Consider the following 144179-nt stretch of genomic DNA (forward strand, 5'->3'; position numbering starts at 1 on the left):
TTAAGAAAAACAGGAAAGCAATGGGCTATTCACTGGACGATATAACGGGGATTAGTCCCGATATTTGTATGCACAGGATAGAGCTGGAGGAGGATCACAAACCTTGCAGACAGGGTCAGCGCCGGCTGAACCAGAAAATGCAGGATGTCGTGATGGCTGAGGTAATGAAGCTGCTGGATGCAGGTATTATTTATTCTGTCGGTAATTCTAAATGGGTGAGTCCAGTACAGGTAGTCCCGAAGAAGGAAGGGACAACTGTAGTTAAGAATGAGAAGAATGAATTAATACCCACCCGAGTAGTGACTGGTTGGCGGATGTGCATAGATTACAGACAGCTGAATGCCGCCACTAAGAAAGACCACTTTCCCCTTCCTTTTATTGATCAAATGGTAGAAAGGTTAGCTTCTCATAAATTTTTCTGCTATTTAGACGGGTATTCAGGGTTCTTTCAGATCCCTATCCACCCAGACGATCAGGCTAAGACTACATTTACTGTCCTAAGGGCATTTTTGCATATCGCGAGAATGCCTTTTGGTTTGTGCAATGCCCCCTGCCACCTTCCAAAGGTGTATGATGGGGATATTTTAAGAGTATATTGAGTCTATCATGGAAGTTTTTATGGACGATTTTAGTGTATATGGAAGTGATTTTTCTAATTGTCTGTCTGACCTTGAGAAAGTGTTGCGCACATTTGTATTGAGGTTAATCTTGTCTTTGAATCGGGAGAAGTGCCACTTTATGGTCAACGAGGGAGTTGTCTTAGGGCACTTAGTTTCGATAGGGGAATAGAAGTTGATAAAGCAAAAGTGGAAGTGATTCAGCAATTACCACCTTCGTTAATGTTAAGGGGTGAGGAGCTTCCTTGGTCACGCCGGCTTTTATCGCCGGTTTATCAAGGATTTCTCCAAAATTGCTAAACCACTTACACGATTCTTTGCTTAAGGATGCCCCTTTTGTGTTTATCGATGCTTGTCTTTTCGCTTTTAACAGGTTAAAGCAGGCCTTAGTCTCTGCGCCGATCATACACCCTCCCGACTGGGACTTGCCGTTTGAGATCATGTGTGATGCGAGTGACTATGCACTAGGAGCGGTGTTAGGCCAAAGGAAAGACAAAGCCTTGAATGCTATCTACTATGCGAGCCGAACTCTGGATGAGGCTCAAGTGAAGTACACTACCACTGAGAAGGAGTTGTTAGCTGTAGTTTATGCCTTAGAGAAGTTTCGTACTTATTTAGTAGAAGGGGGAAGTCACTGTTTTTACCGACCATGCAGCTTTGAGGCATCTCCTTGCTAAGAAGGAGGCCAAACCACGGCTACTGAGATGGATACTCCTCCTTCAAGAGTTTGATTTGCAGATTAAGGATAAGAAAGGAGCTGAGAACGTTGTAGCTAATCACTTGTCGCGACTGATGCGACAAGAAGGGGAAGATTCTCTACCCATTGATGATTCTTTTCGACGATACTTTAATTCTTTGTTATATCATCTATTGTTAACCAAGAACCTTGGTATGCATATATAGCTAACTTCATTGTCGGTGGCAAGGCGCCTTTGACCTTTCTTATCAAGAAAAGAAGCGTTTTACGTATAATGCTAAGCAAAGATTTCCAGGATGATCCTTACTTGTTTAAGGAATGTGCAGACGGTCTCTACAGACGGTGTATTCCGCAGTGGGAGACCAAAATAGTCCTGGAAGGCTGTCACTCCTCTTCATATGGTGGTCACCACGGTCCATCGCGCACCGTGGCTAAGGTACTTCAGTGTGGCTTTTTTGGCCTTCTTTGTTTGGCCGACGCTAAGTCTTTTGTTTCACTTGTGATGCTTGCCAACGATCGGGGAACATTTCAAAGAGACATGAGATGCCACAAAACGGCATCCTAGAGGTTGAGGTTTTCGATGTCTGGGGCATTGATTTCCAAGGACCGTTCCCATCCAGTAAAGGTAACAGGTACATCTTAGTAGATGTAGACTATGTGTCCAAGTGGGTTGAGGCAATTGCTTCACCTCATTGTGATGCTAAGACCGTGATAAAGATGTTCAAAAAGATCATATTCCCCCGTTTTGGTGTCCCTAGGGTCGTCATTAGTGATGGGGGGATGCATTTCAAGGAAAAGAAACTAACTTCCATATCTTTGTCTAGAGTTGGTGTCCAACACGGCGTGGTTTGGGGTATCATCCCCAAACTAGTGGTCAGGTAGAGGTCTCTAATCGCGAGTTGAAAGAGATCTTGTCTAAGGTAGTTTCTAAATCACGGAAAGACTGGAGTCTTAAGCTTGATGACACATTATGGGCTTATAGAACTGCCTTTAAGACGCCAATTGGTGCATCACCTTATAGGCTAGTTTATGGGAAATCGTGTCACTTACTTGTTGAATTGGAATGTAAGGCTTGGTGGGCAATTCGTGAACTTAACTATGATCCTAAGTTGTGTGGTCAGAATCGTCTTTTGCAGCTAGATGAATTGGAAGAGTTTAGGCTTAATGCCTATGACAGCTCGCGCATTTACAAAGAAAAGACGAAGAGATGGCATGACAAGAGAATCTTACCTCGTGAGTTTCATGTTGGGCAAAAGGTGCTGCTGTTCAATGCCCGGCTGAGATTATTTCCTGGCAAGCTGAAGTCCAGGTGGAGTGGTCCTTATACGGTAACAGCTGTTACTAAATTTGGATCCGTGGAGCTTGAGGATTCCGAGGGTCATAGATTCAAGGTGAACGGCCAATATGTGAAGCATTACCACGAGGCGAATGAGGCAGACAATCGTGTTGAAGTCTTGCGCTTCGACGAGCTTGACGCGCCAGTTAATTGATGCTAGAAGGGTCGTGCGGGACCTCTTAAACCAGCGCTCTCCGGGAGGCAGCCCGGACTGTTTTATTGTACTTTTGTTGAACTATTTATTTTTCTTTAGCTTTACGTTGAACTTTAGACGCTGTTTTATGAACTTCCTATGCATTTTCCTTGCTTTATATGCGTGTTTTGCAGGTCACAGTACTCGATCGAATGGTTTTATGCTCGATCGAGCACTTTTTGAGGTGGATTTCACTCGATCGAGTGACAATAGTCCTCGATCGACCAAAACCGAAACCATGCTTACTCGATCGAGTGGTTTTCTGCTCGATCGAGTCCTTCCATGCAGCAGTTCATTCGATCGAGCTGTTCCAAGTGCTCGATCGAATGGTTATGACCTCCAGCCGCTGTTTTACGTCTATAGAGCCACTGCTTGACTTTTCTTGACCTCCCATGTTCATGGTCGGTTTGGGGAGGTCCCTCCTTATGACGCTTTGTATGTTTTCCGACTCCATTCATCCTTGTCTCTTCAGTTTGCATTTCCTTCCCTATTTTTGGTACAATGAGGGCATTGTACGGTTTGGTTTGGGGAGGTATGCATCCATATCTGTGTCTGCATGTTTTCTTGCATTTTCGCTTGTACGTTCATTTATTTCCGCATGCATTGTTGTTTTAATTAATTCCAAAAATCATAAAAATCAAAAAAAATTTCAAAAATTTCATGTTTAAATTGAGTCGGAACGTTTGAACATTGACGCTACTTTGAACCCTTACTTGAGCCTGGCATATTCTTGACACTTAGTTGGCGTGATTATGTGCATAATCTACGAGTTTTTGTTTCTCTCTTATCTGAACGAATAGACTTGATTCATTTTGTCGGCAAGCTACATTACATTCTGAGGTTAGAGCTTTTAAAACTGGTGATATTCATGACCGGTTTCATTTAGGATGTGAGTAGTACTCTCTTTAAGACATGTAACATCAATTTGCATAAGCATGAGTCTAGTCTTCTTAATACCTGTATGCATTCGGTCTGTGGATGGTGACACATGTTAGGAGAGGCAGTCCCCTTTATTTCATTCTACCCATGAGCCTCATATAACCAAATTGCCTTTTTGTCCTATCAACTACTTTCTATAATACTTCCTACCCTAGCTGAGCTAGTAACGAGTAGTTCTTGGAATGTTTTATTGCAATATGGTTGTTTCATCTGATTTCAGAAGATGGTAGAAGAATTGAAGGGAAAGAAAAAAAAATGTTGAATTGAAAAAAAAAAGAAAAAACGAAAGAAAAAAAATTGCGAAAAGAAAAGAAGAAGAAAGAAAGAAAAATCACATATGAAAAAGAATGAGAATTGTATAATGATTCACACTCCCATGTCTTATCTATATTTTATGGGGAGTTGACGATTTCTGGTGTTTTGTGAGTTTAGTGCATAATTTTTGCATCGTTTCATCTTGCTGTTATGAGTACGAAGTTGGGATGCAGTTTATATTTGGATCCGTTGTTGCTAGCCTGGCTATTAACCCCACATATCTAAATTCATTTTAGCCCCTTCTTACCCATTACCTCACTTACCCAAATGTAAGTCCTCGGCATGTGTCTTGGTCACTAGTATGGTTGGAATGCATATGTATGGTTGTAGAGACTTTATTCATATTAACTGCATGCATGTTCTTATAGGTCGAGTTAGGTGAGTGTCTTACTTCCTCCTATCTTTTACATATATACTCACCTTGTTCCTGATATTGAGTGATGAGCGACCCGTGAGAGTCCGATATCTTTTGAGTCTTGCAAGGTCGACGGTTCAGTAAGTTTGAAACATTGATTTAACTCATTTTCACTTCTCATTTGTCACTTGTCATTTTGTTGCATTAAATTGGTTTTAGTGGGTGATTTGTAGCTGATGCGTTGGTCCTGTTCCACTGTTTACCCTTAGTTGTATTCATATTTGCTTGGGGACAAGCAAAGGTTTGGTTTGGGGAGATTTGATGCGTGTCTTTTATATAAGGTTTATACCTCATTTTTACACGCATTTCTGTACTCTTTATGTAGCATCTGGCTACAAATACCCCCGAATATTCTACTTTGGTTCGTTTCATGTAATTTGCAGGAATTAACCGAAGAGGAGCTAAATCGAGCCTAATTTGTCCCAATTGTACGCATTCATGGAGAATAAGGAGCCGGAGCTTGGAAATCTAATACTTGGAAGACGCGTGAGCTGGATTCGGGAAGCATTTCAAGTTTAACGTGCCTATATAGCTCGATCGAGTGGTTTTCTACTCGATCGAATGCGTTATCTACTCAAGACTGGTCGATCGACCAGTTTAAGGAGCCAATCGAGGAGTTTTTGCAAGAGGTGCTCGATCGAGTGGTTTGTTTCCACTCGATCGAGTGGTTTGGTGATGAGGTGCTCGATCGAGTAGATTGTTTCTACTCGATCGACTGGTTTCTTGCGCTTTAGTTAATTTCCGCCTAATTATCTTATGGGCCTTTGTAATTAGTCCATAGATTAGGTTTTAGGATGGATTTTAGTATAAGACTGAGGAGGGGACTACGTTGCTCACTCTCTCACGTACGTTTTACTCTAGTTCTTGCTACTGTTCTTTGGATTTTGCCCTTCTTTTACTCTTTGCTACTCGGATTTGGAACACGATCGGTATTATCATTCTACGTTTATTCCTAATTTATTTATTGCTTTAATCCCTTCTTCTCTTTAATTGCTATCGTAGTTGTTTTGTTTGAATCTTTATTAGTTTCATCACCATGTCTAGCTTTAATTATCAATTTGTCATTATCGTTAATTCATTGGTTATGAGTAGCTAATTTCCTCATGCTAAGACTATAGGGGATCCGTAATATGAAGGGAGAGTAATCGATTTATTAGGTTAATGTTGGTACTGTCTTTGTTGGTTAAATGCTACAATTAATTGTAACTGCCTAATTGAGTCGACGCAATTAGACCTTTAATTTTTAGTGACCCTTGACCTGGACCGAAAGGTTGGAAAAGGTAGACTAGTAGCGAACAATGGAGTATTGCAGTGAGGGCGAAAGTTAAGCTGTTCACACTTTAGGGTGAATTAAGGACCGAAAGGTGACGTTCGCTACCCCTTAGACCATATTAGCATTGACTTGAGACCTAGATTACTTGACCGGATGATTGATACGTGCATTTTATATAGTCTTTTTAGCCTAATTTATGCGCGTATCTTTATGCTTTTATCGTGGTTTTATGCTACGAAATGCCCCGAATATGCTACTTTGGGTTATTTTGTCTTATTTACAGGAATGGAACCAAAAGGAGTGAATTCAAGCCTTTTACTGTCCTTTTAGCATGCATTTGGAGAAGGAGTGAATTTGGAGCGGTAATGTAGCTATTTTGAGATGCGCAAAGAAGAAAGATAGCTAGGCGAGCAAAGGAAGAACTTCAAATTGCTAGTGCCTACTTTGGAGAGCCATATCTCGAGTTCTACAAAAGATATTCAGTTGATTCCAATTGGAGATGAAAGTTTGTCCTCTTAGCTTTACAACGCCACCGGAATCGCCCTATTTGCCCAAGTAACGAAGAATTGGCAGCCGTTTGAAGTTCAGTGCGCAAAGTAGGAAAAGTACTCGATCGAGTAGATATATGGTCGATCGAGTACTAGCTACAGCGAGGATAATAGTGTCGAGTATAATTAGATTATATCTTATGTTTATCTTATATTTAGTTAATAAGAATGATACTACTTAGTATAAATAAGAGTAGTTTAGACCTAATGGCACAATCATTCATTCCCTGGAGTCAGTAGAGGGGACGGACGACGCTTCTTCTTTTCTCTCTATTTTCGGATTAATTGTAATTTTCCCTTCCCTTATTTCTCATTCATAATTAGTTTGCTCTTAATCTCTCTTATAATCTTATTTAATTTATGCATCTTAGATTAATTCTCTCTCTTATAATGCCTCTTTCAATTAATTGCTTATTTATCTTTATTTGTTTCATCAATATGAGTAGCTAATCCCCCTCCGCTAAGACTACAGGGGATCCATAATTATGAAGGGAGAGTAATCGATTTATTGGGTTAATGCTGGTATTGTCTTTGTTGGTTAAATCTTTGCGAGTTAATTGTATCTGTCTGATTGAGTCGACGCAATTAGGCATTTATTTCTTAGTGATCCTTGACCTGGACCGAAAGGTTGGAAGAGGCGAGACTAGTAGCGAACAATAGAGTATTGCAGTGAGGGCGAAAGTTAAGCTGTTTACGCTTTAGGGTGAATTAAGGACCGAAAGGTGACGTTCGTTACCCCTTAGACCGTATTTGCATTGCCTGAGACCTAGATTACTTGACCGGATGATTATGGTGAACCGTTTGTCTTAGCTGTTTTTCTCTATTTGTTTAATCCCTTTCTCTTATTCTCTTAATAGTTTTAGTAAATCATTTCAAACCCCCACATTGTGACCCGTTACTCATAGACTAAAATTAGACAGATAAATCTCAGTTTTGCCTCCCTGTGGAGATTGACCCTACTTGCCGCTGACTTCTGTTAGTTGTAACTTAGGTATTTATTTTTGGTACCTGACGACGGTATCAAATTTTGGCGCCGTTGCCGGGGAGGCAGCGTAGTTTTATTTGTTTTTATTTAGTTTATTTCTTGTCTCAAGGAGCTTCGGTTGCTTGAGACCGTTATTATGTCTTTCGTTCTTCTCTTTCCACAGGAAGAGAACAAAATTTTTGGTACTTATTTAGCCAGGTTTTTGGAGTGGCTCGAGCCCAGACGAGATGCATTTTCTGAACTCCAATTGTGCTGGACTATCTTCCGGGGTATGAATGACCCTACGCGAGCATACCTAGAATCTATTGGTAAGTGGGATTTGGAAGGAATCCCCGTAAATGAGGTATTATAATTCTTTAATTGGTTTCTTCTTTGAATCTCTTAAACCCAACTTTTCTCTTCATGTTGACTCAAATGAGGGGGTGGGTGAGACCTTAGAAACCAATCTAGGAAATGCTGACGGAGACATAGAGGAGACCACTAGCGTGGTTGACAATCCTTTTTATGAGGATAGTTTAGAACCCCTTTATGATTCTTGCACTGATAGTGAAGGTGATTTGAAGGCTCTCTTTGAGAATCTCCATCTTGACGAGTCTAGCAATAAGGAGAGTGAGGAGGTAGATTTAGACAGTCTTGAGGTCAAATGGGATACTTACGATGATATAGTAGATGAACCTATTATAGAGGACCCAATTGACCCAATTGACTTTACCGTCCCTTGCATTTGGGATGAATACCCACCTTCTCCTTTAGCGGACGATTCCTCCACCTCACGTTTTTCACCCGTCCGATCATCCAAATTCTATTCGCGTTGTTTTTGAGTCCAATGCTCCTAAGCTGCTTTATTTTCCACCTGCGGTTAATTTGAGTTTTTATATTCCGCCCTTAGCTGGAGGGAGGAATAATTTTGTGGATATTTTTAGGAGCTGTCATAGGAAATTTGTTAGACTTAAATGTTATTACATTTTAATTTCCTATGCTATCTTTGTTTTATGGTGCTACTTACGTTTTGTGTAGCACATGCGCAGCCTATTTGACAAAGTTCTTTGCGAGCCTTGAGTTGCTTTGATTGGGTTCAATTAGAGTAGTTGGCTGAAAAAGAAGGTCGAGTTTGGGACTGTCTGCGAAGCTAGCGCTACCCGGGAGGCAACCCGGAGATTTTATTTGGCATTTTTATTTTATTTGGTTGTAATAAATGGTTTTTATACCATAAACTATCTCGGTATGCTTGTCTTGTTAGTTTGCGGCTTTGTTTTATTTGTGTTTTGCGGGAATTACATTGAGGATCACTCGATCGAGTAGTTTTTCTACTCGATCGAGTACTTTGTTGATGGATTCACTCGATCGAGTGAAATTTTTACTCGATCGACCACTCGCAAATAGAGAACCACTCGATCGACTGTTTTTCCCTTCGATCGAGCAGTTTTGAGCGCCCATTCTACTCGATTGACTACTGTTCGACTGCTATCGAGTGCTTTTGACTTGGATTAGCTTCCTGAGACGGTTTTCCGGGCCTTTAGCAACCTCCCATGTTCATGGTCGGTTTGGGGAGGTCCCTTTATTCGCGCTATCTTGTGAGTTTTCCGCATTTACTCTCTTTCTCTTTCAGTTTGCATTTCCGTTCCATGTTTTGGTACAATGGGGGCATAGTACGGGTTGGTTTGGGGAGGTTATGCATCCATATTTGTGTCTGCATATTGTTTTTATTGGATTTCAGTTATCACATTTAATTTTTGTTTGCAATGTTGTTTATTTTCGTTAAAATTCAAAAAAAATCCATAAAAATTGTAAAATTGATAAAATTCAAAAATTTGCACGTTTATTTTAGCATATAGGTTGAGTCGGAACGGTAGATTTCAATGATGAAATGTCTTTTTGCTTAAGCCTTGCATGAACTAATTATCTTATTAGCATTGTCTTATTGCATATCTACGAGTTAATGTTGAATTTAGCTGAACATATAGACTTGACCTGAAATTTTGGCAACCTACTTATAATTTCTAAGATTTAGAGCCTTATAAACTGGTGTCATTTGTGACCAGTTTCATGTAGGATTGTGAGTAGTTACTCCTTGCATATCATGTATCATTAATTTGCACGTATATGAAATTCAATTGCTTTTTGCCTTCATACATTCGGGTTAGTGGTTGGTGTCACATGCAGGGAGGTGCTTACAATTTCCCTTTCTTTCATTTTTCCCCATTTAAACTCCACATTAGCCAAATTTGCCAGTTGACCTTTAGCTACATTCCAAATTTAGCCTGCCTTGTCAAGCTAGTTTAGTGTATGTTTTGCGGTATATATTTCATTGTATCAAATTTTGGCTTGTATCTGTTGACTTGGAGTTGGTAATTTATGAAGGAAAGGAGGATGATGAAAAAAGACGTGAAAAAAAAAGAAAAAAATTCGAAGAAAAAGAAGAAGAAACCGAAAAAAAAATAATAAAGAAAGAAAAGAGAAAAAATTCGAAAAAAAAATGTTGTTTGGTTGACGGTTTCTGCTCCTATGATCTATCTTACATTATTTGAGGAGTATGTTTGGTTTGGTTTGGTGAGATCTTATGCCAAATGAAGAGCATGTGCGTAATTCATAATTGAGTTGGAAATGGATATGTTTCATATGGTTTTGTTTAGGTACTAGCTTAATCACCTATACCTCCACATTCCCATAAATGTTTTGCCTTTTCTTACCCATTGCCTCACTTTACTATATTTTTGTAAGCCCTCGGCTGTGACAGGACCTCATTTGGTTGGAATATGTGTACGGTAGCTAGAATTGTCTATCATATTAGCTGCATGCATGTTTATGTGGGTCGTAGTTTGGGTGAGCGACTATTTTTCTTTCTCTCTTACATATATATGTTCACCCTTTGCTTCATGAGAGAAGAGTGACCCGTGAGAGTCCATTGTTAAAGGTCTTGCAAGGTCGACGGTTCAGCTTTATTATAAACATCTTACAACTCGTTTGCATTTGACTGTCCTGCTATAAGTGTTTAGTTTGCTTGCATTAAATTGGCTTAAGTGGGCATTTGTAGCTAGCTCTGAGTTATCTTTTCCGTTCCATTAGTTGCATTTTAGTTTACTCGAGGACGAGTAAAGGTTTGGTTTGGGGAGGTTTGATACGTGCATTTTATATAGTCTTTTTAGCCTAATTTATGCGCGTATCTTTATGCTTTTATCGTGGTTTTATGCTACGAAATGCCCCGAATATGCTACTTTGGGTTATTTTGTCTTATTTACAGGAATGGAACCAAAAGGAGTGAATTCAAGCCTTTTACTGTCCTTTTAGCATGCATTTGGAGAAAGAGTGAATTTGGAGCGGTAATGTAGCTATTTTGAGATGCGCAAAGAAGAAAGATAGCTAGGCGAGAAAAGGAAGAACTTCAAATTGCTAGTGCCTACTTTGGAGAGCCATATCTCGAGTTATACAGCATATATTCAGGTGATTCCAATTGGAGATGAAAGTTTGTCCTCTTACCTTTCTAACGCCACCGGAATCGCCCTATTTGCCCAAGTAACGAAGAATTGGCAGCCGTTTGAAGTTCAGTGCGCAAAGCAGGAAAAGTACTCGATCGAGTAGATATATGGTCGATCGAGTACTAGCTACAGCGAGGATAATAGTGTCGAGTATAATTAGATTATATCTTATGTTTATCTTATATTTAGTTAATAATAATGATACTACTTAGTATAAATAAGAGTAGTTTAGACCTAATGGCACAATCATTCATTCCCTGGAGTCAGTAGAGGGGACGGACGACGCTTCTTCTTTTCTCTCTATTTTCGGATTAATTGTAATTTTCTCTTCCCTTATTTCTCATTCATAATTAGTTTGCTCTTAATCTCTCTTATACTCTTATTTAATTTATGCATCTTAGATTAATTCTCTCTCTTATAATGCCTCTTTCAATTAATTGCTTATTTATCTTTATTTGTTTCATCAATATGAGTAGCTAATCCCCCTCCGCTAAGACTACAGGGGATCCATAATTATGAATGGAGAGTAATCGATTTATTGGGTTAATGCTGGTATTGTCTTTGTTGGTTAAATACTGCAGTTAATTGTATCTGTCTGATTGAGTCGACGCAATTAGGCATTTATTTCTTAGTGATCATTGACCTGGACCGAAAGGTTGGAAGAGGCGAGACTAGTAGCGAACAATAGAGTATTGCAGTGAGGGCGAAAGTTAAGCTGTTTACGCTTTAGGGTGAATTAAGGACCGAAAGGTGACGTTCGTTACCCCTTAGACCATATTTGCATTGACCTGAGACCTAGATTACTTGACCGGATGATTATGGTGAACCGTTTGTCTTAGCTGTTTTTCTCTATCTGTTTAATCCCTTTCTCTTATTCTCTTAATAGTTTTAGTAAATCATTTCAAACCCCCACATTGTGACCCGTTACTCATAGACTAAAATTAGACAGATAAATCTCAATTTTGCCTCCCTGTGGAGATCGACCCTACTTGCCGCTGACTTCTGTTAGTTGTAACTTAGGTATTTATTTTTGGTACCTGACGACGGTATCAATGATTATGGTGAACCGTTGTCTTAGCTGTTCTTCTCTATCTGTTATTCCCTCCCTTTTATTCTCTTTTCCTTATTCCTGTTAGTTTAGACAATCGCATTTTATAAACCCCCAATTTGGTTACCTTGGCGAACTTAGATTTAGCTGACAAATTCCCACCTCTCTGTGGATTCGACCCGACTTCCCTAGCTATATTAGTTAGAGCCAGTTGGTTATTTTTGACAGGTACGCGACAGACGTGTCAACGGTAACCAAATTGGGGGGTTTTAATTGTATTGTTCTAAACTAATGATAAGGAAAGAGAAGAAGGGCAAGAGAATAAAGATTAACCAAGTAGAGAAAGCAGCTAAGACAGACGGTTCACCATAATCATTCGGTCAAGTAATCTAGGTCTCAGGTCAATGCAAGTACGGTCTGAGGAGCAGTGAATATCTCCTTTCGGTCTCAATTCGCCCTAAAGCACAAATAGCTTAGCTTTCGCCCTAAATATAATGCCCTATTGTTCGCTACTAGTCTCACCTCTTCCAACCTTTCGGTCCAGGTCAAGGGTCATTATGATATAAATGTAATACTACGGTTTTATGAGCCTTTGGGTACTCTATCGAGTAGGCCTTACTCTGTCGAGTAAGGGTGTGTTGCGTTTTAAAATAGTTTTTGACCTGTTGGGTACTCGATCGAGTAACGTGGGTACTCGATCGAGTAAGGGGGCACTCGATCGAGTACCTTAGCTACACGATCGAGTAGCCGGTTTACGGGGAGTTATTTCTCGGGTTTTGTTAATTATGCGATTAAGGTATATATTACTTCCGTCATTGTTCTTAAACACTTTTTCAAAACCTAATTACTGTCAAGAGAGAAAACAAAGTACGTTCTTCGCTTTAATCGCATTGTTAGCAAATCCCGGAGTTTGGAAGGTCGGATTTCACCTTTCGTTATACCGTTGAGATCCTTGCGTCGAGGGTAAGATCTATGTACCGTTTTTATAGTTTTTCCTTTAAGTTGGTTAAACCCTAATATGGGGATTTGGGGGTTTTGTTGTAGATTATGATTGGTAGTGATTATGTGTTTGTATGTTAGGAGGAGGATTTGTAGAAGAGGCATTTTGATACAAATTTGTTGAGACCGTCGATAGTTGTGCTTTCCAGGTAGGGTTTCCCTACTCAGTATTAGTCCCATATTGGTTGATTGATGTGTTGTGATTATTGATTAATATCGTAATTGTGTTGTGACGGTTGTTGATTGTGATTGTGTGTCTCTGGTTCTCGAGATGCGTTCTCGGCTGAGTGGAGTCACTTGCGGGAGTGGCTTAACGCCCTAGTTTCGCCCTTCGTGGAACCCGCAACGGAAGGGGATGTGCACATTAATGAACATGGAAATCGCTCAATATGAGGAGCGGGGATTTGGTGGGTTGTGCGGTTCCCCATGGCGTGGCAGGGGTCCGGTGGATGATCGGTGATTGAGAATAATGGGACTGGTGTGATTGTGTTCGTGACGGTGTGAGCTGTCTGTTTATCGTATTGTTGATGTACATAAATTGTGTGATTAGTACTGACCCTGTTTAAATGTTTTAAAAATTGTGGTGATCCATTCGGGGGTGGTGAGCAGTTATTGAGCAGGTATGATATGACGCGTATGGGATAGCTGGGATGAGTCATCACGTTGCAGTTAGAAGTCTTCCGTTGTGTCAGACGATGTCTAGTAGCTTGATAGTTTTAGTAGTAGACCGTCTGAGAATCTTGTATTTCTTTTTATCAGTTTTGGAGTTGGTTTGTAATCACTTTAAACATTTTTTACTTTTAAGTATGTTTCGTTATTGTCTTATGATTATCATTGCCTCGGGAAACCGAGATGGTAGCACTTCCATGCCTTAAGTGGTCCTGGTAAGGCACTTGGAGTATGGGGGTGTTACAAATGGTATCAGAGCGACGATCCTGAAACCTGTAACCAATGAATCTAATGAACCTAGAGAGTCTAATTAAAATGAACCCGGGGTAGGAGTTGTAGGAGCTAACGCAAAGACTTGGGAGACGTCCTAAAGTCGCGAACTCGCCCTACAATTTCGAACCGGTCACTATGGGATATGAGTCGGGATCGCTATGTGTTTACCTTGTGCATTGTGTACCTATGCAGTGATGTGTGGCATGAATCAGTGGATGTATGTATGTGGAGAATGGGGAATGTGAAGAAAGGATGGTGATGATGTGATTTCGTAAGTTATTGATTGAAAGCATGATAGTTGTTTTACGATATGGCATTATAGAAATACGGAAAGAAAATTTGTTTGATTTGAGTTATACATAGAGTTATGTATACCTATATGTTGTTGGTAATGTTGCACGAGTTTATATAGCTGAAAGTTTGAGTAAGAGCATGAATAATTGGTGGGAAAAGATGATAATTGTTGCATGATAATATGATATTTTTTTAGCATGTTGTATGATGGAAGAGATTTTATAAGGTTGTTATACTAGTAACATGTGAATATGATACTTGATGTCATATAATTGTGATTTTGTTTACGTAAAGTTATATAATAAAAACATGTGGGTAATATGTGATTGGTAAGTTGAATGATATATGTGCATCGAGTTATTTGTTGCTTGGCTTTTGAAGTTAGTAACATGTGGTTAGGGATATTGGTTTTATGAGCATCGAATTGTTTTTGTTTACCCTGTTGTCGTTTAAGTTGTTTGGAAGTAAAATCAAGTACATGTGTTTTTCGATTATAAGGAGGTTGTCTTTAAACTGTTATAACTTGAGATGCATAAATGATGTTAATGTGATTCCAATTGGAGGTGATAGCTTGTTCTTTTACGATTCTAACGATAGGTCACACGCCCAAAACGACCAAGAAATGAGTGAGTTATGGCTGTTTTTAAAACTGGACAGTCTTTGAGAAATGCGTGGGTACTCGATCGAGTAGCCTTGGTACTCGATCGAGTAGGCGGCACTCGATCGAGTACGTTAGTTACTCGATCGAGTAGCCCTGGTGATTTATTTTACGTGCTTCTGAACTTCACCTACTCGATCGAGTAAGTCCCTTACTCGATCGAGTGGCCTGTACTCGATCTAGTGACCCCTATTTTGGGTCATATGCTTATCTTTTGACTTCGTTGCATATTATGTTTAATTCAAAGGTGTTATTTTTGCTTCTTTATGCATTGTTTTACATGTATGTTAATCCTGATGCGTAAGTTACCCAATCATGTGATGTAAGGAGTGGCACCTGAGGTGAGTATGAGTAGCTAATTTCCTCATGCTAAGACTATATGGGATCCGTAATATGAAGGGAGAGTAATCGATTTATTAGGGTAATGCTGGTACTGTCTTTGTTGGTTAAATGCTACAATTAATTGTAACTGCCTAATTGAGTCGACGCAATTAGACCTTTAATTCTTAGTGACCCTTGACCTGGACCGAAAGGTTGGAAAAGGTAGACTAGTAGCGAACAATGGAGTATTGCAGTGAGGGCGAAAGTTAAGCTGTTCACACTTTAGGGTGAATTAAGGACTGAAAGGTGACGTTCGCTACCCCTTAGACCATATTAGCATTGACTTGAGACCTAGATTACTAGACTGGATGATTATGGTGAACCGTTGTCTTAGCTGTTCTTCTCTATCTGTTATTCCCTCCCTTTTATTCTCTTTTCCTTATTCCTGTTAGTTTAGACAATCGCATTTTATAAACCCCCAATTTGGTTACCTTGGCGAACTTAGATTTAGCTGACAAATTCCTACCTCTCTGTGGATTCGACCCGACTTCCCTAGCTATATTAGTTAGAGCCAGTTGGTTATTTTTGACAGGTACGCGACAGACGTGTCAAATTTTGGCGCCGTTGCCGGGGAGGTGGCGCAATTTTGTTGCTTTAATTGAGTTTGTCCTTCGTCTCAAGGAATTTATTCCTTGAGGCTGATCTTATTTTTGCAAAGTTTTGATTAATTTTGCAGGTTGGTTGTTGCTTGAAAGTTCATTTGCCAAGATGCCTACGATTACAGAGCATACAGAGCCATGTGGTAGATGTGGCATGGAGGGGCACGATCCTATCTTGTGCATGGAAAGTATAGAGCGCGTTCTCGCTTATCAGAAGTCTAAGCAGGGAGTTCCTTTCTCTCAGCTATATGAAGAAATAAAAAATGTCTCTACCCCCTCCACGCCAACTCCATTACCGATTCTTTCTTCTGCAAGCAAAGAAATTGCTGAATTAAAATCCATTATGATGAGCATGTCACGGCAATCTGAAACGGTTATATCGGAATTGAAAGAACAAGTCGCGCAGTTAACACTCGCGACAGACCAAGCTAAGCTTCTTCCAATATGCGATCCAGTCAGTGCAATGAATTTTCAAAATGACCTTACTCATGAACAAGACGAGGTTTTGATAGCTGACGATAACTCAGATGATGATTTAGACGAGTTTTTGGAGGAAATACTTGCTGCGTGTGCTGTAAACACTCGATCGAGTGACTTCTCTACTCGATCGAGCAGTTTAACTCATCCTCTCACTCGATCGAGTAAAAATAGTGGTCGACCGAGAAGTGCAGAATCCAATGTTGGTCGATCGAGTGACAATCTTACTCGATCGAGTAACTATGCTGAAGAAATCACTCGATCGAGTGATAAACATGGTCGATCGAATGAAACAGAAGAAGCAATTGGTCGATCGATTGATAAAAGTACTCGATCCAGTACTTTAAGTGGCGGGGATCCTAATTTACTATCTAATACCGCCACCGTGTCATCTTCCCCTGCTGTGGAGACGTCACGCATTGATAAGGGTAAAGAAAAAGTTGCGGGGCCACTCATCGCTACCAGGGTACCCTTCCCAAGTCGTCTGAAGGACGCAAGGATCGAGCAGCAGTACGGTAAGTTTGTGGACGTCGTGAAGAACCTCCAGGTAACCGTCCCTTTTTCCGAACTTGTTACTCAGGTACCCACTTACGCTAAGTTTATGAAAGATATTGTGACGCGTAAGAGAAATTTGAGTGAATTTGAGACGATTTCATTTATGGAAGAGTCTAGTAATTTGCTGTTGAATAAGGCCCCTCCAAAAATGAAGGACCTGGGCAGCTTTTCTATTACTTGTGTTATAGGCAATATGGTTATTGATAAGGCCCTTTGCGACTTAGGTGCCAGCGTTAGTGTCATGCCCCTTCCTGTCTGCAAGAAACTGAAGATGAGTCATTTTAAAGTGACTAACATTACCCTACAGACGGCTTATAGATCTGTTAGGAGGCCCTTAGGTGTCTTAGAGGACGTGCCTGTGAAAATAGGCAAGCTTTACATCCCAGTAGATTTCATTGTTTTGGAAATAGCTGAGGACACTCGGACCCAGATTATCTTAGGAAGACCATTCCTTTGTACAAGTGGGCCGTTTTTGATGTCGACAAGGCCGTTTGACTCTTGCAGAGGGGATGACGCTATCACATTCAGTCGCAAAGACTTTAGCTCACCCAATGATAGAGGATACTTGTTATTCGGTCGATATCATTGACGAATCTATTTATGACTTCTGGTCGGGTTCTTTTATGAAGGACCCACTAGAAGCTCTTATGCTTTTTGATGAGTGTACAGATAGCCCAGACGACGATGACGCTGCGTTGGATTTGCTTGTTGATGATTTAGATGAGCATGAGGGCGAGCAGGTGGAACAAATGATTAGCACTCTTTGCTCAATTGAGGTAAAGGTACCGGAACGTAAGCCTCTCCCTTCTCATCTTAAATATGTTTTCTTAGACGATACAGAGCAATATCCAGTCATTGTTAGTGCCAAGCTTAGTGACGATCGGTGACCTCTTTGTTAGTCAGACTTAAGAAAAACAGAAAGCAATGGGCTATTCACTGGACGATATCACGGGGATTAGTCCCGATATTTGTATGCACATGATAGAGCTGGAGGAGGATCACAAACCTTGCAGTGGGGTCGCCGAAATTTGAACCAGGAAAATGCGAGGATGTCGTGATGGCTGAGGTAATGAAGCTGCTGGATGCATGTATTATTTATTCTGTCGGTAATTCTAAATGGGTGAGTCCAGTACAGGTAGTCCCGAAGAAGGGAGGGACAACTGTAGTTAAGAATGAGAAGAATGAATTAATACCCACCCGAGTAGTGACTGGTTGGCGGATGTGCATAGATTACAGACAGCTGAATGCCGCCACTAAGAAAGACCACTTTCCCCTTCCTTTTATTAATCAAATGGTAGAAAGGTTAGCTTCTTATAAATTTTTCTGCTATTTAGACGGGTATTCAGGGTTCTTTCAGATCCCTATCCACCCAGACGATCAGGCTAAGACTACATTTACCTGTCCTAAGGGCGTTTTTGCATATCGCAGAATGCCTTTTGGTTTGTGCAATGCCCCTGCCACCTTCCAAAGGTGTATGATGGGGATATTTTCAGAGTATATTGAGTCTATCATGGAAGTCTTTATGGACGATTTCAGTGTATATGGAGGTGATTTTTCTAACTGTCTGTCTAACCTTGAGAAAGTGTTGCGGTATTTGTATTGAGGTTAATCTTGTCTTTGAATCGGGAGAAGTGCCACTTTATGGTCAACGAGGGAGTTGTCTTAGGGCACTTAGTTTCTGATAGGGGAATAGAAGTTGATAAAGCAAAGGTGGAAGTGATTTAGCAATTACCACCTCCTGTTAATGTTAAGGGGGTGAGGAGCTTCCTTGGTCACGCCGGCTTTTATCGCCGGTTTATCAAGGATTTCTCCAAAATTGCTAAACCACTTACACAGTTGTTGCTTAAGGATGCCCCTTTTGTGTTTACTGATGCTTGTCTTTCTGCTTTTAACAGGTTAAAGCAGGCCTTAGTCTCTGCGCCGATCATACAGCCTCCCGACTGGGACTTGCCGTTTGAGATCATGTGTGATGCGAGTGACTATGCACTAGGAGCGGTGTTAGGCCAAAGGAAAGACAAACCCTTGAATGCTATCTACTACGCGAGCCGAAATCTGGATGAGGCTCAAGTGAAGTACACTACCACTGAGAAGGAGCTGTTAGCTGTAGTTTATGCCTTAGAGAAGTTTCGTACTTATTTAGTTGGGTCAGAAGTCACTGTTTTTACTGACCATGCAGCTTTGAGGCATCTCCTTGCTAAGAAGGAGGCCAAACCACGGCTACTGAGATGGATACTCCTTCTTCAAGAGTTTGATTTGCAGATTAAGGATAAGAAACGAGCTGAGAACGTTGTAGTTGATCACTTGTCGCGACTGATGCGACAAGAAGAGGAAGATTCTCTACCCATTGATGATTCTTTTCCTGACGATACTTTAATTGCTGTTATATCATCTATTGTTAACCAAGAACCTTGGTATGCAGATATAGCTAACTTCGTTGTCAGTGGCAAGTTTGCCCGACCTTTCTTATCGAAAAAGAAGCGTTTTCGTATAACGCTAGCAAGATTCCGGGATGATCCTTACTTGTTTAAGGAATGTGCGGACGGTCTCTACAGACGGTGTATTCCGCAGTGGGAGACCAAAATAGTCCTGGAAGGCTGTCACTTCTCTTCATATGGTGGTCACCACGGTCCATCGCGCACCGTGGCTAAGGTACTTTAGTCTGGCTTTTACTGGCCTTCTTTGTTTGCTGACGCTAAGTCTTTTGTTTCAGCTTGTGATGCTTGCCAACGATCAGGGAACATTTCAAAGAGACATGAGATGCCACAAAACGGCATCCTAGAGGTTGAGGTTTTCGATGTCTGGGGCATTGATTTCCAAGGACCGTTCCCATCCAGTAAAGGTAACAGGTACATCTTAGTAGCTGTAGACTATGTGTCCAAGTGGGTTGAGGCAATTGCTTCACCTCATTGTGATGCTAAGACCGTGATAAAGATGTTCAAAAAGATCATATTCCCCCGTTTTGGTGTCCCTAGGGTCGTCATTAGTGATGGGGGGATGCATTTCAAGGAAAAGAAACTAACTTCCATACTGTCTAGAGTTGGTGTCCAACACCGGCGTGGTTTGGGGTATCATCCCCAAACTAGTGGTCAGGTAGAGGTCTCTAATCGCGAGTTGAAAGAGATCTTGTCTAAGGTAGTTTCTAAATCACGGAAAGACTAGAGTCTTAAGCTTGATGACACATTATGGGCTTATAGAACTGCCTTTAAGACGCCAATTGGTGCATCACCTTATAGGCTAGTTTATGGGAAATCGTGTCACTTACCTGTTGAATTGGAATGTAAGGCTTGGTGGGCAATTCGTGAACTTAACTATGATCCTAAGTTGTGTGGTCAGAATTGTCTTTTGCAGCTAGATGAATTGGAAGAGTTTAGGCTTAATGCCTATGACAGCTCGCGCATTTACAAAGAAAAGACGAAGAGATGGCATGACAAGAGAATCTTACCTCGTGAGTTTCATGTTGGACAAAAGGTGTCATTGCTCAATGCCCTGAGATTATTTCCTGGCAAGCTGAAGTCCAGGTGGAGTGGTCCTTATACGGTAACAGCTGTTACTAAATTTGGATCCGTGGAGCTTGAGGATTCCGAGGGTCATAGATTCAAGGTGAACGGCCAATATGTGAAGCATTACCACGAGGCGAATGAAGCAGACAATCGTGTTGAAGTCTTGCGCTTCGACGAGCTTGACGCGCCAGTTAATTGATGCCAGAAGGGTCGTGCGGGACCTCTTAAACCAGCGCTCTCCGGGAGGCAGCCCGGACTGTTTTATTGTACTTTTGTTGAACTATTTATTTTTCTTTAGCTTTACGTTGAACTTTAGACGTTGTTTTATGAACTTCCTATGCATTTTCCTTGCTTTATATGCGTGTTTTGCAGGTCACAGTACTCGATCGAATGGTTTTATGCTCGATCGAGCACTTTTTGAGGAGGATTTCACTCGATCGAGTGACAATAGTCCTCGATCGACCAAAACCGAAACCATGCTTACTCGATCGAGTGGTTTTCTGCTCGATCGAGTCCTTACATGCAGCAGTTCATTCGATCGAGCTGTTCCAAGTGCTCGATCGAATGGTTATGACCTCCAGCCGCTGTTTTACGTCTATGGAGCCACTGCTTGACTTTTCTTGACCTCCCATGTTCATGGTCGGTTTGGGGAGGTCCCTCCTTATGACGCTTTGTAAGTTTTCCGACTCCATTCATCCTTGTCTCTTCAGTTTGCATTTCCTTCCCTATTTTTGGTATAATGAGGGCATTGTACGGTTTGGTTTGGGGAGGTATGCATCCATATCTGTGTCTGCATGTTTTCTTGCATTTTCGCTTGTACGTTCATTTATTTCCGCATGCATTGTTGTTTTAATTAATTCCAAAAATCATAAAAATAAAAAAAAAATTCAAAAATTTCATGTTTAAATTGAGTCGGAACGTTTGAACATTGACGCTACTTTGAACCCTTACTTGAGCCTGGCATATTCTTGACACTTAGTTGGCGTGATTATGTGCATAATCTACGAGTTTTTGTTTCTCTCTTATCTGAACGAATAGACTTGATTCATTTTGTCGGCAAGCTACATTACATTCTGAGGTTAGAGCTTTTTAAACTGGTGACATTCATGACCGGTATCATTTAGGATGTGAGTAGTACTCTCTTTAAGACATGTAACATCAATTTGCATAAGCATGAGTCTAGTCTTCTTAATACCTGTATGCATTCGGTATGTGGATGGTGACACATGTTAGGAGAGGCAGTCCCCTTTATTTCATTCTACCCATGAGCCTCATATAACCAAATTGCCTTTTTGTCCTATCAACTACTTTCTATAATACTTCCTACCCTAGCTGAGCTAGTAACGAGTAGTTCTTGGAATGTTTTATTGCAATATGGTTGTTTCATCTGATTTCAGAAGATGGTAGAAGAATTGAAGGGAAAGAAAAAAATGTTGAATTGAAAAAAAAAAGAAAAAACGAAAGAAAAAAAAATTGCGAAAAGAAAAGAAGAAGAAAGAAAGAAAAATCACATATGAAAAAGAATGAGAATTGTATAATGATTCACACTCCCATGTCTTATCTATATTTTATGGGGAGTTGACGATTTCTGGTGTTTTGTGAGTTTAGTGCATAATTTTTGCACCGTTTCATCTTGCTGTTATGAGTACGAAGTTGGGATGCAGTTTATATTTGGATCCGTTGTTGCTAGCCTGGATATTAACCCCACATATCTAAATTCATTTTAGCCCCTTCTTACCCATTACCTCACTTACCCAAATGTAAGTCCTCGGCATGTGTCTTGGTCACTAGTATGGTTGGAATGCATATGTACGGTTGTAGAGACTTTATTCATATTAACTGCATGCATGTTCTTATAGGTCGAGTTAGGTGAGTGTCTTACTTCTTCCTATCTTTTACATATATACTCACCTTGTTCCTGATATTGAGTGATGAGCGACCCGTGAGAGTCCAATATCTTTTGAGTCTTGCAAGGTCGACGGTTCAGTAAGTTTGATACATTGATTTAACTCGTTTGCACTTCTCATTTGTCACTTGTCATTTTGTTGCATTAAATTGGTTTTAGTAGGTGATTTGTAGCTGATGCGTTGGTCCTGTTCCACTGTTTACCCTTAGTTTCATTCATATTTGCTTGGGGACAAGCAAAGGTTTGGTTTGGGGAGATTTGATGCGTGTCTTTTATATAAGGTTTATACCTCATTTTTACACGCATTTCTGTACTCTTTATGTAGCATCTGGCTACAAATACCCCCGAATATTCTACTTTGGTTCGTTTCATGTAATTTCCAGGAATTAACCGAAGAGGAGCTAAATCGAGCCTAATTTGTCCCAATTGTACGCATTCATGGAGAATAAGGAGCCGGAGCTTGGAAATCTAATACTTGGAAGACGCGTGAGCTGGATTCGGGAAGCATTTCAAGTTTAACGTGCCTATATAGCTCGATCGAGTGGTTTTCTACTCGATCGAATGCGTTATCTACTCAAGACTGGTCGATCGACCAGTTTAAGGAGCCAATCGAGGAGTTTTTGCAAGAGGTGCTCGATCGAGTGGTTTGTTTCCACTCGATCGAGTGGTTTGGTGATGAGGTGCTCGATCGAGTAGATTGTTTCTACTCGATCGACTGGTTTCTTGCGCTTTAGTTAATTTCCGCCTAATTATCTTATGGGCCTTTGTAATTAGTCCATAGATTAGGTTTTAGGATGGATTTTAGTATAAGGCGAGGAGGGGACTACGTTGCTCACTCTCTCACGTACGTTTTACTCTAGTTCTTGCTACTGTTCTTTGGATTTTGCCCTTCTTTTACTCTTTGCTACTCGGATTTGGAACACGATCGGTATTATCATTCTACGTTTATTCCTAATTTATTTATTGCTTTAATCCCTTCTTCTCTTTAATTGCTATCGTAGTTGTTTTGTTTGAATCTTTATTAGTTTCATCACCATGTCTAGCTTTAATTATCAATTTGTCATTATCGTTAATTCATTGGTTATGAGTAGCTAATTTCCTCATGCTAAGACTATAGGGGATCCGTAATATGAAGGGAGAGTAATCGATTTATTAGGTTAATCTTTGCATCTTGTCTTTGTTGGTTAAATGCTACAATTAATTGTAATCGCCTAATTGAGTCGACGCAATTAGACCTTTAATTCTTAGTGACCCTTGACCTGGACCGAAAGGTTGGAAAAGGTAGACTAGTAGCGAACAATGGAGTATTGCAGTGAGGGCGAAAGTTAAGCTGTTCACACTTTAGGGTTGAATTAAGGACCGAAAGGTGACGTTCGCTACCCCTTAGACCATATTAGCGTTGACTTGAGACCTAGATTACTTGACCGGATGATTATGGTGAACCGTTGTCTTAGCTGTTCTTCTCTATCTGTTATTCCCTCCCTTTTATTCTCTTTTCCTTATTCCTGTTAGTTTAGACAATCGCATTTTATAAACCCCCAATTTGGTTACCTTGGCGAACTTAGATTTAGCTGACAAATTCCTACCTCTCTGTGGATTCGACCCGACTTCCCTAGCTATATTAGTTAGAGCCAGTTGGTTATTTTTGACAGGTACGCGACAGACGTGTCAACGGTAACCAAATTGGGGGGTTTTAATTGTATTGTTCTAAACTAATGATAAGGAAAGAGAAGAAGGGCAAGAGAATAAAGATTAACCAAGTAAAGGAAGCAGCTAAGACAGACGGTTCACTATAATCATTCGGTCAAGTAATCTAGGTCTCAGGTCAATGCAAGTACGGTCTGAGGAGCAGTGAATATCTCCTTTCGGTCTCAATTCGCCCTAAAGCACAAATAGCTTAGCTTTCGCCCTAACTATAATGCCCTATTGTTCGCTACTAGTCTCACCTCTTCCAACCTTTCGGTCCAGGTCAAGGGTCATTATGATATAAATGTAATACTACGGTTTTATGAGCCTCTGGGTACTCTATCGAGTAGGCCTTACTCTGTCGAGTAAGGGTGTGTTGCGTTTTAAAATAGTTTATGACCTGTTGGGTACTCGATCGAGTAACGTGGGTACTCGATCGAGTAAGGGGGCACTCGATCGAGTACCTTAGCTACTCGATCGAGTAGCCGGTTTACGGGGAGTTATTTCTCGGGTTTTGTTAATTATGCGATTAAGGTATATATTACTTCCGTCATTGTTCTTAAACACTTTTTCAAAACCTAATTACTGTCAAGAGAGAAAACAAAGTACGTTCTTCGCTTTAATCGCATTGTTAGCAAATCCCGGAGTTTGGAAGGTCGGATTTCACCTTTCGTTATACCGTTGAAATCCTTGCGTCGAGGATAAGATCTATGTACCGTTTTTATAGTTTTTCCTTTAAGTTGGTTAAACCCTAATATGGGGATTTGGGGGTTTTGTTGTAGATTATGATTGGTAGTGATTATGTGTTTGTATGTTAGGAGGAGGATTTGTAGAAGAGGCATTTTGATACAGCTGTTGAGACCGTCTGATAGTTGTGCTTTCCAGGTAGGGTTTCCCTACTCAGTATTAGTCCCATATTGGTTGATTGATGTGTTGTGATTATTGATTAATATCGTAATTGTGTTGTGACAGTTGTTGATTGTGATTGTTTGTCTCTGGTTCTCGAGATGCGTTCTCGGCTGATTGGAGTCACTTGCGGGAGTGGCTTCACGCCGTAGTTTCGCCCTTCGTGGAACCCGCCACGGAAGGGGATGTGCACATTAATGAACAGGGAAATCGCTCAATATGAGGAGCGGGGATTTGGTGGGTTCGGCTGCGGTCCCCCACTGGCAGGGCTGGTCTAGTGGACAGTCGGTGATTGAGAATAATGGGACTGGTGTGATTGTGTTCGTGACGGTGTGAGCTGTCTGTTTATCGTATTGTTGATGTATATAAATTGTGTGATTAGTACTGACCCCGTTTAAATGTGGTGATCCATTCGGGGGTGGTGAGCAGTTATTGAGCAGGTATGATATGACGCGTATGGGATAGCTGGGATGAGTCATCACGTTGCAGTTGAAGTCTTCCGCTGTGTCAGACGATGTCTAGTAGCTTGATAGTTTTAGTAGTAGACCGTCTGAGAATCTTGTATTTCTTTTTATCAGTTTTGGAGTTGGTTTGTAATCACTTTAAACATTATTTACTTTTAAGTATGTTTCGTTATTGTCTTATGATTATCATTGCCTCGGGAAACCGAGATGGTAGCACTTCCATGCCTTAAGTGGTCCTGGTAAGGCACTTGGAGTATGGGGGTGTTACAAATGGTATCAGAGCGACGATCCTGAAACCTGTAACCAATGAATCTAATGAACCTAGAGAGTCTAATTAAAATGAACCCGGGGTAGGAGTTGTAGGAGCTAACGCAAAGACTTGGGAGACGTCCTAAAGTCGCGAACTCGCCCTACAATTTCGAACCGGTCACTATGGGATATGAGTCGGGATCGCTATGTGTTTACCTTGTGCATTGTGTACCTATGTAGTGATGTGTGGCATGAATCAGTGGATGTATGTATGTGGAGAATGGGGAATGTGAAGAAAGGATGGTGATGATGTGATTTCGTAAGTTATTGATTGAAAGCATGATAGTTGTTTTACGATATGGCATTATAGAAATACGGAAAGAAAATTTGTTTGATTTGAGTTATACATAGAGTTATGTATACCTATATGTTGTTGGTAATGTTGCACGAGTTTATATAGCTGAAAGTTTGAGTAAGAGCATGAATAATTGGTGGGAAAAGATGATAATTGTTGCATGATAATATGATATTTTTTTTAGCATGTTGTATGATGGAAGAGATTTTATATGGTTGTTATACTAGTAACATGTGAATATGATACTTGATGTCATATAATTGTGATTTTGTTTACGTAAAGTTATATAATAAAAACATGTGGGTAATATGTGATTGGTAAGTTGAATGATATATGTGCATCGAGTTATTTGTTGCTTGGCTTTTGAAGTTAGTAACATGTGGTTAGGGATATTGGTTTTATGAGCATCGAATTGTTTTTGTTTACCCTGTTGTCGTTTAAGTTGTTTGGAAGTAAAATCAAGTACATGTGTTTTTCGATTATAAGGAGGTTGTCTTTAAACTGTTATAACTTGAGATTCATAAATTATTTTAATGTGATTCCAATTGGAGGTGATAGCTTGTTCTTTTATGATTCTAACGATAGGTCACACGCCCAAAACGACCAAGAAATGAGTGAGTTATGGTTGTTTTACGAAAACTGGACAGTGCTGAGAAATGCGTGGGTACTCGATCGAGTAGCCTTGGTACTCGATCGAGTAGGAGGCACTCGATCGAGTACGTTAGTTACTCGATCAAGTAGCCCTGGTGATTTATTTTACGTGCTTCTGAACTTCACCTACTCGATCGAGTAAGTCCCTTACTCGATCGAGTGGCCTGTACTCGATCTAGTGACCCCTATTTTGGGTCATATGCTTATCTTTTGACTTCGTTGCATATTATGTTTAATTCAAAGGTGTTATTTTTGCTTCTTTATGCATTGTTTTACATGTATGTTAATCCTGATGCGTAAGTTACCCAATCATGTGATGTAAGGAGTGGCACCTGAGGTGAGTATGAGTTTGGTGGGAGGACATGAATTTTATGTGATTGTGATAGATAGTGGAAAAAGAAAAGGAAGATCGTTATGGCTTAACTGAAACATAGAGCATGTTTTCTGAGATGAGATGAGTGATATGGTTGTGTGTTGAGTAATGTAAAAGCAAGTGAATATGGGCAAGGGATGATGTGAGTCTAAGGAACGTGAGAATAAAAGATTGAAAGTAAGGATGTGGATAGTGGCAGCTTGAGATGTGTAAAGTATTATGGAGGGAGATGGTTAGGAGTCGTGTGGGTTATGGATATATGTAGTGAAAGTTCGTTTTAAAGGGGTGGAGAAGAGTGGTATATAGTGAACTTTGTGGAGACATGTCGCGAGGTGGATTTGTAGATAATGAGTGAGTTTGGGGAGATTTGGTTTATCAAGAGGTGAAACTATTGTGGGATTTCCTTGGACAATTAGCGGTATGAAAGGAATTTTGATTTCTAGAGATGTAAAAAGGGAGATGCAATTGTTTGAACATTAAACGTTGATTCTATGGACAGATTAGTGGCAAGGGTGAGTGATAGCAAGATAAGAAAAGATCGATGGTAAGAAAGAGGGAGATGATATCAATATAAAATAATGAGATGTGAGTGTTGGAGCAATGAGAAAGTAACCGGAACACTAAAGAGTTAGGTAGAAGGGATAAGGAGTTGAATGGTTAATTGATTTTGTCGAGTGTAAAAGAAAAGAATGAGGGGAGTAAAACTAGGAAAATGTTGACCGGAATTATGTGACATAAAAGTAAGGAATCGTCGAGATGTATGATACTATCAAGAGTAAGTAAGTTAATGATTATACAGAAGTTTCAGGACAACATGATTAATCATGAGTTTCGAGGAATTAAGGGAGTAAGAAGTTGGTAGAATATCTGCATGATATGAGATTTTGGTGGAGAGTTAGATGATGACACAATTAAGGGTAGTATTGGGAAGAATGTTGAGGTAATGTCGTTGATGGATTTGATGTTCGTTATTTGGGATGCTAACCACATATAGGAAAGAAATCGTGATGTTTAGAGATGAATGTAAGAGGTTTGATGCCCGGACAGTGGTAGTGTTATGGTTTGTGACTAGTGGTTAAGGGTGACGGTATATTAGAAAGGTAGCAATTCTAAAGAGGTTGGTTTTGTAGAGACCAGATTGATATGTATGGTTATGAGGGAGTATAAGATGTGGTTATACGAGGCGGTTGTTAGCAGTTGAGTATTAATGGTATGGTTATATTTGGCATGAGGTGATGGTTATGCGAATGGGAGAACGTGTTATGAGGGGCATACGAGTTAAGCTCGGGTGAGAGGTAACTTTTATCAGGTGGTAACTTACGTGATCAGGATTGACTGGTTGGATGTGATTACGGGTCTGTGATATATATATATATATATATATATAAATGTTTGTGTGAGGTTTTGACCTCACAAGACGTGATATGGCGTGACTATCATAAAGTTGTTATTTGAATGTCCTGTAATGCATGTTGGGTACGCTAATCTAATTGAATGATGATTAAAAAGGTAATAATTTGAGTGATCTGGCATGACTGGTTATACCTGTATGTATTCATGATACATGTCAATCTGTGATATGGTAAGGGGATGATATTCATGAGGTTATTATCTGTTTAATTCATAAAATATGTTGCGTTGTGATTTAGTAAAGTGGATTTGAGTAAGTTTTCCTTGTCTGAGAAGTTATTCTGAGTCAGTGTTTATGGGAATTGTATGCAGCTGTGATGTCTATTGATGTGGTTGTTGTGCCTCGGGTGGTGATCCGGGCACGGTACATAGTGTTGTGATGCGAGTATTTTCGCACTGCGGTGTGGCTATTAGTGGTGGTGTTGCGATGCCGTTACCGGTTGTGGTGGAATAGGCGGAATGATTATGATACGAGTTCTCAAAAGTACATATCAGTTATACATAGTTGTTGTTTTGTTTGTTGTTGTTTCCTGTGAGTTTCAGTTTGGACCGATAGACTGTTGTTTTGTTTGTTGATGTTTTCTTTACCCGGTTAAGTTTGGGAATGAGGGTAGAGTATGATATGAAAGCGAGTTGTACATGTTTTCGTTGTTGTCATGGTATAGTGACATTCTGTTGATGGGACACAGTTGTGAGAAGTTGTTACAGTAATTTTGATCTTATTTTAAGATGAGGCATCGGTAGTCATAGTCATGGCAGGTGGTTCGTAAAGCATGTGTGGTAATGACCTGAAAGATGCTGGTGGTTCATAATCCTTTGTTGAGACAGTGAGTGTAGGGTGTTTGGAGGAATTAGTGTCATGTTAAGTTGCGTATGAGTTTTGCGGTAATGAAAGAAAAGAATTTGAGGATCTAGTGTGAGTATACGTAACGAGTGTGGATCGTGAGTTATGCTTTTGGGAGATAGGTGCTTTACATAGAGAGGAATGTTGTTTTGCAGTAATAATGGAGAGTTAGTGTGGTGATTTTGCTACGAGTTGTATGTTATAGGTTAGGTGGTGTGCCGAATGAGTTGAGGTATGAGAAATGTTTAAGTAAGAGAGCCTTGGATATATACATGGCGAGTGTTTAGATTATAGGTGGTTATCTTTGACATGCGGTGATGATGAGGATACTGAGACGATATAGCTAGGATTTAGTATTAGTGAGTTACGAGGACGTAACATTTATCTTAAGAGGAGTAGGATGCGATAAAAGAGATTTTGATGGTTGTGCATATGGTGGTATATTCGCAGTAGAGTGTTGGTGTAGCATAAAGAAGGAAGTTGAATATTTTGTGATTGATGTTGTTAAAAAGGCCATGGTCGAGCTTGTAGTAGTGTGATGTTTAGGAGTGAGAATATTTCACTAGTGTTGACAGTTGGATGATGAGGTTATGAGTGTGAGTAAACTTCAAGGACGAAGTTCCTTTTAAGGGTGGTAGAATGTAACATTCCGTTTAATGTCTATGAGTGTCTTGATATTGGATTTGGTAGTGGATGATATTATGGAGCTAGCAGCGTTAGAGGGTGGTAGTTGGTAGTGTATGGAATTAGTGTCGGGAGAGTTCATGAGTTATAGGGTGAGGTTTTGTTTTGAGTCTTAGTTGCGTTTTTGTGTCTTGATCGAGTTAGTATGTTTGTTTTTGAGTATGGGTTGAACTTCGGGGACGAAGTTCTTTTTAAGGAGGGAAGACTGTAATACTACGGTTTTATGAGCCTCTGGGTACTCTATCGAGTAGGCCTTACTCTGTCGAGTAAGGGTGTGTTGCGTTTTAAAATAGTTTCTGACCTGTTGGGTACTCGATCGAGTAACGTGGGTACTCGATCGAGTAAGGGGGCACTCGATCGAGTACCTTAGCTACTCGATCGAGTAGCCGGTTTACGGGGAGTTATTTCTCGGGTTTTGTTAATTATGCGATTAAGGTATATATTACTTCCGTCATTGTTCTTAAACACTTTTTCAAAACCTAATTACTGTCAAGAGAGAAAACAAAGTACGTTCTTCGCTTTAATCGCATTGTTAGCAAATCCCGGAGTTTGGAAGGTCGGATTTCACCTTTCGTTATACCGTTGAGATCCTTGCGTCGAGGGAAAGATCTATGTACCGTTTTTATAGTTTTTCCTTTAAGTTGGTTAAACCCTAATATGGGGATTTGGGGGTTTTGTTGTAGATTATGATTGGTAGTGATTATGTGTTTGTATGTTAGGAGGAGGATTTGTAGAAGAGGCATTTTGATACATTTGTTGAGACCGTCTGATAGTTGTGCTTTCCAGGTAGGGTTTCCTTACTCAGTATTAGTCCCATATTGGTTGATTGATGTGTTGTGATTATTGATTAATATCGTAATTGTGTTGTGACGGTTGTTGATTGTGATTGTTTGTCTCTGGTTCTCGAGATGCGTTCTCGGCTGATTGGAGTCACTTACGGGAGTGGCTTCACGCCCTAGTTTCGCCCTTCGTGGAACCCGCCACGGAAGGGGATGTGCACATTAATGAACAGGGAAATCGCTCAATATGAGGAGCGGGGATTTGGTGGGTTCGGCTGCGGTCCCCCACTGGCAGGGCTGGTCCAGTGGACAGTCGGTGATTGAGAATAATGGGACTGGTGTGATTGTGTTCGTGACGGTGTGAGCTGTCTGTTTATCGTATTGTTGATGTATATAAATTGTGTGATTAGTACTGACCCCGTTTAAATGTTTTAAAAACTGTGGTGATCCATTCGGGGGTGGTGAGCAGTTATTGAGCAGGTATGATATGACACGTATGGGATAGCTGGGATGAGTCATCACGTTGCAGTTAGAAGTCTTCCGCTGTGTCAGACGATGTCTAGTAGCTTGATAGTTTTAGTAGTAGACCGTCTGAGAATCTTGTATTTCTTTTTATCAGTTTTGGAGTTGGTTTGTAATCACTTTAAACATTATTTACTTTTAAGTATGTTTCGTTATTGTCTTATGATTATCATTGCCTCGGGAAACCGAGATGGTAGCACTTCCATGCCTTAAGTGGTCCTGGTAAGGCACTTGGAGTATGGGGATGTTACAATAAATGCCTAATTGCGTCGACTCAATTAAACAGATACAGATAAATGCATCTGTTAACAACAAAGACTACACCAGCATTAACCTAGTAGTTCGATTTCTATCCCTTCATAATTATGGACCCCCTTTAGTCTTAGCAAAAGGGAATTAGCTACGCATCATCATTGAATTAACAACAACAACATATAAATAATAAGAAATCAACGTGATAACAATACTAATGAGGATTAAATAGAGTAAAGATGATAGCAATAAGAGAGAGATAACAAAATAACAGTAAATATGATTAAGGAATTAAAGGAGAATAATAATACCAATACAAATCCTAATCCGAGTAGCAAAGTGTAGAAGAAAAGCCAAAATCTAAGAAGCAGTAGCAAAGGATAGAGTAAAAGTGAATGAGAGAGAGAGTTACGTAGTTTACTCCCTCAGTCATATACGAAAATCCTCCCTAAACCTAATCTATGGACTAATTACAAAAGCCCATACGAAATTAGGCGGAAAAAAGTCTATTACAGGATAAACTACTCGATCGAGTGGAAATAAACCACTCGATCGAGCAACTTAGCATCAAACCTCTCGATCGAGTTGAAATAAACCACTCGATCGAGTACTCCTTGCAAAGTCTTCTCGATTGACTACTCGAACTGCTCGATCGAGCAACCTTCATCATATAAAGCATTCGATCGACTAGAAAACTAGTCGATCGAGCTATTTAGGCACGTTAGACATTGAAACACCTCCCGAGACCAGCTCACGCGTCTTCCAAGTGTTAGATTTCCAAGCTCCGGCTCCTCGTTCTCCATAAATGCATGCAAATGGGACGAATTAAGGCTCGATTTAGCTCCTCTTTGGTTAATTCCTGCAAATTACATATAACGAACCAAAGTAGAATATTCGGGGGTATTTGTAGCTAGATGCTACATAAATAGTACAGAAATGCGTGTAAAAATGAGGTAAAAACCTTATATAAAATACACGCATCAAATCTCCCCAAACCAAACCCTTGCTTGTCCCCAAGCAAAATATGAATGCAACTAAGAATGAACAGTGGAACGGGACCAACGCATCAGCTACAAATAACCCACCAAAACCAATTTAACGCATCAACTGACTAAGTGGCAAATGAGAAGTGCAAACGAATTAAATAAATGTTTCAAACTTACTGAACCGTCGACCTTGCAAGACTCAAAAGATATCGGACTCTCACGGGTCGCTCATCACTCAAATTAGGCATAAGGTGATTATATATGTGAAAGATAGAAAGAAGTAAAGACACTCACCTAACTCGACCTATAAGAACATGCATGCAATTAACATGAATAAAGTCTCTACAACCATACATATGCATTCCAACCATACTAATGACCAAGACACATGCCGAGGACTTGCATTTGGGTAAGTGAGGTAATGGGTAAGAAGGGGCTAAGATGAATTTGGATATGTGGGGTTAATAGCCAGACTAGCAACAACGAATCCAAATTTTGAACTGCATCCCAACTTCATACTCAATATAACAAAATGAAATGGTGCAAATTCCATGCACTAAACTCACGAAACACAAATACTTGTCAACTCCCCATAAGATATAAGTAAAACATGGGAGTGAAAATCATTATACAATTTCTCATTTTTTCTTCGCACATGATTTTTCTTTCTTTTTCTTTCTTTTCTATTTCCATCTTTTCGTTCTCTTTTTTCATTTCATTTTTTTCTTTTTTTTTTCTTTTTTTTTTCTTTTTCATTCCCTTCAATTCTTCCACCAACTTCTGAAAATCAGATAAAAGTAACCAAACTGCAGTAAAGCATTCCAAGCAGCTACTCATCACTAGCTCGGCTAGGGTAGGAATAATTATAGATAGTAGCTAATAGGACAAAAAGGCAATTTGGCTATGTGAGGCTCATGGGGTAGAATGAAATAAAAGGGAACTGCCTCTCCTAACATGTGTCACCATCCACAGACCGAATGCATACATGTATTAAGAAGACAAGACTCATGCTTATGCAAATTGATGTTACATGCCTTAAAGAGAGTACTACTCACATCCTAAATGAAACCGGTCATGAATGTGACCAGTTTATAAAGCTCTAACCTCAGAATGTAATGTAGCTTGCCGATATATGAATCAAGTCTATTCGTTCAGATAAGAGAGAAACAAAAACTCGTAGATCATGCACATAATCATGCCAACTAAATGTCAAGAATATGCAAGGCTAAAGTGAGGATTCAATGTAGCGTCAAAGTTCAAACGTTCCGACTCAAATTAAACGTGAAAATTTTTGAATTTATATGATTTTTTTGAATTTATTAAAACAACAATGCATGCGAAAATAATTAAACGTGCAAGCGAAAATGCAAGAAAAACATGCAGACATACACAGATATGGATGCATACCTCCCCAAACCAAACCGTACAATGCCCTCATTGTACCAAAAATAGGGAAAGAAATGCAAACTGAAGAGAAAAGGAGAAGTGGAGTCGGAATACTTACAAAACGTCATGAAGAGGGACCTCCCCAAACCGACCATGAACATGGGAGGTCAAAGAAAGTCAAGCAGTAGCTCCATGGACGTAAAATAGCAGCCGGAAGACGAAACCATTCGATCGAGCAACCTGGAATAGCTCGATCGAGTGAACTGGTAGCTGGAAGGACTTGATCGAGTAAAAGAATCACTCGATCGAGTTAACGTGTTTATGCAACTGGTCGATCGAGTATATATATCACTCGATCGAGTGATTATTACCCCAAAAGTGCTCGATCGAGTAGAAAAACTACTCAATCGAGTGGATTAACCTACAAAACACGCATTTAAAGCAAGGAAAATACAAAAGTGGCATAAAAACAACGTCTAAAGTTCAACATAACGCTAAAGAAAAATAAAAAGTTCAACAAAAGTACAATAAAACAGTCCGGGTTGCCTCCCGGAGAGTGCAGGTTTAAGAGGTCCCGCACGACCTTTCTGGCATCAATTAACTGGCACGTCAAGCTCGTCGAAGTACAAGACTTCAACACGATTGTCTGCTTCATTTGCCTCGTGATAATGCTTCACATATTGCCCATTCACCTTGAACCTACTACCTTCGGAATCTTCGAGCTCCACGGATCCAAATTTGGTAACAGCCGTCACCGTATAAGGACCACTCCACCTGGACTTCAGCTTGCCAGGAAAAAATCGCAATCGGGCATTAAACAACAGCACCTTTTGCCCAACATGAAACTCCCGAGGTAGAATTCTCTTGTCATGCCATCTCTTCGTCTTTTCTTTATAAATGCGCGAGCTATCATAGGCATTAAGCCTAAATTCTTCCAACTCATCTAGCTACAAAAGACGATTCTGACCACACAACTTAGGATCAAAGTTAAGCTCACGAATTGCCCACCAAGCCTTACATTCCAATTCAACAGGTAAGTGACATGATTTCCCATAAACTAGCCTATAAGGGGATGCACCAATCGGTGTCTTAAAGGCAGTTCTGTAGGCCCATAATGTATCCTATAACTTAAGACTCCAGTCCTTCCGTGATTTAGAAACTACCTTAGACAAGATCACTTTCAACTCGCGATTAGAGACCTCTACCTGACCACTAGTTTGGGGATGATACCCCAAACCACGCCGGTGTTGGACACCAACTTTAGACAGAATAGAAGTTAGTTTCTTTTCTTTAAAGTGCATTCCCCCATCACTAATGACGACCCTAGGGACACCAAATTGGGGAAATATGACCTTTTTAAACATTTTTATCACGGTCTTGGCATCACAATGAGGTGAGGCAATTGCCTCAACCCATTTCGACACATAATCTATAGCCACTAAGATATACCTGTTACCTTTACTAGACGGGAACGGTCCTTGGAAATCAATGCCCCAAACATCGAAAACCTCAACCTCTAAGATACCATTTTGCGGCATCTCATGTCTCTTCGAAATATTCCCTGATCATTGGCAAGCATCACAAGCTGAAACAAAAGACTTAGCATCAGCAAACAAAGAAGGCCAGTAAAAACCAGACTGAAGTACCTTAGCCACGGTGCGCGATGGACCGTTGTGACCACCATAGGAAGAGGAGTGGCAGCCCTCCAGGACTACTTTGGCCTCCCACTGCGGAATACACTATCTGTAGAGACCGTCTGCACATTCCTTAAACAAATAAGGATCATCCGAAGGAAATATGCTTAGCGTTATACGTAAAACGCTTCCTCTGGCGATGAGAAAGTTCAGCGCTGACTTGCCACCGACAACGAAGTTATCTATATCTGCATACCAAGGTTCTTGGTTAACAATAGACGATAAAACAGCAAATAAAGTATCGTCAGGGAAAGAGTCATCAATAGGTAGGGAATCTTCCCCTTCCTGTCGCGTCAGTCGCGACAGATGATCAGCTACAACGTTCTCGGCTCCTTTCTTATCTTTGATCTGCAAATCAAACTCCTGAAGAAGGAGTATCCATCTCAATAGCCGTGGTTTAGCCTCCTTCTTGGCAAGGAGATGCCTCAAAGCTGCATGGTCAGTAAAAACAGTAACTTCTGACCCAACCAAAAAAGAACGAAACTTCTCTAAGGCATAAACTACAGCTAGCCGCTCTTTTTCAGTGGTAGTGTACTTCACTTGAGCCTCATCCAGAGTTCGGCTCGCATAGTAGATTGGATTCAAAGCTTTGTCTTTCCTTTGGCCTAGCACCGCTCCTAGTGCATAGTCACTGGCATCACACATTATCTCAAACGGCAAGTCCCAGTCGGGAGGCTGTATGATCGGCGCGGAGACTAAAGCCTGCTTTAACCTGTGAAAAGCAGAAAGACACTCAACAGTAAACACAAAAGGGGCATCCTTAAGTAGCAGCTGTGTAAGTGGTTTAGCCATTTTTGAGAAATCCTCGATAAACCGGCGATCAAAGCCGGCGTGGCCAAGGAAACTCCTCACCCCCTTAATGTTAACAGAAGGTGGTAATTGCTGAATCACTTCCACCTTTGCTTTATCAACCTCTATTCCTCTATCAGAAACTAAGTGCCCTAAGACAACTCCCTCGTTGACCATGAAATGGCACTTCTCCCAGTTAAGCACAAGATTAACCTCAATGCAGCGCTGCAACACTTTATCAAGGTTAGACAGACAGTTAGAAAAATCACTTCCATAAACACTGAAATCGTCCATGAAAACTTCCATAATAGACTCAATATACTCTGAAAATATCCCCATCATGCACCTTTGGAAGGTGGCAGGGGCATTACATAAACCAAAATGCATCCTGCGATAAGCAAACACGCCCTGATGACAAGTAAATGTAGTCTTAGCTTGATCGTCTGGGTGGATAGGGATCTGAAAGAACCCTGAATACCCGTCTAAATAGCAGAAAAACTTATGAGAAGCTAACCTTTCTACCATTTGATCAATAAAAGGAAGGGGAAAGTGATCTTTCTTGGTGGCGGCATTAAGCTGTCTGTAATCTTTACACATTCGCCAACCAGTCACTACTCGAGTAGGTATTAACTCATCCTTATCATTCTTAACCACAGTTGTCCCTCCTTTCTTCGGGACCACCTGCACTGGACTCACCCATTTAGAATGACCAAGAGAATAAATAATACCTGCGTCGAGCAGCTTCATTACCTCAGCCATCACAACATCTTGCATCTTCTGGTTCAGTCTGCGCTGACCCTGTCTGCAAGGTTTGTGATCTTCCTCCAACTCTATCCTGTGCATACAAATATCGGGACTAATCCCCTTGATATCGTCCAATGAATAACCCATTGCTTTCCTGTTTTTCTTAAGTACGGCTAACAAAGAAGTCAGCTGATCATTGTCGAGCTTAGCACTGACAATGACTGGATATTTCTCAGTATCGTCTAAGAAAACATATTTTAGATGAGAAGGAAGAGGCTTACGTTCCGGTACCTTTACCTCAATGGAGCAAAGAGTGCTAATCATCTGTTCCACTTGCTCTCCCTCAGCGTCGGTAAGTGCACGCTCATCTAAATCATCTATAAGCAAATCCAACACAGTGTCATCGTCGTCTGGGTTATCTGCACACTCATCAAAAAGCATAAGAGCTTCTAGTGGGTCCTCCATAAAAGAACCCGACCAGAAGTCATAAATAGACTCGTCAATAATATCAACCAAATAACAAGTACCCTCTATCATTGGCCGAGCCAAAGTACAAGGCAGACTGAAAGTGATCGCGTCATCCCCTACTGCAAGAATCAAACGCCTTTGTTTGACATCAATAACGGCCCCAGCTGTACAAAGGAATGGTCTTCCTAAGATAATTGGGGTCCGGGTGTCCTCAGCTATATCTAAAACAATGAAATCAACTGGTATAAAGAGCTTGCCTATTTTCACAGGCACGTCCTCTAAGACACCTAAGGGTCTCCTAACAGATCTATCAGCCATCTGTAGGGTAATGTTAGTCACTTTAAGATGACTCATATTCGTTTCTTGCTTGAGGACATGATAGGGGCATGACACTGACGCTGGCTCCAAAATCACAAAGAGCCTTATCAATAACCACATTGCCTATAATACAGGTAATAGAAAAGCTGCCCGGGTCTTTCATTTTAGGTGGAGCCTTATTTAAAAGTAAATTACTAGACTCTTCCATAAATGAAACCGTCTCAAATTCACTTAAATATCTCTTACACGTCACAATATCTTTCATAAACTTAGCGTAAGTAGGTACCTGAGTAACAAGTTCGGTAAAAGGGACAGTTAACTGGAGGTTCTTCACGACGTCCACAAATTTACCGTACTGTCGTTCGATCTTCGCGTCCTTCAGACGACCTGGGAAAGGCACTCTGGTAGCAATGAGCGGACCCGCAACTTTCTCTTTACCTTTATCGGTGCGTGACGTCTCCACAGCAGGGGAAGATGACACGGTAGCGGAATTAGATAGTAAAATAGGATATCCACTGCTTTTGGTACTCGATCAAGTACTTTTATCACTCGATCGAGTGATTTCACATTAGGAAGTACTCGATCGACCATAATTATCACTCGATCGAGTGATCTCTTTTTCTGGCTTTCTCGGTCGAGCATTTTTATCACTCGATCGAGTGATTTCTTCAGCAAATTTACTCGATCGAGTAAGAATATCACTCGATCGACCATCTTCAATTTGTGCACTTCTCGATCGACCACAATTTTCACTCGATCGAGTGATAGGATGAATTATTTCACTCGATCGAGTAAATTTTTCACTCGATCGAGTGTCTGGACCACACGCAGCAAGGATTTCGTCCAAAAACTCATCCATATCATCCTCCGGGGTATGTTCAGCTATCAAAACCCCGTCTTCTGGTACTTTTGGCCCCTCATGAGTAAGGCCAACTTGGAGATTCGTTGCATTGGCTGGATTGCATGTCGGTAGAAGGTTGGCTTGGTCTTTCGCGAGTGTTAACTACGCGACTTGTTCTCTCAATTCCGCTATGACAGTTTCTTTCCTATTGTACTTCTCACCAAACTGTTGTGTTATGGTTAACATTAAGGATTTTAGCTCGGCAATTTCCTCGTTTGCAGAAGCAGAAACCGGCTGCGGTGCTGGCGTAGAAAGAGTAGCAACATTCTTCATTTCTTCATACAGTTGAGAGAAAGGAACTCCTTGCTTGTATTTCTGATAAGCAAGGACGCGCTCTATACTTGACAGGCACTCAATAGGGTCATGCCCTTCCATGCCATATCTACCACATAGCTCCACATGCTCAGTAATCGAACAAACCTGTGCACTCTCGCCTATAGCTTCTGTAATCTCCACATTACCTAGACTTTTGCTAGGACCTTCCACTGCAGCTGCTGCCAACTCATTCACTTGCTCACTACCTCGGGGATTTCCATATTCAGAGACATGAATAGCCATCTCCTCGATGAGACGCCACCCTTGGTCATCTTCAACATTCTTCGTGAATCTCCCTTTAGCTACGCTGTCCAGAATAGCTCTCTGGCTCCGATATAACCCGTTGTAAAACTGAGTACAAAGGAACCAACGTTTGAACCCGTGATGAGGCACAGAGCGGACAAGCTTCTTGAACCTAGTCCAAGCCCCGTTCAAATCTTCAGTAGATAGCTGCTCAAAAGAACTAATCTGAGCTCTCAAGGTATTGGTGCGCTGCGGTGGAAAATATCGCCTGTAAAAGGCCAAAGCAAGGGAACTCCAGTCGGTTACACCGGCTGCCTCCCTATCTAGATCTCTCATCCATTCCCGGGTATCATCAGTTAAAGAAAAGGGGAAGAGAGCTCCCTTACCTTTGTCCTGTGTCACCCCAGCAGAAAGAGGAATGGTAGAGCAATACTCTGTAAACAGCTCTATATGCCTGCATGGATATTCTTCAGGTATGTAAGATGGGTGGATTCCAAAGTTTCCCGGATCAGTAATGGGTAATAGGAAACTATTTGGAAGCGAATCCACATTAGGCTCTGAATGGTTGGTTATATTAGGCATTCTGGCAAATAGACTTTACAAAGCAAACAATTAACCTGCAAAACTAATCAAAAACTTTGCAGAAATGAGATCAGTCTCAAGGAATAAATTCCTTGAGACGAGAAACAAACTTAAATAAAGCTACAAAATTACGCCACCTCCCTAAGCAACGGGCGCCAAAATTTGACAGGCAAATCGTATACCTATCAAAAATAACCAACTGGCTCTAACTAATATAGCTAGGGAAGTCGGGTCGATCTCCACAGGGAGATGGGAAAATGTCACCTTTGTCTAAGTTCGTCACGGTAACCAAATTGGGGGGTTTTAATTGTATTGTTCTAAACTAATGATAAGGATAGAGAAGAAGGGCAAGAGAATAAAGATTAACCAAGTAGAGGAAGTAGCTAAGACAGACGGTTCACCATAATCATTCGGTCAAGTAATCTAGGTCTCAGGTCAATGCAAGTACGGTCTGAGGAGCAGTGAATATCTCCTTTCGGTCTCAATTCGCCCTAAAGCACAAATAGCTTAGCTTTCGCCCTAACTATAATGCCCTATTGTTCGCTACTAATCTCACCTCTTCCAACCTTTCGGTCCAGGTCAAGGGTCACTATGATATAATTGCCTAATTACGTCGACTCAATTAAACAGATACAGATAAATACAGCAGTTAACAACAAAGACTACACCAGCATTAACCTAGTAATTCAATTACTATACCTTCATAATTATGGATCCCCTTTAGTCTTAGCAAAAGGGAATTAGCTACGCATCATCATTGAATTAACAACAACAACATATAAATAATAAGAAATCAACATGATAACAATACTAATGAGGATTAAATAGAGTAAAGATGATAGCAATAAGAGAGAGATAACAAAATAACAGTAAATATGATTAAGGAATTAAAGGAGAATAATAATACCAATACAAATCCGAATCCGAGTAGCGAAGTGTAGAAGAAAAGCCAAAATCCAAGAAGCAGTAGCAAAGGATAGAGTAAAAGTGAATGAGAGAGAGAGTAACGTAGTTTACTCCCTCAGTCATATACGAAAATCCTCCCTAAACCTAATCTATGGACTAATTACAAAAGCCCATACGAAAGTAGGCGGAAAAAAGTCTATTACAGGATAAACTACTCGATCGAGTGGAAATAAACCACTCGATCGAGCAACTTAGCATCAAACCTCTCGATCCAGTGGAAATAAACCACTCGATCGAGTACTCCTTGCAAAGTCTTCTCGATTGACTACTCGAACTGCTCGATCGAGCAACCTTCAGCATATAAAGCATTCGATCGACTAGAAAACTAGTCGATCGAGCTATTTAGGCACGTTAGACATTGAAACACCTCCCGAGACAAGCTCACGCAAATGGGACGAATTAAGGCTCGATTTAGCTCCTCTTTGGTTAATTCCTGCAAATTACATAAAACGAACCAAAGTAGAATATTCGGGGGTATTTGTAGCTAGATGCTACATAAATAGTACAGAAATGCGTGTAAAAATGATGTAAAAACCTTATATAAAATACACGCATCACAACCCCTCACAGCAGGGTAGGTCAAGGGGACACCGCCTGTGGTCCCCGGACGCAGAGGGGTGAAGTAAGCGTACAACCAAGCCTGTAATCAAACACGGCAAACACAAGTCAGCCAATTTCTCAAGGATTGCCAAAATCAAAACCAAAATCAAAATCAAACTCAAAACTACAAAAACTCTCGTACCTTCAAGATGAGGCCGGGACCAACCAAAGCAAGGGCGCTACCATCCCCCACTACCTCCGGTTGCACCGCTGCGTGCATGTACCGGGTGAAACTCACCAAGGCCGCCGTAACCCAATCAAACTGACCCAAAGTGTCGAGGTCAGCAAGGAGGGGAAGCACTTTGGTCGACAAGCGCTCACCCTTGTCGCCAAAGTACGTGGCACCCAAGAAGTACCACAATCACAACCGCGCCTCCTGCGCGTCAGCCCTAGCCTCAACCTCCGGACTCGCCAAAGGCGCCGGAGCAACACCCGCCACTCTTTCTCTGAAGTGGTCTCTCACGTACGAACTCGCAATCAGGTACGGAGTAATGTCAGAAGGCTCAGGCAAAGCAGTACCGATCAGATGAGTAACCGCAGGAGAAGACACTCTCTCCGGTGTCTCGGTAAACTCAAGAGGCGTCTCGCCAAAAGGGAGGCCGGATATCATGGCGAAATCCTCTAAGGTCACACCGACCTCCCCGAACTCCATGTGGAACGACGACGTCGTGTCTCAGTACCGATCCAACATGGCACGAATCAGACACAGGTTCGACCTAATCGAAGACCTGTGAATATCCCGCCAAGCGGCCACCAACGGCTCAAAAGCCGACCTCTCTATCAACGCCCTCGTCCCGGATCGGAGAACGTCGTAAAGGCCAAAGCAGGTAGTAAAGCCCGAGAAAGTCCTCATGGTGCCGATCTCCTGAAATAAAAAACAAACAACGTCAGAACGCCTATTCAGGTCTGACACTTCAAAAGTGACGAAAGTTCAATCAAGGGACGCGACTCACCAAGCCGTCGTGAGCACGGTAGGAGATGTGCCTGTCCAGTCGAAGCAACAACTAGCTACCGTCGAAACCCTCGACCCAAGCAGGCGCCATCCGCAGGTTCAGCCCCCGCGGGGCTGTAACCCGTCTAGCATCCCAACTCGCGACGTCAGCTTCATCCTCAACTGTCTCCGCCCTCCGTCTCTTCTGAACACGAGACTCGACGTGACGAGTGGAAGGCCTCTCAACGACCCTAACGACGTTCTGTAACGTCCGTCTGGTCGATCGAGGAGTCCGTCTCCTCGTAGAGACCCTCCTCCCAGAGGTACCAGCCTCAGACCCAGTCTGAGCTCTCTCAACACCAGTAGCCCCAACAACGGGCTCCTCACGCTCCTCAACAGCCCTCTCGGCCCCAACAGTCTCCTCGGGGGGCCCCTCCTCCTCGGAAGCGTCCTCCACTACCGCGGCGGGTACACTAACCGAAGTGATAACCGGCCCTGTCCCGAACAACTCCTCAAAAGTCGCAGCAAGGGACCCGGCCTGTCCCGAACACTCTCTTGCAATCAAAGAACGTCAGCCGAAATTTCGGTATTACGACGGCATAAATTGGACAAATCAAAAAAACAACCTGCAAAGCAAAACAAGGGCAATCCCGCCCAAACCCAAACCAAACAACAAAAACAATTCACAAAAAAAACGCACAAAAAACAACTACTCGCCCTTCTTTTCAAGCAAAAGACTTGTCGAAACAACCACAACGAAAAACGGCACCCCAAGACCGGTCAAAAAATTCAAAAACGACCGCAAACAGGCAATCGTGATTTTGTCACGCCTCAAGGCGGCCTAAACTACCAATAAGGTCCATTTCAAGGCAAACTGACTCAATTCAAGCTCAAACAGGCGCTTATTTTGTCAGATATAAGACCGTCATAAAAGGCAAAAATTCCAATTTTGCCCACAAAACACAACAAAGGTCCACAATGACAAATACGGTCTTTCCCGACTACAATGCAACCTAGTGGGACCCATTACCCAAGCAAATAAACTTGGCATTGTGAGATGAGACGGTTTCTCCACCTAACTCATGTTTTTCGAACATAAGGAGCGGGAACGGGGACCAAAATGCAAACTAAAAGCACCCCTATACTCCTAAACGGGTTTCTAACCTAATGCAATCATCAATTTCACTCGAAATGGGCTCAATTAAAAACGCCCAAATCGATCTTTTAGGGTAAAATTTTCGCCCTAATTCAATTTAGCTAAAAGACCAACAAATTCAAATGGATTCAAGAGGAAATACATACCTTGAGATGACATTATTGATGATGGCACGAACGGAAGCAAGCTAGAGACCAACAATGGCGATTTTTTCGCGGGTTTTCGAGTTTGTGTGAAGCAGACGAAGAATGAATGGCATGCGGACCAACCTCGCGTCTTTTACAGAAAATTAGGGAAGCTCCCTTGGTTCGCCAGGTAGCTCGCGCCTCAATTAGGTGTTTCCTGCTCTTTCAGTGAAATCTTGGGCTTTGGCCCAATTTCCCGTTATAAACTTCAAGTTTTCAATGACGATTTTAAAGACCGTCATTTTTCAAAATACAAAAACAAATAGTGAAATCAAAATTCACTATTTTCCTTTAAAAATTTCAAACAAACGGCGATCAAAACCGCCATTTTCCCTTCAAAAATAGTGAAAAATTCAAAATTCACTATTTCTTCAAATTTCAACGACGACAATTAAAACCGTCATTTTTTTTTATAATAGTGGAAAATTCAAAATCCACTATTGCTTCAATTTTCAAAATAATGGTGAAAATTCAAATTCACTATTTTCCACCAAATTTCAACGACGGCAATTAAAACCGTTAAATTTCAAAATAATGGTGAAAATTCAAATTCACTATTTTCCTTCAAATTTCAACGACGGCAATTAAAACCGTCAATTTTCAAAATAATAGTGAAAATTCAAATTCACTATTTCGTCAAATTTCAAACGACGGCAATTAAAACCGTCATTTTCAAAATAATAGTGGAAATTAAAATTTCACTATTTTCACCACACATGTCAACGGCGGCACATAAACCGTCATTTCAAACGTAGTAGTGAAGATTCCCAATTCACTATTTCCTTCACATGTCAACGGCGGCACATAAACCGTCACTTCAAAAATAATAGTGAAGATTCCAAATTCACTATTTCTATCACATGTCAACGGCAGCACATAAACCGTCACCGCAGTCGTAATAGCGAAATTTAAAATTTGCTATTTCCTTCAAAAATTCAAAAAACGAGTAGTGGAAGTTCAAAATTCGCTATTCCTTCAAACGTCAACAGGGGGCTTCCTCGCGGAACCCGCTTATTTCAGAAACAGTGACAGTGGAAATTAAAAATTCACTATTTTCACGGCGGCATCATGAGTCCGCTACTTTCAAAACAAGCCCATTCGACACGGCTATTCTCACGGTCAATTAACCGACCCTCCATGGCTGGCGAGCCTGACTACGCATCGTGGCTGGCGAGCCCTCCTCATGTACGCACCATGGCTGGCGAGCCTTACAACCCATCGCGGTTGGCGAGCCCTCCTCACATACGCACTATGGCTGGCGAGCCTTACAACGCGTCGCGGCTGGCGAGCCTTCCCCCCAATCCTCATATACGCACCATGGCTGACGAGCCTTACAACACATCGTGGCTGGCGAGCCCTCCTCATATACACACCATGGTTGGCGAGCCTTACAACGTATCGCGGCTGGCGAGCCCTCCTCATATACGCACCATGGCTGGCGAGCCTTATTACGCATGGCGGCTGGCGAGCCCTCCTCACATACGCACCACAGCTGGCGATCCTTTATCCGCAAACTTGCAAGGACGTATCCGAAGATGCCTCAGGTATGACTCCTTCTTATGGCTGGCGAGCCTTTGTACGTAGTCTAACGAACTTTAAACGACCCTCACGGATATTCGACAGACTCTAAACTGTTCCCGATGACAGGTCCTTGGCTCGTACCCTCGAGTCGCCTTGGCGTCGCCCTTTCCGACGGCAGGTCCTTGGCCCGAATCCTTTCGAGCCGCCTCGACGTCGCTTGGGTCTCCAGGTTGTAATCTTCGATTGACCTGGGGGCTCTACTTTGACTTTCGCCCTGTCCAAGCCTCAGTCAAAGTGGAGGCTCTGTAGATACCCAGTATCTGCTGAGACTCCAACAAACACCCGATGATTATCGGACTATAACATGTTTTGGAATCGCAACGTTTGATCGACAGTTTGTGAATAACTTTACGTCGGAAAACTTAAAACGATTTTGAAAATAAAACTTTTCAAAACATTTCAAAAGTACCTGGAGTGTTTAATGCACGACGACGGGGTCTCAATGACACTAACTACAGTCAAAACCAACATCGGACCAAAAACCGACTCAAAAATTCAAATCCCGACTCCAACAACGAGTCAAACCGAGTCAATCACCAAAAACAAAACATTCAAAGCCTTCTATACTAAGATTTCCCGGATTCATGAATGGTCAAGTACCAAACATGTGACTACAAATCCTAGGATAGAACAAATCATGATTGCACTTGTGTGAAAGCGACAAGACAACTCGAAGACCCGCGACGTGGCTCGCGCCTCTTTGAGCAGCCCAGGTGGCCACGTCGCTCAAAACTCACACAACCACTAATTTTCCTATAAATACCCCTCAAATGCCCCCATTTGAGAACTTATGCGAGTGTTCGCCCCCTCTTTTCTCCCTTAAAATTCTCGACTCCACTTCTTAAGTCACAATCCGACGCGTATTTACGACCTACCGATCGTAAATACAAGCCTTACACATTGTTTGGTACCGTCATCGTGCATTAAATCACTTGACCGACCACTTCGACCACTACACCTCACTAATCTTAATAAAACACTCTTTTTACTTACCAAAACGGTTTTAAACCGAGTCTTTTCCGACCAAACGAGTTGTTACACTTACGTCGGTTTCTCGCCATAACCAAACATGTAAGTATGAGGGTGTAAAAATCCTTCTTTTATCATGTCTTCATTTGTTTTATGACTATAACATGCTAAAACATGCATAACACGATCCAAAACATGGGATAAACGAGCCAAAATTGAGTTTTGGTCTGAGGTAGAAGCCCCTTATTGTACAAAAAGGCTCGCGCCTCAATGGGGTGCCCAGGTCAGAACTCAACCGTGTTTGTTCTCGTCTTTCCCCTTTAATTCATTTTCATATTTGTAATCGGTTTTTACCATTTCAAATATTTTCGAACCTTTTTTATTTTATTTCATTTGTTTAAACCATAAAACATTTTTCACCCTTGGTTCCTTATACCATGACGGTTAAATCCGTGTTTCGGTCATAATATTTGGTTAATTACATTTAAAAGGTATTTTAAAGCCTTTTATTTCATTTCTTTACATTTTGGGAGGTATTTTAAAGCCTTTCATCATTTCTTTACATTTTCAATACAAGCATATTAGTCACTAACACAAAGTCATCCTTGGTTCCACATACCATGCCGGATTTTAACCCGGGTAAGATGATGAGTATCGACTAATTATATTCAAATGAACTTAAAACAATTAGTTCATAATTATTTTCAAAACTATTCATGTCAAGCTTCTCAAGTCGAACCCGACACCGAATATCATCAAAATAATGACGATTATTCAAGTCCCGTTCTTCAAATCAACAAATACGGTCTAAACGACCCTTTCAAACCAAATCGGGTCAAATACCCATTTTTCAATACGTTTTATAAACGTTTTTCAAATGGTCAGAGCACGGCATATAACCGTTGACTGACCCGCGCCTAAACATGCCTTTTCTTTCTTATTTTCAAAACCAGGGGAGACCCCCTTGCATCGCCAACAGGCCCGCGCCTCATATGGCCGCCTGGTACAGGGCCTGTTCCCTTTCCAGCATTAGTCTAGGACGATCCCGACCCCGGTTAGCCCGGATATAGGATGGATCAGATGACTATTACTCATTCAAAAAATCATATTTGCAAAATGCTTTACTAAGACAAATGGATCACGTTATGCACTATAAACCTAATACGGTAAAATGGATGTTTAATTTCCGTCTTGCATGGAAATCAACCGTTAATCCAACTCGACATCTTATACTTGATACTTGGATTAAATTAACCGACTTAGAAAGCTCTCACATGTTAGGTTTAAATTATTGGATGCGCATTCATGCATTTAAACCGTTTTATCAACTTTTGCATTCAACCAACCAAGATCGATTAGTAGAGGCCGCTACCGCGGGCGGGATTGGGTGTCTGATTAAAGGGCTTCCTAATACGTACCTTCACCTCTTACTCAGAAACTTTGGATAGTGGACGACCTTATCCAGGGCGTACGAAAGTCATTCTAGAGATAGGATGATAAAGAGGGACGATTCCTTATCTTTAGTACCTATGTCAAACACTGCTTTCTGCTTCGTTTGACCGAGGTATAAAGTGGATTCGAACGGGTTCCAAGCATCCCACAAATGCTTGGTGGCGACTCCGAACATCTCTAATCGTTTCGAGACCCTTACCGAGACGAAACCGACCGATCTAAAACGATCTGGTCGAAAGCATTTTTACGCCGCCGAGCGTGGCTTTCAAAAGACCGCTGTATGTCCACAGATCGGTTGGGCTTGCAGGTGGGCCATGTCCACACTATCAAACTCGGTTACCATGTATTGGGAGCAATAGGAATCCAGGGCAATGGAGTACACAGAGAAGCTACAACAATAGGCAAGGCAATGGAGGTGATCAGAGTAATGGTGGGAAGACATTTGGAACAGCTAGTACAGTACAGGGTAATGGGGAGAAGGGTAATTAGTCATTTGGGGGATTAATAATCTATGTGCATTTAAGATACTCGTAGCTTTTAAATAAAGTATTGTTCGGGAACTTCGGGACGAAGTTTATTTCTAGGGGCTAGAATGTGATACTACTATTATTTTGAGTTACTATAACTTTGTTTATGTGGTTTCATACGATTGTTTATCTATGCTTTATATATTATACCTGTGCGATCGTCTTTATAATAAAAATTTGTGTTGATAGCATTTCTATCGGAATGTATGGAGTTCATGTTTTAAGTAGTTAGGGTGAACTTCGGGAAAGAATTTTTTTTTAAGGGGGGAAGACTGTAATACCCCGTAATTTGGTAGGATTTTATATTTATGATTATTACCATCCATAATAATTAATTACGACATTTATAATTTATAATAAAGAATAAGACGGAATAATATATTAAATAATGAATGAGTCCGAATTTGTTATTTGGGGCGTGTGCTAGGTTACTCGTATAGTCTAATAAAGATAATAATAGTATATGTAATTGTATTATAGTAATAATAAGAGTAATTGTATAATATTAATAACTAGGTTTGTGACCCGTGAAATTCATGGGTTTATCTGTTTTAGTTTTGATATCTTTATCGTATTGTTAATATTTGTTCGAGCAATTAGTTGTTGATCCATTTAAAAATATACAGTCTTGAAATACATAAAAATTAGTTAGTTAATACCTTATTTCTTTGACAACTTTGGTTTATTTTTGTAAATCGAATCCTGCCAGTGACAATGTGGTAGCTACTAATTTTGAGAAACTTGACAACGGAGCAATGACAAAGACGACTCATTATATACTTGTGTTTTACTCCGCAGTATAATAAAGTGAGTTTTTTAAATATTAAAAGTTGAAATCATCCGTATATAATAAATTCCGTAGGGAAAAATCTTCAATGACGTCTTATAAGGTTGTAAACTCAATACCTTAGAATAGTCATCTCCAAATTATTTCCAGACCTCTCCATCAACCCTCCCATAGAAATATCTTTGAAGTCTTATCACCATGTGCATGCTTCAAATATTATTTACGTCCGAAAAACATTATTATATCGATAGAAAAATATTAGATACGATTCAACAGTATGGTCGGTATCTACTCCATGTACTACGAATTAAATTTTCATTTCAATAGCTCAATAATCTAAAAAACTATATTCCCTAAATCCGAATTCCAAAAGATCATAAATTTTTTTAAGTTCCTTATTACTATTTCAACAATTTGATAAAAATAAAAATAGTATTAAAGACGATAAAATAATCTATTCCGGTTTTGAAAAGAAAACACATAAACTTAAAAATATACGGATTAGAATTTAGAAACCATACTATTTAATATTTATCTGAAGGTTCACTTTCGCTTTCTTTTAGTACGCTTTCTTTTAGTACATACCTTGATAATAGTTAATATGAAATGAAAAAGAAAAATATATGTTAGAGATGATTATATACTCATGAATACCAAAATACAAATTCAAATAGGTTGATCGGGAAAGCATAATAGTAAAATTACACAATAATATACGCTTAACAACATATTTAAATAAATATTATAAGATCTCCATTTTGAGATCAACGATTATCTTATAATGGTTAAAAAAGCATAAACCACTTAAAAAAGTAAAGTAAATCTTATAGAAAAACAATCAAAAGGTGGGAGTTGGAGAAAACTTAAATTTGAAGAGGAAATGACATAATTAAAATGATTAATTATTGTCATGATGGTTAAAAAAGTGAATTGTGAAATTTTAAAGATTTTTTATTCAATTATTTGTACTTATTTATTTACCATTAATTGTGAGAGTAGGATTTTTTTTTAGGAAATTATGAGAGTAAGTTTTATGTATTGTTCCTATTTTGACAAAAAAAAACACATAAACTTAAAAACATACGAAGTAGAATTTAGAAATCATACTATTTAATATTTACCCAAAGGTTCAGTTTCGCTTCCTTTTATTACATGGTTTGATAATAGTTCATATAAAATGAAAAAGAAAAATATATGTTAGAGATGATTATACTCGTGAATACAAAAATACAAATTTAAATAGGTTGATCGGGAAAGTATAATAGTAAAATTACATCACAATATACGTTTATAAACAAATTAAAAGAAATATTATAAGCCTTCTATTTTGAGATCAACAATCATCCATTACTTATCAGTTTCTACCTTACATTTTTTTACCTTTAATTTTAACTTAGTTTCGTGCCTTTTGTATTTCTCCCCTCTTCATATTACCTACGTGATGGTTTGCCTTATCTGCATTCACATACGTTTTATGGTGCTTTAAAGTTATATAAAAAATACATTGACCAAAAGATAAAACATCAACCTGGCAAAAACTTGACAAACAAATCAAAACATTGTCACATGTAAGTCACTTAAATTAAACAAACTGGAAAACATGAATTCAAATAACAACAACAACAACAACAACAACAACAACAACAACAACAACAACAACAACAACAACAACAACAACAACAACAACAACAACAACAACAACAACAACAACAACAACAACAACAACAACAACAACAACAACAACAACAACAACAACAACAACAACAACAACAACAACAACAACAACAACAATACTCGACAATAATACTCAATATAATCAAATAAATAAATTAAACCATAAAATACAATCCACAATTTAGAAATGCATGATAAATGGGCATATTTTAAATAAATAAAGTGAATAGAAACTATTATAGGTATTATAGGTTCTATAGTCATTACACAACCATAAATTCCAATATTTTTATTTAATTTTTAATTTATTTTGTGGTATTATTAATTTATATAATTGATTGCCTAGAACCTCAAGAGATGAATTAAATAGGATAAAATGTTAATAAAAATTATGAGTGTTGAGTAATAGAAGGAGTTTTAATAAAATTATTAACATATTATATTACAAAAATTAATTAAATAGGAAAAAATTTTAATTAATTGTGTGTGTTAAGTATTATGAAGAGTTTTAATCGATTTATTACCATGTTTAATTAAAAAAATAAGTTAAATAGGAAAATGTTAATAATGGTGGGTGTTTAGTAACATGAAGATGTTTAATTAATTTATTAACATGTTTTATTACAAAAATTTTAAAAACAAGGAATTAAATAGGAAAAGTTAATAATGGTGAGTGTTTAGTAATATCAAGAGGTTTAATTAATTCTTTAACATGTTTTATTACAAAAATTTCAATTAAAATTTAAAATTTAATTATAAATTATGAAATTTATTAACATGTTTTATTACAAATATTTCAATTAAAATGTCAATATTAATTATAAATTATGAAATTTGATGGAAATTTGTAAGGGTTATATAAATTTTGGAAGACAATATATTTAATATACAAAATTAATTTAAGAATAATGATAATATCCTTTAATATTATATATATAAGTGAATTAAATTAATTTATAGATAAATGATTTAAATTAATATCATGTAATAATAAATTGATAATCATGTCACATTAATTCGTCAAGTCACATTAAAAATATGAAACATCACATTTAAATATGCCACGTCACATTAAAATTTTAATCTAGGTGGCTTTTTGGATCCTACGTGGCTTTGTCTAGGTGGCGTTTATTTGTAATTTTAGGATAACCTTTTAATTATATTTTATAGATATGGTAAATTATATATTTCCTAATTAACTTCTTATAGCCTTAACCTACCTATATAAATAGATGGGAACATACAACTATAGACCTTATTCTTCATAAAAATCTTAATAATTCATAAGGAAAGAGATATAGAAGAAAAAAGGCGGATTAGATTAAATTATCGTCTCAAGGTAAGACCGTCTTATAATTTAATGTATTGATCTTGTAATTATTATAACTCGTAAATTAGACTACCATATGACCAACTACTGCCTTGACATCGACAATGGACCACCAGGAAGTGACCGAACCCACCGTTAACCACCATTGACCGGCGGGAGAGGGGCATTCGAAGGGGAGTTTTCTTGGGTGGTCATGTACGTGTTTTATATGGTTTTAAACTCGTATTCTAACATAACTGACCTGGACTTATTTAAGGTGGTACCTGGGGTTGCGCCGACCACCGTGGGTGGTCATGGATGGTTAAAGACGGTGGCTTTAGTGATGGTTGGCTGGAGTTACGAAAAAAGGGGATGGTGGTTGCTTTACACGATGAACTCGGTTTATACCCCTTCCTCTGACTTGTTTGACTTGAAATTGGGTTGGTTGGGTTCCTAGAGGTCAGGCGGTTCTAATGGTAGTGTTAGGATGGTCGGGGGTGGTGGTTTGCGTAGGTGGTTGCCGGATTTTTAAGGATTGTCATTGTTCGTACTAAACCGTGTAGTGGGCCCTTTGTGCTTGACCAAGACTATGACCATGGGAAGGGGGTGCTGCCGATGGACCACCGTGGGTCAATGGAGATAGGGGTGGTGGCTGTTGGTGGCGTGTGGTGCTGGTAATTGGCGGGTTGTGTTAATTGTTGCTGGTTGTTGGCGTCGTGGGTGTAGCAGCTAGGATGTGAGTTTGAAACCCTGTATGGAGGTGTTGGTAGCGGTGGTTAGGGCAGACTGGACCCATGGTTGTGGGTGGTTGAGTAGGTGGTGAAGAAGGGAGGCAACGGTGGTTGTTAGGCCGTAAGATAGAGGGTGTTTGGGGGTTGAGTTGAACACTGTTAAATGGGTTGTATGGGGTTTGCTTATGTTTTTAAGACAGGATTAATTTAGTGTTTTGGCGTGAATTATAATTAATGGACTATAATTAATAAATGATGTAATTAGTAATTATAATTATTATTTATCAATAGGTGACGGACTTGTTAAACGGGTTTATTGAAGGATACTTTTAGTAGATTGCATTATTTGGAGTAATTGCTTGTCAGGTAGGAAACTACTCAATCGAATGTTATTCTTTTGCCTTGTTCCTTGCTTGGCATATTAAGTTAAACGGTGATTGCTGGCATATATATATATATATATATATATATATATATATATATATATATATATATATATATATATATATATATATATATATATATATATATATATATATATTGTGGAATTATTATCTTGTTGTATTTTTCTGTCTTATGCCATTGTCTTATATAATATTGGATTGATTATATTGCTGAGACTGTCATTATTATAGTCTCTTGTAGAGTTGGGAATTATTATCTGGCATGAGCTGAGGTGAGTATTGTATTGGCCAGGCACGGGGATATGGAAGGGTCGTGGACCTGAGGCGGGACTGTGTGTTGATGTGACTCCTATTTACGCACATTTAGAACCCTAACTAGCCTAGTTCCTATCCTTTTTAGTGTGTATTAGGGTCGTTACTTGTCTTTAGCTTCCTTCTATGCATATTCTATGAGGTTTGGTGTCCTTTGTAGGAGAAGAGCACTAACTTTCCTTGACGGAGAGAAACGGAGCTATATTGATAACATCTAACGACCAAGCATCAAAGAGGAGACTAACACTAAAGGCCTAAGTCAATAAAACAAGGAATTGGGCAATAACAAAGGATCTCCACGACCAAGCATCAAGTTCTCTTTTATTATTATTTCCTTTCCATTTGCTCATCTTAAGATTAGTAGAATTTCTTTACTCATTACTTAATTATTGCTTATTACTTTACTCTTCCATCATGTTTATACTTGTTAAGATGATTGACACCATTGTTAACATGTTTTCCATGATAATGAGTGAGTAGTTCCCTAACTAGGGATTAATGGGGGATTAGGGGAGTATTTATGGGATAAACCTATGCTTAATGAGTTCATATGAATGCTTGCTTATTGTACTTTAAACTTATGCACATGTTATGTTTGATGAAATCCTTGATTGACAACCTAGCATGATTCTCTTATCCTTTCAACAAGACTTGTAAGACATAAACTAACTCAAGCCTTGTTAGACCATGCATGTAGTTGAGTAGGGAAAACCAAGTCGACTTATAGGTGTTGTAAAGTCTTGACCGACTCGCCTCCGAGACCTAAGTTTCCCTAGGCATTGTAAGATATAAACTAACTTTATTCAAATAATAATAATTGCTTTCATCTTCATAACTCATTTATGTTATCTTACCATGATTCTCCTATGATCCCATGACATCCTAGTATCTTTTACCAATTATTAACATCCTTTCCTTTGTTGCTTGTTTTACCTTTAGTTGTTATTTATTACTTTCATTAGATTAGAACCATCAACCTCAAACCCCAACAATTGTGACACTAGCATAAATTGAGATAGATAGACTTAGAACCCAAAACACACCGTCTCGAGGATCGACCGCGACTTAACCACTTACTAGTTCTTTATTGAGAATATAAATGTGTTTGATTGAGTGAACAACGACTCCCTCACCATCAAAATGGCACCGTTGCTAGGGACGGTGTTATGTGATTAAGTTCTTGTTTGTTTGTCTATTTTAATTGTGCCTTAACCTTGAAGAGATTGTTCCTCAAGGTCGTTCTTACCGTTTTATTGTAGTTTCCGTGTTTGTAGTTGTTTATTTGTCTTAGCTATGATGGTGGCTCAAGACTTGACATACAGAGTGCGTAGTGGATCTTTTAAGTATGACTACAATGGGTATGGGGAGTTTGAGGAGCAAGTCAACACAAACCTACCTTACAACTCATACAACGAAAGTCCTAACTACTACCCCAACTTTCCCTACCAAAATCCCCACATCCAATATCCACAACAACCACCCACTCAAGACCCACTTTACAACCAATTCCAAATGCCAAAATATGACCACTTTCACACCGACACACAAGAAGAAGACGAGGATGATTTTGACATTCAAAATATGGTTCTCAAAATGATGGGAGACCAACAAAATTTCTTCACACAAGTGCTAGAAGAGAGCCAAAAAAGGAACAATGTTCTTCAAAGCATTGTTATCCCTGGTGAGGAGGTGGCAATTAAAATTGCCCAAATGAAGGAAACCCAACCAACCACTCATCACCAATCCTTAAGCATTGATCATGAATTTGAATATGAAGGAATAACCTTTGATGTGGAAGATGTAAAGTTGGAGGAGCCAATTTCCTTGAGCTCTTGTGAGTATGAAAGTGTGGTATTTGATGACAAAGATACGAGGTTGAGTAAACCGAATACTCTTAGCCTTTGTGAGTATGAGGATATGACGTTTGATGTAGACATTGAGGTGATGGAGGAAGACTTAAAGAGGAGGAGTGAAGCCCCTATTTATTATTTGTATGAAGAGATTAATGATGACGAACCTATAGAAGAATATGATGAGGGAAAGATGGACTCAAATGAATGGAGTTGTGGGGATTCCTCACTTGAGGAACCCATCTTTGAGAAGTTTGAAGATTACTTCAATGAAGAAGAAGAATGTCTCTTCCTTATTGAACATGAGAACCTTCTCCCACCCACTATGGAGCCCATGATAGTTGGAGATGACATTATATACCTTCTCATAAAAGTCAAATCGTCATACAAGAATTACTTGGTGGAGAAGATCAAGGATAAATCTAAACGGGAGCCCATTTGCGAAACATGGCACCCACAATCCCAACTCCCAAGCTACCCCACCATCATTTCCATGGGAGTTCACCTTCTATTCTTGGAGGATTGATTAGTCCAAATATTTTCGTCATCATCAACTTTGAAAGAAATAGGAGCAACCGGAAACCCCCCTATGCCAAGAATCTCAATTTTCCTAATAGCAAGAGCCTAGAAGGCCATCATGATAAAGCAAAGGAGAAGGGTAAAAAGTTCAAAGAGTGGCCATTCATGGATTGGCCCTACACTATTTTGAAATGGTTCCAAACTTACTCATGCTTGCTTGAGGACCATTCGCAAGCTTTGGATCGCCTATTGAGAGCATTAAGCTCCATGGATAATCAAATTTCTCATTTCAACTTAGTTTAGTGGATTCCTTGTACGATTCATTAATCTCTTACTAGACACTTTTAATAACTATTGTGTTTATTAGTTAAGTCATAAACTAAAAGGAACTTATGCATGCATAACAATACACAAAGTAAGAAGGAAAAATCGATTATTCTTACAATGATTGCCGAATGGTTTATACTAATTGGTCTCCTACCAAATTAGTCTTCTTAAAGAAAAATCCAAATGCCCAACAAAACCCTAGATCAAATAATAGGATCTACTCCTTAAGGATTTGTACAAAGGAAACCACCCTTAATCAAAGTACTAATTTTGTTACTAGAAATTATTATTTGTATCCTTAAATTATTACTAATATTATTAGTATACTACTTCTAGTAATGAGAGAATAATATTAGAGATAATGTTAGATTTTTCTAGAGTGTTCAATAACAATAACTAGAGAGATAAGTAATTAACCAAGTAATAAACTTATAAGAATGAATTGTGTAAATTGGAAGAGAAAAACTCTCCGAATTTACAAGGGTGGCCCGGTAGCATAGGGGAAGAGTGCCCAATGCATTTGCATATTTCTATTATTAAGAGTTTAGGCATGCAAACCTATCATTAGTAGGTTATGATTATGCCTTCCACTTAATTAAAATAATCAAAGCACAATTTCCTCTTATTCCCCATTTACACGGCTCACATAAGATAAAATGGATCAATTTTAAGTTTGTCAAATGTCAATTTATATAGTGTGACATATTGGTCATGTTACTAGACATGTAATTCAAATAATGTATTTTTAACTTATTAAAAATCATTATATAAACAAAATAAATCACATACAAAATTAACTAGTAATTCACAATTACAATTACTTAAAATGGGTCATAGGATTATAAATCACAACTACTTGTATTTATAATAAATAATTCATTCTTTATTTTAATTGTTTCATAAACAATAAATAAACCTTAAGTAGTAAAACAATTTAATTACTTAGTACGAATCTTATTTAATCGAATTACAATAAGATACGTATTATTACTCACAAAATCATTTGTTTAAATTTAAGGAATTAATTAACTTGTATCATCATACAATTAATTAATTAATCAATCAATTAAGAATGTTTCCCTAGAGGTATGACCTTAAGGGATCAACTGATCACCACCGTCATACGACAGTAATGTCAAACTCTAGTCAGCCAATCAATACCGATTAATGTGGATCAGTTGACAATAAAATATTACATTCCCTTTAGCATTCTTATATGAGATTTAAACATGTGATCGCATTATTGTCGAGGACACATATTCCAACAATCTCCCACTTGTCCGCGACAAGTGTGCGTCACCAATTCTCTTGTCCTATTACTATCTCCCACTCAATGCAAGGTGTCTTGCAGGTCGTACTCGCATTTGATCATATCATGAGTGGTTTCCTCGATCTGGAGAATAACTTTCTGATCGGAATTATCTACCATAGATACCTTCCGAGCGTGGCCACGCATGTAATACTCCGTATTTATAAGTCTTGGGGTACTCTATCGAGTAGGCCTTACTCTGTCGAGTAAGGGTAAGTTGCGTTTTGGAAAAGTTTCTGACCTGTTGGGTACTCGATCGAGTAGGGGTACTCGATCGAGTAGGGGGTACTCGATCGAGTATCCTTGGGTACTCGATCGAGTAGCCGGTTTTACGGGGAATTTTCTCGGGTTTTGTTAAATATGCGATTAAGGTATATAAGCTTTGTCGTCATTATTCTAAATCACTTTTGCAAAACCTAAATTACTGTTTAAGAGAGAAAGCAAACAAGTTCTTCATCCTAATCGCATAATTAGCAATCCCCGGAGTTTGGAAGGTCAGTTCTTAGCGTTGATTATACCGTTGAGTTCCTTGCGTCGAGGGTAAGATCTATGTACCCTTTTTATTGTATTTCCTTTGAATTGGTTAAACCCTAATTTATAGATTTGGGGGTTTATGTGTAGTATGTGATTTGGTAGCCTTTATGTGTTGTATGATAGTAGGAGGGTTCATAGAGGAAGCTTTTTGATTCAGCAGAGAGACTGTCGATTGTGTGCTTACTGCAGGATTTCCTACTCAAAGTATTAGTCCCATAATGGGATATTGGTTGATGTATTGTGTTTGGTTGTTTGATATAATAATTGTATTGTGATTGTGGTTGTGATCGTGGTTGATGGTTCGCGAGGCGTGGCCTCTACCGAGTGGGGTCACTTGCGGGAGTGGCTTCACGCCCTAGTTTCGCCTTCGTGGAACCCGCCACGAAGGGATGTGCACATTAATGGACGGGGTTATCGCTCACTATGTGGAGCGGGGATTTGGTGGGTACGGCTGCGGTCCCCATCGCGGGGTGGTCCAGTGGGATCGGTGATTGGGATGATTGGATTTGGCGTGTTTGCGTGTGTGTGGCAGTTAAGCTGTATGTTTGCCTTATTGCTATTATATATTGAATTGTGTGATTAGTACTGACCCCGGAGTGTTTTGTAAACCTGCGGTGATCCATTCGGGAATGGTGAGCAGATATTGAGCAGGTATTGAGATGAGTACTGGGATAGCTGGGATTGCCACGACATGATGATAGGAGTCTTCCGCTGTAGCTTATTAGTTATTTACATTTCAGTTAGAACAGTCAGTTTGAGAACATGTATTGTACTTTCAGTTTGGTTTTGAGAATTGTACCTCTTCGCTAAGTATTTATAATTAAACGTTGTTTCTTCATTGTTTATTTGATTATTATACCTCGGGCAACCGAGATGGTAATGTCTTCATACCTGAGTGGTCCTGGTAAGGCACTTGGAGTATGGGGGTGTTACAAATGGTATCAGAGCGACGATCCTTAAACCTGTAACCAATGAACCTAATGAACATAGGGAGTCAACTAAAATGAACCCGGGGTAAAAGTTGTAGGAGCTAATGCAAAGGCTTGGGAGACGTCCTAAAGTCGCGAAGTCGCCCTACAATTTTGAACCGGTCACATGGGGGGAAATGTTTGTCGAGTCGTATGTGTGTTTGGTTAATTTGTGTAAGAATGTGATGACATGTGTTAATTGTTGGATGTTTGAAGTGGAAGGTTGAGAATGTGAAAGGAAGGTTAATGAAATATATAGATTTGTTGTTGGAATGATAACATGTTGGATGTTCTACAATGTGGCATTTAATAACATGATGAAATGACATCGTAGATCGTATGAAAAGATGCGTAGCATGTTAGTTATGATGTAATGTGGTGTTATAAAGTTTAGCATGTTAGCATATAATATAGCATGCGGGTAGCGTTTCTGAATTAGCATGATTCGATCGAGTAGGACTGACATGATCGGGTGGGTTTTTGATAATTTAGAGTTCAGAATCGAGTTTTGGGGTACTCGATCGAGTAACTAGGGGTACTCGATCGAGTAGGGGGTCACTCGATCTAGCTACTCGGTCGAGTATGTTAGAGATCAGAAGGTCTGTTTAGGGTCTGAAGTTTGGGTACTCGATCGAGTATGTTGGGTACTCGATCGAGTATCCCGTTACTCGATCGAGTATGTTTGGGCACTCGATCGAGTAGGTTCTGGGTAGCGTGTTTTCGTGTTTTGAAGTTTAGTACGCGTGTTCATATCTACCCTTTCTTATATATATAGTTTCAAGATGCCGCCCAAGAAGACTGCTTTGTATGCGAGAGCTGAGCTTATGACCATGGATGACATCGTTAAGATGTTAGAGCATCAGGATGCTCTTACTGAGACCCTAAAGAAAGTGAATGAGGATAAGATTAAGGATAAGGAGAAGGAGGTTGATCACTCTAAAATCAGCCTCTATATAGCGAGGTTTAACCTGAAAGAATATAAGGGAGTTGGGGAGCCTAATCTTCTTGATAGTTGGCTGAGAGAGATGGAGAACATATTAGATTTGGTTCACTGTCCTGATGAGATGAGAGTGGAACAGGCTGCGTTCTATCTGAAGAAGGCAGCTGGCAAGTGGTGGGATACAGTGAAAGTGAGTGCCAAGGAGATATATACAAACCAAGGGTTATCTGCTATACCTTGGGAGGAGTTTCGTAGGGCTGTGAGGAAGGAGTTTGTACCGGAACATGTAAGGAATAAGTTGAGGGAAGAGTTTGTGAGTTTTAAGATGATCACGAGATGTCTCGTAGCCGAGTACTACATGACAGTTCAATGAGAAGTCTAGGTATCCGAGGATATGGGTTTGAGTGAGGAGAACTGGCGTTGAGGTTTGAGAGGGGTTGACCCCTAAGATTATGGATAAGTTACCCGTGGGAGTCCTTGCGATGTTAAGGAAGCTTATGAGAGGGCCGGGAGAGCCGAGAGGTTGGTGGAGATGGCTCGGGAGAGGTTAGGTGGTGAGAAGAGGAAGTCTGAGAGCGAGGGTGGTGGCCAATATAATCACAATAAAGGCAACCACAATCGATCTAAGGGATTTTCTTTCGGGTCGTGGTTGATCTTGGGGCTTCCTTTGGGCGTGGCCGTGGAAGTGTGAGTAATAGTTGGGGAGTGACTTGCTATAGCTGTGGTGGTGTAGGCCACAAGAGACATGAGTGCACAAGTGCACCGGGATCTTTCCGAGACCGCACAGAGCTTCGCGAGCAACAAGCCTACTGGATCATGGCCAAACCGGGAGGTCGAGTTACCAGAGTGGAGTCAACCGCAACGGCGGTAATTTTATCGAAACCACCAACGAACAACAACAACAATCAAGGGTCGGGTGCTAAGCCGACCACATCACCAAGATCTTGTCCGGGGGAGGTGGGGCGGTAACACCAATGGCAAGTTATTCATGATGGAGAAGAAAGCGGTGAGGAGGATGAGCACGTTATCACCGGTACATTCCTTGTTAATGGTATTCCTACCTTTGTTTTGTTTGATTCGGGGGCTTCTCAGTCGTTTGTGTCTTCGAGTCATGTTCAACAGTTGGGTTTGAGGGTATATGAGTCTGTTAGTGAGCGAGTTTTTATACCTTCGGGTGAGTTTGTATCATGTGGGAGATTGTTTAGAGATGTATCTATGATAGTGGGGCAAGTTGATCTACCTGTAGACTTGCTAGAGTTTCCTTTTGACGGTTTTGAGATGATAGTCGGGATGGATTGGTTAGGAAAGTATAAAGCTAAGATAGACTGTCATCAAAAGAAAGTGTCTTTAAGAGGTCCTAAGGGTGTTAGTGTGTCTTATCGTGGGTTTCTAGTCAAACCCAAAGTTAAGTTGATTGCAGCTGTCACCTTGAAGTCTTATCTGAGGAAGGGATGTCCTTTGATCTTGTGCCATGTGAGAGATGACCGGATAGAGAGTCCGACAGTTGATGAGATACCAGTGGTGGGAGATTTTGCAGATGTTTTTCCAGAGGAGATTCCGGGGTTGCCACCAAGGAGGGAGATAGATTTCACCGTTGAGTTGAAACCAGGGACGGGGCCAATCTCTAAGGCACCGTACCGTATGGGTCCTAAGGAGATGGAGGAGCTTAGGAAGCAGTTGGATGATTTGATAGAGAAGGGATACATTAGACCAAGTGTATCGCCGTGGGGAGCACCAGTTCTTTTCGTGAAGAAGAAAGATGGGAGTTTGAGGTTATGCATAGATTACGGGGGAGTCGAACCGAGTGACGATAAAGAACAAGTATCCTTTGCCAAGGATAGATGACCTGTTTGATCAGTTGAGTGGTGCATCAGTCTTTTCTAAGATTGATTTGAGGTCGGGGTACCATCAGGTGAAGATTAGAGAGGTGGACATACCAAAGACAACTTTCACGTCGAGGTATGGCCATTATGAGTATGTGGTGATGCCGTTTGGGTTGTCTAATGCACCGGCAGTGTTTATGGATTTGATGAATATAATCTTCAGACAGTTTTTGGACCGGTTTGTAGCGGTATTTATCGATGACATCTTAGTCTACTCTAAGACTAAGGAGGAGCATGAGGAGCATCTGAGGATCGTGTTGCAAACTTTGAGGGATCATGAGTTGTATGCTAAGCTGTCCAAGTGTGAGTTCAGGTTAGAGAAAGTTGCTTTTCTGGGACATGTGATCTCTAAGGAGGGAGTAGCGGTGGATCCGGCAAAGATTGAGGCAGTGACAAAGTGGGAAGCACCAAAGAATGTTGCCGAGGTTAGGAGTTTCTTGGGTTTAGCTGGATACTACAGACGGTTCGTGAAGGATTTCTCCAAGATAGCTAGACCTATGACAGCGTTGATGAGGAAAGAGAATAGGTTTCGTTGGGATGAGAGTTGTGAGATGGCGTTCCAAACATTAAAGGAGCGTTTGACCACAGCTCCTGTCTTAGCTTTGCCTGAAGGGACCGAGAACTTTGAGGTTTATACAGATGCCTCAAAGAATGGGTTGGGATGTGTGTTGATGCAGAATGGTAAAGTGATTGCCTATGCTTCTAGGCAATTGAAGCCGTATGAGGAGAACTACCCTACTCATGATCTGGAGTTGGGGGCTGTGGTGTTTGCTCTCAAGATTTGGAGACATTACCTTTATGGAGCAATCTTTAAGGTATTTTCTGATCACAAGAGTCTCAAGTACATCTTCACGCAGAAGGAGTTGAACATGAGACAGAGGAGGTGGATGGAGCTGATTGGCGATTATGACATGGAAATCATCTACCATGAAGGGAAGGCCAATGTTGTTCTTTGATGCTTTGAGTAGGAAGAGTGTACATTCTCTGTGTACAGCTCTATCCTTGATGAGGCTGAGGGATGAGGTAGCGAGCTTTGGGATACATATGATGCAGAAAGGAGATGCCATGGGTGATATGACAGTACAGCTTGAGTTTTATGATGATATTCGAGGTAAACAGGCGTTAGATCCTAAGTTAGTGGAGTGGAGAGCTGGAGTAGAGAAAGGGACAGTGTCCCGATTTTCTATTCATACAGATGGTAGCTTGAGGTTTGATGGTAGGTGGTGTGTTCCTAATGATGAGGAGTTGAAAAACACTATCATGACAGAGGCGCATTGCACACCATATTCAGTTCACCCAGGTGGAGATAAGCTATACAAGGATTTGAAGAAAACGTTTTGGTGGCCTGGGATGAAGAAAGAGACAGCTGAGTTTGTGTCCCGTTGTTTGACATGCCAGAGAGTTAAAGGGGAACAGCGACGACCACAAGGTAAGATTCAGTCTTTAGAGGTACCTGAGTGGAAGTGGGAATCCATTTCCATGGACTTCATTGTGGGTTTACCAAAGAGTCAACAAGGTAACAACATGATTTGGGTAATAGTGGATCGACTGACCAAGTCAGCTCAGTTTGTTCCAATGAAAGACACATGGACTAAGGCACAATTGGCTATGGCCTATCGAAAGAACGTGCTTAAGTTACATGGAGTCCCTAAGGACATAGTGTCTGACAGAGATGCGAGGTTTATATCGAGGTTTTGGAAGGAGTTGCAGGAATCGTTGGGAACAACTTTGAAGATGAGTACAGCATTTCATCCTGCGACTGACGAGGCAGATCGAGAGAACAATCAAGACTCTTGAGGATATGTTGCGAGCTTGTGTGATGGATTTTGGTGGTAGCTGGGAGCAGAGGTTGGACTTGATAGAATTTTCTTACAATAACAGCTATCACACTAGTATTGGTATGGCACCGTTTGAGGCTTTGTATGGGAGAAGATGTAGGAGTCCAATCTGTTGGGACGATAGTGCTGAGGCAGTGGTTTTGGGACCAGAGATGGTGCATGAGATGGTGGAACAGATTAAAATGATCAGGGAAAGGATGAGAGCAGCTCAGGATCGACAAAAGAGTTATGCAGATCTACATCGCCGGGATATAGAGTTTCAGGTTGGGGATAAGGTTCTTCTGAAAGTGTCTCCTATGCGTGGGGTTATGAGATTTGGGAAGAAAGGCAAGCTGAGTCAGAAGTTCATCGGTCCTTATGAGATCTTAGAGCGAGTTGGAGAGGTTGCTTATCGTCTGGCTTTACCTGATGCGTTAGAGAGAGTACATAATGTGTTTCACGTATCGCAGCTGCGGAAGTATGTGAGTGACCTGTCACATGTGTTAGAGGCAGAGAGCTTAGAGCTAGATGAGTCCTTATCATATCTTGAGGTGCCTAAGCAGATTCTAGACCGAAAGGTTAGAAAGACTAGGAGTGGTGAGACAGTTCTGCTCAAGATCCTTTGGTCTAACCACGAGACCGAGGAAGCTACATGGGAGCCAGAGGAGGCTATGAAAGAGCGTTACCCTTTCCTTTTTGATCAGGTATGTATGGTTACGGGGACGTAACCTTGTTTCTTTTAGGGGGGTAGGAGATGATCGCGAACAGTTTTTAAGAGTTTTATATCCCTTTTATATGTTGTGTCGGGATGTTGGTCGGGATGAGTTGGGGTTAGTAACATGTTTTATGTTGAATTTTGTTTGATTGTTGAGTCGGGAATGTTGTGGGAGTACCTTTGTTTAGTAGTGGTTTGAACATCGGGGACGAAGTTCCTTTTAAGGAGGGAAGACTGTAATACTCCGTATTTATAAGTCTTGGGGTACTCTATCGAGTAGGCCTTACTCTGTCGAGTAAGAGTAAGTTGCGTTTTGGAAAAGTTTCTGACCTGTTGGGTACTCGATCGAGTAGCTGGGGTACTCGATCGAGTAGGGGGGTACTCGATCGAGTATCCTTGGGTACTCGATCGAGTAGCGGTTTACTGGGAATTTTCTCGGGTTTTGTTAAATATGCGATTAAGGTATATAAGCTTTGTCGTCATTATTCTAAATCACTTTTGCAAAACCTAAATTACTGTTTAAGAGAGAAAGCAAACAAGTTCTTCATCCTAATCGCATAATTAGCAATCCCCGGAGTTTGGAAGGTCAGTTCTTAGCGTTGATTATACCGTTGAGTTCCTTGCGTCGAGGGTAAGATCTATGTACCCTTTTTATTGTCTTTCCTTTGAATTGGTTAAACCCTAATTTAGAGATTTGGGGGTTTATGTGTAGTATGTGATTTGGTAGCCTTTATGTGTTGTATGATAGGAGGAGGGTTCATAGAGGAAGCTTTTGATTCAAAGCGAGTAGAGACCGCCTCGATTGTGTGCTTACCAGGTAGGATTTCCTACTCAGTATTAGTCCCATAATGGGATATTGGTTGATGTATTGTGTTTGGTTGTTTGATATAATAATTGTATTGTGATTGTGGTTATGATCGTGGTTGATGGTTCGCGAGGCGTGGCCTCGGCTGAGTGGGGTCACTTGCGGGAGTGGCTTCACGCCCTAGTTTCGCCTTCTGTGGAACCCGCCACAGAAGGGATGTGCACATTAATGGACAGGGTTATCGCTCACTATGTGGAGCGGGGATTTGGTGGGTACGGTTGCGGTCCCCCACTGGCAGGGCTGGTCCAGTGGACAGTCAGTGATTGGGATGATTGGATTTGGCGTGTTTGCGTGTGTGTGGCAGTTAAGCTGTCTGTTTGCCTTATTGCTATTATATATTGAATTGTGTGATTAGTACTGACCCCGGAGTGTTTTGTAAACCTGCGGTGATCTATTCGGGAATGGTGAGCAGATATTGAGCAGGTATTGAGATGAGTACTGGGATAGCTGGGACTGCCACGACATGATGATAGGAGTCTTCCGCTGTAGCTTATTAGTTATTTACATTTCAGTTAGAACAGTCAGTTTGAGAACATGTATTGTACTTTCAGTTTGGTTTTGAGAATTGTACCTCTTCGCTAAGTATTTATAATTAAACGTTGTTTCTTCATTGTCATTTGATTATCATACCTCGGGCAACCGAGATGGTAATGTCTTCATACCTGAGTGGTCCTGGTAAGGCACTTGGAGTATGGGGGTGTTACAACGCATTTCCAGTTCATTGCTCCTCGAGTGGCCTTGAGATATAAGATAACCCTGACGGGGATGGACAATTCCTATCGCACTCTTCCCTTCGAATAGTTACAACTCATCATGACCTAAAACATGCCCATTAGACCCCAATTACGAAGATCGCAGAACATAAATCAAAGTCACTCTGAAACTGTGCCATCTTAGGCGAACAGTCTTTAGTCAAAGAATCGACATATAAGAATACCATAGTAGCTCTTGCCACGACCAGGCTATAAAAATTTCCAAAACTCTATAAGCGGTCATAAGCCCGACAGAGTGTCCCTCACAGTCTGCCTATGTGATCGACTAGTCATCTCTCATGACTTTATGGCACTTGAACTTGCCATCAATCGCATCACACTCCAGTTACTTCGAGATGTCACCTCATATAAGTAACTAGGGGCGAATACCATGTTAATCCTGTTCACTTTAATAGGGTTCAATATTGTCTCAACAACCCATTTGGATGTAACAAAGTACAAGATGAGTTAACGATAACTCAAACAATAAATGTGATTATCACACACGAGTAGTCAATACCATATTGCTACTCCATGTCTTATAATGATAAGTGCACTTATGCACTTGCCTAACGCAATAAAAGTTGTTTGTGAACATACCATGTGTCCAAGTGATCAAACTATGTGAATTGCGATTTCCTTCAATTTCATGTTATCCCTTATAGCATGAATTTTACTAAGTACATGTCTAGACTTCATACTAGACTTAGGTTCTTTAGCTTGAGAGAAGCTCTTACTGTTATCATATAACTTGTGACATGGGTTTCAGTGGACAACACTACTTGTAGTTTTAAAGCACACCACCTAATCACAACGTACTTAGGTTCATTTCGTAGAATCTTGCAATGGATGACAATGAAATACACGTTTCTAGTCTCTTACTCTTTATGACAATAAACTGCCTAGGATTTTCACAAATCCAAATGAGTTTGGAAACTTGAGTTTGTGTAACCTTGTGCACACGGGGGGCCCACGGGGGCACTTGGGAAATAAGCGTTTGCATTTGTGGAGTCACCACCAACTTATTGTGGAAAATTGGAAACCGTTCGAATACTTCGTGTCATGTCAAGACATAAAGTAATGACATAGACACTAAGAACTTGTTACCCTTAGCATTCTATGTCTAGAATGACTCTCGTGGATGCCAATGAACACGGATGTTCACAGAGATCTAGAGTAAGGGGTGAGGGTACGTATTAGGAAGTCCTTTTAATGAACACCTAATCCCGCCCGCCTCGATAGCGGACTCTACTAATGATTAGGGAAATTGTTTGTACTTGATATGTTGTCGATTATATGCATGCAATGCAACAAACAACGTTGTTGATCCTAGCATGTGAGAATTAACTAAGTCGGTGAACACGTAATTTAGCACTCATTAATGTCAAATTAGGGTTTAAAATTAATTACATGTGAAAACAAGTAAATAAATCATACAATACAATAAATAAATTGCGATAATTAAAATTACAAAAAATTACGACGGTTTAATTGATTTACGTCAAAAATATATTTAAGACAAATAATTTGAGAAAAACAAGAGAAAATAAATTAGGACAATACGGACAGATTAGAGTGATATTACGGTTAATAGTCGATTAATACGTAAACTAGTGAATTAGGTCAAAGCAAGAACGGAAGTTCAGAGACAGAGCTCAACCCGGAACAGGCGCAGCAATGCTGCGTCTCTTGGAAGAGGTGCAGTGGTAACTGCGTCTGTTCCTGAGGTGAGTTCTGGCTGTGAAGTCAGAACTTCGTGTTGTTAATGTTCGTTGGTGTGTTTAAAGATTGATTATTGATATTTGACTCGGATGAAAGTAGTTTAACATATTATTAACATGTGCATTGGTCATAAAAGCGATAAAAACGAATTAAAATGAATTAAGACTAATTAAAAATTAGTTACAAATTAATTAGGGTTATTTAGGTTAAGCTATTAAGACGGAAACAGTATGAAAGTCATGATAAACAGGTGAATTATTAGGGATTTAAGTCGGATTTAAAGACGATAAATTATTACGAATATGTGTTATAATTATTATATACGAATGAATAAGAAGAAAATAAGAAAAAGAAACAAAAGAAGACGAATTAACAGAGAGGCGAGGAAGAAGAAAAATAGCAGGAACTGCGACAGCCTCTGGAAGAGGCGCAGCAGATGCTGCGACTTTTCGAAGAGGCGCAACAGTTGCTGCGTTTCTTCTCGACGTCTGCCTATAGTTAATCCGTAAAAACAATTTGATAAAAGGGTTTTAGAAATCGTTCTTAAGCATATTTTTTACATAAACCTTACATTAATTGGTACAATAATAAAATACAATAATAAAGATGGGATTTACACCCTCAGACTTACATGTTTGACAAAACGAGATTAACTAAGTTAACGTTTAGTGATTGCTCGACTCGAATGTATGATGAAAGTGCCCTCGTGAGAGGATTTAGATTAAATTGATTGATTAATTGAGTGTAGTTGGTCAAATTGGTCGGTCATGCAACGTGACTGGTACTCAGAAGGATCTGAGCTTACGTGGTCGATTGATCAAGCACGTAGACGTCAATAAGCTTAGAGCACGGTCTTAGAATACAAAGGGAGAAGAGAAGGGCGGACACTCGCGTGAGAAATATGAGGAACGAAGGTCCCTATTTATACTAATCACACGGAGGAATTATGGAATGATTAAAACTTTGGAAACAAATCTCGAAAAGATCTAAAAGTACGCAGAAAAGGGCTGGGGAAGAGGCGCAGCAGCCACTGCGATTCTTGGAAGAGGCGCAGCAGGTGCTGCGTCCTTTCCCCAGAGGTTTCCTCCTGCGGAAGAAAGATTTCGGCGTTTCTTTTATGGAATTGCGGTATATCTCGACTTCCTTATTCCTTAAAATAAGATTTTCGGGAAATATTATACCAAAGGAACATAAAATTTAATTATGGAATAAATATCCGGAATATTCTAGAACATTCCGACTCGGCATTTTAAACGGTTTATTAGAAAATGAAGCGGTTTTTGACCCGGACTCCAAATGAACTCTAATTACTGTTAAAACGACCGTAATAGCGCATAGATGATGACCAAGGCGTAGACACAAGTATTTGAGCTATCACTTGACGATAAACTTATGGACTGTCATAAATCATTTCGTGTACCAAACATGCGGCCCAATCATCACCGGATGGCTTGCGGGAGGTGCAGAAATGAGGTATCTACAGAGCCCCCACTTTGACTGAGGCTTGGACAAGGCGAAAGTGAAAGTATAGCCATCAGGTCAATCTAAGATTACAACCTGACGACTATGGCGACGCGAGGCGGCTCAAGGGGTCTGAGCCAAGGACCTGTCGTCGGGAACATTTTAGAGTCTGTCGACTATCGGGGAGGGTCGTTTAAAGTCCATTAGACTACGTAAGGAGGCTCGCCAGCCACAAGAAGAAATCATACCTGAGACTTCTTTCCCGAGATGCTTCCGGAGGTGCGTAGGAGCTGAGGTTAAGCGTAGGAGCTAAGGCTAGGACCTAAAATATATATAAGGGTTGTGCTAGGGGCGTGGAACCCTAACAGGAAAACATCGGTGAGAAGGCGGCCTAAGGGTAACCATGGTTTGGGCGTATGAACCCGAAAAAAGGCGATCCTACGGGGTTAGGATCCTATAGGCAAAGGCTAGGTATGGGAACATGGGGAGTTTGGGAACTTAAAAGAAGGTTGGTATGAGAACATCCGAAGAACGATACCTTTGCCGAACTTCAAGGGGAAACAAAACATAATATTGAGGGCAGCAGCACGTCGGTAGAAACTGCTGGGGGAAATCTGCTTGTGTCGGTCTCAAGTAAACTCCATCTATCGAGAAGTACAATCGGCTGTCATGAACTATCGCTGGGAAAATAATAGGGTATTGATAAGCCTTGTCGAAACACCATCGTAAATCCGCTCGTGGCTGCAAGCGAGGTCTTGATGAAATATCCTTGCTGGGCTTGATATAGTACTGCGACGATTCACAGTCTGCTCGAAGATAAAATACTACGACGCTTCACAGTCTGCTCGAAGATAAAATACTGGTCCGGTCAAAAATAAATGCCCAATAGACCGAATATATGATATATGGTGTTGGAGAAGAGGCGCACCAAAGATGGGCCCATAAATAACAAACTCATAACGAACTTTTGATAATTGACCTGGAGGGAAGCTAGGGAAGAGGCGCACCAAGAGCTGCGACTCTTGGAAGAGGCGCAGCATCTGCTGCGTCCTTTCCTGAGCTCGTCCCTGTTTGAGTAAAAACTCGACAGAAGTCGTGTTTATTCATAATAATAAAACACAAAAATTTCTTAAACTCTCTCAAATTCCAACCAAAATCTGTCGAAATTTGATCAAATCCTTCCATTAATCATGACCAATCGAGGTATGTGTCTTATTCTTGCTTTAATATCCGTATTTGCTTGATTTTGATCGAAAAAATTTAGAGTTTTCAACCCTATTATTTCGAAAATTTGGCGCTTTTCCCCAAAATGGACTTGCCTTGTAAAATTGACATTAGAAATGGATAATTGGTAGTGTTAGGAACATAACCATGTATTCTTTTTGAATTTTCGTTGAGTATTGAGCTTTTGAGTGAAATTGAGACGGTTTCTCAGCTATTTCGAAAATCACTTCGAAAATGGCTTTAGGATTGCCCATTTTTGATGAAATTTGGTTTTTGGAATCCTTGTGCAATGGGTAAACTTCCCATCATATCGGATTTTTGATTTGTGATGGCTTTTTCAGGACACTTTTCTAGGGCATAATCGCCATTATAGAGAAATGCCGCCGAAATTTCGACTAAAACCCATGACTAGGCTCGGACTTAGACTTGACTTGACCCAATTTATCACACGAGTGGTGGGGTTTTGAAATAAATGGCCAAAGATGGCGAGAAAAGGCCATTTTCGGGGCTTGAAAAGGCTTAAAACCAGCTTCACTGAGGCTCGTCGTCATTTGAGGCGGCCTAATTTACTCTAATTTTGCAGGTGACATGGCTTCTACGTCGGGGAGGGCTCCCATGGACGTGGACACCGACTTCGACCCTTCTCTCGTTTTTGAGGAGGTGTTCGAGGAGGTTGTGCAGGAGGAGGTTGAGGAGGTGCCGCGGCGGGCCAACGTTTGACGAGGTGGTCGCCAGCTAGTGGGTGCACCTGAGTGGGCTGAGAAATGGGATGGTCGACATCTCATTTGGGCAGCAGAGAGCCACCTGTCTTATAGGACGGCGAGGAGTATGGTAAGTCTTGAACTTGTTATTTCCTCATCATTTTTCCTTATTCATTAGCCGTTTCATTTCTCCTTTGCTTTGAGCTAAAGATAGGTTTGCGTCGAATGGATACAGGAGGCCGGGAACATGAGGTCCTTTTCCGGCTATACGATGATGATGGAGGCCTACAGAGCTTTGAAGGAGGAGGAGAAGGCCATCATCGAGTTGGGAGCCTTCGGAGCTTTGGTGGGAGCGTGGAGGGCGATCAAAAAAAGGAAGCTTTGGGCTAACCTTAGCCTGATTCGAGCTTTCCTCGATCGGTACTGCGATACGAGCTCGACCTTTCACATGCCTTTTGGGGAGGTCGGGGTTACCTTGGAGGATTACGGTATGATTTCTGGTGTGGCCGTGCTGTGGTGTGGCCGTCGACGGCCATGAGAGTGGACTCGGCCGAGGCGAGGAGGCTGATTGCCTGGAACCTGGCAGAGGGTGCTGCCAGCGTTCCCGGGCTAGTGCCGAGCACTTACGTCGGGGACTACTTTTCGGGTAGGACCCCGGCGACGGTGACGATGGATGGGAGGAAGGTGATTCCTCCTGCTTGTACTGAGAAGCAGAGGGCTCGTCTGTGGCTCTGGTGGTTCTAGTATTCGCTTTACCTCGGAGACAAGGGGGAGAGGCTGTCGACGAAGCTTCTTCCGTTCCTTTCTGACTTGAGTGACCTGGGTCAGTGGGACTGGGTCACTCCTGGCTTTGCGGTCCTCACTCGCTACATGAGGGCCATGGTTCGTCCTGAGCTGATGGAGAAGGGGACTTCTCCTGCTACTGTCGGTCCTGGACTACTATTGGAGGTATGAACCTTTATTGCGTATCATGACAGATCATTACTTATTCTTTGCTATCGAATTGTGAAAGACCATTATCGATTGTCTTGTTTTGCAGGCGTGGGTGTACTCCTACTTTCCGAGCTTCGCGCCCAAGAGGACGGGGCCTGAGCCAAGGGGTTACCCAGTTGTGAGGGACTGGGTGGTGTGTCGTAGGAAGAGTCAGCGCTCTTCTTACGATGTTTGTCGACGGGGCATGAATGCCCTGAAGCTGAGTGACGTAAGTATCTTCAATCACTTTTCCTTTATTGTTATTCACTGTTTCTTAGAAGTGATCATAAGAATGACCTCTTTCCCGCTTAGAGCCAATCATAGGAATGACCCCTCGTTTGCTTGTTTTAGTGGGTGCCCAGACCTTGGGTGGACTACCCCGACGCTCCACCTTTCGTAGCTGAGGTCCTTCGACCTAGGAGCTCGAGTCGGTTGCTACTGAGGACGCCCATGGGTCCGGTGTGGTACCTGGGCGAGCGCTTGACTCGTCATTGCTCTCGTGACGCTTTCACGGTTCACATCGATCCTCCATGGACGATGTTTAGGGAGCCTTTTGATGCTGAGAGAGAGGCGGACTTGGCGGATGTTGGTGGTGACGCTTGTTTGGGCTAAAAATAGCGAAATAAAGGGAAGGCCCACTTGATAAAATAAAAGGCTATGGGAGGAGTGATAAGGAGGAAGGAAGCCCGTAATTAGAGAAGGGGGAACGGGCTGGCGTGTGCGGAAAGAAAACCAGGGGCCCATCAGAGGAGACGTCCAGATTAAGGAAAAAAGAGTCAGGGAGAAGTTAGGGAGAAGTAAGGGAGATCAGGGAGGATTAGGAAGACGGCCAAGTATGGAAAAAGTTCTTATGGAAATTATATTCCCTTTCCATAATCAAGGTAGGACATATCTAGGGTTCTCACCCTATAAATAGCCAAGGAAGCAAATCAAGAAGGACATTCAACACATCCAAAAAGCACGTGCATCAACATCAAGATATTAGTGCATTCTCATATTTACGTCCATCCAAGATCTTGCAGGCTTGATACCTCGTGTCAGCAAGATTAGCACCACGTCTCAATTGTAATCATCCTCCTATTCAAGTATAGTGCTATATTTGGAAGGGTACCGTCCCTCCCGCGGTTGTTCCCACATTGGGTTTTCCGCGTCACCAAATCTCACGTGTTAATTTATATTTCGCACTAAATTTCGTTATTTACGTATCAACACACGAACAATCATACGATCAACCAACGAGTAAGACCGCATTGACCCGAATCAATCAACTGGGTAAAAAATACCTAAACAGTTTGGCGCCCACCGTGGGGCATTGTGGTCGTCAATCGTTGATACTCTAATTACACAATGGATAAGTAAGCATCGGGCGCCGTGTCAGGGAGTAGACAACCATCGCCACCACCACCCTCTACTCAAAACCCAACATCAACAGTGGCAACACATGCTCCCGGACACACCTCAAGAATCATACCAACAGCAAAAACCTCTCTACCTCCTAGGACTCCTGCTGTCGCAACCCAAGCCAGATCAGATAATGGAGCGGCAAGTTCAGGCCTCACCCCGCCACCTAGTCCCACGCATATCTTGCTCACTGGCGTAGAGAATCTTCAGAAAGCCATGGAAAACATGAGAGAAGACCAGAAGAAAGTTGAAGCTGAAGCAAGAAAGAGGGACAGAGAGCTCTGGGCGCAAATAGACATCCTGAAACAGCAGTCTGCCACCCCAACGAGCAGGGCAGACGTGGAAAGGTCTCCACTAGTACATCTGACACAGGGGGCATCGGGCAGCAGGAATCCAGTTCGACAGATACCGGCTTAACTGATAACAAGATTGGATCTGTCCACAAAACCATCAGATGGAAGGATGACCTCGCAAGGGCTGGGATACCTCACGCCGAGTAACTGGCCTGCGGCGAGCTGTATGGAGGCACGAGTAGGTGGCATCCCTGTCAGCAGCCCCGCAACGATCGATCAGACACCTGGAGCAGGATCCGAGTCGAACCAACAAGTGAACTGGCAGCAGGGGACATTCGTTACAACAAGTCCTCTAGCAGCTGGAACACATCAGAACCTTCAAGAGCTCGGATCAGGAGGCGGTATATTGAATCAGCAGGCAGCTGATAGACGGACCCCAGACTCAGGCAGCATAACAAATTAGCAGTACTTGGAGTTAAAAGAAATACTGAGTAGGGTCCAAGGGTTGCCACCCCCACTCGAGAAAGCAGCACTAGACAGCTATACCGACTCACCATTCGTGGACACCATATCCATCACAGCCATGCCAAAGGGATTCACAAATCCAAATATGCCCCTCTTCGACGGCACAGCAGGTCCCTTTGATCATATAAGCCAGTACAAACAAAAGATGATGACAATAACAGCCGTAGGGCAAGTCAAGGAGGCTTGCATGTGCAAAGGATTTGGATCCACCCTAGCAAGGCCGGCACTTCGATGGTTTGTGAGCCTGCCCAACAGGTCGATATCTACATTTGCTGAATTGGTGAACGCGTTGACTCAACAGTTTGCAAGCAGCAGAAAACCACAGAAGCACGCAGGAGATCGGTACAGGATCGTCCAAGGGGCAGGAGAGACCATTGGAGAATACAATACTAGATTCATCAATGAGAAAGTAGCAGTACGAGAGTGCGACATTTAGACAGCAGTAGAAGCCTTCAGAAGAGGCCTCCACTATGACTCCGATGTGGGAATTATCTGTATGCTTCCCTTTAATTATAAGGATTATAACGAATTATAATGATGAATGCGAGTCATAAAATAAATTACATAAACAAAAAAGGTAGAGAATTAAGGAATAACCTTCGGTCCTAGCTAATATGGCCTATGAACAATATCGCAATGATATTCTCCTATCAGTTGCACCCAAGATGATATGAGATATGCCTTTGTTCTTTGCTAGAATCGATCCCCAATTTTCTGTAAATTGTTTAGGGTTTTTCGTGTTTTTTGTGTTTTGATGAGAGGCAAGATTATGTTAGAATTAGGGTAGAAATGAATCCCCTTTTTCCCTTATATTAACCGAAAAATAAGAGATGAAAAAGAAGGATATTTTTCTCCCTTTACTCGGTTTGACCGAGATACACCCACAACAAATAAGTTGTTATCCAAAAATGTATAATAATGTGTATTAATATAAATTGCCATTTATTTCGTTCCGTATTAATAAGTCTACATACAACAGCTTGCATTCGATATATTAATGCCGGTCTGTAATAATTTATAATGACAATATCGTATAATATATACTTTAATTATAAATATCGCATATTTACAATTTACTAATTAAATATAACCGATTACATTTAATTACGAATTAACAAATTAATTCGTCCAAGCTAACATTATATACATTAATTAAATATCTTATTATATTCAATTCACGAATTGACAGTTAATTCGTCTCAGCTAATATTATTTAATCGGCATTAAATAATCGTCTCGTCAACACGGTGACTAACTGTTTAGTCATATACGGCATCAATGTGATTACATTTCCATAACCACATCTCTCAAACACATCCTTTAGGTGTGACTTTTAGGGACCAGTTGATCACCGCCATCAGTATGATAATAACGACAAACTTTCTAGCAAGCCAACCGTTATTAGGTAATCGTTAATCAACTGATAAAACATGAAGTATACCCTTGTGAACCTTTAAGAGATTTATAAATGTTATCACACTAATTTGTAGAGGACACAAGCTCCAACAAGCTCCCACTTGTCCTTACAAGTGTATGTGCGATAACCGATTCTCATATCCTAAAATTTCTCCCACTCAATGTAAAACAATTTGCAAAATCCGTATTCACAAAGGTCGTATTTTACAAGTGATCTGTATCAAGAGTGGTTTCCCCGACTAGAGAGTAACTTAACTGATAAACGAATCATCATTCGAGCATGGCCATGCATTTTAGTTACAACTCCTCGAGTGGCCCTGAGAAATAACTATACCTGATAAAGGTTGGATATTTTCTTCAACTCGAATCCTGCAGATGTAAGCACAGTATGAAATGACCCAGAAAAAATCTACTTAGTCTCCAGTTACGGCAGACCATGAGAAAGAAACCAAAGTCACCCAAAAACTGCCTTAGTCTCAAGAGACAGTCGATAGTCAAAAGAATCGACTCTAGGAACACAATGGATGTCCAATCCACGACCTGGCACCGAATTTTTTTAAACATTTAGGACTCCATTACGTTGTCACAAAAAACATTTGTCCTACGAGGTATCGTTATAATCTCGCATCTGTGATCGATCAGTCAACCGTTTGACTTATGGCTCGTTGAACCCACCATCAATCGACTGCACAATATAATAGCCAGAGTTATCAGCTCATTAAGGCGATTACGGACCAAAACAAATATAATGTAATTCAGTTCACTTTGTGGCGTTCAATGTTGTCGGTACAATACACATGAAAAACAAAATATTATAAAAACGATGAAGTTATAAATAGTATATGAAAAAGATAATGTATCAAATCCATAATCAACTACTACAACTCAGGAACACGTTTAATTCCCATGGAAATAACGTGCCTTTCATGCTTATCAAAATTCAACGGTTTAGTGAGAGGGTACGCGATGTTATCAACCGAAACTATCTTGTCAATCACTATCTCTTCTTGCTCCACGTAATCACGGATCAGGTGAGCTTTCCGATGTACATGTCTAGATTTGTTGCTAGACTTAGGCTCCTTAGCCTGGAAGATGGCACCTCTATTGTCACAATAGATGGTGATCGGGTCATTCGAACTAGGAACTATCGTAAGTCCTTGTAAGAATTGACGCATCCATATAGCTTCCTTTGCTGCTTCCGAAGCGGCATAGTACTCTGATTCAGTGGTAGAATCTGCTACAACATCCTGTTTGGAACTCTTACAGCTGACCGCAGCACCATTAAGAGTGAAGACGAACCCGGACTGAGATTTTGAATCATCTCGATCCGTTTGGAAGCTAGCATCTGCGTAACCGATTGCGCATAGCTTAGTATCGCCTCCATAAGTCAATACCCTATCCTTAGTCCTCCGTAGGTACTTGAGGATGTTTTTAACAGCTATCCAGTGTGTTTCACCTGGATTCTTTTGGTACCGACTCGTCATACTCAATGTATATGCCACGTCTGGACGTGTGCATATCATGGCATACATGATCGATCCTATTGCAGATGCATAAGGAACACGACTCATGCGCTCAATCCCTTCAGGCGTCGTGGGTGACTGAGACTTGCTCAACTGCATCCCAGACGTCATTAGAAGGTTCCCCTTCTTGGAGTTGGTCATGCCGAACCTCTCAAGAATCTTATCCAAATAAGACTCCTGACTAAGTGATAACGTCTGTCGTGATCTATCTCGGTAGATACGGATTCCCAATATGTGTTGTGCCTCACCCAGATCTTTCATCTGGAAATGGTTCTTCAACCATCCTTTAACCGAAGATAAGAGAGGAATGTCATTTCCAATCAAGAGTATGTCACCGACATACAATATCAAGAATACAATCTTGCTCCCACTCGACTTGATATATAAGCAAGGTTCCTCGACCGATCGAGTGAAACCATACTCTTTTATCACCTGGTTGAAACGATGATTCCAACTCCGAGAAGCTTGCTTAAGTCCATAAATGGAACGCTTAAGCTTACATACTTTCTTAGGATGTTCAGGATCTATGAAACCTTCGGGTTGCACCATGTACAACTCTTCCTCCAAATAACCGTTTAAGAAGGCGGTTTTCACATCCATTTGCCAAATTTCATAGTCATGAAAAGCGGCAATCGCTAATATTATCCGAATGGAACGTAGCATGACTACAGGTGCCAAAATTTCATCATAATGCAATCCGTGCACTTGGGTGAAACCTTTTGCCACTAGTCGTGCCTTATAGGTATCTGGTTGCGCGTCTACATAATGCTTTATTTTGTAAAGCCATTTGCACTGTAGAGGTTTTACCTTATTAGGTAAATCAACTAGATCCCATACGTCATTCTCATACATGGAGTTCATCTCGGATTTCATGGCTTCAAGCCATAGCTTTGAGTCGGAACAGGCCATAGTACCTTTATAGGTAGCGGGTTCATTACTCTCTAGGAGCAAAACGTCATTCTCCTCGACCATACCAATGTATCTGTCCGGAGGATTAGAGACTCTACCCGACCTCCTAGGTTCCTCAGGAATATTAACCGTATCATCAGTTGGAGGAACATCTTCCTCCATCCGTTCCTCGGTTTTTGGTTTTGGAATCTCCGACAGCTCGAAGGTTCTATTACTTGTCTTGTTCTCGAGAAATTATTTCTCTAAGAACGTCGCACTAGCCGCAACAAAAACTAGATGTTCGGTAGGCGAATAGAAGTAATGACCAAATGTTCCTTTTGGATAACCAATAAAGTATGTCTTGACCAATCGCGGGCCGAGCTTATCCTCGTGTCTCCACTTGACATAAGCCTCGCAGCCCCAAACCCGAATAAAGGACAAGTTAGGGACCGTTCCCTTCCACATTTCATATGGAGTCTTGTCGACATCTTTAGTCGGACTTCGGTTAAGTATAAGAGCAGCTGACAAAAGAGAAAAACCCCATAATGAATCAGGTACTACCGTGTGAGTCATCATGGATCGAACCATATCAAGTAAGGTTCGATTTCTCCGTTCGGACACACCATTTAATTGAGGTGTTCCAGGTGGAGTTAACCTTTCTACCCAGTTGGTTCTCAACCCTGTTCTGGTATTCCTTGAATTTCTCAAAGGACTGACTTTTATGCTTCATTAAGTAGACATATCCGTATCTACTCAAATCGTCCGTGAAAGTGATAAAATATCTATAGCCATCTCTAGCGGTAATTGACATAGGTCCACAAACATCAGTATGTATGAGTCCTAATAGGTCACTAGCGCGCATTCCAACACCTTTGAAGGAAATTCGAGTAATTTTGCCAATGAGACATGATTCATACGTGCCATATGTAGAAAAATCGAATGCGGGAATAGTCCCATTATCGACGAGTTTCTTTACACGTTTTTCATTTATGTGTCCCATTCGACAATGCCATAGATAGGTTTGATCTTTGTCACCAAACTTTAACTTCTTATTATTCACGTGTAATATTTCCGTGGTTTGATCTAAGATATAAATTCCATTCATGGAAATTGCTTTGCCATAAATCATTTCATTGAAAGAGAAAATACAGCTATTATCCTTTATTAAAAATGAAAAACCGTCCTTATCAAGTACGGAAACTGAAATAATGTTCTTAGACAAACTGGGTACATAGTAACAGTTATTTAAAAATAACTCAAAACCACTAGGGAGTTGGATTACATATGTTCCCTTCGAGACTGCAGCAACTCTAGCTCCATTCCCGACTCGCAGGTCCACATCACCCTTTCCAAGAGGTGTGATATTTTTTAGGCCCTGCAAATGATTACACAGATGAGAACCACAACCAGTATCAAGTACCCAAGTTCCGAAACTTGCATGGTTAATCTCAATCATATGAATATAAGATGACATACCAACAGGAACGACGCGGCCTGCTTTTATGTCCTCACGGTACACGGGACAGTTCCTCCTCCAATGTCCAGTCTTGTGACAATGGTGGCACTCAATGTCACCGCCCTTGCTCTTTGCCTTGCCTTGTGAGCCACTAGTCTCACCAGGCCCACTCTTACCGTTTCCTGGCTTCTTAAACTTTGGCTTACCTACAGTTAGGTCGCCTGGAGCTTTGCCCTTACCTTTATTCTTGTTGGAAATCGTGAGAACATCCTGCTTCATGCTCCCACTCAATTTCATATCCTTTTCGGTCTGTACGAGAAGTGAGTGTAGCTCATGAGGACTTTTCTTTAAGTCATTCATGTATTAGTTCGCCCTAAAAAGGGCAAAACCATCATGAAGAGAATGAAGCATACGGTCAATGACTATGTTCTCACTGATTTTGCAATCAAGTGCCTCCAATTTCTCGACATTCTCAATCATGTTAAGAATGTGTGGGCTAACCGGTTGGCCCTTTTGGAGTTTCGCATCAAAGAAGCGACAGGTATGTTCATAAGTAACGATCCTCGGTGCTTTTGAGAACTCGTTAGTGAGCGTGGTGAAAATCTTGTTTGCACCTTGGGCAATGAAGCGTCTCTGCAAATTGGTTTCCATTGCAAAGATGAATACGTTCTTTATCGCACCCGCTTCCATGACGAAATCACTATAAGCAAGTGACTCGTTAACTCCTGCATTGGGGCCTGGGTTTACCGGTATTGGCTCAGTTAAGTACTTGAGCTTACCGTCAGCAATGGCAGCATTCCGTAGTGCTGCCTCCCAGTCCGCAAAGTTGGACCCATCATTCTTCAGTCGTGTGAACTGATTCATGTTGTCCATAAAAACTTTAAGCTAGGACTCGCATCCAAGTGTGGCACTCGGCATTGGGATTTCGTTATTTTCAGCCATTTGTTGTAACAGTATTATCAAAATAAACGTATTCTACACTGCGAAAAGAAGAATAAAAATAATAAGCATGTGCATCGTTATGATTTTAAGTCTTAATGCAAAACTGTTATAAGCGAAGACTTAAGCATTTATACAATTAACCTCCCTCAAGAATTATATAAATGATCCCAAGACTCAATTATCTGTAAATTGATAAGCCAACCTTTTGGCTAATTCTACTGTTAGAATTCTTGGTCGATAAATTTCTGTAAATTCTATCTTTAGTCCATCATAATCATGAGAAACTCTTCGGACTATAATGTTGAGATAAACTAAGTCAACACAAACTACTTACCCAACGTAGAAGGGGTCATATTATGCCTACCGACGAAGAAGGGATTCATAGTTGTTTGCCCTTATAAAGACTAGTCTCAATTTCCGTTTTAGAGGACGATCCCATCAACTTTATTTTAATTCATTTTAAGTGAACTAATATCTAGCATGCGTGAATGAATAAACTAAGGTGATGGCTTAAACTGTGTGACATCTGTATGTCTATGAAAACTAACATACAATCTATATGAGTCAATTTTCATGCATTTTAGTAGGTGGTTTGGTTTTAGGCGGAATATGATGCATTAACTAACATGTGAATGAAAAGCAATAAGAACGGTAAAACGTAAAACAAAATAAAGTCCTAGTGTAGCCTATCTACCAAAATGAACATTAAATACAATTTTGGAATCCATCCTTGGACCCGAGAAGCTTGTCTTGATGTTCCATCTTGGTCCATGTAGGGGGAGTGAGCTCCAATCTCCATCTTTAGTCTTCTTTGAAATTACAATAAATAAATTACAAAATAAACCTATTTACATTCTAATTTCAAAACCCAAAAAACTAAAGAAAATTAAAGGAGATTCGAGATCTCAAAATTATATAAAAATTATGTTTCCTTCATTACGAAAACATAATTTAACTAAGGCCACACTAGGTATTACAAATTACAACCGATTGTAAAAAAAACGTAAATTAAACCATTCAACGATTCATTCAACTAAAAAAAAATGCATCAACTAAATAAATTAAACATGCAAGACATAATTCCTTAATTATGATGATTAATTTATCCAAACTACCTATTTAAATGATCAAATTAAGTGACAATTCCTCAATTAATCACATTAATTTCAATCTTAATTCACATTAAACTTGTAATATGAATTTAATCCATCAATATTTTAAACTTCTTTAAAAAAATTAGGTATCTTAAAATTGTGAACTGTTTCACAACAATTAATCATACATTGTAAATATAATGTATAATTAATATTGGCCAAAATTAACAAAACAAAAAAACCTTTTTTTTGTTTTCTGGTCTCGGCAAAACAGGAGAAAAAAATAATTTTTTTTTTTTTTTATATTTCAGCACGGCTAAAAAAAAACAGAAAACATTATTTTTTTTCTTTCTCTTTCGGTAATTCTGCAAAAACCGAACCCTACCGCCTTTTTTTTTTTCGGCAAATCAGAAAAAAAAAAACGAAACATAAAAAAAACAGAAATTTTTTTTTTTATGCTTTCGGCTGAAAAAAAAAACAACAGCCCTAATATTTTTTTCATGCGGCAAAAATGCCCTAAAACAAAAAAAAAAAACTAGATGAACAAATTGTTTATAGTTTCTATTAGAACAAGATTAGCATATGAATTAATGAAACATGATTAACCGTATATGCTAAAAACTATATAGCAAAAACAAATTTTTATATCATCAACATGACGATTCCATTTACATTTTAACTTAATCTTCATCAAATCAAACATCTACCAATTCTTCATATAATCACTTTAACTGATTAAAACAACAATATGAAAAATCAAAATGGAAATATAACATCAGAACAAAAAAAAACTCACGGCACACAAAAAAATTTTACTCGGCAAATTTTTTTTTTATAAACCAGCCGTGACCTAATTTTTTTTTTCTTCAAATTTTGTTTAAATTCAATTTATGAAAATCATCAAAATAAAATCGTGGCCTTGGCTCTGATACCACTTGTGGGAATTATCTGTATGCTTCCCTTTAATTATAAGGATTATAACGATTTATAATGATGAACGCGAGTCATAAAATAAATTACATAATCAAAAAGGTAGAGAATTAAGGAATAACCTTCGGTCTTAGCTAATATGGCCTATGAACAATATCGCAATGATATTCTCCTATCAGTTGCACCCAAGATGATATGAGATATGCCTTTGTTCTTTGCTAGAATCGATCCCCAATTTTCTATAAATTGTTTAGGGTTTTTCGTGTTTTTTGTGTTTTGATGAGAGGCAAGATTAGGTTAGAATTAGGGTAGAAATGAATCCCCTTTTTCCCTTATATTAACCGAAAAATAAGAGATGAAAAAGAGGGATATTTTTCTCCCTTTACTCGGTTTGACCGAGATACACCCACAACAAATAAGTTGTTATCCAAAAATGTATAATAATGTGTATTAATATAAATTGCCATTTATTTCGTTCCGTATTAATAAGTCTACATACAACAGCTCGCATTCGATATATTAATGTCGGTCTGTAATAATTTATAATGACAATATCGTATAATATATACTTTAATTATAAATATCGCATATTTACAATTTGCTAATTAAATATAACCGATTACATTTAATTACGAATTAACATATTAATTCGTCCAAGCTAACATTATATACATTAATTAAATATAACTTATTATATTCAATTCACGAATTGACAGTTAATTCGTCTCAGCTAATATTATTTAATCGGCATTAAATAATCGTCTCGTCAACACGGTGACTAACTGTTTAGTCATATAAGGCATCAATGTGATTACATTTCCATAACCACATCTCTGAAACACATCCTTTAGGTGTGACTTTTAGGGACCAGTTGATCACCGCCATCAGTATGATAATAACGTCAAACTTTCTAGCAAGCCAACCGTTATTAGGTAATCGTTAATCAACTGATAAAATACGAAGTATACCCTTGTGAGCCTTTAAGAGATTTATAAATGTTATCACACTAATTTGTGGAGGACACAAGCTCCAACATCCGACCTATACAAGCAGTTAACTATGCATCCCTGCCATAGTTTTGAGGTAGTGCAAGAGAAGGCAGCTGCCGCAATCAGATTGGAGGAAGATATCCTAGCCAAAGCCAGCTTACTCAGCACGCCAAGTATTTCTAGTACCTCAGCCGTAGAGAAATCAGGAAGAAAGCAAACCACCAGCAAGAAAGACGAGAGGTACAAACCATATGGAAGGGAAGTTAACAGAATCGAGGAAAATCAGCAACTCCCTACTCTGGCAGAATATGGATTCACTACAAGTATCGGAGGAATCCTGAAGGCACTCAGGGAGATGGGAGATGGAGTCAGGTGGCCCAACCCACCAGTAGGAGAGCAAGCATGGAGAAAGGATAGCAAAAAGAAGTGTGAGTTCCACCGTGATATTGGGCACAACACTGAGGATTGTTACACATTACGAAGAGAGATCAAGCGCCTGTATGAGCAAGGAAAGCTGAGCCACCTATTACCACGTGGGGGCAAGCAGCAGGATAAGGTAGGCTCCGCCAAGCCTACAAATCCACCCACATGCACCAGAATCATAAACGTGATAACAGGCGGCTCAGACCTAAGCGGGCTGACATACTCAGCAGCCAAGAGACGTGCTACCGAGACCAAAGGAGACAGGCCAGCAAATTCTTGCATAATTTCTCACAGCGACTTACCAGCTGTCAGCGTTGATGAATGAGATACACACGACGAACGAGAACATCATGACGCACTTATTATCACCTTATCAATGGCCAATTGCACAGTTAGGAAGGTCTTGATAGATACAGGCAGCTCGGTCAACTTGATCATGTTGAAGACCATAGAGAACATGGGATTCAGCGAGAAGGATCTGCAGAAGAAGACTATTCCGCTAGTAGGCTTCAGTGGGGAAACAGCTAACTCGCTGGGAGAAATAGTCATCCCTACCTATGTGGGAGGAGTCAACAAGCAAGTCAGGTATCTGGTTATAGACGGCCCCTCCACCTACAATGTCATCTTGGGAAGACCGTGGCTACACTAGATGAAAACAGTCCCCTCAACATATCACCAGTGCATAAAATTCCCCACACCATGGGGAGTAGAGACATAAAGAGGAGACCAGGAGGAAGCTAGAGGCTGCTACAAGAAGGCACTTAAGTGTACTGCCAGCCCTCCCACATAGCAATTACAGAAGCAGCCTGTCCAGGACGAATACATCGAACCCCCAGCAGAAGAGTTGGATCAAATCATCCTGGACAAGCTACACCCAGAAAGAACTGTGCTCATTGGTGCAGGATGCAGAGGAAGCTTGAGACAGCAAATAATCAAGTTCTTACAGGATAACATGGATTGTTTTTCATGGTCACACGATGACATGATAGGAATAGATCCGTCCATCATAACACATAAGCTTAGTGTGGACCCAAAGTGTAAACCCATCCAGCAGAAAAGAAGAAAGTTTGCAGCGGAAAGAAACAAGGTGATTAACCAAGAGGTAGATAGTCTCTGGCAAAGAAAGAAAATAAGAGAAGTAAAATATCCAGAATGGCTGTCTAACGTAGTGGTGGTGCCTAAGAAGAATGGGAAGTGGAGAGTATGTGTGGACTTCACCGATCTCAACAAGGCATGCCCTAAATATCCCTTCCCGCTGCCTCATATTGACGCAATGGTAGATGCGACATCTGGACATGAGATGTTAACGTTCCTGGACGCATGGAGTGGATACAATCAGATTAAGATGGATCCTGCAGATCAAGAGAAGACGACATTTATGTCCGAGAGGGGAATATATTGCTACAACGTCATGCCATTCGGCCTAAAGAACGCAGGCTCCACATATCAAAGGCTGGTTAACCGCATGTTCAAAGAGCAGATATGAAGAACTATGGAGGTGTATATTGATGACATGGTGGTGAAATCAGAAAAAGCCAAAGATCACATGCGACACTGGCGAAACATTCAAAGACCCTCGGGAATACAAAATGAAGCTAAATCCATCTAAATGCACCTTCGGAGTATCTTCTGGCAAATTCTTAGTCTATATTGTAACTCAACGAGGGATAGAGGCCAACATCGAGCAGATCAAAGCCGTCTTACAACTAGAGTCACCGGAGAAGCCTAAAGATGTTCAAAGACTAGCTGGAAAGGTAGCGACCCTAAGCGAGTTCATCTCAAGATCTTGAGATAAGTGCAGTTTGTTTTACGACATACTAAGAAAAAGTCGAAGTTTGAATGGATCGCGGATCACGAGCAAGCCTTCGAGAGTGAAACACTACCTCGGTGACCCCGCCATCGTTGTCGGCCGGAGCCGGGAGAACCACTATTCCTATACCCGGCCGTCACAGAGGTGGCAAGTGAGTCTTTGTTCAGTCGAGAGCAGGAAAAGGAGCATAAGCCAGTGTACTACGTGAGCAAGTCTCTGCTACCGGCAGAGACCAGGTACACATCTCTTGAAAAGTTAGTATTAGCAGTGGTAGTGGCATCTCGCAAACTGCGCCCCTATTTTGAGTCCCACACCATACATGTTGTGACCAACTACCCGCTGAAATCTATCATGAGGAAGCCTGAACTATCAGGCAGACTGTCAAAATGGTCTGTACACCTCAGTGGGTACGATATACAGTATGACCCCAGAACAGCAATCAAATCACAAGCACTAGCGGACTTCGTATCAGACTTCAGCCCAGCCATCCAGAATCTCGCAGGTGAGGAAATCCTCACCTTAGAGGGGAGCAAGGAGACAGAGGTCTGGCAGATGCACATTGACGGGGCCTCCAACCAAAGGGGGGCAGGTGTGGGATTAATCCTGCGATCACCACAGGGAGACCTGATAGCACAAGCAGTGAGATGTGAATTCAAGGCAACCAACAATGAAACAGAGTACGAGGCCTTAACATTAGGAATGAAGCTAGCTCTGGAGTTAGGAGTTAGGCACCTGCGCATATCCAGTGACTCTCTACTAATAGTTAATCACGTGAATGATGAGTTTATAGCCAGAGACTCAAAGATGATTGCATACTTAAAAATAGCAAAGGAGTTAAAACAAAAATTCGCAACTTGCAAACTTAAGCAGATCCCTAGAGATCAGAACGTGGAAGCAGATGCCTTAGCAACTCTGGGGGCAACATTCAAACCAACAGAACTTTCCAGCATTCCAATAGCACACATGCTAGAGCCTTCCATCCAGAAGGCAGATGAAATAGATAAAGGTGAACTGGAGGATCCGCAGAACGGGATAGGAGTCCAAGCAGTTACAGAGGAAGGTGAGAACTCTCAGCCAACCGGTCAGTCGCCTAACCAAACAGCCGAACAGGCAGATGACTGGGATTGGCGCACACCTTACCTAGACTGGCTGCGTCATAACAAGCTACCAGATGACAAGAAGGAAGTAAGGGCTTTCAGATTGAAGGCCTCCAGGTTCATACTTATTGATAATACATTATTCAGGAAATATCTGCCAGGCCCCTACCTACGGTGCCTGAATAAGGAGGAGGCGTAGACTGTGTTACATGCTCTCCACAGTGGCGAATGTGGAAACCATGCAGGGGGCAGGAGTCTGGCAAATAAAGCCCTCAGGCAGGGATACTACTGGCCTACAATAAAGGCAGATGCAGCAGAGTACGCACGTAAATGTGACGCCTGCCAACGCTCAGCACCAATGATTCATCAGCCAGCAGAACCCTTGCACCCTATCATTTCTCCCTGGCCATTCATGGCATGGGGCTTGGACATAGTAGGACCTCTGCCACGAGCCACAGGAAACAAAACCTGGATGCTGGCAATGACAGATTACTTCTCCAAGTGGATAGAGGCAGAAGCATTCACAGAGGTAAAAGACAAACAGGTCATTTCGTTTATAAAACGAAACATCTTTTGCAGGTTTGGTATCCCATCAGAAATCATATGTGACAATGGCTCACAATTCATCTCCAACGATACCGAGGGATACTGTGCCAGGTGGAACATCACCCTAAAAAAGTCAGCACCCAGGACCCCGAAGTCCAACGGGCAAGCTCAATCCAGCAAGAAAATCATCATGGACAATCTGAGAAGGAGGTTACAAGAGTTAGGAGGAAAGTGGGCAGATGAATTGTCACTGGTATTATGGTCGGACAGAACGACACCAAAGATAGCAACAGGTCAAACACCCTTCAGGCTGGTGTTTGGCGCGGAAGCAGTCATTCCATCGGAGGTTCTAGTTCCCACTCACAGGTATGAAAATATGACCGGGGAACTGAACAGTGCAGAGATGGTGAGAAGCCTGGACACAATTGACGAGCTGCGAGCAAGCGCAAAAATCCGTCTTGCTGCCTACAAACAGTCAGTGCCCAGGAGTTATAACAAGAATGTGAAAGTCAGGCTCCTGGAGGTAGGAGACCTGGTTCTCTGAGAGGCGTTTCAAAACACCAAGAATCGAAAAGCAGGCAAATTCGCCTACAAGTGGGAAGGACCATACCAAGTAGAAGGAGTTGTTGGCCATGGTGCATACAGACTGATGACTATGGACGGTCAAATCATACAACGCCCATGGAACATACTTCACCTGATGAGATATTACTTTTAATAATAAGTAGACTTTAGCCTTCAGAATGATGTACTATGAAAAGCTAAAACATTTCGAAATTAAAATAAAAATCCGGTAGTAGGCATACTGCCAATTTCACTCTTATTTCTGGTATCTCTAACTATTTTAAATTTTAAATTACTGCTAGGTACTTCACACCATTTTAGTAGATTTTTCTATTTTCAGACTTCTCTAGGTACCCCATGAGATGGCGACAGGTACTTCACACCATTTTAGTAGATTTTTCTATTTTCAGACTTCTCTAGGTACATCACTCTAAATCCTGGTGTCTATGGTACTTTGAAAGGATATCTAGCAGAACTGTCAACTGCTAACGCGGGGTGACAAGGCACATGGCACTCCAACATGCCTAACCTATTTTCTCCACAAGGAGCACCCTCACCAGGCGGGGATGTGGAACATACGAAATGGAGCCAGTTGACAACTAAATACGCTTACCCTGGGGCCTACCCCCGATACCACCCCCGGACGTAGCTCGCACTAATCGCAATTAATCGGGCCCAAAGCATGCATGCACGAACATGGAACGTAGGGATATCTCGCGCTACGAGAATCTGCAGACGTCCCATTGGTCCTAGAATGACGATAAACTTGCCTAAATTACGCCTATGTTGGCTTTAAACGTGATGAACACACCTTGCGTCATGAACAAGGTCAAGTAATCCAAAAGCTCGGCAGATACGCTTAAATCGCCATCGGCCGACACGACGGGCTTAGTCCGGATCGGCCTCTTCAGGTGACCAGCCGGTCTAAATCGCCTCTTAGGTTGACACGGCCACTCCTCCTTACATTGCAAAGATACGCCTAAATCATCCATCAGCCGGTGACACAGCCTAGTCGAGTGAGAACGTCGGCCTTTTCAGATGACAGACTCACCTAAATCGGCTAAGCGGTCGACACGCAGCGATTTCCTAAACTAAGGAAATCTAAGAAACAAGCACAAGATATAAACCTTGCCAAAACTACGGCAAGGATATTCCAAAATATGGCCAAAATACGGCCCCTGAGTTTAAACCGCCACCTTGGCGGAACATCCAGAAAAAAGTTTAAAACTTACAAGTCTGCCACCTCTGGGCCAGACTGCCAAAAAAGTTCACAAAAAACAAAAACAACAACAACTTAATTATCGGTCACGTTAATGACCGCCACCTCTGGCACATCTTCTGCCTGCTGACCTCCTGTTTCAGGTACCGCACCAGCTTGCATATCCCCAGCTGACATAGCATCCAAAGCTCCGTCAGTAGCATCCTGGGACGTCCCAGCATCTCCACCAGCAGCTTGCTCAGCCAATGCAGGAGAATTCACCTCCCCAACTTCAGGCATCAGCGCGCTCAGATCAGGTTGGGTGGGATAGAGCATCTCCAGCTGTTTCTCCTCCTCCTCTATAGCTTGTTGGGCGGGAGCCTCCTCAAGAGCAGCACGGATCCCGCTGATCTTTCCTCGCCAGGTAGCATAAGCAACGACATTGGTGGCCAGGTAGATCAGCTCGCTGATCTTCTCATCAGAGCGCTTGAGGGAGTCAGAGAAAGTGCTGCACACCACTTGGGTACGAGCCAGCTGATCAGCCCCTTTCTTCAGCTTCTTCTTGGTGACAGCAAGCTCAGTCTTCAACTCCACCACACGTTCCTTCAGATCAGACCGCTGCTGCACCAAATCGGCAATTGTCCCTTTCAGCTCCTGGTTTTTGGCATTGGTGGCACGACTGGTGGTCTGCACTATGTTTATCATCTTCCTATTATAGAGTGCAGACTGGAGGGTCTGGGGCAAGGAAGTCAGAAGTCAGCAAGGTAGGCAAAAGGTAGAATCTAAATAAAAGCAAACAAACAGGTAGAAGATGAAGAGCACTCACCATGAAGGCGTTGTGCACATCATTCTCAGCCATCTCCTCTGGGGAGAACTCTGAGAACGTCTCCTTTAGAGGAGGGAAGAGCAGCTGATCGATCTCCGGCCAGTATGGTACCTTGTCCACATTCCCAAAACCTTCTGGGAAATGAGCAGTAATACCTCTGCTAGACGAAGCACGAGGACTGACAGGAGGAGTAGGTGGATGACGAGACAACGGGTCAACCTCCAAAGGCTCGGGTGCAGCAGAACTGGAATGTGTAGGAGGAGTCTGGACAGAGGTGGCAGGAGCACTCCTCTTGGAGCTGGATGCCACGTCAGGACTGGCAGAAGGTCTCTTTCGTTTTGCGCTTTGGAGGATGATTTCTAAAGGATCAACTTTTGAGCCTGCAAGCAGATGTAGTCTCAGGCGTCAGAACAAATAAAGCATTAATAAAAGCTGTCAACTGAAACGATTATGGTAAGCTCACCAGAAGACATGCTGTGAGCTGATTGAAGAAGGTTGGAAGAGGAAGCAGGTGAAAACCCAGGGAGCAGGTCTGAGAACTTTCTCTCAGATTCAGAGATACTGAACAATTTCTTTGCAGCGGGGATCTTGGCACCAATGCGAGTCAGGTCACAGGGGCCTGCACGAAGACGATGAAGTAAGCTAGTAAGCAGCGAGATAAATAAATCAGGTGACAGGAAGGCTACTTACTCGAAGTTATAACCCATTTCTCGAAGATGTAATCGGCAGGCGGCTGGATGGAGTCCTTCCTCACAAAGAAGAAGTCCTCAAACCATTTCTCATCACGGGATTTGGACACGTGCCTGAAGGGATCCTCTCCACGACCCCGGAATGAGAATTGACCCCTACCCAGGGACCTGATGTTGTACATATGGGCTAGATCACCCAAGGTGATATAATTACCAGTGTGTTGACCGGCGGCCAGAGAGTAAAGAAGAACCCTCCAGATGGCAGCAGAAATTTGTGCCATGGCGAAATTATTGGTGAAGATAAAATCATCAATGATTTTGGGAAAAGGAAAACGGAGGCCGTATTTAAAAGGGTACATATAAAAGCAGACCTATCCTGGACAGAGGCCATCAGCTTTCTGTCCCGGTTCAGGGATGGCAATATCTGTCCCGTCACCAAGACCAAGCAAACCCTTGATCGTGGGAATGTCAGCAGCAGTCAAAGCAGAATCACAATCGTGGGGATACTTAAAGAGTCCCCGAGAAGGAAAGGTTGGGTCAAGATTGCGGTCAGCGGGTACGGGGGTTGATGAAGATTGTCGGGTTTTACCCATGGCGGAAAAGAGAAAATTAAGATCGAAGAAGGAAAAGGGGAAGAATACCTGATGAGAGTAACAATGGAAAGCGGAACAGTGAAGCCGGCGAGGTAAGAGAAGAGGAAGGTTGAGGGTTTAGAGAGAGGGGGAGTTTTTGAAATGATTTGGAGTAAATGAGAGTACAAAGTGGGGGTTGGGGTTATAAAGAAGAGAGAGGGAGTAGGGTGCGAGAAAAGAGGAGTGGGGCGGCTGTCGTGATGGAGCTGCATGAAAGGAAGTGCAAATGACGGCTTAGGGTTTTTAGCATTCGATTACGTAAATTCCTTGCTCGACACCTCGAAGCGTACTTCGGAAGAAATTTGGGGCAAACTGTTTGGGCTAAAAATAGCACAATAAAGGGAAGGCCCACTTGATAAAATAAAAGGCTATGGGAGGAGTCATAAGGAGGAAGGAAGCCTGTAATTAGAGAAGGAGGGAACGGGCTGGCGTGTGCGGAAAGAAGACCAGGGGACCATCAGAGGAGACGTCCAGATTAAGGAAAAAAGAGTCAGGGAGAAGTTAGGGAGAAGTCAGGGAGATCAGGGAGAATTAGGAAGACGGCCAAGTATGGAAAGAGTTCTAATGGAAATTATATTCCCTTTCCATAATCAAGGTAGGACATATCTAGGGTTCTCACCCTATAAATAGCCAAGGAAGCAAATTGATGAGTGTCTTTTATATAAGGTTTATACCTCATTTTTACACGCATTTCTGTACTATTTATGTAGCATCTGGCTACAAATACCCTCGAATATTCTACTTTGGTTCGTTTTATGTAACTTGCAGGAATTAACCGAAGAGGAGCTAAATCGAGCCTAATTTGTCCCAATTGCACGCATTCATGGAGAATAAGGAGCCGGAGCTTGGAAATCTAACACTCGAAAGACGCGTGACCTGGGTTCGGGAGGCAATTCAAGGTCTAACGAGCTTAAACAGCTCGATCGAGTGATTTATTGCTCGATCGAATGCTTTTATTTGCCTAAGTTACTCGATCGACCACTTTTGAGTACACACAAGAGGAGACAAGCAAGAACTGCTCGATCGAGTAGTTTATTTCTACTCGATCGAGTGGTTTTTCCTTCCATAGTTAATTTCCGCCTAATTATTTTATGGGCTTTTGTAATTAGTCCATAGATTAGGTTTTAGGATGGATTTTTAGTATAAGACTGAAGGAGTGAAATACGTTACTCCTCTCTTCTCTCGTTCGTTCATTTTGAACATATACTTTGTCACTGTTCTTTGGATTTTACTCTTCCTTTACACTTTGCTACTCGGATTGGATTTTGCGATTGGTATTATCATTCTACTTTTATTCTTAATCTTATTTATTGCTCTAATTCTTTCCCTCTTTTAATTGTTATCATAATAGTTTTAATTGAATCCTTGTTAGTTTTATCATCATGTCAAGTTTTAAGTATCTATTTGTTGTTATTGATAATTCAATGATCATGAGTAGCTAATTTTCTTATGCTAAGACTATAGGGGATCCATAATTATGAAGGGAGAGTAATCGATTTATTGGGTTAATGCTGGTATTGTCTTTGTTGGTTAAATGTTACAATTAACTGTATCCGTCTAATTGAGTGGACGCAATTAGACATTTATTTCTTAGTGATCCTTGACCTGGACCGAAAGGTTGGAAAAGGCGAGACTAGTGGCGAACAATAGGGTATTGCAGTGAGGGCGAAAGTTAAGCTGTTTACACTTTAGGGCGAATTGAGACCGAAAGGAGATTTTCACTGCTCCTTAGACCGTTTTAGCATTGACCTGAGACCTAGATTACTTGACCGGATGATTATGGTGAACCGTTTGTCTTAGCTGTTTCTCTCTATCTATTTAATTCCTTTCTCTTATTCTCTTCTCCTTATTCCTTTTAGTTTAGAATATCACATTTATAAACCCCCTAATTGGTTACCTTGACGAACTTAGAATAAGCTGACAAATTCCTACCTCTCTGTGGATTCGACCCGACTTCCCTAGCAATATTAGTTAGAGCCAGTTGGTATTTTTGACAGGTACGCGAAAGACGTGTCAAATTTTGGCGCCGTTGCCGGGGAGGTGGCGCAATTTTGTTGCTTTAATTAAGTTTGTCCCTTGTCTCAAGGAATTTATTTCTTGAGGCTGATCTCATTTCTGCAAAGTTTTGGTTAGTTTTGCAGGTTAGTTGTTGCTTTGAAAGTTTAATTGCCAGGATGCCTACGATCACGGAGCATATAGAGCCATGTGGTAGATGTGGCATGGAAGGGCATGACCCTATCAGATGCATGGAAAGTGTAGAGCGCGTTCTTGCTTATCAGAAATACAAGCAGGGAGTTCCTTTCTCTCAGCTATATGAAGAAATAAAGAATGTCTCTACCCCTTCCCCCTTGACCCCGCTACCGATTCCTCCTTCTCGCAAGTGAAGAAATTGCGAATTAAAATCTATTATGATGAGTATATCACGGCAATCTGAAACGGTCATATCGGAATTGAAATAACAAGTCGCGCAGTTAACACTTGCGAAAGACCAAGCCAAGCTCCTTCCAATATGCGATCCAGTCAGTGCAATGAATTTTCAAAATGACCTTACTCATGAAGAAGACGAGGTTTTGATAGCTGAAGATACCCCGGAGGACGATCTAGATGAATTCTTAACCGAAATACTTGCAGCGTGTAATCAAGATACTCGATCGAGTGATTTCTCTACTTGATCGAGTGAATCAATTCATCCTATCACTCGATCGAGTGAAATTACTGGTCGATCGAGTGGTGCACAATTTGATGTTTGTCGATCGAGTGATAATCTTACTCGATCGAGTAACTTTCTTTGAAGAAATCACTCGATCGAGTGATGAAACCGTCGATCGAGTAAAAGGAAGAAGAGAATGGTCGATCGAGTGATATAAGTACTCGATCGAGTACTTTAAGTGGCGGAGATCCTATTTTGCTATCTAATGCCGCTACCGTGTCATCTTCCCCTGCTGTGGAGACGTCACACATTGATAAAGGTAAAGGAAAAGTTGCGGGTCCACTCGTTGCTACCAGGGTACCCTTTCCAGGCCGTCGAAGGACGCAAAGATCGAGCGACAATGACGGTAAGTTTGTGGACATTGTGAAGAACCTCCGTGTGCTGTCCCTCTTTCGAAATTGTTACTCAGGTACCCACTTACGCTAAATTTATGAAAGATATTGTGACGCGTAAGAGAAATTTGAGTGAATTTGAGACGATTTCATTTATGGAAGAGTCTAGTAATTTGCTTTTGAATAAGAGTCCGCCTAAAATGAAGGACCCGGGCAGCTTTTCTATTACCTGTATTATAGGCAACATGGTCATTGATAAGGCCCTTTGCGATTTAGGTGCCAGTGTCGGCGTCATGCCCCTTCATCCGCAAGAAACTAAACATGAGTCATTTTAAAGTGACTAACATTACCCTACTGAGATGGTGATAGATACGTTAGGAAGCCCTTAGGTGTCTTAGAGGACGTGCACGTGAAAATAGGCAAGCTCTTTATCCCGATAGAGATTTCATTGTTTTAGATATAGCCGAGGACACCAGGACCCCAATTATCTTAGGAAGACCATTCCTTTGTACTGTTGAGCTGTTATTGATGTCGACATGGGCGTTTGACTCTTGCGGTAGGGTACGCTATCATTTTGATCTGCCTAGTACTTTGGCTCGACCAATGATAGAGGATACTTGCTATTCGGTTGATATTATTGACGAGTCTATTTATAACTTCACGGTCGGGTTCTTTTATGAAGGACCCACTAGAAGCCCTTATGCTTTTTGATGAGTATGCGAGATAGCCAGCACGACGATGCGCTGCGTTGGAATTTCTTGTTGATGATTTGGATGAGCATGAGGGAGAGCAAGTGGAACAAATGATTAGCACTCTTTGCTCCATTGAGGTAAAAGTACCGGAACGTAAGCCTCTCCCTTCTCATCTTAAATATGTTTTCTTAGACGATACAGAGCAATATCCAAAGTCATTCTTAGTGCCAAGCTTAATGATGATCGGTGACTTCTTTGTTAGTTTGTACTTAAGAAAACAGGAAAGCAATGGGCTATTCACGGACGATATCAAGGGGATTAGTCCCGATATTTGTATGCACAGGATAGAGTTGGAGGAAGATCACAAACCTTGCAGGCGGGGGTCGGCGCCGGGTGAACGAGAGAAGATGCGAGGATGTTGTGATGGCTGAGGTAATGAAGCTGCTAGATGCAGGTATTATATATTCTATTGGTAATTCCAAATGGGTAAGTCCAGTACAGGTGGTCCCGAAGAAAGGAGGGACAACTTTAGTTAAGAATGAATTAATACCTACTCGAGTAGTGACTGGTTGGCGGATGTGCATAGATTACAGACAGCTCAATGCCGCCACCAAGAAAGATCACTTTCCCCTTCCTTTTATTGATCTAATGGTAGAAAGGTTAGCTTCTCATAAATTTTTCTGCTATTTAGACGGGTATTCAGGGTTCTTTCAGGTCCCTATCCACCCAGACGATCAAGCTAAGACTACATTTACTTGTCCTCAGGGCGTTTTTGCTTATCGCAGGATGCCTTTTGGTTTGTGTAATGCCCCTGCCACCTTTCAAAGGTGCATGATGGGGATATTTTCAGAGTATATTGAGTCTATCATGGAAGTTTTTATGGACGATTTCAGTGTATATGGAAGTGATTTTTCTAACTGTCTGTCTAACCTTGAGAAAGTGTTGTTTATTTGTATTGAGGTCAATCTTGTCTTTGAATCGGGAGAAGTGCCACTTTATGGTCAACGAGGGAGTTGTTCTAGGGCACTTAGTTTCTGATAGGGGAATAGAGGTTGATAAAGCAAAGGTGGAAGTGATTCAGCAATTACCACCTCCTGTTAATGTTAAGGGGGTGAGGAGTTTCCTTGGTCACGCCGGGTTTTATCGCCGGTTTATTAGGGATTTCTCCAAAATTGCTAAACCACTTACACAGTTGCTACTTAAGGATGCCCCTTTTGTGTTTACTGATGAGTGTCTTTCTGCTTTTAACAGGTTAAAGCAGGCTTTAGTCTCTGCGCCGATCATACAGCCTCCCGACTGGGACTTGCCGTTTGAGATTATGTGCGATGCGAGTGACTATGCACTAGGAGCGGTGCTAGGCCAAAGGAAAGACAAAGCTTTGAATGCTATCTACTATGCGAGCCGAACTCTGGATGAGGCTCAAGTGAAGTACACTACCACTGAGAAAGAGCTGCTAGCTGTAGTTTATGCCTTAGAGAAGTTTCGTACTTATTTAGTTGGGTCGAAGTCACTTGTTTTTACTGACCATGCAGCTTTGAGGCATCTCCTTGCTAAGAAGGAGGCTAAACCACGGCTACTGAGATGGATACTCCTCCTTCAGGAGTTTGATTTGCAGATTAACGATAAGAAAGGAGCTGAAAACGTTGTAGCTGATCACTTGTCGCGACTGATGCGACAAGAAGGGGAAGATTCTCTACCTATTGATGATTCTTTTCCTGACGATACTTTAATTCTTTGTTATATCGTCTATTGTTGACCAAGAACCTTGGTATGCAGATATAGCTAACTTCGTTGTCGGTGGCAAGCTGTCGCTTTGACCTTTCTCATCGCCAGAGGAAGCGTTTTACGTATAACGCTAAGCGTATACAGGATGATCCTTACTTGTTTAAGGAATGTGCCGACGGTCTCTACAGACGGTGTATTCCGCAGTGGGAGACCAAAATAGTCCTGGAAAGGTGTCACTCCTTTTCATATGGTGGTCACCACGGTCCATCGCGCACCGTGGCTAAGGTACTTGATCAGTTTTTCTTGGCCTTCTTTGTTTGCGATGCTAGATCTTTTGTTTCAGCTTGTGATGCTTGCCAACGATCAGGGAACATTTCAAAGAGACATGAGATGCCACAGAACGGTATCTTAGAGGTTGAGGTTTTCGATGTCTGGGGCATTGATTTCCAAGGACCATTTCCATCCAGTAAAGGTAACAGGTACATCTTAGTGGCTGTAGACTATGTGTCAAAATGGGTTGAGGCAATTGCCTCACCCCATTGTGATGTTAAGACCGTGATAAAGATGTTTAAAAAGATCATATTCCCCCGATTTGGTGTCCCTAGGGTCGTCATTAGTGATGGGGGAATGCATTTTAAAGAAAATAAACTCACTTCCATTCTGTCTAAAGTTGGTGTCCAACACCGGCGTGGTTTGGGGTATCATCCCCAAACTAGTGGTCAGGTAGAGGTCTCTAATCGCGAGTTTAAAGAGATCTTGTCTAAGGTAGTTTCTAAATCACGGAAAGACTGGAGTCTTAAGCTAGATGACACATTATGGGCTTACAGAACTGCCTTTAAGACACCAATTGGTGCATCACCTTATAGGCTAGTTTATGGGAAATCGTGTCACTTACCTGTTGAATTAGAATGTAAGGCCTGGTGGGCAATTCGTGAGCTTAATTCTGATCCTAAGTTGTGTGGTCAGAATCGTCTTTTGCAGCTAGATGAGTTGGAAGAATTTAGGCTTAATGCCTATGATAGCTCGCGCATTTACAAAGAAAAGGCGAAGAGATGGCATGACAAGAGAATCCTACCTCGGGAGTTTCATGTTGGGCAAAAGGTGCTGCTGTTTAATGCCCGGTTGAGATTATTTCCTGGCAAGCTGAAGTCCAGGTGGAGTGGTCCTTATACGGTGACAGCTGTTACCAAATTTGGATCCGTGGAGCTTGAAGACTCCAAAGGTCATAGGTTCAAGGTGAATGGCCAATATGTGAAGCATTACCACGAGGCGAATGAAGCAGACAATCGTGTTGAAGTCTTGCGCTTCGACGAGCTTGACGCGCCAGTTAATTGATGCCAGAAAGGTCGTGCGGGACCTCTTAAACCAGCGCTCTCCGGGAGGCAGCCCGAACTGTTTTACTGTACTTTTGTTAAACATTTTATTTTTCCTTAGCTTATTGTTGAACTTTATACGCTGTTTTACGAACTCCCTATGTATTTCCTTGCTTTAATTGCGTGTTTTGCAGGTCTAAGTACTCGATCGATGGTTTTATGCTCGATCGAGCACTTTTTGAGGTAGTTTTCACTCGATCGAGTGATAATTGTCCTCGATCGACCCTTTCCCAAATCACGTTCACTCGACCGAGCGGTTTTCTACTCGATCGAGTCCTTCCATGCACCAGTTCACTCGATCGAGCTGTTCCAAGTGCTCGATCGAGTAGTTTTGACTCCCAGCTGATGTTTTCCGTCTATGGAGCTACTGTTTGACTTTCTTTGATCTCCCATGTTCATGGTCGGTTTGGGGAGGTCCCTCCTTATGACGTTTTGTAAGTTTTCCGACTCCATTTATCCTTTTCTCCTTAGTTTGCATTTCTTTCCTTATTTTTGGTACAATGAGGGCATTGTACGGTTTGGTTTGGGGAGTTATGCATCCATATCTGTGTCTGCATGTTTTCTTGCATTTTTGCTTGCACGTTTATTTATTTCCGCATACATTGTTGTTTTAATTAATTCTAAAAAAAATCATAAAATTCAAAAATTTTCATGTTTAATTTGAGTCGGAACGTTTGAACATTGACGCTACTTTGAATCTTTACTTGAGCCTTGCATATTCTTGACATTTAGTTCGCATGATTATGTGCATAATCTACGAGTTTTTCTTTCTTTCTTATCTGAACGAATAGACTTGATTCATTGTGTCGGCAAGCTACATTACATTCTGAGGTTAGAGCTTTATAAACGGGTGACATTCATGACCGGTTTCATTTAGGATGTGAGTAGTACTCTCTTTAAGGCATGTAACATTAATTTGCATAAGCATGAGTCTAGTCTTCTTAATACCTGTATGCATTCGGTCTGTGGATGGTGACACATGTTAGGAGAGGCAGTTCCCTTTACTTCATTTTACCCATGAGCCTCACAAAGCCAAATTGCCTTTTTGTCCTATTAACTACTTTCTATAATACTTCCTACCCTAGCCGAGCTAGTGACGAGTAGTTATTGGAATGTTTTATTGCAATATGGTTATTTTATCTGATTTCAGAAGATGGTGGAAGAATTGAAGGGAATGAAAGAATGTTTAAAAAAAAAATGAAAATGAAAAAAAAAAAAAAAGGCGGAAAAAAAAAATCATGTGAAGAAAAAAAAAGAAATTGGATAATGATTTTCACTCCCATGTCTTATTTATATCTTATGGGGAGTTGACGATTCTTGGTGTTTTGTGAGTTTAGTGCATGATTTTGCACCATTTCATCTTGCTATATTAAGTACGAAGTTGGGATGCAGTTGATATTTGGATTCGTTGTTGCTAGCCTGGCTATTAACTCCACATATCCAAGTTCATCTTAGCCCCTTCTCACCCATTACCTCACTTACCCAAATGTAAGTCCTCGGCATGTGTCTTGATCATTAGTATGGTTGGAATGCATATGTACGGTTGTAGAGACTTTATTCATGTTAACTGCATGCATGCTCTTATAGGTCGAGTTAGGTGAGTGTCTTTACTTCTTCCTATCTTTCGCATATATACTCACCTTGTGCCTGATTTTGAGTGACGAGCGACCCGTGAGAGTCCGATATCTTATGAATCTTGCAAGGTCGACGGTTCAGTAAGCTTGAAACATTAATTTAACTCGTTTGCACTTCTCATTTGCCACTTTGTCAGTTATTGCATTAAATTGGTTTTAGTGGGTGATTTGTAGCTGATGCGTTGGCCTCGTTCCACTGTTTTTCCTTAGTTGCATTCTCTTTTTGCTTGGGGACAAGCAAAGGTTTGGTTTGGGGAGGTTTGATGCGTGTCTTTTATATAAGGTTTATACCTCATTTTTACACGCATTTCTGTACTATTTATGTAGCATCTGGCTACAAATACCCCCGAATATTCTACTTTGGTTCGTTTTATGTAACTTGCAGGAATTAACCGAAGAGGAGCTAAATCGAGCCTAATTTGACCCAATTGCACGCATTCATGTAGAATAAGGAGCCGGAGCTTGGAAATCTAACACTCGGAAGACGCGTGACCTGGGTTCGGGAGGCAATTCAAGGTCTAACGAGCTTAAACAGCTCGATCGAGTGATTTATTGCTCGATCGAATGCTTTTATTTGCCTAAGTTACTCGATCGACCACTTTTGAGTACACACAAGAGGAGACAAGCAAGAACTGCTCGATCGAGTAGTTTATTTCTACTCGATCGAGTGGTTTTTCCTTCCTTAGTTAATTTCCGCCTAATTATTTTATGAGCTTTTGTAATTAGTCCATAGATTAGGTTTTAGGATGGATTTTTAGTATAAGACTGAAGGAGTGAACTACGTTACTCCTCTCTTCTCTCGTTCGTTCATTTTGAACATATACTTTGTCACTGTTCTTTGGATTTTACTCTTCCTTTACACTTTGCTACTCGGATTGGATTTTGCGATTGGTATTATCATTCTACTTTTATTCTTAATCTTATTTATTGCTCTAATTCTTTCCCTCTTTTAATTGTTATCATAATTGTTTTAATTGAATCCTTGTTAGTTTTATCATCATGTCAAGTTTTAATTATCTATTTGTTGTTATTGATAATTCAATGATCATGAGTAGCTAATTTTCTTATGCTAAGACTATAGGGGATCCATAATTATGAAGGGAGAGTAATCGATTTATTGGGTTAATGCTGGTATTGTCTTTGTTGGTTAAATGTTACAATTAACTGTATCCGTCTAATTGAGTCGACGCAATTAGACATTTATTTCTTAGTGATCCTTGTCCTGGACCGAAAGGTTGGAAAAGGCGAGACTAGTGGCGAACAATAGGGTATTGCAGTGAGGGCGAAAGTTAAGCTGTTTACACTTTAGGGCGAATTGAGACCGAAAGGAGATTTTCACTGCTCCTTAGACCGTTTTAGCATTGACCTGAGACCTAGATTACTTGACCGGATGATTATGGTGAACCGTTTGTCTTAGCTGTTTCTCTCTATCTGTTTAATTCCTTTCTCTTATTCTCTTCTCCTTATTCCTTTTAGTTTAGAATATCACATTTATAAACCCCCCAATTGGTTACCTTGACGAACTTAGAATAAGCTGACAAATTCCTACCTCTCTGTGGATTCGACCCGACTTCCCTAGCTATATTAGTCAGAGCCAGTTGGTATTTTTGACAGGTACGCGACAGACGTGTCACAAATCAAGAAGGACATTCAACACATCCAAAAAGCACGCGCATCAACGTCAAGATATTAGTGCATTCTCATATTTACGTCCATCCAAGATCTTGCAGGCTTGATACCTCGTGTCAGCAAGATTTGCACCACGTCTCAATTGTAATCATCCTCCTATTCAAGTATAGTGCTATATTTGGAAGGGTACCGTCCCTCCCGCGGTTGTTCCCACATTGGGTTTTCCGCGTCACCAAATCTCACGTGTTAATTTATATTTCGCACTTAATTTCTTTATTTCCGTATCAACACACGAACAATCATACGATCAACCAACGAGTAAGGCCGCATTGACCCGAATCAATCAACTCGGTAAAAAATACCTAAACAACGCTCTTCTCCTTCCTGGTGAGGAATACTCTCTGTTTGTTTGCCAGAGGCTGGCGTACTGGCCGATCGTGGTAAGTATTTCACTTTCTCTTTTTGAATTGATTTGACAAACTGACGAATGATCGTCGAATAAAGAATTCATTTGAACTTTGCAGGAGGTCGAGGTTGCAGGCATCGAGCCCCCAGCGTACCCCGAGACCCTTGAGTACACTGACGCGGCGGGGATGACGACGATTTCCGAGCGCCGCAACTTCGGCGAGGAGGTGACAGATGCTGGCCTGGAGGAGTGGCAGCACTTAGTGAGGAGGGTAAGCCCCCAGCTTCGGTTGTCTTTTGCTGTCTTTGTTGCATAAAAATGCATTTTGTTCTTTATTGAAAACCTTTTGTTTCTTGAAATACAGGTGGCGCCGTCACAGCATGTGGCGTTATGGAGGGTGGCCAACCGGCTGCGGGCCACGGCCATCGAGGCGCTTGCAGGTGGCCGAGGACGACATGTATGAACCTCTCATTCTCTTTATTTGAATTTTGTTGGAATTTCCAGCGTTTGTTTGAAATGGTTGAATGAATTTATTGAAATGAGGCATTTCTTTGTCACTTGTAGAGGGAGCGCGACCTGGGGCATGAGCTGGCGCAGTCCCAGGAGGAGACAGCTCGCCTGCTGAGGGAGTTGGAGATCAGGGACGCCGAGATTGCTGCCCTCGAGGCGAGGGTAGCCGAGCGGAGTGGCGACCAGGAGTAGTTGCTTTTTTTTTTTTTGTTGTCGGTTGTCTTGTATATACATTTGTACATTTTGGACCTTATTTTGGACTTTTGGACCTATTTTGGGCGAGAGCCCCCAGTTTGGTGTATATATGATGGCCTGAGTGCCTTTGCTGCTGGGTTGTATGTTTGTTCCTGCAAGTTAGCTTAGAAACAGGTTTGGTAGATGACGGTTTACGCCGTCATGCTGCCGAAATTTACACATAATTACACGTAGAATACGTAATATACACGTGACTTAAATTAGCGCAAAATGAGAAAAAAAAGGGTGCCCGTAAGTGAGCAAAATGACCCGAAAATGCGAAAAAAAATGCCCAGAAATGAGAAAATGCCCAGAATTGAGCGAAAATGACAAAAAAATGCCAGAAAATGACCGGACGGTAGGAAGGGCTACCCCCTAAAAAAACGTAAAAAAAAAATGTATAAGTTTTAAATGAAATGTGAAACGAGGATTGAAATGATTCCCCTAAAAAAATAAAATAAAATGAAATGGGTAAGTGTACTCGTTTGGCGAGAATGTCGATGTTGTCTCGAAAAGCGTGCTTTGGAAAATTAGGAAACATAAAATATGGTAATTTGACGGAATTACCAAAATAATAATCTATAGAAATAGGAAATTATAGTAAAAAAAAATTAGGAAAGATCCAAAGCTGAAAATCACGGAAATCATTCTGGGGAAGAGGCGCAGCAACAGCTGCGACTCTTCGAAGAGGCGCAGCAGGTGCTGCGCCACATCCCCAGTTGGTCAGTTCTGACGGAAATTAGGAAACAACTTTTAGTATAAATAGAGACGTCGGGGAAGCTTTAATTCACATAATTCCTCCATCTTTCTTCCGTCTATTTCATAAAACTCTCCTTTTTTCATAGAAAAATTAAAAATTATGGATGCCTTTGAAAACTGTCTCAAGGAGTGGACAAATGAGTTTAAAAATGTTGAGAAGCATGACATGGGTGCTTCTAATTTGGGATCCATCTTGAGTCTCAAATTGGTGAAAATTGTGAAACCTTTCTTGGATGCTTGTCTTGAATATTGGGATCCAAATTTCTACGTATTCGCCTTTCTGGAGGCGATATTTGTCCTTTCCCGGAGGAAATAGCTGCTATTGGAGGATGGGATCCAGAAAATGCACCTGATATACCTTTTAGCTCTCAAGGGTATAAGGGTAAATTTAGAGACTTGCTGGGATTGACTAAAGTGGAAGTTGACCGTCTTGTGACCTCCAAAGGAGTCCGTATGATTGACTTCATTGACCGATTCATAAGCAGGGAAGACCCTTCTATTTCCTATGTTGCTAGACGCAGGGCGTTCGGATTTTGTCTACTTCACTGTTATGTCCTTCAAGGGCATGTTGACAAGGAGATGAGAGGGGACCCTCGTTTCTTGGGCTTAGTGGAACAAATGGAGCTACGCAAGAGCCCAGCATGCCTTTGCTTAGGAGAGATTATTTTGGGGCTTGACAACAGAAAAGCCAACCGCTAGCTTCCTTATCCGGGAAGTCCTATCATTTTGCAGTTTTTTTTTTTTTTTTTTTTTTTTTTTTTTTTTTTTTTTGGTTGGGCATTAATTCCCGTCTTCTTTGCAGGTTTGGCTTATGGAGCGTCTGCGGTTGATCGAGCCCCCAGTTAATGTGTCATGATACCATGCTCGTTCAATTGCGATGAGAACCAGGCTCTACATGGTGGACTTCACTCGGGTTTGCAACTATTGGGAGAACAAGTTGAAGAATGAAGGAGGTCCTTTATTCCGATGGATTGTGCCATGGTGGCATCCCAGGTCAGTCACTGGAGTTTTATCTTTAGATCCTACCCGGTCGGTTCGCATTCCTGGCTTGGAATTCATGATATGCATCTTCCCGGAGAGATTGATGAGGCAAGTGGGCCTTAAGTAGAAGATCCCTAAGCTTGACACTGTTCCTCAGACTGCATTGGCAAATACTACAGAGATTCGTCGAGAGTGGGCCCTCAAGTGGGCTCAGAGGAACATGTGGTTCATAATTTCTCCTGTTGGCTCTTTATGGGTATCGGATTCATACTTGCAATGGAGGAAGGCTACCACTTCCGAGGAGCGCGAGAAATTGAGGAAGCGCGAGCCTGTTGACTACAAGATTCGTGAGGTAGCAAAGGAGAACCAGAAGTATTTGACTGAGGGGGAGGAAGAAGCCGGATTCCGAGTCATTCATCCGTCGAAGAAACCGAAGACCGCTCCTGCCGTAGAGATGGTGGTGGATCGAAATGATAAGGCTAGACCGCAAGAGAGACCTTTGGTGATTAGGTCAGAGATATCACAAGAGCGCCCGGCTCGTGGTCGAGACAAGAAGTATGATAGAAATGACAGAGGCAAAGGAAAGATGGAAGAGTAGCCTTAGTCATAACATTATTTATTATTATTATTATTATTTGCAAAAAATGGCCGGGTTTTTAGAATCCTAGCCTAGCATTTATTTTTTAGCATTTTATATTATGTGGCATATTTTTATTATTTATGGAAGAAATGAATAAAAAATTAATTAGTTATGAAACTATTGTGATTTTTCTTTTATTATTCTTGTCGAATTTCAAATAGGTTAGAATTAGGGTAGAAATGAATCCCCTTTTTCCCTTATATTAACCGAAAAATAAGAGATGAAAAAGAGGGATATTTTTCTCCCTTTACTCGGTTTGACTGAGATACACCCACAACAAATAAGTTGTTATCCAAAAATGTATAATAATGTGTATTAATATAAATTGCCATTTATTTAGTTCCGTATTAATAAGTCTACATACAACAGCTTGCATTCGATATATTAATGCCGGTCTGTAATAATTTATAATGACAATATCGTATAATATATACTTTAATTATAAATATCGCATATTTACAATTTGCTAATTAAATATAACCGATTACATTTAATTACGAATTAACATATTAATTCGTCCAAGCTAACATTATATACATTAATTAAATATAACTTATTATATTCAATTCACGAATTGACAGTTAATTCGTCTAAGCTAATATTATTTAATCGGCATTAAATAATCGTCTCATCAACACGGTGACTAACTGTTTAGTCATATAAGGCATCAATGTGATTATATTTCCATAACCACATCTCTCAAACACATCCTTTAGGTGTGACTTTTAGGGACCAGTTGATCACCGCCATCAGTATGATAATAACGTCAAACTTTCTAGCAAGCCAACCGTTATTAGGTAATCGTTAATCAACTGATAAAATACGAAGTATACCCTTGTGAACCTTTAAGAGATTTATAAATGTTATCACACTAATTTGTGGAGGACACAAGCTCCAACAACCGACCTATACAAGCAGTTAACTATGCATCCCTGCCATAGTTTTGAGGCAGTGCAAGAGAAGGCAGCTGCCGCAATCAGATTGGAGGAAGATATCCTAGCCAAAGCCAGCTTACTCAGCACGCCAAGTATTTCTAGTACCTCAGCCGTAGAGAAATCAGGAAGAAAGCAAACCACCAGCAAGAAAGACGAGAGGTACAAACCATATGGAAGGGAAGTCAACAGAATCGAGGAAAATCAGCAACTCCCTACTCTGGCAGAATATGGATTCACTACAAGTATCGGAGGAATCCTGAAGGCACTCAGGGAGATGGGAGATGGAGTCAGGTGGCCCAACCCACCAGTAGGAGAGCAAGCATGGAGAAAGGATAGCAAAAAGAAGTGTGAGTTCCACCGTGATATTGGGCACAACACTGAGGATTGTTACACATTACGAAGAGAGATCAAGCGCCTGTATGAGCAAGGAAAGCTGAGCCACCTATTACCACGTGGGGGCAAGCAGCAGGATAAGGTAGGCTCCGCCAAGCCTGCAAATCCACCCACATGCACCAAAATCATAAACGTGATAACAGGCGGCTCAGACCTAAGCGGGCTGACATACTCAGCAGCCAAGAGACGTGCTACCGAGACCAAAGGAGACAGGCCAGCAAATTCTTGCATAATTTCTCACAGCGACTTACCAGCTGTCAGCTTTGATGAAGGAGATACACACGACGAACGAGAACATCATTACGCACTTATTATCACCTTATCAATTGCCAATTGCATAGTTAGGAAGGTCTTGGTAGATACAGGCAGCTCGGTCAACTTGATCATGTTGAAGACCATAGAGAACATGGGATTCAGCGAGAAGGATCTGCAGAAGAAGACTATTCCGCTAGTAGGCTTCAGTGGGGAAACAGCTAACTCGCTGGGAGAAATGGTCATCCCTACCTATGTGAGAGGAGTCAACAAGCAAGTCAGGTATCTGGTTATAGACGGCCCCTCCACCTACAATGTCATCTTGGGAAGACCGTGGCTACACCAGATGAAAGTAGTCCCCTCAACATATCACCAGTGCATAAAATTCCCCACACCATGGGGAGTAGAGACATAAAGAGGAGACCAGGAGGAAGCTAGAGGCTGCTACAAGAAGGCACTTAAGTGTACTGCCAGCCCTCTCGTATAGCAATTACAGAAGCAGCCTGTCCAGGACGAATACATCGAACCCCCAGCAGAAGAGCTGGATCAAATCAACCTGGACAAGCTACACCCAGAAAGAACTGTGCTCATTGGAGCAGGATGCACAGGAAGCTTGAGAAAGCTAATAATCAAGTTCTTACAGGATAACATGGATTGTTTTGCATGGTCACACGATGACATGATAGGAATAGATCTCTCCATCATAATGAAGGAAAAGTAGATCTATATACTAACATACTCATATATGTTTTATTTTAATTTGTCATAAAATTAAATGGTGATCTTATGCATGCAAACTACTAAACAATATAAAGAAGAAATCATCATCTTACATTGGATGTTTCGGATTTTATGGGCACAAGTGAGTTCTCCTACTCACTTGTTCTTGAGCTCTCCAAATGGAAGAACAAGTATTCAAGTATAGAATCCCTCCCAAAAGCATATACCCAAGGAAACCTCTTAATAACCAATATTATTTAGATCTAGTAATAATATTAGTTTTACTATAAAATTGACACAATATAAATTGCAATTTTACTCTTGAATATTTCGATCAAGAGAGGAGATTATGTGAGTTTTATTTCTCTAGATTTCATAAGATGTAGAGAAAGATACATTTCTTACACTAGAAAATTAGATGTGTAAAAATGATGAATGAATCTTGAAAAGAAAAACTCTCTTTTCTTTTCTCATATGGTTGGCCGAAATTGGCTTGGGTAGGATGCCCAATACCTTTTGTTTTTGCTCTTCTCAAAAGCTTAGGTTTGCATGCCTACTTATTAGCTTTCATTATTGTGTTTATACTTAAACAATTAACACAATTTCCACTAACTCCCTCCATAATTTCGGTATGTATCAATAAAATGGGAGGTCCATTTTATTTTGTCATTTGTCAATTTGTCACATGTAACATGTTACATGACATGTCACATTGTAATGTATTTTTAACTTATTAAAAATCAACATACTCATAAAATATGTCATTTACAAAATCGACTAGTAATTCGTAATTACTTGTACCAAAAGTGTTTCCAAATTATAAATTACAACATTCTGTATTTATAATAATTTTTTCATTCCGTTTCAATTGTTTCTGTAAAAAATGATTTCATCTAAGTAATAAAACAATTCGATTACTTAGACCGTGTCTCATTTAATCATATTTACAATAAGATACGTAAATTATACTCACAAAATCATCCGTCAATTTTAAGCAATTTAATTAACTCGTATCGGTATACGATTAATTAAATAATCAATTAAGAGTATTTCCCTATAGGTATGACCTAAGGGGATCAACTGATCACCACCGTCGCACGACAGTAATGTCAAACTCTAGTCAGCCAATCATTACCGATATGTGTGGACCAGTTGACTGTAAAATATTACATCCCACATGTATTCTTAAAATGAGATTTAATAATGATATTTAAATCATGTGATCGCACTATTGTTGAGGACACATTTCCCAACAATCTCCCACTTGTCCTCGACAAGTGTGCGTCACCAATTCTCTTGTCCTATTACTATCTCCCACTCAATGCAAGGTGTCTTTCAGGTCGTACTTGCAAGTGATCATATCGAGAGTGGTTTCCTCGATCCGGGAGAATAATTGTTTGACCGGATTTATCCACTCTGGATACCTTCCGAGCGTGGCCACGCATTTTCAGTTCATTACTCCTCGAGTGGCCCTGAGATATTGTTTTAACCCTGACAAGGGGATGGACAATTCCTATCGCACTCATTCCCTTCGACTAGCCACAGCCATCATAACCCAAAATATGCCCATTTGACCCCATTTACGAAGGTCGTAGTAACACAAATCAAAGTTAATCTGAAACTGTGCCATCTTAGGTGAATAGTCTTTAGTCAAAAGAATCGACTCATTAGAATACTATAGTAGCTCTCGCCACGACCAGGCTATATAAATTGCCAGAACTCTATAAGCGGTCATAAGGCCCGACAAAGTGTTCCTAACAGTCTGCCTATGTGATCGACTAGTCATCTCACATGACTGTATGGCACTTGAACTTGCCATCAATCGTATCACACTCTAGTCACTTCGAGACGTCACCTCATACAAGTGACTATGGGCGAATACAATGCTAATCCGTGTTCACTTTAACGGGGTTCAATTGTCTCCACAACCCGTTTGGATGTAACAAAGTATAATAAAAGAGTTTTAAAGTAAAACTCGAACGACAAATGCGATTATCACATATGAATAATCAATGTCTGATTACTATTCATGTTCTATAATCTAATTTGATCTTGTACGTAGTTGTTCATTTCAATTCAATTGAAATGACATGACTCATCATGTTTAGCCTTTGAGAAGGCTTTGGTTAGTAGGTTTTATCAACTTCTTGTACCTTACTCAACCTTACTACATACTCGTTTTCCTTTATAATGTATACATTTGCATTACAAAACTTTCTGAGTACGTGTCGAGATCCAATCAAGACATAGGCCCTCTAGCCTAAGAATAGCTCCCACTGTTTTCACAGTGTGCATGACTCATCTTTCTTGCACATCTCATGATCGCAAGTGTACTCAATTTCCGTTATAAATATCTCTCATTGTTCTTTATTGCCTAGAACGATTCTAGAAAATCTACTTCTTAATTAACATTGCCACAATGGTATCTTAACCATCCTAATGTGTTTTGATTATGGTTTTGTCGGAAACCATGCGCAATCTCAATTGTCAATTGTCACTTGTGTAACACCCTTACACAAAATTGCATCATAAACACTTTGCATCATAGCCTTAATGCTTCTGCAAGCACTTAAGGGTAATCTTTATGGCTTACTTGGTAAAGATTACTTAAATTCGATTTTGAAAACAATTCATCATACTCAAAGCATATGAAGTGTTATACATCATTTCTCATTTAATTGATCCGGCAGCGGAAGCAAATGAAATCAATCAAATATGTTCAAATTAATTGAACTAGTCATGAATCTTATCAACATAAGACTTCTTATTGACGCTAATATCATGTGGATTTATCTTCATAAATCCGGATAATAAAGATGTATTATAATACTCCAAAAGTCTTATATCATTCGCAATGATCAATATGTCATCCACATATAAGACTAATTAAAACTTCCGTAACTCCCACTAAACTCCATGTATAAACACAACTTCTCGACTTATCGAGAAAAGTTTTATCACATGATCAAAATGTTGACTCCAACTCATTGATGTCCTACTTAAGATTCTCTCTTAAGTTTCACATTATCTTAGGATTGCAAGAATCTATAAAACTCATGACATGTATTGAATACATTCCTCTTATTGAAGAAGTGGGTTTTAGATTCACTTGTTGTATGCATATCCTCATAATGAAACACAATCCCTAAGAAGATCCAAATAGACTTAATCATTTCAATTAGTGCAAAACCCTTTGCAACCAATCTTGCTTTGAAATATCTCTTTATTAGTGCAAAACCCTTTGTCACTAATCAAGCCCTTTCGTTTCGGATTTTCATGGCTCTAAGCCTTGTATTGAGTTGTGACTTAAACACTCTTATGTAAGTCATATGTTCATTACTTTCTAGAAGTAATCAACTTGAATCAAACAATTTCTTTTGTAAGTTATAAGCTCTTTACTTTCTTAAAAGTAGCATGAATTCATCATTTTTAACAAGTGACGAATTTAACCTCCTAGGTTTGCAAGAAACAATGTCTTACACAAAACGTCTCATGTAGCCAAGAAAGACCAGTTTCTTGCGACATAACATTCTCTGTGGCATTCTTTGTGGCTCTTGAATAATTTCTCCCACTCTGTCTTCTAAAAATAAACTTGTATTTTAGAAAGACAGTTTCACGAGCCGCAAACCCGTCGTACTCGTGATAAATGAGGGGAAAAATGAGCATTTGTTTCTTGTAAAACTTACAAACATGGTACCCTTACCATTTCATATCTCATATGATTCGATTTAGTGGAAAAATAATTTAGACAAAATGATAAAATCCCCAAAAGGATCAAGTAACTCAAAATAACTTGATCGAAGTCCAAACCTTATCGAATAGCGTTTGAATTCTTATCCAATCATACATTATCCCATAATGCGTGTTAAGAGAGATTAATTTGTGATACTATATCACAATTCATTTGGTTTATATCAAAGTCTTCACTTTGATAATCCCATCACGACTAAATCGTGATTCCTTGAACTCTTTGAAATTCTTCAAAGATTTCTCTATTTACCTTATTAAGTGAATATATTAGTGTCAACTTAAATCGTTGGTAAAAGATAATGATCAACCTATTTTGGATAGATGATTTACAACCTCGATCTCCTTTTCAACCAAAAGGCATGAGACATCTTGCTTTGAATACAAGATACGCATATACCATTAACAATCTAATGGTTTCAAGAGTAATCGATAACTCTTTGCGTTCATCATTCCAAAATTTAAGGTTTAATCTTGGGTTACCAATTTGAGTCTTGTATCATCTTCATGATATATCATTCTAGTTTGGTTTAGAATATACTCACCTTGATGATGGGCTAGCCATACATCAAATCGTGGTGTATAGGGTCACAAAAGTGAAAACCTCTTTTGTATCTTAACAAGTTTATATTCTTATTTAGAGTTTATGCACTTAATAGTCACAATTAAGTACAACTTTAAATCCAAAAGCTAGATTGAGTACACAATTACTCTATCTCTCATCATTATTGTTGCTAGTCGTCATATTGTAATCATCCTATGTGTCGAATACAATGATGAAAACCTCCACTGGTTTCTAATATTGATTTAATTAGTACTAGCAAAGTTTATGTTTAATCAAATAAACATTTAAAGAAGAAGGTCCCATTAGATGTCCCACAACTAACTTGTTGATTCTTCAATAATTTGGGGTAGTTTTCTTTCTAGTGTCCAACATTTAAGACAATGGAAACTTTATCGGTCGGGATTGATAGGTTTAGTATCGTCATTCCTCAATGACTTTACTTTTAACATTACCTTGTATCAATTCCTTTACTTCTTGAACCTCGTCCTCATCTTAACGGTTTAAGAGAATGCTCCTACTCATTTCAATAAGTCTTTGCTTTGAGAAGCAAAATTGAATTCATGAAGATTACTCTTCATTTGTTCGTTTCAGTCTTAAAACTTTCATTGAAGTGGTTGCGTTATTTTGGTCAATTTTGATTTCCAACAAATCTAGTTACCAAAACAATTTATCGCTTCAAGGTACTTAATTCAATTAAGTATATGAATAACAATCCATTGTAAGTAGATGTGTTAGTCAAGAATCAAAAACCTGTTTGATAATGAATAACTTTAATCTATAATTTTTGCAAGAGATCCTTAGCAATGGTTCATATGAGGTTTTAGAAGCAAATTCATATTTGTCTTTAGTTACGATGTTTTAACGGAGATTTGAATCAAAAACGAAATGATATCGTATATGAATTGTGGTAAAGAAATAGAACAATGAACGGAATAATGAAAACAAAACATTTATCGTTTTATTAATACTTGGAAAAACAAGTATAGCATTTACATAGTGACCTCTACCCAACTATGATAAATAATTCCAAGACCCAAATTCATATTAACTTGGGCACGGTATGGCCGATGAAACCCTTATCAATATAACTCGGTGGATTAACGTTTTAATCGATTCTACTTTTAGAACTCTTGGTCGATAAAATTACTCTAATATTTATCTATAGCCCGGAACACATGCAACTACGGTCGCGAATACTTCCGTTGAGCTCAATCCAAATTTCGAATAAATGTGTCCATGATCCAAATCCACATCAACTTTGGCACGGTATGGCCGATGAAACCCTCATCAACATGAATTCGGTGGATTAACACTCATCACCCACTTCCCCTACGTAACAAGGTTTGTACCCCGGTAGGGCCGAGTGCACTCCCTCGCGAAATAGGTTTTCATGGTTTCTACTATTTGGTAAGGCTATGTCTCAATTAATTGTTTTAGCGAGAGGTCATGTCAATTTATTATCTATCACGTTTTAAGTGAACTAAAGCGGTGAACTACGATAATTCTAATTGACACGGTCGATAAACTCGATAAAAGGATGCATGTTTTAGTTATGGCGATTTAGCGATGCATGTGACATAAAATAAAATGCAAGCATAAAAATAAATAAATAGATCCTAGTATGGCCTTTCCTAAAATAGAAAAAACTATTTAACTATTACATATTCGGAAACCAACTCCATTGGTCCCTTGATCTTCGGTTGAGGCACGCATCTCGAGGTAACACCGTCTTTATGTATCGCCATCTTGAAGAAATCCGTCTTTGGGAACTCCGAGATGAATTTAAATTACATAATAAATTACATAATTTCCTATTATACATTTGTAACTAAAATAAAATAAATCTATTAAATTACAAAACGGTGATACGAGATCACAATAAAATTACAACCGAATCGATATTCCCATACATTTCGGGAAATACCAATTAAAATCTAAGGCCATACTAAGTAAAATTACATAATTCAAAAATTACATAAATTAAAATTATGACAATCATAAAGAAGATGCAGCATTATAATATGTATGAACATGCCCAATTTTATGCTAAATCGCCTTTAATTAGCCAATATCCTATATTACTTGGTTTTTACGGATTTGCGTGATTTCAACATTTTTATAATCACAAAAATACATAAACTCATATTTATGCATAAGTTAATTACCCTAACCTCTTAGGACTCAAAATTTAGTCTTCACTAATAATTTGACCATAATTAACCCATATTTTATAAAATTGTTCATAAATGGACCAAAAATTACAAAAATAAGCTATAAACTTCAAATAAATCACAAAATTTCAAATAAATTTAAAATTTGAAATTTAAACTCATGAACATTCTGGAAAAAACATGACACTCATAATGTTCAAAATCTTAGGTTAAAAAATTTCGAAATTTTTCCGGAAAAACAATGTAACGGTTTATCGATTTTTAATAAAATAATCATAAAAACATGGAAAAAATATATTCATTAACTTTTCAATTTTAGATCTGAAAAAGATAATAAAAGGCAACATTAGACGTTTTTCCTAAGTCATAGATTATGTTTTATTAATTTTTCACTAATAATGTCACTATTTATGCTATTTTTCTTCAAAAATCCATAAATCATGCACAAAGACTTCTTTATAGCCAATTATTTTACACACATCTTGTAAAATTGCATGTGACAACATACTAAATTTCTATGACCAGATTCGAAATTTAACTCATATTAACCTATTTTTCACCTAAATCCGAATTTAATAATGAAAAATCCATTTTTTGAGCATAACAAGTCCAAAAATTATGAAAATTTACAGGTTATCTCAAAATAATATATGTGACAACATATCCAAAAATCACTGGAAAATTCGAAGTATAGCTAATTTTGGACCGAAAATGACATTTTTACTCATAAAATCATATTTAAATGCCATTATTGTATAATATGAACAATAAAAATCCGTAAAATTAACCAAAATATCCTAAAACATTTTAGGACCAGAAATTTTAACATGCATGGATTAATTTCGTGATATATCATAATAACACAAAATATACAAGTTTTATATGTTATTCTTTATAACTCGGAAAAACTTTTAACCGATTTGCATGCAAACAACCATGGCTCATGATACCGATTGAAGGAAAAGTAGATCTATATACTAACATACTCATATATGTTTTATTTTAATTTGTCATAAAATTAAATGGTGATCTTATGCATGCAAACTACTAAACAATATAAAGAAGAAATCATCATCTTACATTGGATGTTTCGGATTTTATGGGCACAAGTGAGTTCTCCTACTCACTTGTTCTTGAGCTCTCCAAATGGAAGAACAAGGATTCAAGTATAGAATCCCTCCCAAAAGCATATACCCAAGGAAACCTCTTAATAACCAATATTATTTAGATCTAGTAATAATATTAGTTTTACTATAAAATTGACACAATATAAATTGCAATTTTACTCTTGAATATTTCGATCAAGAGAGGAGATTATGGGAGTTTTATTTCTCTAGATTTCATAAGATGTAGAGAAAGATACATTTCTTACACTAGAAAATTAGATGTGTAAAAATGATGAATGAATCTTGAAAAGAAAAACTCTCTTTTCTTTTCTCATATGGTTGGCCGAAATTGGCTTGGGTAGGATGCCCAATACCTTTTGTTTTTGCTCTTCTCAAAAGCTTAGGTTTGCATGCCTACTTATTAGCTTTCATTATTGTGTTTATACTTAAACAATTAACACAATTTCCACTAACTCCCTCCATAAATTCGGTATGTATCAATAAAATGGGAGGCCCATTTTATTTTGTCATTTGTCAATTTGTCACATGTAACATGTTACATGACATGTCACATTGTAATGTATTTTTAACTTATTAAAAATCAACATACTCATAAAATATGTCATTTACAAAATCGACTAGTAATTCGTAATTACTTGTACCAAAAGTGTTTCCAAATTATAAATTACAACATTCTGTATTTATAATAATTTTTTCATTCCGTTTCAATTGTTTCTGTAAACAATGATTTCATCTAAGTAATAAAACAATTCGATTACTTAGACCGTGTCTCATTTAATCATATTTACAATAAGATACGTAAATTATACTCACAAAATCATCCGTCAATTTTAAGCAATTTAATTAACTCGTATCGGTATACGATTAATTAAATAATCAATTAAGAGTATTTCCCTATAGGTATGACCTAAGGGGATCAACTGATCACCACCGTCGCACGACAGTAATGTCAAACTCTAGTCAGCCAATCATTACCGATATGTGTGGACCAGTTGACTGTAAAATATTACATCCCACATGTATTCTTAAAATGAGATTTAATAATGATATTTAAATCATGTGATCGCACTATTGTTGAGGACACATTTCCCAACACATAACACATAAGCTTAGTGTGGACCCAAAGTGTAAACCCATCCAGCAGAAAAGAAGAAAGTTTGCAGCGGAAAGAAACAAGGTGATTAACCAAGAGGTAGATAGTCTGCTGGCAGCAAAGAAAATAAGAGAAGTAAAATATCCAGAATGGCTGTCTAACGTAGTGGTGGTGCCTAAGAAGAATGGGAAGTGGAGAGTATGTGTGGACTTCACCGATCTCAACAAGGCATGCCCTAAAGATCCCTTCCCGCTGCCTCATATTGACGCAATGGTAGATGCGACATCTGGACATGAGATGTTAACGTTCCTGGACGCATGGAGTGGATACAATCAGATTAAGATGGATCCTGCAGATCAAGAGAAGACGGCATTTATGTCCGAGAGGGGAATATATTGCTACAACGTCATGCCATTCGGCCTAAAGAATGCAGGCTCCACATATCAAAGGCTGGTTAACCGCATGTTCAAAGAGCAGATATGAAGAACTATGGAGGTGTATATTGATGACATGGTGGTGAAATCATAAAAAGCCAAAGATCACATGCGGCACCTGGCAGAAACATTCAGCACCCTCAGAGAATACAAAATGAAGCTAAATCCATCTAAATGCACCTTCGGAGTATCTTCTGGCAAATTCTTAGTCTATATTGTAACTCAACGAGGGATAGAGGCTAACATCGAGCAGATCAAAGCCGTCTTACAACTAGAGTCACCTGAGAAGCCTAAAGATGTTCAAAGACTAGCTGGAAAGGTAGCAGCCCTAAGCAGGTTCATCTCAAGATCTTCAGATAAGTGCAGGCTGTTTTACGACATACTAAGAAAAAGTCAGAAGTTTGAATGGACTGCGGATCACGAGCAAGCCTTCAGAGAGCTGAAACACTACCTCAGCAGCCCGCCACTGTTGTCGAAGTCGGAGCCAGGAGAACCACTATTCCTATACCTGGCCGTCACAGAGGTGGCAGTGAGCGCTGTTCTGGTCAGAGAGCAGGAAAAGGAGCATAAGCCAGTGTACTACGTGAGAAAGTCTCTGCTACCGGCAGAGACCAGGTACATATCTCTTGAAAAGTTAGTATTAGCACTGGTAGTGGCATCTCACAAACTGCGCCCCTATTTTGAGTCCCACACCATACATGTTGTGACCAACTACCCGCTGAAATCTATCATGAGGAAGCCTGAACTATCAGGCAGAATGTCAAAATGGTCTGTACACCTCAGTGGGTACGATATACAGTATGACCCAAGAACAGCAATCAAATCACAAGCACTGGCCGACTTCGTATCAGAATTCAGCCCAGCCATCTAGAATCTGGCAGGTGAGGAAATCCTCACCTTAGAGGGGAGCAAGGAGACAGAGGTCTGGCAGATGCACATTGACGGGGCCTCCAACCAAAGGGGGGCAGTTGTGGGATTAATCCTGCGATCACCATAGGGGGACCTGATAGCACAAGCAGTGAGATGTGAATTCAAGGCAACCAACAATGAAACAGAGTACGAGGCCTTAATATTAGGAATGAAGCTAGCTCTGGAGTTAGGAGTTAGGCACCTGCGCATATCCAGTGACTCTCTACTAATAGTTAATCACTTGAATGATGAGTTTATAGCCAGAGACTCAAAGATGATTGCATACTTAAAAATAGCAAAGGAGTTAAAACAAAAATTCGCAACTTGCAAACTTAAGCAGATCCCTAGAGATCAGAACGTGGAAGCAGATGCCTTAGCAACTCTGGGGGCAACATTCAAACCAACAAAACTTTCCAGCATTCCAATAGCACACATGCTAGAGCCTTCCATCCAGAAGGCAGATGAAATAGATAAAGGTGAACTGGAGGATCCACATAACGGGATAGGAGTCCAAGCAGTTACAGAGGAAGGTGAGAACTCTCAGCCAACCGGTCAGTTGCCTGAGCAAACAGCCGAACAGGCAGATGACTGGGATTGGCGCACACCTTACCTAGACTGGCTGCGTCATAACAAGCTACCAGATGACAAGAAGGAAGTAAGGGCTTTCAGATTGAAGGCCTCCAGGTTCATACTTATTGATAATACATTATTCAGGAAATATCTGGCAGGCCCCTACCTACGGTGCCTGAATAAGAAGGAGGCGTAGACTGTGTTACATGCTCTCCACAGTGGCGAATGTGGAAACCATGCAGGGGGCAGGAGTCTGGCAAATAAAGCCCTCAGGCAGGGATACTACTGGCCTACAATAAAGGCAGATGCAGCAGAGTACACACGTAAATGTGACGCTTGCCAACGCTCAGCACCAATGATTTATCAGCCATCAGAACCCTTGCACCCTATCATTTCTCCCTGGCCATTCATGGCATGGGGCATGGACATAGTAGGACCTCTGCCACGAGCCACAAGAAACAAAACCTGGATGCTGGCAATGACAGATTACTTCTCCAAGTGGATAGAGGCAGAAGCATTCACAGAGGTAAAAGACAAACAGGTCATTTCGTTTATAAAACGAAACATCATTTGCAAGTTTGGTATCCCATCAGAAATCATATGTGACAATGGCTCACAATTCATCTCCAACGATACCGAGGGATACTGTGCCAGGTGGAACATCACCCTAAAAAAGTCAGCACCCAGGACCCCGAAGTCCAACGGGCAAGCTGAATCCAGCAACAAAATCATCATGGACAATCTGAGAAGGAGGTTACAGGAGTTAGGAGGAAAGTGGGCAGATGAATTGTCACTGGTATTATGGTCGGACAGAACGACACCAAAGATAGCAACAGGTCAAACACCCTTCAGCCTGGTGTTTGGCGCGGAAGCAGTCATTCCATCAGAGGTTCTAGTTCCCACTCACAGGTATGAAAATATGACAGGGGAACTGAACAGTGCAGAGATGGTGAGAAGCCTGGACACAATTGACGAGCTGCGAGCAAGCGCAAAAATCCGTCTTGCTGCCTACAAACAGTCAGTGCCCAGGAGTTACAACAAGAATGTGAAAGTCAGGCTCCTGGAGGTAGGAGACCTGGTTCTCTGAGAGGCGTTTCAAAACACCAAGAATCGAAAACCAGGCAAATTCGCCTACAAGTGGGAAGGACCATACCAGGTAGAAGGAGTTGTTGGCCATGGTGCATACAGACTGATGACTATGGACGATCAAATCATACAACGCCCATGGAACATACTTCACCTGAAGAGATATTACTTTTAATAATAAGTAGAATTTAGCCTTCAGAATGATGTACTATGAAAAGCTAAAACATTTCGAAATTAAAATAAAAATCCGGTAGTAGGCATACTGCCAATTTCACTCCTATTTCTGGTATCTCTAACTATTTTAAATTTTAAATTACTGCTAGATGGCGTGGTCTGGTAGCGGCCTGGGACCACAATTGGTCTGGTACCCCATGAGATGGCGACAGGTACTTCACACCATTTTAGTAGATTTTTCTATTTTCAGACTTCTCTAGGTACATCACTCTAAATCCTGGTGTCTATGGTACTTTGAAAGGATATCTAGCAGGACTATCAACTGCTAACGCGGGGTGACAAGGCACATGGCACTCCAACATGCCTAACCTATTTTCTCCACAAGGAGCACCCTCACCAGGCGGACTGTGGAACATACGAAATGGAGCCTGGTTGACAGCTAAATACGCTTACCCAACTACCCCTGATACCACCCCCTGGACGTAGCTCGCACTAATCGCAATTAATCAGGGCCCTAGCATGCATGCACGAACATGGAACGTAGGGATATCTGCGCTACCAGAATCCTGCAGCGTCCCATTGGTCCTAGAATGACGATAAACTTGCCTAAATTACGCCCATGTTGGCTTTAAACGTGATGAACACACCTTGCGTCATGAACAAGGTCAAGTAATCCAAAACTGCGGCATACGCCTAAATCAGCCATCAGGCTGACACGGCATCTAGCTTAGTCTGGATCAGCCTCTTCAGGCTGACCAGGCTTGTCTAAATCAGCCTCTTAGGTTGACACGGCCACTCCTCCTTACATTGCGGCATACGCCTAAATCATCCATCACTTTGACACGGCAGCTAGCTGAGTCAGAACGTCAGCCTTTTCAGGATGACAAGACTCGCCTAAATCAGCTAAGCAGGCTGACACGGCAGTTTCCTAAACTAAGGAAATCTAAGAAACAAGCACAAGATATAAACCTTGCCAAAACTACGGCAAGGATATTCCAAAATATGGCCAAAATACGGCCCCTGAGTTTAAACCGCCACCTTGGCGGAACATCCAGAAAAAAGTTTAAAACTTACAAGTCTGCCACCTCTGGGCCAGACTGCCAAAAAAGTTCACAAAAAACAAAAAACAACAACAACTTAATTATCGGTCACGTTAATGACTGCCACCTCTGGCACATCTTCTGCCTGCTGACCTCCTGTTTCAGGTACCGCACCAGCTTGCATATCCCCAGCTTCCATAGCATCCAAAGCTCCGTCAGTAGCATCCTGGGACGTCCCAGCATCTCCACCAGCAGCTTGCTCAGCCAATGCAGGAGAATTCACCTCCCCAACTTTAGGCATCAGCGCGCTCAGATCAGGTTGGGTCGGATAGAGCATCTCCAGCTGTTTCTCCTCCTCCTCTATAGCTTGCTGGGTGGGAGCCTCCTCAAGAGCAGCACGCATCCCGCTGATCTTTCCCCGCCAGGTAGCATAAGCAACGACATTGGTGGCCAGGGAGATCAGCTCGCTGATCTTCTCATCAGAGCGCTTGAGGGAGTCAGAGAAAGTGCTGCACACCACTTGAGTACGAGCCAGCTAATCAGCCCCTTCCTTCAGCTTCTTCTTGGTGACAGCAAGCTCAGTCTTCAACTCCACCACACGTTCCTTCAGATCAGACCGCTGCTGCACCAAATCGGCAATTGTCCCTTTCAGCTCCTGGTTTTTGGCATTGGTGGCACGACTGGTGGTCTGCACTATGTTTATCATCTTCCTATTATAGAGTGCAGACTGGAGGGTCTGGGGCAAGGAAGTCAGAAGTCAGCAAGGAAGGCAAAAGGTAGAATCTAAATAAAAGCAAACAAACAGGTAGAAGATGAAGAGCACTCACCATGAAGGCGTTGTGCACATCATTCTCAGCCATCTCCTCTGGGGAGAACTCTGAGAACGTCTCCTTTAGAGGAGGGAAGAGCAGCTGATCGATCTCCGGCCAGTATGGTACCTTGTCTACATTCCCAAAACCTTCTGGGAAATGAGCAGTAATACCTCTGCTAGACGAAGCACGAGGACTGACAAGAGGAGTAGGTGGATGACGAGACAACGGGTCAACCTCCAAAGGCTCGGGTGCAGCAGAACTGGAATGTCTAGGAGGAGTCTGGACAGAGGTGGCAGGAGCACTCCTCTTGGAGCTGGATGCCACGTCAGGACTGGCAGAAGGTCTCTTTCGTTTTGCGCTTTGGAGGATGATTTCTAAAGGATCAACTTTTGAGCCTGCAAGCAGATGTAGTCTCAGGCGTCAGAACAACTAAAGCATTAATAAAAGCTGTCAACTGAAACGATTATGGTAAGCTCACCAGAAGACATGTTGTGAGCTGATTGAAGAGGGTTGGAAGAGGAAGCAGGTGAAAACCCAGGGAGCAGGTCTGGGAACTTTCTCTCAGATTCAGAGATACTGAACAATTTGTTGCAGGCATGGATCTTGGCACCAATGCGAGTCAGGTCACAGGGGCCTACACGAAGACGGTGAAGTAAGCTAGTAAGCAGCGAGATAAATAAATCAGGTGACAGGAAGGCTACTTACTCGAAGTTATAACCCATTTCTCGAAGATGTAATCGGCAGGCGGCTGGATGGAGTCCTTCCTCACAAAGAAGAAGTCCTCAAACCATTTCTCATCACGGGATTTGGACACATGCCTGAAGGGAGCCTCTCCACGGCCCCGGAATGAGAATTGACCCCTACCCAGGGACCTGATGTTGTACATATGGGCTAGATCACCCAAGGTGATATAATTACCAGTGTGTTGACCGGCGGCCAGAGAGTAAACAAGAACCCTCCAGATGGCAGCAGAAATTTGTGCCATGGCGAAATTATTGGTGAAGATAAAATCATAAATGATTTTGGGAAAAGGAAAACGGAGGCCGTATTTAAAAGGGTACAGATAAAAGCAGACCCATCCTGGACGGAGGGCATCAGCTTTCTGTCCCGGTTCAGGGATGGCAATATCTACCCCGTCACCAAGACCAAGCAAACCCTTGATCGTGGGAATGTCAGCAGCAGTCAAAGCAGAATCACAATCGTGGGGATACTTAAAGAGTCCCCGAGAAGGAAAGGTTGGGTCAAGATTGCGGTCAGCGGGTACGGGGGTTGATGAAGATTGTCGGGTTTTACCCATGGCGGAAAAGAGAAAATTAAGATCGAAGAAGGAAAAGGGGAAGAATACCTGATGAGAGTAACAATGGAAAGCGGAACAGTGAAGCCGGCGAGGTAAGAGAAGAGGAAGGTTGAGGGTTTAGAGAGAGGGAGAGTTTTTGAAATGATTTGGAGTAAATGGGAGTACAAAGTGGGGGTTGGGGTTATAAAGAAGAGAGAGGGAGTAGGGTGCGAGAAAAGAGGAGTGGGGCGGCTGACGTGATGGAGCTGCATGAAAGGAAGTGCAAATGACGGCTTAGGGTTTTTAGCATTCGATTACGTAAATTCCTTGCTCGACACCTCGAAGCGTACATCGGAAGAAATTTGGGGCAAACTGTTTGGGCTAAAAATAGCACAATAAAGGGAAGGCCCACTTGATAAAATAAAAGGCTATGAGAGGAGTCATAAGGAGGAAGGAAGCCCGTAATTAGAGAAGGGGGGAACGGGCTGGCGTGTGCGGAAAGAAGGCCAGGGGACCATCAGAGGAGACGTCCAGATTAAGGAAAAAAGACTCAGGGAGAAGTTAGGGAGAAGTCAGGGAGATCAGGGAGAATTATGAAGACGGCCAAGTATGGAAAGAGTTCTTATGGAAATTATATTCCCTTTCCATAATCAAGGTAGGACATATCTAGGGTTCTCACCCTATAAATAGCCAAGGAAGCAAATCAAGAAGGACATTCAACACATCCGAAAAGCACGCGCATCAACGTCAAGATATTAGTGCATTCTCATATTTACGTCCATCCAAGATCTTGCAGGCTTGATACCTCGTGTCAGAAAGATTAGCACCACGTCTCAATTGTAATCATCCTCCTATTCAAGTATAGTGCTATATTTGGAAGGGTACCGTCCCTCCCGCGGTTGTTCCCACATTGGGTTTTCCGCGTCACCAAATCTCACGTGTTAATTTATATTTCGCACTTAATTTCTTTATTTCCGTATCAACACACGAACAATCATACGATCAACCAACGAGTAAGACCGCATTGACCCGAATCAATCAACTCGGTAAAAAATACCTAAACAACGCTCTTCTCCTTCCTGGTGAGGAATACTCTCTGTTTGTTCGCCAGAGGCTGGCGTACTGGCCGATCGTGGTAAGTATTTCACTTTCTCGTTTTGAATTGATTTGACAAACTGACGAATGATCGTCGAATAAAGAATTCATTTGAACTTTGCAGGAGGTCGAGGTGGCAGGCGTCGAGCCCCCAGCGTACCCCGAGACCCTTGAGTACACTGACGCGGCGGGGATGATGACGATCTCCGAGCTCCGCAACTTCGGCGAGGAGGTGACGGATGCTGGTCTGGAGGAGTGGCAGCATTTAGTGAGGAGGGTAAGCCCCCAGCTTCGGTTGTCTTTTGCTGTCTTTGTTGCATAAGAATGCATTTTGTTCTTTATTGAAAACCTTTTGTTTCTTGAAATACAGGTGGCGCCATCACAACATGTGGCGTTATGGAGGGTGGCCAACCGGCTGCGGGCCACGGCCATCGAGGCGCTTGCAGGTGGCCGAGGACGACATGTATGAACCTCTCATTCTCTTTATTTGAATTTTGTTGGAATTTCTCGCGTTTGTTTGAAATGGTTGAATGAATTTATTGAAATGAGGCATTTCTTTGTCACTTGTAGAGGGAGCGCGACCTGGGGCATGAGCTGGCGCAGTCCCAGGAGGAGACAGCTCGCCTGCTGAGGGAGTTGGAGATCAGGGACGCCGAGATTGCTGCCCTCGAGGCGAGGGTAGCCGAGCGGAGTGGCGACCAGGAGTAGTTGCTTTTTTTTCTTTTTGTTGTCGGTTGTCTTGTATATACATTTGTACATTTTGGACCTTATTTTGGACTTTTGGACCTGTTTTGGGCGAGAGCCCCCAGTTTGGTGTATATATGATGGCCTGAGTGCCTTTGCTGCTGGGTTGTATGTTTGTTCCTGCAAGTTAGCTAAGAAACAGGTTTGGTAGATGACGGTTTACGCCGTCATGCTGCCGAAATTTACACATAATTACACGTAGAATACGTAATATACACGTGACTTAAATTAGCGCAAAATGAGAAAAAAAAGGGTGCCCGTAAGTGAGCAAAATGACCCGAAAATGCGAAACAAAATGCCCAGAAATGAGAAAATGCCCAGAATTGAGCGAAAATGACAAAAAAATGCCAGAAAATGACCGGACGGTAGGAAGGGCTACCCCCTAAAAAAAACGTAAAAAAGAAATGTATAAGTTTTAAATGAAATGTGAAACGAGGATTGAAATGATTCTCCTAAAAAAATAAAATAAAATGAAATGGGTAAGTGTACTCGTTTGGCGAGAATGTCGATGTTGTCTCGAAAAGCGTGCTTTGGAAAATTAGTAAACATAAAATATGGTAATTTGACGGAATCACCAAAATAATAATCTATAGGAATAGGAAATTATAGTAAAAAAAAAATTAGGAAAGATCCAAAGCTGAAAATCACGGAAATCATTCTGGGGAAGAGGCGCAGCAAGAGCTGCGACTCTTCGAAGAGGCGCAGCAGGTGCTGCGCCACATCCCCAGTTGGTCAGTTCTGACGGAAATTAGGAAACAACTTTTAGTATAAATAGAGACGTCGGGGAAGCTTTAATTCACATAATTCCTCCATCTTTCTTCCGTCTATTTCATAAAACTCTCCTTTTTTCATAGAAAAATTAAAAATTATGGATGCCTTTGAAAACTGTCTCAAGGAGTGGACAAATGAGTTTAAAAATGTTGAGAAGCATGACATGGGTGCTTCTAATTTGGGATCAATCTTGAGTCTCAAATTGGTGAAAATTGTGAAACCTTTCTCGGATGCTTGTCTTGAATATTGGGATCCAAATTTCTACGTATTCGCCTTTCCTGGAGGCGATATTTGTCCTTTCCCGGAGGAAATAGCTGCTATTGGAGGATGGGATCCAGAAAATGCACCTAATATACCTTTTAGCTCTCAAGGGTATAAGGGTAAATTTAGAGACTTGCTGGGATTGACTAAAGTGGAAGTTGACCGTCTTGTGACCTCCAAAGGAGTCCGTATGATTGACTTCATTGACCGATTCATAAGCAGGGAAGACCCTTCCATTTCCTATGTTGCTAGACGCAGGGCGTTCGGATTTTGTCTACTTCACTGTTATGTCCTTCAAGGGCATGTTGACAAGGAGATGAGAGGTGACCCTCGTTTCTTGGGCTTAGTGGAACAAATGGAGCTACGCAAGAGCCCAGCATGCCTTTGCTTAGGAGAGATTATTTTGGGGCTTGACAACATAAAAGCCAACCGCGAGCTTCCTTATCCGGGAAGTCCTATCATTTTGCAGGTTTTTTTTTTTTTTTTTTGTTTTTTTTGGTTGGGCATTAATTCCCGTCTTCTTTGCAGGTTTGGCTTATGGAGCGTCTGCGGTTGATCGAGCCCCCAGTTAATGTGTCAGGATACCATGCTCGTTCAATTGCGATGAGAACCAGGCTCTACATGGTGGACTTCACTCGGGTTTGCAACTATTGGGAGAACAAGTTGAAGAATGAAGGAGGTCCTTTAATCCGATGGATTGTGCCATGGTGGCATCCCAGGTCAGTCACTGGAGTTTCATCTTTTGATCCTACCCGGTCGGTTCGCATTCCTGGCTTGGAATTCATGATATGCATCTTCCCGGAGAGATTGATGAGGCAAGTGGGCCTTAAGTAGAAGATCCCTAAGCTTGACCCTGTTCCTCACACTGCATTGGCAAATACTACAGAGATTCGTCGAGAGTGGGCCCTCAAGTGGGCTCAGAGGAACATGTGGTTCATAATTTCTCCTGTTGGCTCTTTATGGGTATCGGATTCATACTTGCAATGGAGGAAGGATACCACTTCCGAGGAGCGCGAGAAATTGAGGAAGCGCGAGCCTGTTGACTACAAGATTCGTGAGGTAGCAAAGGAGAACCAGAAGTATTTGACTGAGGGGGAGGAAGAAGCCGGATTCCGAGTCATTCATCCGTCGAAGAAACCGAAGACCGCTCCTGCCGTAGAGATGGTGGTGGATCGAAATGATAAGGCTAGACCGCAAGAGAGACCTTTGGTGATTAGGTCAGAGATATCACAAGAGCGCCCGGCTCGTGGTCGAGACAAGAAGTATGATAGAAATGACAGAGGCAAAGGAAAGATGGAAGAGTAGCCTTAGTCATAGCATTATTTATTATTATTATTATTATTATTATTTGCAAAAAATGGCGTGGTTTTTAGAATCCTAGCCTAGCATTTATTTTTTAGCATTTTATATTATGTGGCATATTTTTATTATTTATGAAAGAAATGAATAAAAGATTAATTAGTTATGAAACTATTGTGATTTTTCTTTTATTATTCTTGTCGAATTTCAAATGCAAATGCAAATGTCCTTCTATTTACATTTAAAATAATGGGTTGTATCCTGTGAAGGATTGCCTACGTATTCATTTAAAAAATGAAATCAAACCCTTGCGCGTAGTTCGAGTAAATGTAAAAGAATAATTCTTCTAAGCAAGAGCTTGTAGTGAACTAGAAAACAAGCATGAGCTTTACTTACTCTTTAAATACAACTAAATTTATTTGATTATATGAGGATGACGAAGTGTCAAAATGCAAGAGCAAGGTGACATAAGCTTTACTTCAGCGGGGCAAGGGCCATTTTTAGTTCGTGTCGCATGAGAGGCACGTGGTTGTTACGCGAGGCGCGTGTCTTGTCCTACACTAAGCATAATATCGTTTTAGTTGGTCGAGGTTAGTTGGGTTAGCAAATTCGTTCCCATCTAGGTATGTACTCCTAACCGCACCCCCAGAGAGTACAGAGAGTACGAACTTGACTAAAAATGGTCCAACCCAGTTGGGTTTAAATTTTCCACGTGGATCGACAGGTAGTAGTGTTCTGACTGATTTGAGGACTAGGTTTCCTTCTTTGATGTTTCTGGGCTTAACCTGTTTATTGAAGGCTCGTTTGATACGTGCCTGATAGGTTTGCACATTATGCAATGCGCACAACCTTCGTTCATCCAAGAGGATGAGTTCTTCATATCTATCTCACTTCCAATCAGCTTCTGGAATTTGACATTCGAGCAGAATGCGTAGGGATGGGATTTCTAGTTCAACTGGTTGTACAACTTCCATGCCGTAAGTTAAATAGAAAGGAGTAGCCCCAGTGGGCATCCTAACTGATGTGCGATAACTCCATAATGCGAATGGTATCTGTTTTAGCAGGATTTTCCCAGGAAGGATCCGGCTTGATTATTGAGAAATAAGGGTATCTAGTTCAATAAATTAGGAATAAAAGTGTAAATGAATAATGGGAAAGAATTAAGTATAAATAATGTTGTTTTTATTTCTTTGACAAGCTGATCACAAGTTCAGTGTATACAATTGAATATTCAGGAAAATAATAGATAAGTTGTAAAGGAATGATGAATAATCTCGTGTCCTTTACAATTGTTAGACCATGCTATTTATAGTCTTCAAAATATTAACGTTGGATGCAACCTCAACGTTTTTCTTGACTGTTGGAGCTGTTAGCTGATAAATAGGGCACATTCCCTATTAATCCGCTTGACTTAGTCTTCCTCAACAACTTCCTAATCTTTTCCTTTTGCACATCGTGGTTTATGGAAGCAGCATGTTCTTGTAGTTGGACTTGGTCTTCCGTGGTAATAGGGCATGTGTATAACTGTCTTGCTCGTTTGCTGATCAACCATCCTGCTGGAGACTTCCGTCAGGCTATCTTAATATTGCCATCAGGCCTTCCTTCCTGGGTCTCAATAGCTTATTTATCCTCTGGTGTTCTTCTCCTGTCAAATAATAACTATACTTGCCCGAACTCTGGCTGCCCCAATCAGCTTAATAAGGTCAGGCTAAATCAAAGTCAGGCAGGCTAAATTGAGCCCAACAATTGCCCCTTGACATGTTACCCGTGCTGGATCAGGCCAGGGGTAAGATGTCAATTTACCGAGCTAAAATATAAAAAGAATCATATTTGCTCAATGACTCTTAGACTTCTAGTGACCGTTAATCACTGCAACGGCTAACTACATGATGTCATGCTGACAGTTTTGTGTTTTCTAGGGTTTTTGCACCGTTATTCTTCCCCTATAAATACGGTAATTGTGATGAGTTCATTTTTCACCAAAATTCTTCTACTTCTCTTGCTAAATCTTCTCTGAAATTCTTCCCTATTTCCCAGGAATTCCAATTTGCTACCTGTAATTTCTCACTAAGTAACATTAATTTACTACGATAAATAAAATAACAAAGGATATGGGAGCCAAAAAGCGTCCTGCTTCCCAGAAAGCTGCGGCTGAACCTGAACCCACAGACGTCCATGAGGAGGAGGTGGTTGAAATTGATCCTCCTGCTCGTGCTATAGCGTTTAAATATCAAGACTCTATCTTTTCTGCTCTTCAATCTCTGGAATCCTATTTCCCTGAAGAAAACCTATTGAAAACGAACTATGATGGGGTTTTATGGGAGAAAAAATTAATCCCTGACTCGGCTGAGGTTTGGATTCTTGAGTTTTTTCCAGTCAGAGCTAACTGGGTGTCACCTGGTTGGTTCTGTATTTATGAATGGGCGTTCAAAGCAGGTTGTAAGTTACCTTTTACTCCTTTAATGATTGATACTATTCGTGCCATGGAAGTATCACATTTTCAAATCATGCCAATGGTTTGGAAACTTGTCCACTCTATTGAAAATTTATGTGCTAAACATAAACTTGTAATTACTATTAACGATATCAAGGCAGTATATCATCTGAAAAATCCTTCTACCGGTCGTTTCAATTTGAGAATTAAGTCGAAAATGTCTCCATTAATTACTAACCTGGACTCTGGAGACGATAAAGGCTGGGCAAAGACTTACCTGTTTATCCGGACTGAAAGTCTGGGGTCAGGCCTGGATTATTTGAGATATCCTCCTTTGGAGAGTGGTAGGTTTCCTGTATTCTTAATTTGCATTTTATATTGTACGAAATTGGAATATTTAAGTTTCACCTGTTCATTTTTGGGGATGTTTGCAGCTCCTAACTGGAACTTTGATCCTCTTGACGAGGAATCCATTTCAAGGATAGAGGCCTTTCTTTCTATTCCTGAGGAAGAGAGGACTTGGCCTGCTAGTCTGGGCAGAGATTTGTTGCCCCGGTATATGAAGCCTAAGCTGAGTGTGGTAAAAGTACCTAAAGGCAAGCCTGGCTCCACTGCTCTTTCTCGTATGTCTTCTTTATATCTTGGTGTTGATTGTTGTATTTTTGTTACTTCTTTCCTGATACTTTTATGTATTTTTTTTATACATTCAGTATACAGATCTTCTGCTAGGTTGGCCAGCTTTAGTGCAGCCGACTTGAAAGCTGGGGTTGCTAGAATTGCTGAACAGTCCAAGAGCCAGGAGGCTAGTGGGAGCGACAAGACGCTTGAAATTTTGGTTTCTGATGTCCAACCTCCCCAGGAACCGCCCAGGCTAGTATCCCCAGAGGTCGTTCAGGCTTCCAAAAGGAGGAGGGAAGCTGTCATTCCTGAAGAGGAAGGGAGAGAGAAAGATCCTATTCAGGCTCAACCAATCAGAAGTGTCAGGGAAGTGTCTGCTCGGATGGACGATATGGATGCTGCCCGGGCACAGATAAATGATTTCTCTGCTAGTATGAGCGGCCAGCTTTTATCTGACAATACCCTTGAGTCTTCTACTAAAGTAGTGTCTATCTTGTCTTCTCTTGTGACAAAGGCTGCTGCTCTTGCTTCTCAAGCTAAGGAGGTTAGTTGCAAAGGGCCTTTTTTAATTATTATGTGTTCTTTGTGTTCCTTTATGTTTGGCTGATTGATTTTCTTTTGTTTTTATTTAGGGATTGGATGCTGGGTTGGCTACTGCTTGTCAGTTCAGGGATGCCCAGGCTAGGATTTCTGGCTTGGAAGAGAAATTAGATAAAGTTACCCGTGAGCTGCACACATCCAGGGGTAATAAGGTAGTACTTCAATCTCAGCTGGGGTCGGCTAGAGAGGCATCTAGGGCTGCTTTGGTTTGTGAGGTGGATGCAAAAAACGCTGAGAAAGTTGTCAGGCAAGAGCTCGAGGCTGCAAAGGGAGAGTTGGAAGCCGTCAAGAAAGAGTTGGCTGCCGAGAAGCAGGCAATGCAGGATCAGCTGAGGAAGAATGAAGATCTTGGTGCTGAAAAGGAGCTGGTAGAAGCGCGACTTGCTGATGCTGCTCAGTACTTTTTTGGGAAAGGCCGGGTTGATGCTATGAGGGATCCGGAATCTGATCGGGCTAAGTGGGATCCGGACCGGGATGAAGCAGCTCTAGATACCCAGTATCCTGACTTGGCCAATATGGGTCATGAAGAAGAAGTGGATTCTCCTCCTTCCAAGGAGAAATCTGGTGATCAGGAAATGGTGGATGGTTGTGAGTCGGTTACTGGTTCGAAGCCTGTTTAGCTTGTGTTTTTGCTTTTCGTTTTGGCCCATCCAGGGGGGATGTTCCTGGAATGAATAATTATTAGGTATGTGGTAGGGCTGGTTTTTTGAATGAATATTTTGTTTCGGTTTTTGAATAAATATTTGGTCTTTGTTGATTTCTTTTTGTGTTTTGATAAGGTATATTTGTAGTGTTGGATGTGTACTGGATCTGGCCAGTTATTCGACTAGATCGGGCCAGTTTTTTGTGCTGGATATGGCCAGTTCTTTGTGTCATGGGTGGGGTTATTGCACATGTCGGAGGGCTTATGTCCCCGCATCTGGAGGGCTTATGACCCATCTATGTCATACAATCCAGGAAAAGGTTTTCAAGGTTTGTATATTAAATTGAGCTCAATATTTTAAGGCCTATTTTTGCAACTGAAAGTTGGATATTAGTTGGGTGGCCCCCAATCTTTAAAATTTGTTTTAAGTAAAGTACAGTATGCAAAACGAATATTGAATATTCTGCTCGTTAAAGGGAAATACGAGAATATTGATAAGTACTTGGGCACATAATGGAAGAAATCATATAAGGCTATTTTCATATAATGGCAAATATCATACATTTAGTTTCATATCAGGTCAAGCAGAAAGTGGTAAGGTAAAGATTATACCTGGGTTGGGGAATATATTTTATATGTGAAATAGTTTTAAATGTGCGATATTCCAAGCTCTTAGGATCATTTCGCCGTCCAGGGTTTGTAGCCTATAAGCTACCTGGCCGACTATTGAGTCAATCAGGTAGGGACCTTCCCAGGTTGGGGCCAATTTGCCTGCGTTTTTCTCCTTTGTGTTTTGAAAAACTTTTCTGAGAACAAGGTCTCCTACCCTGAATACTCTAGCTTTGACAGTCTTGTTGTAGCTTTTGGCAACTCTTTGCTGATATGCTGCCATACTAATGCTGGCCGCATCTCTTAGTTCTTCCGTCAAGTCCAGGTTATCTTCCATTAGAGGTATATTGCCCGTTATTGTATGCAGGCTGCATCTGGCTGATGGAATGTCGACCTCTGCTGGGATTACTACTTCACATCCATAGACCAAGGAGTAGGGGGTTTGGCCTGTGGATGTTTTAGGCGTGGTTACGCCGGCCCCGAGAGGACCAAGGGAGTTCTTCAGCCCATCTACCTTTCCTTCTTTCTACCTTCTTCTTTAGGCAACTGATTATTACTTTGTTACTAGATTCTGCCTGGCCGTTAGCTTTTGGATATCCTGGTGTGGAGGTTACCAGGTTGATGTTCCATTGAGCACAGAAAGCTGCTGTTCTTTTTCCCACGAATTGCGTGCCATTGTCGCATACTATTTCAGAAGGGATGCCATATCTACATATGATGTTGCGTTTGATGAATGCTATGACATCCTTTTCTTTGACTTGTCTGTATGAATCAGCTTCTATCCACTTGGAGAAGTAGTCAGTCATTGCTAGCATAAAAACTTTTTGCCCGGGTGCTTGAGGTAGTTTTCCTACTATATCCATGCCCCCACTTCATGAATGGCCAGGGGGCGGATATGGAATGTAGTTCCTCAGATGGCTGGTGGATATATGGTCCATGGATCTGGCAAGCTTCGCATTTAGAGCTGAATTCCAGGCAATAGGCCCTCAGAGTGGGCCAATAATAACCTGTTCTGAGTACCTTGCTTGCCAGGCTCCTTTCGCCTTTATGATTTCTACAGTATCCTCCATGGATTTCTGATAGTATCTGTTCAGCTTCTTGTGGTTCCAGGCATCTGAGGTATGGTCCTGCATGCGATTTCTTAAAAAGCACGTTGTTAATAATAGTATATGAAGCAGCTTTGATTTTGAGTGCCCTAGCATCTTTCTTATTCAGGGGGAGGATTCCTTGTTGGAGCCAATCATAGTAAGATTTTGTCCATGAATTGGCAATATATATTGGGAAACTTTCATCTTGTTTGTTTATTGCAGGTTCTAATAAATGTACGATGGGGATATTATCAAAATCAGGGGGACTGAAGTTGGATCCTAGGCCGGCTAGGGCATCTGCCTGGGTATTCAAGTCCCTAGGAATTTGATCAATATTAAAATTGCGAAATTTGCATTTTAAATTTTGGACAACTTCCAAATAGAGTATCATTTTTGAGTCTTTTGCAGTGTATACTCCATTTACTTGGTTTGAAATAAGAAGGGAATCAGTACGTACCTTACAGTTTTGTACACCAAGGTCAATACATACCTTTAATCCGGCTATTAGGGCTTCATATTCCGCCTCATTGTTGGTAGCTTCGAATGCACAGCTTATAGCTTGTACTATCTTATCCCCCTGTGGCGATTTTAGTACTACCCCTAGGCCGGTGCCCCTTACGTTGGCTGCACCATCGACGAATAGGGTCCATTCTAGGTCTGTTTGGTTATTGGTAAGTCTGTTTACTTCTTTTATTAGGTCGGGTTCTAGGGTTGGACTAAAATCAGCCACAAATTCTGCTAGTGCTTGTGACTTAATTACTGTCCTTGGTTCAAATGTTATATTGTATGTGCTTAGCTGGACTGACCATTTACACATTCGTCCGGATAATTCTGGCTTTCTAAGTACAAATTTGATAGGAAGATTGGTTTTGACTATTATAGGGTGACTTTCAAAATATGGTCTTAACTTGGTGCAACTCATAATTAAAGCTAAAACGTATTTTTCAAGTAGGCCATACCTGATCTCTGCATCTAGTAGACTTTTACTTACGTAATAGACAGGGTGTTGTTGTCCGTTCGCTTCTTTGACTAGAAAACTGCTGACAAAGATTTCCGTGATCGCAATTATCTTGTCGGGGGTTAAATCTTTTTTGGTTTCGCCAACAAGGGTGGAGAGGATAGGTATGTTTTCAGATCTTCAAAGGGAGCTTGATGATCAGGGGTCCATTGAAAGTCTTTGTTTTTCCTTAGCAGGTTATAAAATGATTTGCACCTCTCTAATGACCTTGAAATGAACCTGTTCAGGGCTGCTATTCTTCCTGTCGGCTTTTGTATGTCTTTGATTTGTCTTTGGTGGTTCTAGCTCCAGGATGGCTTTGATCTGTTCAGGACTGGCTTCTATTCCTCTTTTTGTCACCATATAGCCCAAGAATTTGCCTGCTGATACTCCAAAATGGCATTTCTGTGGGTTGAGCTTCATGTTGAATTTCTCCAGTATTTGGAAGGCTACTTCCAGGTCTTTGATGTGGTCTTCTGCCTTTTTTGACTTGACTACCATATCGTCAATGTAGACTTGCATGGTATCTCCAATTTGATCTTTGAACATCATGTTGACTAATCTTTGATAGGTTTCACCTGCATTTTTTAATCCAAAGGGCATAGCAAAGATAACAAAGATACTCCTCTTTCAGTAATGAAGGCTGTACTTTCCTGATCTGCGGGGTGCATCTTTATTTGGTTGAATCCGCTGGAGGCATCCATGAATGTTAACATCTCGTGGCCTGCAGTGGCATCCACCATTGCATCGATAAGTGGCAGGGGAAATGGATCTTTGTGGCAGGCCTTGTTTAGGTCAGTGTAGTCTACACAGACTCTCCATTTGCCGTTTTTCTTTTGGACGACTACTACATTTGCAAGCCAGTCGGGGTACATTACTTCCCTGATCATTCCCATGTCCAATAGCTTCTCAACTTCTTGGTTGTTGATTTCATTCCTCTCTGCAGCAAATTTTCTCCTTTTTTGCTGTACAGGCTTACAGGATTCGTCAATATTTAACTTATGGGTTATAATATCAGCATCTATACCAGTCATATCAAAATGTGACCAAGCAAAACAAGACATTTTAGTTTTGAGAAAGCTGACAGATTGGTGACCTGAGTCAAAGTGCGTCGACCCTACAAGTACCTTCTGTCAGGTAATTTGCGGGTCCGAATGACCTCTCTGTTTCCATTTGTGACTGCGCAATATATTCTTTCTGACAGGTGACTTTAATTGCTATGCGAGGGACTTACGGACTTTGAAGGTTTCAAAGCCTGGGTGTAGCATTCTGAGCTGTCCTTTGTTCTCCCCGATGGTGGTTATCCCCATTCGGTTGGTATTTTCACACATTGATGGTATGTTGACGGGATTGCTTTGACGTTGTGGATCCATGGTCTGCCCAGGATTACGTTATACGAGGATAGGCAATCCATTACCCCGAATCTTTCATAGGAAGCCACGCCCTCCACATAGGTCGGCAGGCCAATTTCTCCCAGGGTGTTCTTTGTTTCTCCACTAAATCCGACCAGGACACTGGATTTTTTGATGATTTTCTCTTCATCTATCTTTATAGCTTTGAGGACGTCAAGCATCACCAAGTTGATTGAACTGCCCCCGTCTATCAGGATTCTTGATAACTTAGCTGTGCCAATTTGCATGGTAATTACCAAGCTGTCATGGTGTAGATCTGATATTCCCTCCAACTCTGAGTCATCAAAAGTAAAAGCAGGTAATGATTTAGATCTAAAAGGGGGTTGAAGTTTAGACTCCCTGGATATTCTTTTGGCGTACCGAAATTTGGTTAAGCCCTGATTTCCGATCCTCCATTTATGAACTTGACTTCATAGATGGGGGAAGGAGGAGGAGGATCTCATTGTTCCCTCGAATCTCTCTTGCTTGATCCTTCATCTTTGTTCTTTGGCTGCTGGATTAAGTCTTTCAGATAACCCTTCTTTAGGAGGTATGCCACTTGTTTCCTGAGTTGGATACATTCTTCTGTGGTGTGCCCAATATCCTGATGGAAGTCACACCATCTCGTTGGATCTTTCCTGGGGTTGTCGGATTTTTTGGGCCATCTGACCGTGTCTCCCATGCTTTCCAGGCGTTTGATTAACCCTGCAGTATTTATAGAAATGTTATATTCAGGAATAGTTGGTAGGCTAGAAAGGTTACCTTTATGTTCTTGTGCCATGTTGACTTGGATCGTTCGGGTCTCGAATAGGGTCCGATCCGGGGTTGCCTCCTTTCGGTAGGAGCTTTTCTGTTAGTGTGTCCGTAGCCTTGCTTTCCTCCGGATGAGTTTGTTCTGAAGTTGAGATCTTCTTCCAATCTGACATGTTCTAAGGCGATGGATTGAATAGTGGCAAAGGTTGGGAGGCTTTTTGGTTAAGTCTGCATAGATGTCATGTCAGCGGGACTCCCTTGGGAAGGCTTCTACCACCGTCTCTTCGTCGCACCTGGGAATGGCTACCTTCTCTTTGACAAATCTGGCCAGGAATTCTTTGAGAGATTCTTCAGGAAGCTGTTTTACCCTGAACAAGTTACTGGGTCTTTTGGCCATGTCTCTGCTGCTTGCAAATTGTTGATTGAAGGCATTGACCAGGTCTGCAAAATTCTTGATACTTCCATTTGGGAGATTGATGAACCATTGTAATGCTGCTCCAGTTAGGGTTGTACCAAAGCCTTTACACATGCAGACCCGCCTTAGATCACTGGGTATTGAGGCGGCTAACATCTTCTGTTTGAATATGGCAACGTGATTTTGTGAATCAGAGGTTCCATCATAAGTTCTCATGGATGGGACGGTAAATTTCTTCGGGAGATCAATCTTTGCAATTTCATCTGCAAAGGGTGAATCAAATAAGCATCAACTTCCACTTCAGCCACAGGGTCGGCACTCCGGTATATTTTCTATTTTGTTGTGGAGTTTTTGAATTTCTTGGAGCATAGCCATCATTATTCTTGCTTCGGATTTTTTTTTTTTCATTGTTGGGAATGATTTGGGTGCGGATGAGGTATCCTTCTCCAGTTCCAAAATTGGAAAAGTCAATGTTTTTGATAATGGATGAGAATGGGGTTCTGGCTCGAATCGGTTTTGGAGCCTGAAGCTTTGATTTTCCAATTTTTTTCTCGAGTTAGGCGAGATTCCTTAAGCTCTACGATTTACCCCGCTGCTTGGGCGCCTTTTCTTGAATTGTCTCCAATTCTTTGATCTTAGCTAAGGCAGCTGCCAATTGTTGTTCTGGGGTGAGTTCTACCATTTTTGTGTGCGAATAGTAAATGAAGAATGGTGAAAGAGATTTTTTGATTAACGAACTAGATGTCCCACGGTGGGCGCCAATTGTTTTAGTAGGATTTTCCCTGGAAGGATTCGGCTTGATTATTGAGAAATAAGGGTATCTAGTCAAATAAATTAGGAATAAAAGTGTAAATGAATAATGGGAAAGAATTAAGTATAAATAATGTTGTTTGTATTTCTTCTTTGACAAGCTGATCACAAGTTCAGTGTATACAATTGAATATTCAGGAAAATAATAGATAAGTTGTAAAGGAATGATGAATAATCTCGTGTCCTTTACAATTGTTAGACCATGCTATTTATAGTCTTCAAAATATTAACGTTGGATGCAACCTCAACGTTTTTCTTGACTGTTGGAGCTGTTAGCTGATAAATAGGGCACATTCCCTATTAATCCGCTTGACTTAGTCTTCCTCAACAACTTCCTAATCTTTTCCTTTTGCACGTCGTGGTTTATGGAAGCAGCATGTTCTTATAGTTGGACTTGGTCTTCCGTGGTAATAGGGCATGTGTATAACTGTCTTGCTCGTTTGCTGATCAACCATCCTGCTGGAGACTTCCGTCAGGCTATCTTAATATTGCCATCAGGCCTTCCTTCCTGGGTCTCAATAGCTTATTTATCCTCTGGTGTTCTTCTCCTGTCAAATAATAACTATACTTGCCCGAACTCTGGCTGCCCCAATCAGCTTAATAAGGTCAGGCTAAATCAAAGTCAGGCCAGGCTAAATTGAGCCCAACAGTATCTTACTGGGCCAATCGCGATAATTGTCGATCATTTTCTTGAGGATAGTGACGACATTCTTGCTAGCTGCCTCTACCGCGCCATTAGTTTGGGATCTGTATGGCGAGGAATGGTGGTGTTTGATCTTGTACTTGGCTAGCAATTGTTCAGTCTCAGCCTGGAAATATGATCCATTGTCACTGATGATCTCGTGTGGGCAACCATATCGACAGATGATATTGGTTTGTATGAACTTTGCCACGTTTTTGTCTGTGAGACTAGTGTAAGATGCCGCTTCGACCCATTTAGTAAAATAGTCGATAGCTACCAAAATGAAACAGTGGCCTCCTGTTCTGGCTGGAGTGATTTTCCCGATGATATCGATTCCCCAAGCAGAAAATGGCCAAGGAGATGTCATGGTGTAGAGTAGTGAAGGAGGGACATGTTGCACATTCCCGAAGATTTGGCAGTTATGGCAATGTCTGACATACTTGATGCAATTTGATTCCGTCGTGGTCCAGTAATATCCCAGACGCGTGATTTTCTTTGCCATCACTGGTCCACTCATGTGAGGGCCACATTCTCCATCATGAACTTCTTCCATCACTTTTTGTGCCTGTGAACGATCAAAGCAACGTAAGACTACACCAAGGGGTGTTCTTTTGTACAACTCCCCCTGCATGATAAGGTATTGAGAGGCTAGTAGGCGTATGGCGCATTGTCCTCTCTTTTCCATATCTGGTAGATATGTGCCATTGAGCTTGAATTTTAGAATGGCTTGTGTTTTGTGTGGATTTTGCGCAAGGCGAAATCAGGTCAGGGTAGAGTTGTTTAAGGTTAACTAGCTCTAGATGGTCTATTGGTCAGGTCGTCAGGGTCAAATATAAAGCTGTAAATAACAATAACAACAATGAAACAAAGAATTTTTTACGTGGAAACACTTGAATGGGAAAAAACCACGGGCACCAAGCCAGGAGAGGATTTCACTATGTAATTTGGGAGAATAATTGTATGATAATAACAATGCTTATATTTCTCTATGTATTGCGTATGTAAGTGTATGCTTCTTCTTGTGTATGTGATTGTCTTCGTCAAATGTCTTCAAAGTGTTCCTTATATAAGCTCTAATCTTGAACGGCTGCCTGATATGGTATTGAATGCGGATTATTCTCCATTATTGCCTGTAATAATCGCTAATATTCCTCCCTTAATTACTGCATTTACTGCGAGATCTTCTCATTCAATGCTGCGCATATAATCTTCTTATAATACGCGTTTATGGTCCAATATCGTCCTGATATTTTGACCGTTGTCCTCTCCATGGCCTGGCGCCTATCTTCATGTGTCCTGATATCCTGACATCCTGACGGCCTGGCAGTCAGGTTTAGATGAGATACTGATTAGGAAGGTCTGCGGATTTCCAGGCCTAACAATTGCCCCTTATCTCCTTATTTGCAGTATGCCAGGACGAAAAAATGAGGAGATAACTTTATTTTTAGGAAGATTACCCAATGGTTTAGTTATGCTCAGTCAGTTTCCTGTAACGGCTATTTTACTACAGTTTATGACGTGTGTAAGATTTACTGCAACTTCCTTAATGATTATCCACTTCCTTTGCGGTTGAAACCCTAATCTTCTCTACTATAAATATCTGCGTGCTTCATTAAGTTGAACTCACCAAAGCAATTCTTCTTATTTCTCTCTTAATAATCTTTCTCTTCAGTTCTCTTAATTCCCAACTTCTTCAATCTTCGATCAATTCTTCATAATCTTTCAAATAATGGTTGTTTAGGTCTTTTTTACCTAAGTCGATTAATTAGGGTCAATGTAGTCTATATTCGTTGGTCGGTTGTATGATGATTTGTATGTCAATAAATAAACAGAAAATAAAGTGCGTAATGTAAATTGACACGTAAGATTTTGGTGACGCGGAAAACCCAATGTGGGAACAACCGCGGGAGGGACGGTACCCTGCCATGTATTGCACTATATGAATTGGAGGATGATTACAATGGTAACGTTTATGCTAATCTTGCTGGCGTGAGGTGCCAGGCCTGCAAGATCTCAGATGTACGTATATTTGAAGATGATATGACGTGGAGTTTTATGTCTTGAATATGATGTTGAATGAACGGATGAGTGAATGAATGTCCTTCTTGATTTCCTTCCTTTGCTATTTATAGGGTAAGAACCCTAGATATACTCTACCTCGAATATGGAAAGAGGATATTATTTCCATAAAGACTTCTTTCCAAACCCGGACTCCTTTGCCAATTCTCCCCGATCTCCCTAAATTCTCCCTAACTTCTCCCTGGCACTTCTTTCCTTAATGCGAGCACCTTCTATGATGGGCTCTTGATCCCTCTTAAGCCCGTTCCCCCTTCTCCTGACCGCGGGCTCCCTTCCTCTTCACCTCTTCTTTATAATCTTTATTTTACCAAGTGGGCTTTCTTTATTACGCTATTTTTAGCCCAAACAGTTTGCCCCAAATTTCTTGTGAAGTACGCTTTCAAGTATCGAGCAAGGAATTTACGTAACCAAATATTTAAAACCCTACGCCGTCTTTTACTTCTTCCCATGCAACCCATCACTTCCAGCCGCCCTATTCCTCTTTCTCCGCACCCAACTCCCTCTCTCCTTTTTATAACCCCAACGTCTCTCTCCTACTTTCATTAATCACTCCAAATCATTTCAAAAACTCTCTTCTCTAAAACCCTCAATCTTCTTCCCCTTTAATTTTCATCGGCTTCACTGTTGCCTTTCCCGTCTTCATCATCAGGTAATCCATCTTTCCTTCCTTTTAATCTTCATTTTCTCTCTCCACCATGGGCAAAACCCGACAATCTTCGTCAACCCCAACACCCTCCGACCGTAATCTTGACCCCACTTTCCCTTCTCGGGGACTTTTTAGACACCCACATGATTGCGACTCCGCCCTAACTCCGGCCGACATTCCTAGGATCAAGAGTCTGCTTGGTCTTGGTGATGGGGTGGATATCGCCATCCCTGAACCGGGACAGAAAGCTGACGCCCTTCGTCCGAGGTGGGTTTGCTTCTATCTGTACCCATTTAAATATGGCCTTCGTTTTCCTTTCCCTAAACTCGTCCAAGATTTTATTTTTACTAACAATTTCGCCATGGCACAAATTTTTGCTGCCATATGGAGAGTTCTTCTCTATTCTCTGGCCGCTGGTCGAATAATCGGAAAATCTGTCACTGGGCGTCGGCCCACATGTACAACATCAGATCCCTGGGCAGGGGTCAGTTCTCATTCCGGGGCCATGGAGAGGCTCCCTTCAAACATGCGTCAAAATCCCGTGATGAGAAATGGTTTGGGGACTTTTTCTACGTGAGGAAGGACTCCATCCAGCCTCCTGCTGATTATATTTTCGAGAAATGGGCTCTTACATCGAGTAAGTAGCCTCCCTGTCACCTGAATTATTTTATCTCGCTGCTTACTAGCTTACTTCATCATCTTCGTGCAGGCCCTTGTGACCTTACCCGTATTGGTGCCAAGATCCCTGCCTGCAGCAAGCTATTCTGCATCCCTGAATCTGAGAGAAAGTTTCCAGACCTGCTTCCTGGTTTTTCACCTGCTTCTTCCTCCAACCCTCCCCAATCAGCTCACAGTATGTCTTCTGGTAAGGTTTCTGCAACCACTTTTACTTGCATGTTGTTTTCTGCTGACGCTTTATTCATCCTGTTGTCTAAGATTTATGTACGCCTGCAGGTTCAAAAGTTGATCCATTGGAACTCATCCTCCAAAGTGCTAAAAGAAAGAGGCCCTCTGCCAGTCCTGACGTGGCCTCTGCCTCCAAGAGGAGTGCTCCTGCTGCCTCTTTTCAGACTCCCCCTGCAGTTTCTAGTTCTGCCGCGCGCGTGCCTTTGGAAGTCAGTCCATTATCCCGCCATCCACCTACCCTCCTGCCAGTCCTCGTGCTTCGTCTAGTGGAGACATCATTGCTCATTTTCCAGAAGGCTTTGGGAATGTGGACAAGGTGCCCTACTGGCCGGAGATTGATCAGCTGCTCTTTCTGTTGGGAAATGTGTCCTCAACAATAGTGCGATCACATGATTTAAATATCATTATTAAATCTCATTACAAGAATACGAAAGGGATGATACATTACATATATAGTCAACTGGTCCACACATATCGGTAATGATTGGCTGGCTAGAGTTTGACATTATTGTCGTGCGACGGTGGTGATCAGTTGATCCTTGAGGTCACACCTAAAGGACGATTCCCTTAATTGAAAAGGTTAATTAGTTGTATACCGTCTGATTAATTAATTCCTTAAAATTGAACAATTCGATTTGTGAGAGAGAATATTGATATCTTATTGTAATGGGATTAAATAAGATTTATTTTAGTAATAAAATGCTTTGTTGCTAAAATTATTTATTGTTTGAGAAACAATAAAAGATAAGAATGAATGGTTAATTATAATTACAAGAAGTTGTGAATTATAACTATATGACCCATTTTATTTATGTGATCAAGTATCACTAGTCAATTTGTTGTATGAAATTTAATTAATTCATAAAATGATATTTATGTGATAAATATGCATTAAATTAATTAATAACATGTATCATGCTACATATGACATATTGTGTGACAAATGACAAATTGACAAAATAAAATGGTAGTTCATTTTAAGTATATGGACCGAAAATGGAGGGTGTGTTAGTGGGTTTTGGTTGTTTTATTTTATTTGATAAAACAAAACATAATGATGCCTACCTACTACTAGTCTTACACCTCTTACACACCTACTATTTTTGAGAAGAGTAAAAGGAAAAGAAATGATGCCAATGTTGGCTATTCCAACCGTGACACTCCCTCCTTTTGTGGGTTGTTGGTTATTTTATTTTCCTTACACACATTCATATGATGATATAATTCATTCTTACAAAAACATGCAAAATGGTTCATGCTTTTCTCTCTTCTCTCTCTTTAATCTTCATCAAAAAAGGTGAGATTTTAATCCAAATTTGTTCAAAAGATTACTAAAATTACTAGAAGTAGTATATGAGTATTAGTAATAGATTTTAAGGTAAACTACACTACAAACATCTAGTACATGTTAGTTTGTGGGATTAAGGGATAGTTTTGGGTGCTACTAATTGGAGGGCTTCTAATTTGAAGTCAAGTATGTTCATCCATTAATGGAAAGCTCAAGAACTAACAAGAAGGAGATCTTGTTGGTGCCCAATATGACCGAATTTCATATGGTGAGAAAATGTTTTCTTATCTTCTTTTATTTTAGTTTGCATGCATAAAATCCAACTTTAATTTTATGACAAATTAATTAAACATATATGAGTATGTTAGTATGTATAAAGATCTACATTTCCTTCAATCGGTATCATGAGCCACGGTTGTTTGCATGCAAATCGGTTAAAAGTTTTTCCGAGTTATAAGAATAACAAATAAAACTTGTAAAATTTGTGTTATTATGATATATCACGAAATTAATTCATGCATATTAATATTTCTGGTCCTAAAATGTTTTAGGATATTTTGGTTAATTTTTCGGATTTTTATTGTTCATATTTTACAATAATGGCATTTAAATATGATTTTATGAGTAAAAATGTCATTTTTGGTCTAAAATTAGCTATACTTCGAATTTTAAGTTGATTTTTGCATATGTTGTCACATATATTATTTTGAGATAACCTGTAAATTTTCATAATTTTTGGACTTGTTATGCTCGAAAAATGAATTTTTCATTATTAAATTCGGATTTAAGTGAAAAATAGGTTAATATGAATTAAATTTCGAATCTGGTCATAGAAAATTAATATGTTGTCACATGCAATTTTACAAGATGTGTGTAAAATAATTGGCTATAAAGAAGTCTTTTTGCATGATTTATGGATTTTTGAAGAAAAATAGCATAAATAGTGACATTATTAGTGAAAAATTAATAAAACATAATCTATGACTTAGGAAAAACGTCTAATGTTGCATTTTATTATCTTTTTCAGATCTAAAATTGAAAAGTTAGTGAAAATAATTTTTCCATGTTTTTATGTTTATTTTATTAAAATCGATAAACCGCAACATTGTTTTTCCGGAAAAATTTCGAAATTTTTAACCTAAGATTTTGAACATTATGAGTGTCATGGAATTTTTCCAGAATGTTCATGAATTTAAATTTTGAATTTTGAATTTATTTGAAATTTTGTGATTTATTTGAAGTTTAATAGCTTATTTTTGTAATTTTGGTCCATTTATGAACAATTTTGAAAATATGGGTTAATTATGGTCAAATAATTAGTGAAGACTAAATTTTGAGTCCTAAGAGGTTAGGGTAATTAACTTATGCATAAATATGAGTTTATGTATTTTTGTGATTATAAAAATGTTGAAATCACGCAAATCCGTAAAAACCGAGTAATATACGATATTGGCTAATTAAAGGCGATTTAGCATAAAATTGGGCATGTTCATACATATTATAATGCTGCATTTTTTCCTTTATGATTGTCATAATTTTAATTTATGTAATTTTGAATTATGTAATTTTACTTAGTATGGCCTTAGATTTTAATTGGTATTTCCCGAAATGTATGGGAATATCGATTCGGTTGTAATTTTATTGTGATCTCGTATCACCGTTTTGTAATTTAATAGATTTATTTTATTTTAGTTACAAATGTATAATAGGAAATTATGTAATTTATTATGTAATTTTATTCATTCCGGAGTTCCCAAAGACGGATTTCTTCAAGAATGGCGATACATAAAGACGGTGTTACCTCGAGATGCGTGCTACAACCGAAGTTCAAGGGACCAATGGAGTTGGTTTCCGAATATGTAATAGTTAAATAGTTTTTCTATTTTAGGAAAGGCCATACTAGGATTTATTTATCTTTATGCTTGCATTTTATTTTATGTCACATGCATTGCTAAATCGCCATAACTAAACATGCATTGTCA

This window comes from Silene latifolia, chromosome 4 (genome assembly GCF_048544455.1).
Source record: "Silene latifolia isolate original U9 population chromosome 4, ASM4854445v1, whole genome shotgun sequence".
Lineage (NCBI taxonomy): Eukaryota > Viridiplantae > Streptophyta > Magnoliopsida > Caryophyllales > Caryophyllaceae > Silene > Silene latifolia.